The following is a 144,179-nucleotide window of genomic DNA, read 5'->3' on the forward strand; positions in this document are numbered from 1 at the left end:
CATTCATCACAACCTCTAGACCAGCCAAACTAATAGTCAGGTTAGAGTATTTTGCATTAGGAGCCCCAGCCAACTGGGAGAGCTTGCCCCCACCCAAACTGATGTTATATTTCTACACCAGGTTATGGCAGATGCTCACTGCACTGCTCTAGTACACTTACAATACTGGTCTATTTTGAGATGTAAAACTAACTGCAATGACTATCTTAACTCTCTCATCATTATCTTCAGCTGATTTATTGCCCTTTTGTACATGTTGAAAATACAGTGAAGGAATATACAGGTACTAAAACCTACACCTTTTGTGTTTACCTTTGCCTTCATATACTTGAGGATTTTTCCTTCTCTGGGGACTTGATTACCAGCCAGATACAAGGCCTTTCTTTATGTACCTGTGTTTGTAATAACCCATGCATGCACCCACATATATGTGCACTTAAACATATCAATTCCCCATATGTTGGAGCATCTATACCATACATTCTTTATATCAAAACTCAGAAACATTTATTAGAAATAAGTGGTCCTAGATCTGGGATACTCTTCACTCTAGAAGGAAAATGGCAGCACCTACCAGTGAAATTTCACCTCCAAGCCTCTTGAGATATCAGAGTGGGAATGTTCAAATAGTTTTTTGGCAGACAAAGTGAACCCGCCTCGGTGGGATACGGCCGGTGTGTTGAAAGAAAGAAAAGTGAAAGTGAGAATTGCATGGTCTAGATGTTGGGCAGTTCAGTTTGGATTTATGGCTCAAAGGATTTATTTAAAATCAAAACAATCACTGATCCACTAATAATTTCACCATTATTCCTTCCTACACAGTATTTTTTGTCAATACCCACTATGTCCCACATATGACTGCATACCTGGAGATACCCGGAGAGGGTTTTGAGGGTCTGTGACCAGGCTTCATTGTTCCTAAATGCTGTAATTTGCCCCAATGAGATTTCATATAACATCCAAATAATAAAGTAATACTATACTGTACATCACTGATGGTCTTAAGTTTTAATAAGTGTGAACAATTTCTCCAGAGACTTGATTCTTTTTACAAATCACCATTAATATGTTGCACAAAATTTTATCATACCCCTTTTACTCTCCACATTGTGATAGAGTATAGCTCACTCAAGTGCCTAATGTTACCTGGGGATACATAATCAAACACACAATCGCTGCATTCATAGCTAATTTCCTAGGTATAAATGTCTTTCAGGACTTACGTTACCCAGTAATCATTCCACACATCTGGAATGCTGTTGAAACGAATATAATATAAAGTGAACAGTAATGACATGCCAACATAGTGACTTGAAAAATGTCACTCATTACCTATATGTACTACCATTATATATGCAAATTTATTTATTTTTATATTACTTTCCTGCAAACAAATTTAAAAAAAAAAATATATACAGTATATTCATATTCTTGGAATGTATTTTCTAGTCTCTCTCCTAATATTGTAAATATTCATATAAAAAATATATGAAACACATAATAACCTAAAAAAAGGGACTGTCAAAAGTAAATTATTCCCCAAGAATGTCAATTAAATATTCCAAGGGAATTCGCAAAATAAATCCACTCCTCAATAACGATGTTCTACACAAAATATTATAACCATTAAGAGAAACAAGCAAGCACCCTATATCCTCTATACCCAATGAAGCACAACATTTATATGAAAATATTCTTTACATTATACTAAAATGAATTATTTAACATTAAGGTTAATGTACATCTAAGCTAATTAAATGCAGCATTCAGAATCAACAGCTTGAGTATTGCTGCTATGTTAGTTCATGTCATGGGAAGTTGCATTATTCCTTCACATAAATACTGTATCAACATAAAATATTTAAATCCCTATTAGACTTCTCGTCATATTAAATATAATTTCTTTTAATTATATTTTTTCAACACTACTTTTACATATTTTTTTATAAATAATACATAAATTAACAAAAGCTTAATCCTAAGAATTGGTTATGCAGATCATTGATTATGCAGATCATTGATTATATAGATCATTAATGTGCAACCATATGTTTCCAATAAGCTATTTTTTATACTAATACATGTACTATAATGTAAAATATTTAGATTCAATATTATTATAACAAAAAGAAGCACTAAACCTTGACATTCAATAAAAATAATGATAAATGTTAACTATAACTACTTTTCCACAAATTAAGTTTGAATATCCTTATATATTGAATATCAATACAGGTCTCCCTCAACATTCGCGAGGGTTAGGGGATCAAGAGCCTCGCGAATGTTGAAAAATCACGAATGTTTGGTGCCCCAATATATTATAGGGAAATATAATACAATACTGCTTCCTTAACTTGTTGAACCATGAACAATCATAAAATACATGAAAATGTCGTAAAATATTGTACTAAATACATACACGTTATGGTTTAATAACATGCATGTTATTAAATACCACTGCCTCAACCACTGCCTCCACCAGTGCCTCAACCACTGCCTCCACCAGTGCCTCAACCACTGTGGTGCACTGCTCGTATTTTGGTACAATTTCTTTCTTCAATTCTATCGTGTTTCTCAATTTCTTTACCAAAGGGCTGGCACTAGCAAGTTTCTTTGGGCCCATGGTTAATTATGTGGCAGTCGCACTCAATCTACAAGCACCAAGCACAATGAATTATTGTTAAATGTTTGGAAGAGCATGAAGACTAAAGCTCACTCCAGCATAAACAAAGGCACACTGACTGACGATGCCTCAACCACTTCCTCCACCACTGATTCAACCCTCGTATTTTTGTACAATTTCCTTCTTCAATTCTATCGTATTATTATTATTATTAGTACGATAGAATTAAGAAGGAAATAGTACAAAAATACGAGGGTTGAAGCAGTGGTTGATGCATCATCAGCGTGGCTTTGTTTATGCTGGAGTGAACATTAGTCTCCACACTCTTCCAAACATTTCACAATAATTCATTGTTTGGTGCTTGTAGATTGAGCACGACTGGAGTGGTAGAGGCATTGGTAGAGGCACTGGTAGAGGCAGTGGTTGAGGCAGTGGTTGAGGCAGTGGTAGAGGCAGTGGTAGAGGCAGTGGTAGAGGCAGTGGTTGAGGCAGTGGTTTTTAATAACATGTTAATAATAATAATAATAATACATGTTATTAATAATATTTATTATTATTAATAACACAGAACATAGAAAAGAGTAAGGTGATGAGGGTATCAAATGATTTAGATAAAGAAAAATTGGATATCAAATTGGGGAGGAGGAGTATGGAAGAAGTGAATGTTTTCAGATACTTGGGAGTTGACGTGTCGGCGGATGGATTTATGAAGGATGAGGTTAATCATAGAATTGATGAGGGAAAAAAGGTGAGTGGTGCGTTGAGGTATATGTGGAGTCAAAAAACGTTATCTATGGAGGCAAAGAAGGGAATGTATGAAAGTATAGTAGTACCAACACTCTTATATGGATGTGAAGCTTGGGTGGTAAATGCAGCAGCGAGGAGACGGTTGGAGGCAGTGGAGATGTCCTGTCTAAGGGCAATGTGTGGTGTAAATATTATGCAGAAAATTCGGAGTGTGGAAATTAGGAGAAGGTGTGGAGTTAATAAAAGCATTAGTCAGAGGGCAGAAGAGGGGTTGTTGAGGTGGTTTGGTCATTTAGAGAGAATGGATCAAAGTAGAATGACATGGAAAGCATATAAATCTATAGGGGAAGGAAAGAGGGGTAGGGGTCGTCCTCGAAAGGGTTGGAAAGAGGGGGTAAAGGAGGTTTTGTGGGTGAGGGGCTTGGACTTCCAGCAAGCGTGCATGAGCGTGTTAGATAGGAGTGAATGGAGACGAATGATACTTGGGACCTGACGATCTGTTGGAGTGTGAGCAGGGTAATATTTAGTGAAGGGATTCAGGGAAACCGGTTATTTTCATATAGTCGGACTTGAGTCCTGGAAATGGGAAGTACAATGCCTGCACTTTAAAGGAGGGGTTTGGGATATTGGCAGTTTGGAGGGATATGTTGTGTATCTCTATACGTATATGCTTCTAAACTGTTATATTCTGAGCACCTCTGCAAAAGCAGTGATAATGTGTGAGTGTGGTGAAAGTGTTGAATGATGATGAAAGTATTTTCTTTTTGGGGATTTTTCTTTCTTTTTTTTGGGTCACCCTGCCTCGGTGGGAGACGACCGACTTGTTGAAAAAAAAAAAAAAAAAAATCTTATTAAATACCACTGCCTCAACCACTGCCTCAACCGCTACCTCTACCACTCCAGTTGCACTCAATCTACAAGCACCAGGCACAATGAATTGTGAAATGTTTGGAAGTGTGGAGACTAATGCTCACTCCAGCATAAACAAAGGCACACTGACTGATGATGCCTCAACCACTTCTTCCACCACTGCTTCAGCCCTCGTATTTTTGTACAATTTCCTTAAATTCTATCGTATTATTAATATTATTATTATTATTAGCAGTAGCAGAAATGTTTGATTCTTTGCTGTGTTCAAGAGTAAATATATGTCACCATCCAATACCTGTCCGAATAGCCATTCCAATATTCAGTCATGAATGGGTTTACATTATTTATACTGTAGTTTAATAGCAAATAATGAACAAACAAAACACTCACCACACTGAGTGGTGGGAGGGCTGGCTGCCAGTTGTTGGGGTCGGAGGGAGGGTAGTAGGGACTCGCAGGTGGCGGGAAACTTAAATATGATTTGGCGGCTGGGAATTTAGCAGTTGGGAATTTGGAGGTTGGGAATTCGCAAATGTGTGAAGCCCGCGAAAGTTGAAAACGTGAATGTTGAGGGAGACCTGTATACGTATTACTTAAAAACAAAAGAAATTTTTGAGAACATTATTTGTGGTAATTGAGAAAATGCATTAGTAAGTAAGTAGGTAAGTTTATTCAGGTACAGGTCGGCCATCACTGATCCAGCATCATTGGGACCTGTAGTGTGCCGGATTACAGAGTGGTTAGGTTAGAATACGCTTAATTAACCAATTAATAGTGATTCTTTCTGCTACATCTACCTCATTTTCATCACTACTTTCTCCTCCACTGGCTTGCTGCTGTGGATTTACAACCATCTGCACAATTTCTGAGTCAGTATAATGATTTGAGTCAGTATAATGATGAAATTTGAAATTATGCTAGCCAAAATTAGTGCCGGATTACTGATGGAACCGGATAATTGATTGCTGGATTAGTGATGGCCAACCTGTATACACAAATACAGTTACACAGATTAACATACATAGCAGCATATGTGTAGAGAACCTAGGATAACCCAAAAAAGTCAAAGTGACTAATTTCCATTGGTGACCTATTAAAATTTTTAGCATTTTGTATTATCAATGTCAAGTTACATAAAGCAGAAAAAATAACCATCATCCATAAGATGCCTAAATAATATATTTGATTATTAGAAAATAAATAAATTCCTTCGCCTTGTGTCAGTTTTCATGATCTTCAGTAATTATCCACTGTTACTCTCTGTGCAGCATTCCAAATGTTATTATAGTCATGGAAAGCACTAAACTCAGCAATGCATGGCAGAGGTGAGAGGTTAAGGTAAAGGTAAGAACAGAGGTGCTGAGGAAAGAATAACAGAAAAGATGGGGTCACAGCTAATGTTGTATACCGATATTCATTAAGAAATCACAATCTGTAGCATAGGTTGGACTGCTACAGAAAAGGGCAAGCAAACCAAACACATTAGTGTGTCAAAGAAGGTGTTTAAAATGCAGTAAGTGTGCATTCTGAGGAATGGGGGGATAATCAATCAAAAAATTTTGAACTGTCAGTACAATCTGACATATAGTATCCCAAACGTGTGGTACAAGATGTATAACTACAAAATTTACCTCTTGATACAGTATTAAATAAATGTACATAGAAAATAAAGCCTGTGCTAGATGAAGTCTTATGTATAAACATTTTTCCTCAGGATCCACACAAGTGTAATTGCAGACCATAAAATAAAATTTTATTTATAATGTTGTTTCTCGAACTGCTGTCTGAACCCTTCAATCAAACAGTTAGCCAGCCCTTGGCCATGTCTCAAGCACTTTAACACGTTGTTAATACAGCCTCTCCTCACTTAGTGATGCACTCGTTTACCGACGCCTCGATCTTACAACAGGTTTTCTGACCAGTTTGTATACCTAAATAATGTATATTAGACCTGATTTCCTCTATTCTGTTTATTACTGTCTACAGTACACTACTGTATAAACATTTAAAAATATACCAGAAATGTTATAAATGGTGCAAAGGTGACATTAAAACAATACCCACTACCATTATAGTATGCTTCTCACTTAGCGACGAATTTGTTTACCAACGTGGTCTTAGGAACGGAACTCCATCGTTAAGTGAGGAGAGGCTGTACTAGCAAATGTTTAATGAACTTTCTCACTTTCTACGACATTCCTACTTCACTGCACATTAACTATGGTATCCAGGATTGCCTCTGATACCAGGGATCAGAAGACAAGAATGTGACAAAGAAAATGACTGGCAACTGTCTGAGACTTTTTTCTTTTCCTAAAAGTAATGACACCAAAAATACAAAATTTGATGGAAAACTTAAAGAATCACATGGTTGCAAAGCTAGCAGTTTCGGTGCAATTTATGCACAGGCGATTTTGCCAACTTTGAGTCCAATTTTAAGCCAAATATACAAGCAACAAAATGTTCTTAAAACAAAAAGACAAAGACAGCATGTGTATGTTAAAGTCAGCACTTTCAGACTGCAGGATGAGAAAAATAAGAGAGGGTTTAAATAAAGACCATGCAATTGAATAAATGGATAAATCTACTAGGATGTCTTGGAAGACTGCAGTGACCACAACAGAGATAAGTGCCAATCTATGAAATAACCGTAGTTAAGGTTGGTATCACCAATGCTTAGCCACTAGATAAGAGCCTTCCATAAATGCAAGCTGAGAGTCTATCTTAGCTCTTGGACTCACCTTTCAATTATTCATGAATAACCACATACTATTTCTGCCCTCATAAGCAATATCATACTCTTGCTTAAAACTGTATGGAATCTACATCCACCAATTTGTCATCCAGATCATTCACTCTCATCCTGTGATTCATACAACATGGTTAACCCTTAAACTGTCCAAACGTAGATCTACGTTCGCTCATGTAGTGCTCTGAACGTAGATCTACGTTCGCTCATGTAGTGCTCTGAACGTAGATCTACGTTCGCTCATGTAGTGCTCTGAACGTAGATCTACGTTCGATTTTGCAAGCTTTCTTATGTAAAAAAAAAACGTAGATCTATGTTTTGTGCGCTACGCAAGTGAATGTAGATCTACGTTTGGACAGTTTAAGGGATAAATATTACTGAAGGTCTAACGTGAATAATTATATTGCAATTCAATGTTGAGTAGGAATGTACTACTGTTCTTAAAACTCTTTCCACTTTCCTTCCACACAATCACTCTAACATATACACAAATCCCTTTCCTGCTAAACCAATGTGTCTATGTCAATGAATATGGTATTTAGTAGCTTTAGGAATGTAACCCTTGTAAATACAAATGACTCTGTATGTATACCGTTCCTATGCATATGTGTGTGTGTGGGGGGGGGTAGAAGGTAATAGAGAACTGTATGTGAAAACCTTTTATAGTTTTTCTATCATTTTCTATAATTTTCATCCCTACAACTAAATTCAGAAGCACAAAAATCTATTACAAGTCTTGAAATTTGATAGCACAAAATGCATTTTTAAGACCTAATTTAATTTCCTCTGAGAGTGATACACATTTTTATAATAAAATAAAGATTGATAAAAATGTCTAAAGATGAATGAGTATATATTATTTGTATGTATACACATGTTGTGACTGCCATGAATTATGTAGCATATCATGCACACAGGGTGACCCTGCCTCGGTGGGAGACGGCCGACTTGTTGAAAAAAAAAAAAAAAAAATCATGCACACATGCTATTCAATATGATAGCTGGTTACATTAATTTTATGCATATCTCACACTCATTATGCATATGCATGGCACATACCTTTTACACAACTTTTATAATTTAAAAGAAAAAATCACAAGTTACAAAAATTATTCCATATAAAAACTTTCCTCAAATATTTTAAACAACGACTTATAAAATTCCACACCAATCATTGCATAGAATTTTTGACAAATATGAAGTCGTTGGCTAACCAGTTGTAGTGTCTAACTTCTGAGTGAACATAATACCCAACCCTCTTCATATATTCTTGTATGGCATCCTTTCCTTCTGGATCATGAATAAATTCCACTGAGAGTGTCTGCAATAATATAAATACAACATTAATCTAAGACACTTAGTTTTATAAATAAAAGTCATATTTTAAAGAAATTAATTGTAAATGTTCTATATGGCTAATGATTCATTCGTTTAGCGATTTGTGAAATCCTAATAACGTGATTGCAACTAAACCACAGAACAGGCAGGTATCTGAGCCCAGAGCAGGTGAGTCATAAAACTCCAGGCCAGTGCGTAAGCTGTGGTTTCGTTCAGTGACAATGACCCGCACACAGGAGAAAGAAGCTTATGACAATCATTTGGTCCGATTTGGACCAATGACATGTCACACTAACACACGAAGATATAGGAGAGGGGGACAGGGCCAGGACAAAGAGAGGAAGAAAGAAGGAAGTGGAGAAGTAATGGTAGCAGTAATGCTGGTTGTGGTGGTAATAGTAGTGATGTTTGCCTTGAGGAAGATGGCCATAACAGAGAAATGCTAGTTCAGTAAATTCCATTTAATCAATTAAAATCCACTTTGAAAACTAAAACTAAAACTCAAGGCCATTTAAATGTTTGAGTTATCAGGTTTTAACTCAAATTTACCATGGCACCCATAAAACAACAGATGTTCAAAATGCTACCTGACTAGACCCCTTTCCTCCTAGGAAAACTCCAGCATGTAACATCCACCACCCCAATGGAAATAAGTCACTTTGTCTGACTTTTCTGGATAATCCTAGGTTCTCTACACATATGCTGCTATGTATGACAATCTATGTAACTGTATTTGTGTATACCTCAATAAACTTACTTACTTACTCACCTTAACCCTTTAACTGTCTAAACATAGATCTATGTTCTTACTGCTAGCACTCCAAATGTAGATCAACGTTTTATTTTTCCTCCCTTCAAATTTGACACTAGAGGTCTGATAGACCTAGGCAGTATAGAATGGGTCTTAACACTCAGTGTGCTCAGTATTAAAAAACAGTGGAACCACTTGTGAGAGCACCAGTTCCATTGAGCACCAGCTAGAGCAAACAGTGTTCAAACCCTAGAGATGCACTAATGCCATGTTGTATTTAACACTCACCTTTTAGTAGAAAAGTGATGATGACCCCGAGTTTAGTAGCTTTAAGATGGATGTAGTCACAAGTGGTTCAGGAAATATAAAAAAACCTAGATAATAATCCATGTGCAACATTTGTGCCACATCCTTTCGATTTTAATACCACTGGTAGTGTCATCATGCCAGAATGTCCAATCACTTATGACCTAAGTGCAATACATGTTTAGTTTCCTTCAGAAGGTGTCCCGACTTGTCAAATTAAACCAGGTTTTAGCTATACAGCAGAGCCCCACTTATATGTCAGGTTAGGTTCCAGGCTACCACCGTAAAGCAAAAATTGACATAAAGTGAAACGCCCTTTTTCTTCCACTTATAAATGCATATAAATGCTAGATAACAAGTTTGCACTAACATATACACCTACCATCCGACTTACGACCTGCTCGACATACGACCACTCGACTTACGATCATATTTTTATGCCAAATTTCTGGGAAATAAACAACTGTTGTGTTGTACACAGTGTTTATCCTAAACCTTAAGGTATAAAATACAGTACTAACAGCATAAAAAGTAAAGTAAAAAATGAAATACCAAAATAAAACAATACAATAAAATCATTACAAATGTGTGATGTTGATATTCCGTAGTAAGGTTTGACTTACGTCCATTTTGACTTACGACTGGTTGGTCGGAACCAAGCTTGGTCGTAAGTCAGATGGTACCTGTATTAAGTTAGCAATAGAACTAGGTATTAAAAAAACAATAAAAGTGTAAAATACACACACAGTACATGCATTACTTACCTTAAAATATTTGTAGCCTTAATGTAGGGTGAGAGGTGAGCAGTATTTATTTGTAGGAAGTCAGGTGTGGAGAGGTATGGCAGCCAGCCAGGCCACCCCACCCTATCCACTCATAATAAACTACAACATTTAATGCATCCCAGAGCAATAAGATGTATATACAGTTCACTCATTACTTAACTTAAAATATTTGTAGTCTTAATGCAGGGTAAAAGGTGAGTAAATGAGATAAAATGAATAAACGAGAGAGAGAGAGAGAGAGAGAGAGAGAGAGAGAATGAGTAAATGAGAGAGGCCAGAGAAGTGGAGTATATAAACAAACAGATGAACACGTCTGGTTTTCGTTCATAGTAAGTTCATTCAGGTATGCACAAATACAGTTACACAGATTATTATTGTTATTATTATAATAAAAAAGAAGTACTAAACCTACAAGGGTCATACAGTGCAACATAAATTATTATACATAGCAGCATATGTCCTAGGTAGTAGGTTAGTAGACAGCAACCGCCCAGTGAGGTACTACCGTCCTGCCAAGTGAGTGTAAAATGAAAGCCTGTAATTGTTTTACATGATGGTAGGATTGCTGGCATCCTTTTTTCTGTCTCATGAACATGCAAGATTTCAGGTACGTCTTGCTACTTCTACTTACACTTAGGTCGCACTACACATACATGTACAAGCATATATATACACACCCCTCTGGGTTTTCTTCTATTTTCTTTCTAGTTCTTATTCTTGTTTATTTCCTCTTATCTCCATGGGGAAGTGGAACAGAATTCTTCCTCCGTAAGCCATGCATGTTGTAAGAGGCGACTAAAATGCCGGGAGCAAGGGGCTAGTAACCCCTTCTCCTGTATAAATTACTAAATTTAAAAAGAGAAACTTTTGTTTTTCTTTTTGGGCCACCCTGCCTCGGTGGGATACGGCTGGTTTGTTGAAAGAAGCAGCAGCATATGTGTAGAGAACCTAGGATAATCCAAAAAAAGTTAAAGTGACTTATTTACACTGGGGGTATAAGTCACTTTGTCTGATTTTTTTGGGGTTATCCTGGGTTCTCTACACATATGCTGTTATGTATAATAATCTATGTAACTGTATTTCTGTATACCTGAGTAAACTTACTATGAACCAAAATCAGACGTGTTTGTCTATTTGTTTATATACTCCGTGTCTCCGGCCTCTCTCATTTACTCATTCTCTCTCTCTCTCTCTCTCTTGTTTATTCGTTTTATCTCGTTTACTCACCTCTCACCCTACATTAAGACTACAAATATTTTAAGGTAAGTAATGAGTGAACTGTATGTGTATTTTATCGCTCTGGGATGCTTTAAATGTCATAGTTTATTATGAGTGGATGGGGTGGGGTGGCCTGGCTGGCTACTATACCTCCCCACACCTAACTTCCTACATTCCTGACTTCCACATTTCTATTATACCATAATACAAACATTGATGAGGGAAAAAGAGTGAGTGGTGCACTTAGGAGTCTGTGGAGACAGAGAACTTTGTCCTTGGAGGCAAACAGGGGAATGTATGAGAGTATAGTTTTACCAACGCTCTTATATGGGTGTGAAGCATGGGTGATGAATGTTGCAGCGAGGAGAAGGCTGGAGGCAGTGGAGATGTCATGTCTGAGGGCAATGTGTGGTGTGAATATAATGCAGAGAATTCGTAGTTTGGAAGTTAGGAGGAGGTGCGGGATTACCAAAACTGTTGTCCAGAGGGCTGAGGAAGGGTTGTTGAGGTGGTTCGGACATGTAGAGAGAATGGAGCGAAACAGAATAACTTCAAGAGTGTATCAGTCTGTAGTGGAAGGAAGGCGGGGTAGGGGTCGGCCTAGGAAGGGTTGGAGGGAGGGGGTAAAGGAGGTTTTGTGTGCGAGGGGCTTGGACTTCCAGCAGGCATGCGTGAGCGTGTTTGATAGGAGTGAATGGAGACAAATGGTTTTTAATACTTGACGTGCTGTTGGAGTGTGAGCAAAGTAACATTTATGAAGGGATTCGGGGAAACCGGCAGGCCGGACTTGAGTCCTGGAGATGGGAAGTACAGTGCCTGCACTCTGAAGGAGGGGTGTTAATGTTGCAGTTTAAAAACTGTAGTGTAAAGCACCCTTCTGGCAAGACAGTGATGGAGTGAATGATGGTGAAAGTTTTTCTTTTTCGGGCCACCCTGCCTTGGTGGGAATCGGCCAGTGTGATAATAAAAAATAAAACAAACATTTTATATTATATACAAGTTGTCTCCATGTTGGTACAGTAGAATAAATAAAGAGCAACACTCCCATTCTCATGTAGCACCATTTTTAGATGAAATGACTCTCTGAGTGAAGGCATATGAAAGGAATAATTTTCTACAGTTACCCCCAGTAATATATTGCGTACACATTTTCTTAGGTGTTGAACAACAGTGATGACACTGTGCTCTTGGGAGATTCTGAAGAGAAGTTGCAGAGATTGGTGGATGAATTTGGTAGGGTGTGCAAAAGAAGAAAATTAAAGGTGAATACAGGAAAGAGTAAGGTTATGAGGATAACAAAAAGATTAGGTGATGAAAGATTGAATATCAGATTGGAGGGAGAGAGTATGGAGGAGGTGAACGTATTCAGATATTTGGGAGTGGACGTGTCAGCGGATGGGTCTATGAAAGATGAGGTGAATCATAGAATTGATGAGGGAAAAAGAGTGAGTGGTGCACTTAGGAGTCTGTGGAGACAAAGAACTTTGTCCTTGGAGGCAAAGAGGGGAATGTATGAGAGTATAGTTTTACCAACGCTCTTATATGGGTGTGAAGCGTGGGTGATGAATGTTGCAGCGAGGAGAAGGCTGGAGGCAGTGGAGATGTCATGTCTGAGGGCAATGTGTGGTGTGAATATAATGCAGAGAATTCGTAGTTTGGAAGTTAGGAGGAGGTGCGGGATTACCAAAACTGTTGTCCAGAGGGCTGAGGAAGGGTTGTTGAGGTGGTTCGGACATGTAGAGAGAATGGAGCGAAACAGAATGACTTCAAGAGTGTATCAGTCTGTAGTGGAAGGAAGGCGGGGTAGGGGTCGGCCTAGGAAGGGTTGGAGGGAGGGGGTAAAGGAGGTTTTGTGTGCGAGGGGCTTGGACTTCCAGCAGGCATGCGTGAGCGTGTTTGATAGGAGTGAATGGAGACAAATGGTTTTTAATACTTGACGTGCTGTTGGAGTGTGAGCAAAGTAACATTTATGAAGGGATTCAGGGAAACCGGCAGGCCGGACTTGAGTTCTGGAGATGGGAAGTACAGTGCCTGCACTCTGAAGGAGGGGTGTTAATGTTGCAGTTTAAAAACTGTAGTGTAAAGCACCCTTCTGGCAAGACAGTGATGGAGTGAATGATGGTGAAAGTTTTTCTTTTTCGGGCCACCCTGCCTTGGTGGGAATCGGCCGGTGTGATAATAAAAAATAATATTATTATTATTATTATTATATTTATTATTATTATTATTATTATTATTATTATTATTATTATTATTAATATGGCATCAAGACCAATAACAAGTTTTGGTCATAATCTGAAATGATCATATTAATGGAATGCCGTAAAGTGAAACGCCGTAAAGCGGGGCCCTACTGTACTAATTATATACAGAATTTATACTCTTATTTTTTTCCAGCCATTTGGTTTATTTCCTTACTCTACAGTAATAGATTAGTGAGAACATACCTTAATATCCACTTTATCCCAAGGTATGGTCTTCAGTACACTGAACTCGGCCCCTTCAACATCGAGGCTGAAGTAGTCAACTGTAGTGACATTTAGTGCTACCAAGTAAGAGAAAAGGGGAAAGCACTGAACTTCTAAAATTTCCCCAGATCCACTGGAAGGGTAGTGCTGTTGTCTACCAAGAATATGCCCTTGGTTCTCTTGCTGTTGAAATAATACCTGTAAGGAATAAGTAATGAATACATGTCTCAAGATATTAGATTTTCTTTTAAAATGCCAATAAAAATAGTCATTGAATGGTTACACTACTACTCTCCCAAATTTTTTTCTCAAATCAAAGGGGTACTAAAATGTTATTTTTCACAAAGAGTCAAGCACAATACAAGAGGAAGTTCTACAACATCTGAAAATTTAGAGAAAACTAGAGTAAACCCTTGTATAATTCAGCTGCAAGAAAAGTAACAATGAACATAGAAAGAGCAAGATGATAAGAATAACAAAATCAAAGAAATGAAAGATTGAATACCAGATTGGAGGAAGGAAGTATGGAGAAAGTGGATGTATTTAGATATCTGCTAATGGACATGTCAGTTGGGCCTATGAAAAATGAGGTGAATCACATAAATGACTGGAAAGGAGGGAAAAAGGAAAGGTAGGCAGTGGTGAGGCATCTATGGAAGCTAAAAAAGGAAAGTATACCTTTGATATACCCTTGATGAGTTTCAAGTCTTTCTACTCCTGGAGCCCAGCTGGTTGCTAGCCTGGTCAACCAGGCTGTTGCTGCTGGTGGCCCGCTCTTATATACGGGTGCGAGGAATGGGCTTTAACCCTTTTACTGTTTCTCATTTCTTAATCATAGCACCCTCAGTTATGCTGTGACTGGTAAATTTTGCTCTAGACATGAGAGAATGGGTGTGTGTGGTGGGTGAGCACAGTACGAAAAAAATCCAGCCCGATGCAGTGTATAACAGGAACAGCAAATCTCTGACCTTGTGTCTTAACATAGCAACTGTGAGGCATGTTTCAGGGTGATGTTCATGGTTTATTAGCGGTTTCTTGGTGTCAAGTGACAGAATGGATGGTTTCAGACTGAAAGTGGCTTGAAATAGGCTTCACACTAGTGGAAATATTTGCATTTTGGCAATTTTCCTGAGGAAGGGTAGGAGCCCCACTACCCCTTCCCTAGTCTATTTTATGGGTTTTTACTACGTCTGCTTCAATTATTTTTTTTTCAATGAAACTGGCCGTATCCCACCAAGGCAAGGTGACTTAAAAAGAAAAACGAATGCTTTTCTTTTAAAATTTAGTAATATATACAGAAGGGGTTATTAGCCCCTTCCTCCCAGCATATTAGTCGCCTCTTATAACACGCATGGCTTACGGAGGAAGAGTTCTGTTCCACTTCCCATGCTTCAATTATTAGGATGGCCTAAACCATGACCAATCATTTTTAGTTATATTTTATCAGTTGAGAAATAGGGTAAAACTTGGATTTTTTGTTTGCTGATTGACTCAAAATTGATGTTTCTTGGACATGCAATTAATCTAAACTTCTTTATTTTGTTTCTGGCATTATGAGTCTACCTCCACTTGAAGGTACAGCTGCTCAAATCTCAGGGAAGACATACTTAACACTTCAACAGCACTAGCACTGAGAATTCACTGAAATATCTTCACAAGACACAGGTCAACTCCTGTCTGGAACACAGTTAACTCACTACTGAGAGCATATACACATAAAACACAACTGAACTCCCTACTGCCTAGCATGGGTCAGTAGGCCTGCTACAGCCCTGAATGATTTGAAAGTCTGAAACAGAGCAGTCATCTTCATAACAAAGTTTTCTTGAAGGGTAAAATATACCAGATACTTTACAGAATATGTGACCACTCCAGTACAACTAAGGACAACTAACAATTCTACATCACCTCAGCCATGAAGACCCATATCAACCTTTTCCACACACTTTCATTTCAAGAAGGAAGCACTACTATGATGCAAGGTGCCATATACACTCAAGTATAGCCCAACTTCATGTACAAGTTAACCACTAAATTTTCTGCCAAAAAATCCATAATACGTATATCATAAATCTCATGTGTAAGTAAACCCTATTTTTTGAGAAACATTAGAACAACATTTGAAAATTAATATACTGTACTGGGTATTGGTATTATGTAGTTCTGTGCAAAAAAAAAAAAAAAGTTTCCAAATCTAATGTTTTCTCTTATCATGTTTAGCCTAATACATAGGAAAAGACTAAAATAATCTCTAACTAAGCAGACATTGTGCTGGAGTCATTACAATATGGTCAGGTGAGCAGCATGGTTTGTTCCACTCAAACAGAAAGGTAATCTTTCAACCCATCATAATAAAGAAGCACCACTGCAGGACTACTGGCTAGAACTAGGTAGCTTCTACTCATCCCAGTCATTGCCACTTACTGACAACTTGAGTGCTAAACCAGTGCTTTCTTACATAACAACAAAGAAGCACTGTCATAAGCCCTCTGGCCCACACTAGCAGGTTCCACTCCTACCTAGCTATTCCTACTAATATGTAACTAAATTATCAAAAAATTGCCTTCCTAAATAAGAACTCTAGTGCCAAACCATTGCTTTCCTATATAAAAAAAAAAAATAGATGTGCAATGCAGTAGGCTTACTAGCCTACTACACTGCAGGTCCTACCGTCATCCAACTATTCCCACTCAAATATTTATATAGCAGTAAAGTCATCAAATTACATTTCAAGGGATGGAAATGCTGAAGCTAACTTCACTTTCCATCATATGTTCCTGAGATTGTGATCACAAGCACAGTAATAAATGGTTATCTCAGTATTTTTTTTTTAACACATCAGCCATTGTCCACCAAGGCAGGGGGACCTGAAAGAAAACCACAAAAAGAAAGAAAAATCTTTCATTGTCATTCAACACTTTCACCATCACTTAAACATAATCACTGTCTTGGCAGAGGCACCCAGATACAACAGTTTAGATAATCACTCCAAACTGCCAGTATCCCAAACTCCTCCTTTAAAGTGTAGGCATTGTACTCCCCATTTCCAGGACTCAAGTCCAGCTAATTGGTTTCCCTGAATCCCTCCACAAAATATTACCCTGCTCATACTCCAACAGCTCGTCAGATCCCAAAAACCATTCATCTCCATTCAAACCATACCACAGACGGGGATAGAACCCGCGATCAGAGAGTCTCAAAACTCCACACAGTCGTGTTAGCCACTGGACCAGCTAGCCACAATAAGATTCATCCAACTAGGTATACCTAGTTGGATGAATCTTATTGTGGCTAGATGCAACAGACTGGAGTTTTGAGACTCTCTGATCACGGGTTCTATCCCTATCTGTGATATGGTTTGTTTGCAATCGTGTCATTACGATTTCATGAGTCTCCATTCACTCCTATCTAACACGCTCACGCAAGCTTGCTGGAAGTCCAAGCCCCTCGCCCACAAAACCTCCTTTACCCCCTCCCTCCAACCTTTTCGAGGACAACCACTACCCCGCCTTCCTTCCCTACAGATGTATATGCTCTCCAAGTCATTCTATTTTGTTCCATTCTCTCTAAATGACCAAACGACCTCAACAGCCCCTCTTCAGCCCTCTTTTAGCAACTCCACACCTCCTCCTAACTTCCACATTATGAATTCTCTGCCCTTAGACAGGACATCTCCACTGCCTCCAGCCACCTCCTTGCTGCAGCATTTACAACCCATGCTTCACACCCATATAAGAGTGTTAGTACCACTATACTCTCATACATCCCCTTCTTTGCCTTCATATACAATGTTTTTTTCTCTACAGATACCTCAATGCACCACTCATCTTTTTTCCTTCATCAATTCTATACAAAGAACTAACCGTAGTGGGATGAGGGGTAGGAGCAAGGCAAGATGGTGACATGTAAGCCTTCCTGTGTTTTTCAACCATCTGATTAAAGTTCTTTGGGTCAGCTTCAATCAGAAGCCCATTCCAACCCCTCTTTCGCTCAAAAAATAGTGTGTTGGAACGCACTTCTCCATCAAGGGCACCACATTCAATGTAAAATCCATTCCGCTGAAAATATAAACAGTATAAAGACTACTGAAGTATTACCCATCATTGCTTATACAGTGCTATAAAAAACATATGAGATATTACTTGAAACAAAGAGAACATCATCTTCTTTCAACCACTGAAGCAGGGTGGCCCACAAAGAAAAACAAAAGTTTAACATATTTCTCTAATTACTTTCTATTTGTCTTAGCTTTGTTCATTAAATATCTACTGTTTACTAACTAAAAATATTAACCTCCATCAAACACACTTCAACATAAATATTAGTACTCCATTATTAAACAATATCACATGACCTCTGCAGTTTATATAAGACCATGTGATTATAGGTAATGATGCTGGTTCTTTGTCTTTGTTTCTTTCACTGTATCAGACCAATTTAAATTTTATCACAATTCAAAAAACAAAGAAAAACACTATTTATTATTTTTTCTCACCTTTCCCTTTAATATAAAGTCAATCCTCTGAGCCTGACCCATGGAAGGGTTTTCTTCATAGGGCTCAGACAAATTGTAAGGTAGATTTGATGGAGGGATCAAGAACTGTTCTCGTATCACTTGTATCACTTCTGGACTGTCAGCTGCTACATCGCCACTGTTAAATTCTATGGAAGAATGCAATTATTTATAAATATCAAAGTAATTGTCTTTCTACATTGTTAAAGTGTATTTGCATTTTTTTTTTTGGAAGGGGGGGGGGAACACCCATTATAAATTCAGAACCTTCCCCAAATATGTGAACCTCTTTACCAGAAAAATGTTGCTAATTTAGCTGCCACATAAAAATATTACTACAGTACTAGTTTCCAAATTGAAATAAAAGCAGGTGGGAAACATTTTTTGTGTATTTTAGCACCATAATACAGCCTCTCCTCACTTCACGATGTACTCATTTACCAACGACTTACAACAGGCTCTCTGACCAGTAAGCATACCTAAATAATGTATATAGAGCTGATTTCCTCTATTCTATTTATTACAATATGCAATACACTACTGTATAAACATTTAAAAATATACCAGAAATGTTATAAATGGGGCAAAGGTGATATTAAAACAACATCAAAGATGGCTGACACAAACCCATTACCATTATACAATGCTCCTCACTTAGCGATGAATTCGTTTACCAACGTGGTCTTAGGAACGGAACTCCCTCGTTAAGTAAGGATATGGGTGGGAAAATAAAAATAAGCTGGAAAAATAAATAAAACAAAAAATTCATAGCATATTGAAATGTGTAATAAGTACAAAATAATTTACTCATACTACCTTTATAATAGACTCATTCCTGTATACATTATCTAATGTACAGAGACCAAGCATGATGCATAGGTACGCATGAATACACATACACACTCGTGTGTACACACACGCTTGTGCATGCACATATGCTTATGCATGCAGACATGCACGTGCATGCGTGCACAAATACACACACACACAGTGTTGATAATTGCATATATAGTGAGTGGGTGGACTCAGCTGAGTAATGTTTATCTGTCAGACCTTTAACTCTGGGCTGCACATGGAAGCATCCACAGGGCTGAGATTTCACCTTTTGGCTCACAAGATGTTGCAGCACTCTCAACTGTTACTCAGGTTAGCTGGCTGAGTAGAGTGCAGGAGCAGTGCCATGGAAATGGCTTGGGGGGTAAGAGCCTGAGCCTCCCCAAAGCCCCGAATAAAAACAGTAATAATAATAATGCTGCTTCAAAACAAGTCTCCTAGTCCCCATCCTCTTCTAACTTGAGGAATCCCTAAATCCTCCCAATTCTGGCACTGCTCCTGACAGTGTGTCATGATTTACTGAGGACTAGAGCAATCCAGTTATTCAGCACTCAGTAAAAACTGCTAACCTAACTTATTGCCAACATTACAAATTTTCAGCTATCTTATGAATTTTTCACTATTAAAAATCAAGCTTTTGTAACTTTCTATCACATTACAGTATAGATACGACATGGTACTGTATCATAACCACAATGTACAGCAACAAATTCAAATACAAATTCGGCAGTCACTGCCCATCCCGTATCCTTAATTCGTTCAAGTACGTACAGTAATTAGATGTAAGACAAAAAATGGGTAGTTGTGTTCCTAGTCAGGCACTTGGGTCACTCAAGCCCCCCTAAAAACAAAGTCAAGGTAACCCAATGTCAGGAAAAAAGTGGAAGATAACTAGTAATTTTATTTTTGTACCCTCCCTTGGGGGTCTTCTACCACTATGGCAGGGTGGTCTAAAGTAAGAGTCCCCTTCACTCATTCAATTGGTGTTTTGCCAGATGTGTCCTGACATCACACTTCAGACTGCTCTTTGATTGCAACATCCCCACCCCTCCTCATAGTGCAAGCACTGCCCTTTTCACTCCCACAACTCAAGTCTAACTAACTAGTTTCCCTGAATCCCTTCATAAATAGTACTTTGTCCACACCACCTTTAGATTTTAGGATACTGTGCTGCTTATTATAAAATATGTTTCTTTCTTTCAACACACCAGCCGTATCCCACCGAGGCGGGGTGGGCCAAAAGGAAAAACAGAAGTTTCTCCTTTTACATTTAGTAATATATACAGGAGAAGGGGTTACTAGCCCCTTGCTCCTGGCATTTTAGTCGCCTCTTACAACACGCATGGCTTACGGAGGAAGAATTCTGTTCCACTTCCCCATGGAGGTAAGAGGAAATAAACAAGAACAAGAATTATTTTATTATTATCACACTGGCCAATTCCCACCAAGGCAGGGTGGCCCAAAAAAGAAAAACTTTCACCATCATTCACTCCATCACTGTCTTGCCAGAAGGGTGCTTTACACTACAGTTTTTAAACTGCAACATTAACACCCCTCCTTCAGAGTGCAGGCACTGTACTTCCCATCTCCAGGACTCAAGTCCGGCCTGCCGGTTTCCCTGAACCCCTTCATAAATGTTACTTTGCTCACACTTCAACAGCACGTCAAGTATTAAAAACCATTTGTCTCCATTCACTCCTATCAAACACGCTCACGCATGCCTGCTGGAAGTCCAAGCCCCTCGCACACAAAACCTCCTTTACCCCCTCCCTCCAACCTTTCCTAGGCCGACCCCTACCCCGCCTTCCTTCCACTACAGACTGATACACTCTTGAAGTTATTCTGTTTCGCTCCATTCTCTCCACATGTCCGAACCACCTCAACAACCCTTCCTCAGCCCTCTGGACAACAGTTTTGGTAATCCCGCACCTCCTCCTAACTTCTAAACTACGAATTCTCTGCATTATATTCACACCACACATTGCTCTCAGACATGACATCTCCACTGCCTCCAGCCTTCTCCTCGCTGCAACATTCATCACCCATGCTTCACACCCATATAAGAGCGTTGATAAAACTATACTCTCATACATTCCCCTCTTTGCCTCCAAGGACAAAGTTCTTTGTCTCCACAGACTCCTAAGTGCACCACTCACCCTTTTCCCCTCATCAATTCTATGATTCACCTCATCTTTCATAGACCCATCCGCTGACACGTCCACTCCCAAATATCTGAATACATTCACCTCCTCCATACTCTCTCCCTCCAATCTGATATCCAATCTTTCATCACCTAATCTTTTTGTTATCCTCATAACCTTACTCTTTCCTGTATTCACTTTCAATTTTCTTCTTTTGCACACCCTACCAAATTCATCCTCCAATCTCTGCAACTTCTCTTCAGAATCTCCCAAGAGCACAGTGCCATCAGCAAAGAGCAACTGTGACAACTCCCACTTTATGTGTGATTCTTTATCTTTTAACTCCACGCCTCTTGTCAAGACCCTCGCATTTACTTCTCTTACAACCCCATCTATAAATATATTAAACAACCACGGTGACATCACACATCCTTGTCTAAGGCCTACTTTTACTGGGAAATAATTTCCCTCTTTCCTATATACTCTAACTTGAGCCTCAGTATCCTCGTAAAAACTCTTCACTGCTTTCAGTAACCTACCTCCTACACCATACACCTGCAACATCTGCCACATTGCCCCCCTATCCACCCTGTCATACGCCTTTTCCAAATCCATAAATGACACAAAGACCTCTTTAGCCTTATCTAAATACTGTTCACTTATATGTTTCACTGTAAACACCTGGTCCACACACCCCCTACCTTTCCTAAAGCCTCCTTGTTCATCTGCTATCCTATTCTCCGTCTTACTCTTAATTCTTTCAATAATAACTCTACCATACACTTTGCCAGGTATACTCAACAGACTTATCCCCCTATAATTTTTGCACTCTCTTTTATCCCCTTTGCCTTTATACAAAGGAACTATGCATGCTCCCTGCCAATCCCTAGGTACCTTGCCCTCTTCCATACATTTATTAAATAATTGCACCAACCACTCCAAAACTATATCCCCATCTGCTTTTAACATTTCTATCTTTATCCCATCAACCCAGAGGGGTGTGTATATACTATATGCTTGTACATGTATGTGTAGTGTGACCTAAGTGTAAGTAGAAGTAGCAAGACATACCTGAAACCTTGCATGTTCATGAGACAAAAAAAAAAAGACACCAGCAATCCTACCATCATGTAAAACAATTACAGGCTTCTGTTTTACACTCACTTGGCAGGAGGGTAGTACCTCTCTGGGCGGTTGCTGTCTACCAACCTACTACCTACAAAAATATCATGTATATAATATAATTTTAAACACCCTCCTACCTTGAGTATTAACTTTACTAATACGAGGGGAGTGTGGAACAGGACGGAGTAGACTGTTCAGACTGAATGACTCGGATGTGAAGACCACCATGATGAAAATTAGCAAGAATGCTGCACCCACATAAAAAATTCCTTTTATTCGCAACATTGTAGCACTGTATATCAACTTCCTGAAGCAGATATTTTAGATGGCCAAGCCTGAAAGGTAAAAAAGTATAAAACTAGATTTCAATTCAATTCAATTGAATACAAACTGCTCAATATTCAAAACATATAAGGTAACCTGTATACCAACATAAACAAGTTATATCAAAGGGGCACATTTTCTTACTCAGGTTAAGTTGTATACATACATCTTTACCTGAGTAGAATCTCCATGCAAATAAAAGGGTCTAAAATTTAGAATAACCTACCTGGAGATTCAAAAAAATGTCTATCTGCCAACAGCTTCAAAATTACTGCTTTAAAACACTGTCTGAACGTGATGCAAAATCTGTCTTGACTGACTCCATGAGATAAAATAAGTGTTATTCTGAAAAATAAACAAATACAGATTGTCGTATAAATTTGTAACATGGTTCTGATGGCCCATAGATGTTTGGGGAATACAATAATTATTTTTTTTACAAACATTTAACCTAGGCTAATAAAATAGTTAAACAGTGTGACACCTTCATGGGGATCCTCATTAAGTCTCTTATATTGAGGCACATATATATGAAATAATAAGAAAACGGGTTGTCCATTAACGCTGTGTGTCCATTAAATACAAATGATAAAAGATTTTTTTCATATAACTTTAATGCACAAATCTGATTTAATAGGCTTCATTCATCATTCATTAAATCTGAAATCAATGGACCCTAACAATAAAGGACAATTCTGGATTTAACAGACAAAGTCCACTGTTTCCAGATGTCGTTCAACCACGGATCTTCCTGCTAAATCCAAAATCCATTAAATCTAGGTTTCACTGTAACTGTAACACAATCATGCCAAATATTCCAATACCAACTTTCATACCAAACCACACCCTACCAAATGGTGTTCATATCAGGGCAAACACACTTAGATCATGTTTCCGAATATTTTTTCCCCAAGTCCTATTCTATGCGCTCATTTTCCTTGATTATCTCGGAAGTAAGATATTGACCCATTTCTTGATGTGGCACTGTTAATAATGAATGGATTGAAATGATTTTCACAGCAAATATAAAACAATGAATGTTTTGCACAGTACAAGATATTTTTTTGATATATACAAAATATTTTTTATTTTTGTGGGGGTAAAAGGCAGATATTCTGATAAATGTATATATTACAGATATATGACTCAAGAAATCGTAATGACACGATTGCAAATAAACCATACCCCCGGCCGGGATTGAACCCGCGGTCATAGAGTCTCAAAACTCCAGCCCATCGCGTTAGCCACTAGACCAGCTAGCCACTAGACCAGCTAGCCACTAGCTGGTCTAGTGGCTAACGCGATGGGCTGGAGTTTTGAGACTCTATGACCGCGGGTTCAATCCCAGCCGGGGGTATGGTTTACAGATATATTACAGTATATATTACAGTATATATGAATCTTACAAAAAATCAGATTAGCCATGTTTTATCAATAGAAAGTGTTCAAACAACTTCTCCCAGTGCTATGTGCCTCCTTTCTGCCAAATGTCATTTTTAGTAAATATTTTTTTCTCATTTGTTTTTTGGGCAGTCTTCTAGAAACTTCATCAAAGTAAAGAGAATGTAAGCTTCTTAAAGTACACCAAAAATGAACAGATCCAGACAATAAATAACGACAGGATGTATGCAAGTATCAGCCGTCCAGCTGATGCATCACTTGCATTCCTGCACAACAAAAGAGTGAGTCTGTCCTTCATTGGCTTGTGTCCTGGCAATGAATTCTCCTCTCGAGTGATATAGGTTCTGTTTGGCATTTTTTTCCAAAATAAACCTGTCTCATAACAGTTGAACCTTGTTGGAAAATAAAACCCTCAGCCTCTATGCAGTCACTAAACTCACTGATGTATTTCTTGGCAGCAGGTCATGTTTGTTTGGTCGAGTGCCGAGCAAATGGTCGACTACTGAGCGATTGTTTTTTTTACCAAATAAAGCGTCTGAATACTGAATTGCTTGAGTTGGGAGTTGTTTGAGTACTGAGGTACTACTGTATAAGCTCTGCATTAGTAAAGTTGTGTGCAGTGCTCCAAAACTTTTTGTCTATGAATTTAACATTTTTTGCCCCCAAGGTTGGTGTTAACATTTCACCAAATAACAGAAATTATAAAGCAATTTTCACTTCTCATCAACAGACAACAACCAGAGCTACTTTTTATCATAATCTGCAGGTTGATATATACCTTGAATAGTTTTTTACAGGATTTTTACCCCAAAATTTTACAATTTTTTTTTTTTGCCCCAGATAACTTTTTTTTTTTTTTTATTATTATCACACTGGCCGATTCCCACCAAGGCAGGGTGGCCCAAAAAAGAAAAACTTTCACCATCATTCACTCCATCACTGTCTTGCCAGAAGGGTGCTTTACACTACAGTTTTTAAACTGCAACATTAACACCCCTCCTTCAGAGTGCAGGCACTGTACTTCCCATCTCCAGGACTCAAGTCCGGCCTGCCGGTTTCCCTGAACCCATTCATAAATGTTACTTTGCTCACACTCCAACAGCACGTCAAGTATTAAAAACCATTTGTCTCCATTCACTCCTATCAAACACGCTCACGCATGCCTGCTGGAAGTCCAAGCCCCTCGCACACAAAACCTCCTTTACCCCCTCCCTCCAACCTTTCCTAGGCCGACCCCTACCCCGCCTTCCTTCCACTACAGACTGATACACTCTTGAAGTTATTCTGTTCATTAAAATTGAGAATGTCAACAAGAAATGCAGACAAGATAAGCGTGTCAAGGAAATGAAGTTGGCATCTGAAGTGAGGATGGCATATGAGGTGAAGACAGCAAGCTCTCTGATGACCAGGACAATCAATCAAAGATGCTAAACTGCCAGTATGATTATCAAAGCCAATAGCATTACCCTACTTGAAATAAATCAAAGGCATATAATGAAATTGCAGAAAATTAAGAGAATTACAGATTGCATTTCTAGGGCATTACTGCAATGCAAATAGTCACAGTACAAAGGTGCACTTGTCTCACTATCATGATAAAAATAAATCAGAGAATTATTCCCCATTGCCTGTAACTGTCTACAGAAAGTTTGCTTTATTAAGGTTAAATCATGTAAAAAAGGTATTATAATCCTGTACATAAAAGTTAATTGTATTTAGAATTAAAAATTTACACCACTGCACATTATATACACAAAGGTGACATTTTATTATAACTTAACCTAAGATATCCCTCCAAGTCCTCAAAAGGATTTTAATCTGATTTATGAGTTGTATTAAGTTTTTATTTTATTACAGGGTGACCCAAAAGTCTGGACACATAAGAAATATTACTAATATTCTTTTTTTTCTTTCTCACTTACTGAAGTTACTGCATCGTGGTCATGTGAATCTTGCAAAGCGTGTTGAACTTTGCATCGCTAATGGTGGAGACACAAACGAGGCACTAAACTACAGACCAGTGTCTCTGGCGTGTATAGTATGCAAAGTCATGGAGAAGATTATCAGGAGAGTGGTGGAGCACCTGGAACGAAACAAGATTATAAACAACAACCAGCACGGATTCATGGAAGGCAAATCCTGTGTCACAAACCTTCTGGAGTTTTATGACAAGGTAACAGAAGTAAGACACGAGGGTGGGTTGACTGCTCTTTCCTGGACTGCAGGAAGGCCTTCGACACAGTTCCTCACAGGAGATTAGTGCAGAAGCTGGAGGATCAGGCATATATAACAGGAAGGGCACTGCAATGGATCAGAGAATACCTGACAGGGAGGCAACAACGAGTCATGGTACGTGATGAGGTATCACAGTGGGCGCCTGTGACAAGCAGTGTCCCACAGGGGTCACTCCTAGGACCAGTGCTATTTTTGATATATGTAATGACATGATGGAAGAGATAGACTCTGAAGTGTCCCTGTTGGCAGATGATGTGAAGCTAATGAGAAGGATTAAATCAGATGAGGACCAGGGAGGACTAGAAAGAGACCTGGACAGGCTGGACACGTGGTCCAGCAACTGGCTTCTCGAATTCAACCCTGCCAAATACAAAGTCATGAAGATTGGGGAAGGGCAAAGAAGACCTCAGAGTACATATGCTAGGTGGACAAAGGCTGCAAACCTCACTCAAGGAGAAAGATCTTGGGGTGACCATAACACCAAACACATCTCCGGAGGCACACATCAACCAGCTAACTGCTGCAGCATATGGGCGCCTGGCAAGCCTGAGAATAGTGTTCAGATACCTTAGTAAGGAATCGCTCAAGACACTGTACACCGTGTATGTCAGGCCCATACTGGAGTATGCAGCACCTATTTGGAATGCACACCTGGTCAAGCATGTCAAGAAATTAGAGAAAGTACAAAGGTTTGCAACAAGGCTAGTTCCAGAGCTCATGGGAATGTCCTACAAAGAAAGGTTGAGGGAAATTGGACCGACAACACTGGAGAACAGGAGGGTCAGGGGAGACATGATAACAACATACAAAATAATGCATGGAATAGACAAGGCAGACAGAGACAGGATGTTCCAGAGAGGGGACACAGAAACAAGGGGTCACAATTGGAAGCTGAAGACTCAGATGAGTCACAGGGATGTTAGGAAGTACTTCTTCAGTCACAGTCGTCAAAAAGTGGAATAGCCTAGCAAGTGATGTAGTGGAGGCAGAAACCATACACAGCTTTAAGATGAGGTATGACAAAGCTCTGGAAGCAGAGAGAGGACCTAGTAGCGATCAGTGAAGAGACGGGGCCAGGAGCTGAGTCTCGACCCCTGCAACCACAATTAGGTGAGTAAAACATGTTGAAGATATTATTCATTAAAATTACAGTGTAATTATTGCAAAAATGCAATATGTGTCCAGACTTCTGGGTCACCCTGTATAAATCTGTTATCGTATATCCAATGTAAGTGCAAATGTCTACAGTATTTACAGTTTTATGGGGAAACAAAAACTCATACAGCACCCCCAATCTGAGGAAGAGAAGGGTAGCTTATTTTATCTTATCTTATCTAACTCTAATTTCTTGAGGAAAGAACTGTGGCCTGGCAGCAAAAGCTTGTGCTTCACACACTGAGGGTCTGGGTTCGATTCCCGGCAAGGGTGGAAACACTGGGCGTGTTTCCTTGCACCTGTTGTCTATGTTCACTCATCAGTAAAATGGGAACCTGGGTGTTAGTGGACTGGTGTGGGTCGCATCCTAGGACAAAATTGACCTAATTTGCCCTTAATGCTCTGCTTAACATGCAACTTTCTACATAGTCGCAGTACAGTATGCCATTGATGTCAGCTATGGTCTGTATACCTTGCACAAGACAATCCACCAATATATGAGATAGAATTCAAAATGTACAGTAAATAACTCCTTTGACAGATGAGTAAATTTTCATTTTATGGACTGCAATGGAAATCACAATGACTGTACTGGGTTATCTTAGGTTAAGCTACATAATGTATATACTTCTCATGTGTCATAACATGTGGCATTAAGAGCATTGTAAAAAAATTGTATACATGTTATTTATTTATTATTTTACAATGGTGTTGAGGGCATATAAACTATGTACATTTAATCAATGACAAATCAATAAAGTCCAATAATGTGATTTATTTAAATTGGGGTCTTTAATTTCCTAATTATTATTTTACTATTAATTTTTTTTTATTTAATTATTATTAATCATGGGGAGTGCTAAACCCACAAGGGTCACATAAGGGAACATAAGGCATTCAAGTATATTATTATAATCTAAAATAAGGGGTAAACCCGCTAGGGTCAAGATATTCAAGTACCTGGCTGAGGAGAGGCTAGCGTGGTCGCATCCTGGGGGAGAGGATTAAAGAACCCTAGTGGAAATAAACCAGAGTCCGGTAACACTGCACCTTTATTAAGTTACCCTGGGTTATTAACCCTCAGGGTTAATGAACTCAACAAAATGATCTTCATTAAATAACTCTACAGAAACAAAGGAGTGATTTCTTGTATGAAAATAGTTTTCTCTCCCTTAGTAAATCTTCTCTTACTGTAACTACTTTTACGAAGTTAAGATAATTAACCTGTTTTTAACATTTAAAATATAAATAATAATTGTCACAAAGACCCCAATGGAAATAAGTGACTTTGTCTGACTTTTATGTGTATATGTAACTGTTTACCTGAATAAATTTTCTTACATCAAATAAATGAGATTATATTAATATATTCATGGGGGAGCACTAAACCCGTATGATTATACAGCACATGTGGAGGGGGGGGGATGGAAGGTATTCAGGCTTAATTCAGGGAACTGGAGCACAGATCCAATTCCTTAGATCAAGAGCCCTTCATTAGCGTCAAGGTACCTCCCTTGAGGGACCAATGAATGGGAAAACAGGTTCCCATGCCCTGGATCAAGAACCCCCCTCACTAGCATCAAGGAACCTCTAATCTATGGTATTACCACAGGTTAAACCATCATCAACGTAATAATCAACTGTAATAATCACTATGGTGAAACGTAAAATAAATTCTCCAGTATAAAACATATTGACTAGTGAGGTTGTGACCCTCAGCACCTCACAACCTTCACTCTGACACAACCTCTACCACCACCTCTCAACCCACATACATATATATTGCAAAATGCTGCACACTCATCCATTATTCACTCACTAATATCGAGTTTTTTGGGGTAAATGAGAGGCGCCTCAACCAGCGTCCTCACTACAATGTTTTTGTCTTCAACTTTCAGTTACCAAATGTGAAAAAAAAAATCGCAAGAATTTGAGCATTTTATGAGGATTTTTTCCCCTTACGGGAAGCAAATTATCCATGAATAAATAATGCATTATGATTTATGTATATATGTTGTAATTTCTTCACATTTTGACTTTGTTTGTCAAATTTTCCTCCATGTTACAACGCGATGGCTACTGTCTTGATAGAAAACCATTTAGGGTTAACATATGTAAAAAAAATGAATAAGTAAGTATGTAAGTTTATTCAGGTATACACAAATACAGTTACATAGATTATCATACATAGCAGCATATGTGTAGAGAACCTGGGATAACCCAAAAAAGTCAGACAGAGTGACTTATTTCCATTGGGGTCCTTGAAATTAATTAAGTTTATTTAAGCACATTCAGAGCCGGATTTACCTATACGCTTGGCAGGCTGAAGCCTAGGCCTACAAAGCCTCCGCCCAATGTGTATAATTTTTACACATTATAATCATGGGAGAGCTCTAAACCCTTAGGGTTATAGAGTGCGTGTAAGGGGAGGGGATATGGAAGGTAGAAGTAAGCTTATTTAGGTATACACAAATACAGTTACATAGATTATCATACATAGCAACATATATGTAGACAACCTAGGATAACCCAAAAAAAGTTGGACAGTGACTTAATTCAGGGAACTGGGGCACAGATCCAGTTCCCTAGATCAAGAGCCCCTTACCATTATTATTATTACAATCAAGGGGGAAGTGCTAAACCCGGAGGATTATACAGCGCCTGGGGGGGGATGTGGAAGGCATTCAGGCTTAATTCGGGGAACTGGAGCACAGATCCCATTCCCTAAATCAAGAGCCCCTCACCAACATCAAGGAACCTTCCTTGAGGGGAGCCCCTCACCAGCATCAAGGAACCTTCCTTGGGGGGTAAAACACTGTCATAGGCCTTTCTTACACATGCTGTCACAATGCAATATAGTCTCTAAACAATCCTTCAGTAATGTTCCTTGCACTCTGTTTCAGAATAATACTGTCTTAAAACAATATCTCAACACTAGCATTGATTTCTGTATTGATTTTGTCCTGCCAGGAAAACAGTGAGATAGATAAGTTGAAAACACAGCTGTGCAAGTATACATTTACATAAATTATCATACATAGCAGCATGTGTAAATTACCTAGGATAACCCAAAGAAGTCAAAGTGACTTAATTTCAATGGGGTCCTTTTCACAAGGTCAGCAAAGCCATTCAGAAATCAGAACTGTTATTGAGTACTTGTACAAGTTTATACACTTCACTTCACAATTTTTTTTAAGCAAAATTAGAGATTTTGATGAGCTTGAGCAACAAGTAAAAACCACCTTGCCAAATGTTAACTACAAAACTGTCACAAGGAGAGAAAGAGTAAGGAAACGGCAAGGAAATGAGGGAGGGACAGCTGGTCCTGATGAACTCTCTTGAAGAGATAAGTTTGCAATAAAGTCCTTTATTCCTATACATACTAGATGCACTTGAAACCAGTTTAAGATCTACCGTGTACAGTGATGTTGCCCAAATGTTTTCCTTTCTTACTAATCTGAAGGGAATCACAGTAAATGGAGCAAATCAGACACTCTTTAGATATCTTAGTGTCTGTATTGTTATGTTCGCAAGAAAGCTGTAAATGTGTAAGGGTCACACAGCACCTGGAAAAGGTTTCCTTAAAAGCAGGATTGTCTGAAAGAACTTTGGTTTGTGCTAGCAGTATCAGAGGTAGCTTGGGCAGAGGAACAAGAGCCCACACTACTACATAATGGAGTGCTCAAGAATCTAGGCCATCAGATATGATGAACCAGGACATTTAGAACTCTTTAACCACCTCATACACTCTGAAAAAATGAAATTTTTTTTCATACCTCTTATCTTGAAATTATGAGCACTGGAGACTGCTGATCTAGACTTCAGCAGTATAAGCTGAGACGGGTGGAGCTATAATTTTATCACTGCAGTATATTCAATAATCATTGAAAAGTGCTAAACCTGTAAGGGTCATACAACACCTGCAAACTGGGATGTATTTAAGTTTGATTCAAGGGATGGATAACTCTAATTCCTTGGATCAAGAGGCTTTCACCAGCATCAAGGTACCCCTCTTCAAGGAATATTCAAGGGGAGGTACCAGATCCTTTGGGTAAGGTGTTGCTCATCCATGAGTGAAAACTTCAAACAAGGGTTTTTCTACAGAGCATCTTGTTAAAATGTTTCATTAGGAGAAAAAATCAAATAATATTTACATTATAATAAAGTAATATTTACATTATTATTATAATCATAACTAAGCACTAAACCAATGAGGGTACTGTATAATATTTACAGATCACTACCAGAGGTTAAATTTTCACTCTGTCTTGAATGGTCTTGACCTGACTGACACTGCCTAACGACATACATTTTTTTTTTTCAACGAACCAGCCGTCTCCCAGAGGCAGGGTGACCTAAAAAGTTTTTCTTTTTAGGTCACCCTAATTATTATTATTATTAAAATCAAGGGGGAAGCGCTAAACCCAGAGGATTATACAGCGCCTGGGGGGGATGTGAAAGGCAATCAGGCTTAATTTGGGGAACTGGATCACAGATCCAATTCCCTAAATCAAGAGCCCCTCACCAACATCAAGGATAGGTCACCCTAAAAGAAAAAGAAAAACTAACGTTTTTCTTTTTACATTTAGTAATTTATGCAGGAGAAGGGGTTACTAGCCCCTTGCTCCCAGCATTTTAGTCACCTCTTATGACACACATGGCTTACAGTGGAAGGATTCTTCTCCCATGGAGATGAAAGGAAATACAGTGGTACCCCAAGTTTCATACACCTCCCAACTCAAACAATTATGTAAGTGTATTATCGTAAGTGCTTTTGTAAGTGTATTTTTGGAGGTCTGAAACAGACTAATCTAAATTACATTATTCCTCATGGGAACAAATTCATTTGGTAACGGCACTCGAAGAGCCTTCTGGAATGAATTATAGCCGAAACTTGGGGTACCACTGTACATAGTTGTAGTGAGAAGGTTGGAGGGAGGGATAAAGGCAGTTTTGCATGTGATGGGCTTGGACATCCAGCAGACATGTATGAACATGTTAGATAGGAGTGAGTGGAGGTAAGTGATTTATATGACTTGACATCCTATTGGAGTGTGAACAAGGTAACATTAATAGATGGATATAGGGAAACTGGTTAGCTGGACTTAAGATAAGATAAGATTTCGTTCGGATTTTTAACCCCGGAGGGTTAGCCACCCAGGATAACCCAAGAAAGTCAGTGCGTCATCGAGGACTGTCTAACTTATTTCCATTGGGGTCCTTAATCTTGTCCCCCAGGATGCGACCCACACCAGTCGACTAACATCCAGGTACCTATTTGCTGCTAGGTGAACAGGACAACAGGTGTAAGGAAACGTGTCGAAATGTTTCCACCCGCCGGGAATCGAACCCGGGCCCTCCGTGTGTGAAGCGGGAGCTTTAGCCACCAGGCCACCGAGGTGGGAAGTACAGTGCCTGCACTCTCAAGGTGGAGAGAGGATATCTGCAGTTTGGAGGGGCATCTGAACTGTAGTACTGGCACACCTCTGGCAAGACAGTTATAATGTAAGTGATGGTGAAAGTGTTTCTTCTTCAGGTTGCCCTGCCTCAGTGGGAGACGGCTGGTGTGTTTAAAAAACATATATAATGTTTTTGTCTGTATCTGCAAGTTGTTATACCAAACATGTATGTACAGGAGCACCTCGCTTATGCAGCAGGTTAGGTTCTGGGATACTGCTGTAAAGTGAATCGTAGCTCTTTTCATTTTCAAATGTGTATAAAAGCCTTATAACATGTTTACACTATCATATATTAAGTGAGCAATAGAGCTAGGCCTAAAAAATGCACATACATTACACACACATTACTTCAAATATTTTCATCCTTAGCTCATAGTTAGTGGTGAATATATTTACTGCAGGAAATCTGAATAAATGAAGAATGAGTATAACTGAAAACAGCTGTATTAGTGAAACACCATAAAGCAAGGCCCACCTGTATTGTATTTTCTACATTGTTGAATTTACAAACTAAGAGCAGTTATACTACATAAACAACTTACCTACCTACCTTCTGGCAGTTAGGGTAAGCAATGTATCATGCTATTCCAATGGAGACAGCTTTGAACATCAATACATATGATTATCATTATTCTTATATTTAAGGAGAAGCAATTAACCCATAGGGATTATGCAACACCTGTGGGAAGGAAGGCAATCAAGCTTGATCCAAGAAGTGAAAAATAGCTTCAATTCCTTGGGTGAAGACCTTTTTACCAGCATCAAAATCCCACTTCTGAAGAAACCCTAGTTAGCCAATACATGCAAGCATAGGTACAGACACTTAGTACATAACCAATCTTCATGGGTACCATGGCTCATTTGGGTCAGTGATGAGTGAGCAACATCACTGAAAGTTTAAAAATCTATAAACATGTGAAATACATAATCACATTTTTTCCAACTTTTGAAGCTTTAGATGTAACAGGAAGCACTGGAAGGTTCTGTGTGATAAGGCTTGAGCAGCCATCAGGCATGTGTGAGCTTCTTAGACTGGAGTGGACACAAGTGGTTTGTAGGCAAGGTAATCCTTGCTTACAAACCACAGATTTGGAGAACAGAATTTCTCAGTTTTGAATCCTAGGGGAAGTAATTACACTGAATGCACTTTGAAGATTAGGTGGGGATATAGCAGTGCTGTGAATCAAATTAATTGTGATTTTGTGAGCATCTGGAAAGAGGTATGGCTTGAGTGACAGCGAATTCATTTCCCTTTTTGAGTCACCCTACCTCAATGAAAAGTTTCTGGTGTACTGTATTAAAAATACTAAAAAAAATACATTAATAATACTGGTAATACCTTTTATTTTCAAGCAATACATTATTACACTGGTATAAATTTGGGACAATAATCTGTAAACTTAGAAAATTTATAAGTATTTACTCGTTTTGGCTAAGTGACAGCAACTCTGTACACTCTGAACGTTTTATTACTTAAAACTAGAGAGAAGAAGCGATTGTATTCTGCTATTTTGTAACGAATCTTGTCACAAAATCTTCCATACAGAGGCTCAATTAAGCCTGGAATATCTTGTCCTCCATATTCAGGCATCTGAAATAAAGTACAATTTGATATATCAGTAACACATAAATATCCTGCCTTCATAATGCAGTTCTCATAGACATTCACAGAAGCTCACTCATATACAGGTACCATACTGTACTGTAAAAAAAATAAATTATTTGCTTTTAATATCTTAATTATCTCATTTTGAATTTTAGGTATCTCTCTCTGCAGCACAAACTACCAGTACAATAATGGTCTGCTATTCATGGCAGGTGTGTTCCTGAGACTTGACACAAGCTTATCCATGAAAGTACCCATGTACCCAAAGAATGAGTATTTTCATACAAGTAATTATTTTTCCTGTGTAACCCTACCTCAGCGAGAAATGGCTAATATGGAAAAAAAAAGATTGGGTACAAACAATTTTTTCTTTTAGCATTTTGGCCATTTCCCACAAAGGCAGGGTGACCCAAAAAGAAAGAAAAAAACTTTCATCATTCAACATTTTCACCACCACTCATACATAATCACTGTCTTGGCAGAGGCGCTCAGACACGATAGCTTAGATGTCCCTCCAAACTGCCAATATCCCAAACCCCTCCTTTAAAGTGCAGGCATTGTACTTCCCACTTCCAGGACTCGAGTTCGGCTAACTGGTTTTCCTGAATCCCTTCACAAAATATTTCTCTGCTCACACTCCAACAGCTCGTCAGGTCCCAAAAACCATTCGTCTTCATTCACTTCTATCTAATACGCTCATGCACGCTTGTTGGAAGTCCAAGCCCTTCACCCACAAAACCTCCTTTCCCCACCCTCCCTCCAACCTTTTCTAGGAAGACCCCTACCCCGCCTCCTTTCCCCTACAGATTTATATGCTCTCCAAGTCATTTTACTTTGTTCCATTTTCTCTAAATGACCAAACCACCTCAACAACCCCTCTTCAGTCCTCTGACTAATACTATTAGTAACTCCACACCTCCTCCTAATTTCCACACTACAAATTCTCTGCATAATATTTACACCACACATTGCCCTTAGACATGACATCTTCACAGCCTCCAGCCTCCTCCTCACTGCAGTATTTACAATCCATGTTTCACACCCATATAAGAGTGTTGGTACCACTATACTTGCGTACATTCCCTCTTTGCTTCCATGGATAACGTTTTTTGTCTCCACAGATACCACAATGCACCACTCACCTTTTTTCCTTCATCAAATCAGTGTTATTATACCCAAAATGATGAGGAATCATATGCTAGTATCATCTGGCACACTTCCAATCCAGGTTCCAATACCTGGATTGGAACATTATTAACATTCTTTCAACAAACCAGCCGTATCTTACAGAAATATTTAATGGTTACATTATTAACATTCTTTCAACAAACCAGCCATATCTTACCAAGGCAGAGTGGCCCAAAAAGAAAAAGAAAAGTTTCTCTTTTTAAATTTGGTAATTTATACAGAAGGGGTTACTAGCCCCTTGCTCCCGGCAATCTAGTTGCCTCTTACGACACACATGGCTTATAGAGGAAGGATTCTTTTCCACTTTTCCATGGAGATGGCCGACGTGTTAAAAAAAAAATACAATTACAGTACAGCCTCTCCTCACTTAGCAACATCTCGTTTACTGATGCCTCGGACTTAATGTATATTAGAGCTGATTTCCTCTATTCTGTTTATTACAATATACAGTACACTACTTGTAAACATTTAAAAATACGTATACCAGAAATGTTATAAATGGTGCAAAAGTGACATTAAAACAATATGAAAGATGGTTGACACAAACCCACTACCATTATAGTATGTTCCTCACTAAGTGACGAATTTGTTTACCGACGCCATCTTAGGAACGGAACTCAGTTGTTAAGTGAGGAGAGGCTGTATCTCCATGGGGAAGTGGAACAGAATTCTTCCTCCATAAGCCATGTGTGTCATAAGAGGTGACTAAAATGCTGGGAGCAAGAGGCTAGTAACCCCTTCTTCTGTATATATTATTAAATGTAAAAAGAAAAACTTTTGTTTTGCTTTTTATGTCACCCTACCTCAATGGGATATAGTCGGTTTGATTAAAAAAAAAATTATAATTATGTAATAACCTGCTGTCAAGTTTAAAAACTGATAGTGGAGTGATTACAATACTCTACAAATATGGAAACAAAACTTACATGCCCATTATGAAGATCAATAATATCTGTTAGTCTGCAAAGAGGGTGCTGCTCATCAGGAGGAATAAAACAAATACTGTCCTCCAGGATAATGTGTGTTGCTCCAGCACTCTTTAAAGCAGCATATACGACTTCTGGAGTTTCCTTACCGTATATCTGGTAAATCTGGAAATAAAGGCTACATGACCACATTATGGAAGTGAATGGGCAGCTCCAATAGTTTTATATATGAAGAACACAGGAGCGGGAATCTAGTTGGAAGACGGGGCTAAAGGACATGTTTTGTAGCAGTTATCATTATTATTTTTTTATCAGCACATTGGCCATTTCCCACTAAGGTAGGGTGACCCAAAAAAGAAGAAACACTTTCATCATCACTCACTCCATCACTGTCTTGCCAGAGACATGCCTACACTACAGTTAAAAACCTGCAACACTGGGGGTTAATGGATTTTTTGGAGGACTTCATTACAACCCTTACCCTCCTTGGTGTCACCCACAGAAGTGCAATTAAAGAATGAGGTTAATCCTATCTCCTGACACATAATAGTATCTTCAACCTTAGGTTCTAATGAAAAAAAAAAAAAACAAGACGTGAGAACAATTAGTTAGACTGTGTTAGTGGATAAAAAAAAGTTGAGGGGTAGGTTTGGTCAAGGATTGAATTTTAATAAAATTCAAGTGGTTTCTCCCAATATACAAATTAGTTGAAATATTGGACTGCTGTGGATATTTTGCTGAACTGTGTTGGTACTAGACTTCAGTAATGCTACTGAGAATATAAGCTGGTATTAAAGATCAAGTTTTAGTTTGCATATTTTAACCTCCTTATCTTATAATACTCTTCAGTATTTTCTGGTGTGGAAAATGGTTTGTAATGATGAGGATGAGGAGAGTTCAAAAAATCAGGTGTTGGAAATGCCATGGAGTCACCACAGTTCTGACAGAAATGAAATACTGTATATACTATGGCTGGCCTTACCTGGTGTGTGCGTTGTCTCAGCCATGAATCTTCATAGTGTGGGTGATTAGTTATGTGTCTACCTGTGCACAGCTTTACTCCTGCTAATAACTGCATGGAGCCTGCAAACACTGCTTCAGGAGGAGTAGAAGACTGAATCCACTCCATCAGCTCAACAGTGTCAGGGTCCCAGAACTCATACACTTCTTCTGGCCATAATTCTGATAATATCTTGCCCCAATACTGAAAGAATAACATAGAAATTTAAATTTACAGAAATATATAAGAAAACCCAATACAGTATAGCACACTAATATACATGCAAGAGTCTGTGGTAGCACTGAGTTATCAAAACGATTTTGTAATTACAATGCATATAAGGACCATGTTAATGCAACTGTAAAGCAGTGTTTATATATTCTCATTACCACCTGCCCTTTTGTAGTCTTGAAGTTAATAATGTGCAGAATATGCAAGTACATGTAATGGCTTTGGATAGGTTAGTAAGAAGAAATACTCAAATCTATAATACTGTGCATACAGAGTACATTAAACCTAAGGAATTTAATCAGCGGTCAGCAATGCTTAACTGACAGTTCCTACCAGTCATCCAGCACAACAAGATCCCAAATCTACACAAGTGTGATAAAGTTGCCATTTTCAAATTTGGCATAGTTTCCAGGACCAAGATATGCCAGAATGCCATCAGTGGCTACTGGAGAGTGTCACTGTTTAATGCTGCATCAAAATGGATGACATTCCATATGCTGCCACCATTTCTATTGTTATTTTTTTTTCAACAAACTGGCCATATCCCACCAAGGCAGGGTGACCTAATAAGAAAAAACAAAAGGTTCTCTTTTTAAACTTAGTAATATATACAAGAAAAGAGGTTACTAGCCCCTTGCTCCCGGTATTTTAGTCGCCTCTTACGACACACACGGCTTATGAAGGAAGAATTCTGTTCCACTTCTCTATGGAGAGTCTAATGTTATTATCTAATTATAATTTTGTGAGGGGGATGGGGTACACTGCTGGTCTTCATGTATTATCATGATTAAGGGCAGCTCATAAGTACAGTGCCAATAAATTAACTATCAATCCACTGGTGTGTATCATTTTGCAGTTACAGGAGAAGATACACTCATGGTATCCCTTCTTTAATGTTTAATTTGTCACATACAGTATTTTCAAAAGTTTTATGTGGCTGTAGCAAACAAAACTTTCTTGATCTCATTCCAGCAGTCTACCACTATTCATTCCAGCAGTCTACCATTATTTATTAACACATTGGCCATCTCATGAGGTAGGGTGACCCAGAAATAGAAACACACTCTTTAAAATGTATGAATACATCCACTTCCTCAATACTCCCTCCCTCAAATCTGATATTCAATGTTTCACTGTCTAGACGTAATTTTTTTTGTTACTCTCACCACCTTGCTTTATTGTATGTTTACTTTGAATTTCCTTCTTTTACATACCTTCTCAAATTACTCTAGCAACCTCTGCAACTGTGTCACCTGAAAAGAGCAACAGTGACAACTGCCACTCTGTATCAGTCTTTGTCTTTTAACCTAACACTTCTCCCAAACACCCTGGTATCCATGTCTTTTATCACCACATCTACAAATATGATACTTTTAACATAGCCTGTGTTCACTGAGACACTAATGTCAGAACTGTTGTGTTCATTTGCCTTTCTGTATTTATTTATTTGCAATTAAATACACTGTATACATTTTTATAGGTTTATGTAATGTACTCTAATTTAAAATACTGTACAATTAAAAATTCTGTACAGAGGTAACGTTTAGAAATTGATGTTGTGCAATGCATAAAATAATTTTTTTAACACTGGCCTTCTTCCACTGAGGCAGGATGACCCCCCCCCCTCCCCCCCAAAAAAAAAACTTTCACCATCATTTACTCTATCATTGTCTTTGCAGAGGCATGCAGATACGACAGAATGACACCTAAATGGTTGTATCTGCTTGTCTCTGCAAAGACAGTGATAGTGTGAATGATGGTGAAAGCATTTTTTTTTTTTTTTTTTTTGGGGGGGGGGGGGGGGGGAACCCAGCCTTGGTGTGAAATGGCTTGCATGTTAAAAAATGAACAGTGTAAAACAAGGATGATTTAAATAGACTAGATATGGTGGCAGTCAGGTAAATGCAGTTAAATAAAATAGGTTAGGCAATAATATCTACTATGAAGAGAACATAACTCACTATGAGAATTCGCCAAATATATAAAATCACAACTAAAATATATGTAAAAATTTTAAATTGAGTATTCAAAAAATAAAATAGAAGTCACATTAAGTTGCATTTTTTTGCTGCTGTATTAAATATTCAAATTCAAATTTTTATTTCTTTGGATGCAGTGGAAAGATAATGTAATTTACAGGTAATAAAACATTGTTAGACACAAAAGAAAGCCACTACACAGTATGCAATGCATTTTGGACAAACTAATTCTAATACTTAAAGACTACTCAAGACTTAGACCATTAACCCGTAAACGGTCCAAATGTATATATATACGTTTTTTCAACATTTGAAAGTATGTAAAAAAAGTAATCTTTTCTTTTTTTTTACATTTGAAAATGTGTAAAAAACTTTGATCTCCTTTTTTTTTTTTTTGTTATATTTGAAAATATGTAAAAAAAAACGTAGATCTACTTTTGGAGCACTACACATGTGAACGTAGATCTGCTTGGACCGTTTATGGGTTAAGTAGGATTTTTATGCAGTTAACTACAATTATATGCATGAAAATATAATGTCCTTTCAAGGCCTATGAATGGATAAAAAGAAAAATGTATGACATGGTCTGAAAAGTGGCAGGAAAGTTGAATGTAGACAAGTGTAAAGTCCTAGTCCTTGGGAATGAAAATAACCCTCATAGTTATAAACTAGGTGATGTAGAGGTTGATGACGCAGAATGTAAAAAAGACTTGGGAGTCATGGTAAGCAGAAACCTAAAGCCAAGATAACAGTGCAAGCACCAACTCACCCTGTGGCAAATGAAACCAATGTAAAAGCAGCAGATAAGCATCTTACAGAAGCCAGGAAACCACCTCGGAAAATAAGATGACATCTTTCCATACATCACTGTTATTGTACTATAAATTCTTGTGTCTGCCACAAAAACCCCAGTCAGTACACATACTGTTGGCAACCATATTACTTTTAAACGAAGAATCATAACTGCCAAAACACTCCACATGACAGACAAACCTGTAAATAAAAGTATTATACCTTACAAAGGAAAAGTAAATTAGTCTGTCAGTTGAGATTATGGAAAAAAAAATGTATACAGGTAGTAAAATATACAGGATCAGGTACCTGTAAGCTTTTCTAGAAAATGGATTCAGTTTTCATTACCATCATTAATAATGAATCTATTTTAATATCTATCAACAAAGGCTGTCTCAGAAGGTTCATATAGGAGGGACTTAGGGCTGGCAATCTAGTTGGAAGAAAGGGCTAAGAGCCTTGTCTTGAAGCACCATTATTATTATTATTATTATTATTATTGTTGCTATTGTTATTATTATATTATTATTACTATTATTATTATTTTTTTTTTTAACACATTGTCCATCTCCCACCAAGGCAAGGTAACCCAGAAAAGAAGAAACAAAAGTTTTTCTTCTTTTCACATTTAGTAATTTATACAGGAGAAGGGGTTACTAGCCCCTTGCTCCCAACATTTTAGTCACCTCTTATGACACGCATGGCTGATGGAGAAATGATTCTTTTCCACTTCCCCATAGAGATTATTATTATTATTATTATTATTATTATTATTATTATTATTATTATTTCTTTCTTTCTACAAACTGGCCATATCCCACCTAAGTAGGGTGGCCCAAAAAGAAAAACAAAAGTTTCTCTTTTTAACTCTAGTAATGTATACAGGAGAAGGGGTTACTAGCCCATTTCTCCCGGCATTTTAGTCACCTCTTATGACACACATGGCTTACGGAAGAAGAATTCTGTTCCACTTCCCCATGGAGAATTATTATTATTATTATTATTATTATTATTATTATTATTATTATTACTTGGAGGTGCTTTGGGGCTGATAGAATTTTGGGGGTCTTCATTCCTGCCCTGGCATCACCCCTGCTTAGCAGTGGTATAGCTTGAGGGGTAGCTGGGGCAACAGTTGCTTCACTTGAGCACATCTGGTCCCTTTTTGCTCTAGTCATTTTTAACTGTTGAAACATTTGGGTAATTCATGTTTCAAACAATGTTTTCCTTCCATTACAGGAAAATCACATTATTGGAAAATCACAGCTACCCAGCTATAGGCTATGAAAGATTTTCATTACAACAGTGCTAAATATCACAACACTTTTGAAAGTGGCTTAAAGTAACTTTTACCACTGTGTGAAAGTAAGGCAATTATATGTTTTCAGTGACAGAATTGTTAAATATTACTGGGCAGCAGTAAGAACGATAATGAATTCCCATTCCCGCCAGCATACTCCACCAATTTTCAAAAGTCTGAATCTGCTCACCATTAAGAACATCCATACTTATTCATGTGCCTACTACATACACAGAACAATACACACAAATATAAACCCTCCACTCAAACTTCTCACCAACTTAAACAGTACACATGACCACAACACAAGACACAGATCTCTTTTTGATATACCTCGTGTCCATATCACACTATGTAAAAACTTTATGCACATAAAGGGGCCCTAAAATATGGAATTCATTACCAGAATATATTAAAGTAACCCAGTCTGAAAATCAGTTTAAGACTCTTCTCAAAAGCCACTTAATCACCATAGACTAAATGCTAAATATTCAATACACACATACTCACCACATCATAACTTCAACAATCACTTTGAACCTCTTATCCATTGTTGACAGGAATATAACTGAACCATTTGTTTTTCACAATAAGCATTTTAGACTATATGAATATATCCTTTGTCTTATACAAATTTAATTCACTAATAATTAATAACCTACTTTTCAACTATGAAATATTTACTGTCCTACTGTACAACTATGATAAAATCCTTAGTATTAAGTAGTCTGTAAGCCAATAATGTTAAGTTGGCCCATAATGCCTAGGCATAATAGAGCCTCTCTTTGCATTGCAACCCACTATTGTAAGTATAAAATCTCAATGTACTGTTTGCAAAGACATAAAATAAATAAAATAGATAAAAATAAATAAATAAAATAATAAAATTAAATTTAAAAAATGTATATAAACCATACTACAACAGTTACTACCATAAAATAAGCTGTGTCAAAATAATAAGTGATGCCTTCAGGTAATAAGTGTTACTTTAAGGTGATAAGTGGCACTTTTGAAGATAGTAAGTGATACCATTTTTGTGTCTATCCCTCCTCCAACATGAGAACCTAACTACTCCACTGATGCATATATAATATAATGCATATACAATGTAAGTTAACCCCTTCTCCTGTATAAATCACTAAATTTATACACCCTGCTTCAGTGGGACATGGTCGGTATGTTAAAAAAAAAAAGTGTAAATTTTCCATCATGAAAGTGAACAAATATTACACTCATGTTAATCATCCGGGCAGTAGCACTTCAACCTTGTTAATCAAGGTAGATGCCCGATGGGTGTACATGCAGAAAGTCCTTAGCATGCATAGCATTTTGGGCAAACTTAAGCCTATCTTAAGACAAAAAGGGCAATAATTAATTTATTCATATGTATATGGCCTCCAGTGGTTTTAACAAAGAACATTTTTAGTGAGTTTAATTATTTTAAGGATTACAAGTTGGCTTATGATTACAGGTAATGAGGAGTCTTGCATATTACCACTAGATTTAGGAATTACAATAAAAAAAAAAAAAAAAAACATTTACTTTTATTGAGCCTAAATGTTTCAAGGATTTCAGTTTGGCTTATGATTACAGGTAATGAGGTTTCTAACATAACATGTTTTGAGAACATTCAATATATTTAAGAGTTGTGAGGATTACAAATTATGAGAATAAGAATATACTGTTTCCATATACTTGTGGCAATGAAAATATACTTTTATCATATTTAGTTGTTAGGCTATGTTAGTGAAGGAAGACTGTTTTTGTAGCAGCAGCAGTTTAGAGGATGCTGGCAGAGAGGGTGGCTCTAGAAATTTCTGGCAGGGAATTCCAGATTTTGGGTCCTTTTATATACAATGAATTTTTACAAAGCTTATGCCTGACATGGAAAATCATGTCCTGTAATTAGTCAAAACCTACCTTAGTTAATCATACAGGAAAACCTACCTTAGTTAATCATACAGGAAAACCTATCTTTGTTAATCATACAAGAAAACCTACCTTTGTTAATCATACAGGAAAACCTACCTTTGTTAATCATACAAACCTGCCTTTGTTAATCATACAGGGAAACCTACATTTGTTAATCATACAAACCTACCTTTGTTAATCATACAGGGAAACCCACCTTTGTTAATCATACAGGAAAACCCACCTTTGTTAATCATACAGGGAAACCTACCTTTGTTAATCATACAGGGAAACCTACCTTTGTTGATCATACAGGAGAAACCTACCTTTGTTAATCATACAGGGAAACCTACCTTTGTTGATCATACAGGAGAAACCCACATTTGTTAATCATACAGGGAAACCAACCTTTGTTAATCATGCAGGTACCTAATACTTACTCAAATTAGCCATGCATTTACTTAAGCATCCACATTAATAATGCAGCACCCAATACTAACCCTGGTAACCTTGAAGGTACCAATAATTCCATGTTAATGCTGCAGTAATCCAATACCAACACATGTTAATCATGCAGACATCCTATACTAAGTCATGTAATCATGCAGGGATTAATGTAAGCACAGTATTTATCAGTTACCCAATACTCACCCATGTTAACCATGCAGATATCCAATACTCACCCAAGAAGAAAACCAACTCAGGTCTTTCTTCAATAATACACTGGCCTTGGCTGCATCTACATGAACAATATACATAATCACTTTGTGCTTTATTTTTCATAACTTTTTCTGAAAAATTCTTTTCAAGTTCCGTTTCACACATGTTTTCAAACAAGTTCTTCATCTCACATTTAGAGTTCTTGGTTTTGCGCTGCTTTTCACCGTTTTTAAAATGGGATGAATGGCTATCCTCCTCATCCGTGGATGATACCTTTTGTAAATCCCCTTTACATACTGGGGAATCCTCAGCATGACATTCTAAGCATTCCTCTGGTATTTTCATTATAAAAGATTTTGCACATGATACTAAATACACAAAAACAGCAATGCTATAAACTGGAAGAAGTCCACTATCACATAGTCTTTCTAATGTTTTAATGTCAATATAGTCAAACGCTTCAGTGCACATATAGAGTCGGGAATCAAAATTTCGTGGATCTCCCATTTGTAGTTTTGCAAAGAGGAGTTGATACACATGAGAATCTGCATCTATATTTAAAAATATCTGGAATAAATAAAAAAATAATTACAGATAAAGAATATTAAATACGAAATTCACATTCAAATGTGTGCATGTCTGTGTATGTATATTTTGTTTTTGTTTCACATTTTTTTTTTTTTTTTAACAAGTTGGCCATCTCCCACCGAGGCAGGGTGACCCAAAAAGAAAGAAAATCCCCAAAAAGAAAATACTTTCATCATCATTCAACACTTTCACCTCACTCACACATAATCACTGTTTTTGCAGAGGTGCCCAGAATACAACAGTTTAGAAGTATATATGTATAAAAATACACAATATATCCCTCCAAACTGCCAATATCCCAAACCCATCCTTTAGAGTGCAGGCATTTTACCTCCCATTTCCAGGACTCAAGTCTGGTTATATAAAATAACCGGTTTCCCTGAATCCCTTCACTAAATATTACCCTGCTCACACTCCAACAGCTTGTTAGGTCCCAAATACCATTTGTCTTCATTCTCTCTTATCTAGCACGCTCAGAAGCTAAAAAAAGACATAACAAGAGCAAGGTATGAACAAAATGTTGAATAATAGAGACTTACACTTTATTATGTTTTTTATAGAGACTTACACTTTATTATGTTTTTTATAGAGACTTACACTTTATTATGTTTTTTATAGAGACTTACACTTTATTATATTTTTTAGACTTACACTTTATTATGTTTTTAGAGACTTACACTTTATTACATCTTTATCACTTATCAGCTCACTGTCTCTACCACCAATAATCAACATATATGTAGAGGTATTTACTGGGTTGAGGGCAAGGAACTAGTAACCCCTTCTCATGTATACATTACTAAATGTAAAAAGAACAAAAACTTTCTTCGTTTTTGGGTCACCCAGCCTCGGTGGGAGACAGTCAGTGTGTTAAAAAAAATTACCGTGTTTAACTGAATGACTTGCACAACATTTGTTTAGTCAGCCTTAGTGCTGTTAGGCATCACCAGTCAAGTGGTAGAAAAACCTTTCTTGAGCTGTGAGTGAACTACCATATTTGCTGTAGTGAGGACAAAGTTGCTGTAATTCTGGTAAGTGTGGTAAATGATTATCTTAAGTGAACATGTTTAGGAAGCTTGTGACCTGAGGACTGTTTGGTTAACTAAGGCTGGCATTAAAACTGTTAGCAATTATTAAGTGATTTTTCTTAAACATGATTAGGTCTCTGAGGCAGCCATTGGTAATACATGCTCTGAGTATAATAAGGACATGTATATGATGAAGTGTTCTGCGAGAGCAGTTTGATGTGTATTCATGGGGAGACACTAAACTCAGGGTCATACAGTGCCTTGGGAATAGGAATGGTGGAATGTGGATGGGGTAGGGGTGGGGAAATGAAATTTGATCTGAAAGGGAGGGTAGCTCCATTTCCTTGGATCAAAAGCCCTTCACCAGCATCATGTCACCTGTCTTTGAAGAGTGTAGTGTACTACTCAAGTCTTTTATGTGGAGGCAAGTACAAAGCCTGAGCCTGCAGTGTGAAGGGGTGGAGATGTTGCAGCATGGAGAATCATTTGTTTTGTGTCTGCACACTTCTGGCAAGACAGCTATTGAATGAATGATAGTCAATGTCTTTTTTTGGTGGTGGTAAGGAGGGGGTCATTCTTCCTTGATGGAAGATGATGAATGTGGAAGAAAAAATAAATATCCAGGGTGAACAGGATGTCCTTGCCAATGGGTTTATAACTTTTCTAGGGCTCGAAACTGATAAGCTGCTAGATACTAAGCATAACCCACAAAATTGTAATGACACAATTGCAAACAAACCATACCACAGGTGGGGATAGAACCCGCAGACAAAGAGTCATAACGCGTCGGTCTGGAGTTTTATGACTCTCTGACCGTGGGTTCTATCCCCACCCATGGTATGGTTTATAGTAAGCATAAATTTACATTTAGTCCAGCAGAGTGGAAAGAACATATTATCAATATATTAAATACCTTAATACTGCCATTGATGAGCACTGTTACAAACAACAGCAAAGATAACTCTGCTGTTGTAATAATCATTCTGATCACTGAGCCCATGGTTCTATCAGGGGTGTGTGTTGCACTCAGGATAAGGGCTGGTACCACCATGGAGAGTGCTGGAGAAGATATAACCAGTGGAGGGTTGGCTTGAATAGTACATGAAACCAGCAGTGATGCTCCCAGCACTAACACCAGCTTGTTGACCTATCACAAGACATTTTATCATTTATTATGTCCACATAGTATATGTGAAAACAAAATAAAATAAATGAATACACCTGTTATTTACTCTAAAGGTAATGTATGGTTAGAGCCGCTTAAATAAATTGTGACCACAAACTGTATTCAGTGCCTAGCTGCTACTACTAACACACTACCATGGACTGAGACCTGCAAAGAATCAGGAATGGTCAGATAAATTCATGTGTCAATTAATAGGACCTTACAGCATGTGGTGAAAAACAAAGTTTCACATACCTTTGCTGCTGACAGAAGAAGTAGCCTCCCAAGGGAAACCAAGCAAAACAGCTGACACAGTAGAATAAATGCAGCAAACTGCCAGCTCTGAAGGAACACCACACTCATTATGAAGATGACTGCCAGCTTAACAATCTGGAAAACCAATAAAATATAAATTAAAACAATCAAGCTATGAACATTACCTACATATAGCATGCTCTATTACATTTCTAAAAAATACTTCTTTTTCCTTCAGCACACTGGCAGTCTCTCACCAAGTTAGAGCAGCCTCGAAAAAGAGGAAAAACTTTCACCATCATTCGTTCAACCACTATCTTGCCAGAAGTGTGCTGACATCACAATTCAGATGACCCTCTGAACTGTATCATTCCAACCCCTCCATCAGAGGGGTGGGGATGTACAATGCAGGCACAGCATTTCTCACTTCCAGAACTTGAGTCTGGCTAAACGCTAAATACATATTACTGTACTTTAAATTCAAAATAGTGTACTGATATTCTAGGTAATATAACCCAAACAGCATTATGATTTTTGTGTAAATACTACTCACTTTTTAAATTAAGGCGATTCACTAACATCATACATAATTTTATTAATTTTTCATTTTTCATTTAGACCTCCAGTATCTATCAATTAAAAAATAAACAATGTAAAGCATGCTTGCTATATCACTTACAACTATATTACTCTTTTCAAAGTTTAAGATTTGTAAAAAAAATTATAATTTTAAAATTTAAGAGGAATAGACTGTTGTTGGGAGTTGACATGTGAGTGGATGGATTTATGAAGGATGAGGTTAATCATAGAATCGATGAAGGAAAAAAGGTATATGTGGAGACAAAAACGTTATCTACGGAGGCAAAGAAGGGAATGTACAAAAGTATAGTGGTACCAGCACTCTTATATGGGTGTGAAGCTTGGGTTGTAAATGTAGCAGCGAGGAGACGGCTGGAGGCAGTGGAGATGTCCTGTCTAAGGGCAATGTGTGGTGTAAATATTATGCAGAAAATTCAGAGTGTGGAAATTAGGAAAAGGTGTGGAGTTAATAAAAGTATTAGTCAGAGGGCTGAAGAGGGGTTGTTAAGATGGTCTGGTCATTTAGAGAGAATGGATCAAAGTAGAATGATATGGAGAGCGTATAAATCTGTAGGGGAAGGAAGGTGGGGTAGGGGTCATCCTCGAAAAGGTTGGAGGGAGGGGGTAAAGGAGGTTTTGTGGGTGAGGGGCTTGGACTTCCAGCAAGTGTGCATGAGCATGTTAGATAGGAGTGAATGGAGACGAATGGTATTTGGGACCTGATGAGCTGTTGGAGTGTGAGCAGGGTAATATTTAATGAAGCAATTCAGGGAAACCGGTTATTTTTATATAGCCAGACTTGAGTCCTGGAAATGGGAAGTACAATGCCTGCACTTTAAAGGAGGGGTTTGAGATATTGGTAGTTTGGAGGAATATGTTGTGTATCTTTATATGTATATGCTTCTAAACTGTTGTATTCTGAGCACCTCTGCAAAATCAGTGATTATGTGTGAGTGAGGTGAAAGTATTTTCTTTTTGGGGATTTTCTTTCTTTTTGGGTCACCCTGCCTTGGTGGGAGATGGCCAACTTGTTAAAAAAAAAAAGACTATACAGCATTTATAAAAAAAAAATCCAGATAGCACCAGGAGCATTGTGTACGCTAATGGTAGCTTATGAGTGTGGCTTCATAAAACAATGCAGTATGTTTATGTTCTTCAGTGCTGTCAGATCTCCCTTGGATGGGAGGGAGGGACAGCTAGGTATCTAACAGACTCTTGAACTATTTCTTCACAGAGCAGTAGAACAATGGAATGGATTACAAAAGTCCAGTCATAAATGCTACAATAACAGAAATTTTAAAAGATTATATTATACTTTAAATGGATTGACAGGATTCAAACCCATGGACTAGCACTCAAAAAAGTACTAGTACAACACAGTAACAACCACACCACAGAGGGTCATAAGTGACAACCCATCCAGAAAACTCTTTTACCTGAAGAGACAATCACAATCTGCAACTCACTTGTGGGTTTTTGTGGAGACTACATGACCACACTAGCAGGTGTAAGTCTCTATAAAAAATATAATAAAGTGTACTATAACTCTAGTCCATTCTAAATTATTTGTCAACATGCTGAAAACTTATAATAAAACAAATGTAACCATTTGATAGGAGCTCTATAACAATAATCCATGATCTTGCATTCCTAAGATTTATTATGAACTTTCAGCACATTGACGCATGAATTAGAAAGGATTCAGCACCGAAGACCCTATCAAAGCTTTCAGAGATGGTACAACTCCCACCAGACCCCAAAGCAAAGCCTGCACTAGTCAAGACTCAGCAGAAGCATGGGTGAAAGGCAGTGAGTGAACGAGACTGCCCTCTCAGAATTTCATTTCCACAGATGCTTACATGGGCCAGAACCAACTGCAGGGAGATGAATCACCCCAGCTTAGTAAGAAGGAAAGCAAGGAGTAAGGTACAGCTGACAAGGGACTGGTAAAAAGATAAATGCACTAGAAAAGATAAAGAGGACAACTGACTACAGAGAGAAGAGATAAAGAAATTCCTGAGAGACTGCAATAAATTCCATGTATATTTCCATCCAATGAATTTCATACCAGAGTGGGCCGAGAAAGATCTGGCCTCCAGTAAAAGAAATAAATGGTAAATCTGTAGCAGTAGTAGTCCTGGAAAGGAACATCAGTACAGATAAAGGAGAGGCCTTAGAATAATTGACTGTATTCCCTGAAAAGTAACACTGCTGTCAGAGGGTAAAAGGTGCTTCAGGAGACCACTGCAATGTTGCCAGGATGATGTAGCCCTCCAGGCAAAGAGAAAAAGAGGGAGAGATGACAGCAAGGTAACTGGACACTCCTGCAAATAAGCAGACAGTAAGAGAGGCAAAGGGCAGCAGGCACTATTGGGAAAGAAAGAATGGTGATGATACCCAGGTAGAAGTAATGATTTCTAGCAATTTAGTTCTACAAACTGATACACTGAGGGTGGCACGGGTAATAACTGCTCTGGATATGTTTTCATTCAGTGTTTTATTCATGATTCCAATAATATTTTTTAACATACCAGTCATCTCCATCGAGGAAGAGTGACCAAAAAAACTAAACACATTCACTACCATTCCTTTAATTACTGTGTTGCTGGAAATGTGTTGATATCACATTTCAGGTGACCCTCTGAATTGCAACATCCTCACCCCCTCATTCAGAGTGCAGGCACTCTAATGGACTTTAAGGAGTGCAAGTGGGAACTTAGTCAGCTGCTAACATGCCTGTTTAATGCAGCAATCCAAACTGGTGTTGTGCCAGAGATGTAGAAGATGGCTAATTTAATTATCTTTAAATAGTGGGATAAGTCAATTCCATCAAATTAGTGCCCAATAAACCTGACATCAATTGTAGGCAAATTGCTAGAATCCATTACAGACAATATAATACGCAGCCACCTTAAGGTCCAACTAACTGGTTTCCCCGAATTCCTTCGTACACATTAGTTTGCTTACACTCCAACAGCACCTCAATCCATAAAAACCACATGTTTAGTATTTACTTATAAAAACACTAAGTGACCATCAACAAGGATGCACTATTAAAAATTATAATGTGTATTATATTTTTGTTTAGTCATATATACAATATATTAATTTAAAATAAAATGTACAGAGGCAGTCTCAATTTATTAACTACATGTATACTTAAAACAGAAGAGAAAAAGGGAAAACTCTATGGTTTTGGGACAATATATATTATACAATTTTTATTTTCACTATAAAATTATTACATCTGGTTTTGATCCACTAACCTGACATCTGCCTGATTTGATGAAGGTGCACATAACAAATATTTGAAAAAAAAGAAAAGGAATAGCAAAACTCTCTCTCAGAGGCACAGTGTAGTTTACTCTGGTTGTATCAATCCTGTAAAATACAACAAAAAAAATTTAAGTTATAATAATAATAATAATAATCTTTATTTCTACAAGCATATGTACAAGATATACAGACCTAGCTGACATCAATGATATAATATATAGAAAGCCCCTGGTTACACAGAGTGTTTTGGGGAAATTAGGTTAAGTTTGTCCCCAGGATACAACCCCCTAGTCAGCCGACACCCAGGTACCTATTTACTGCTAGGTGAACAGGGACAGCAGGTGTGAGCTGAGTGTGCTGCCAACAGAGCTACAGGACACCCAACAAACCTTACATAAGAATGCAAACATTAGTTGAAAGCAACAACTCACATGAAATACAATATAATAACGAATAAAAAAAATGACTGATACTGTATAAAGAAGGCCACAATCAAGTCTTCTTACTCGCCACCCTTGAATGTGGTGTCAGCACAAGGACGGCACTAAGGAGGTGCTTCAACCTCCCAATAAAAAGTAATAATAATAATAATGTTTCAATCAGGTCTCCTAGCCTTCCCTTCAAGCCTGATAACCATCCCTAACAACTTCCCTCTCCAGTATAGAAATACTGATATCACCCTTGTGCAAGCAACTGGTCAAAGCCTAACATTTGGTGAAGTAACAAATATCGCTTTTTCTCAGACAATTAAGATACTATAATTGCTGAATAAAGTACTGAGGTAAGTGTTGTTGCAGTAAAATACTGTACAATTTAGGTGAAGAGTAAGTGAAGCACTATACAGCAAACCTTTGATTTAACTGACTAACCAAGGGTAGCAAGTGACTAATAATGGCAATTGTGGTAGACAGAGATGAGATTATTTTGCTGTGAATGTAACAAAAATAGCAAAGTCTCTAACCAACACACTTTATCAGTTGATTCTGTTTCAGCTAACCCAGCAGATTTTGTACCATATTTCCAAAGTCCATTAAATCTAAGTCACTTAACTGAGGGGTTTTCTGTGTAGATATAAAAAATTATATATGTACTTTATTGAATATATAGTGTATATTTACGAGAGAATGAGAGACCCATGACTCATATGAAATGGTAGAGAATCTTTTTCTGAAGGTAATAAAACAAAAAGTACAAAATTTGATGGAAAACTGACGAAATTCTGCTCCCACAAATTTTGCTGTGTCAGCGATATTTGCACATTGGCGATTTCACCCACTTTGAGTTTGATTTTAGGCCAATTACATTGCTGCAGTTAACCAAATTCTTAGCTATTTAACTAGAATGCCATTCATTCTATGGACTGAGTACAAGAAACTGCCCATTCACCTATTTCAACTACCAAATAAAGTGATCAGAAATTGGTAATTTGGCCAATTTCACACAAAATTCAAAAAATGCTAATTTCAAAATGTGGTCGAGAATAAACAATGCAGACATTCCTGGCACTAAAATAACATTTTCTCTGTTCATTAGTTACATCCCCAGGCTTCTCCAATATTACACCACAATTCCATTTAGAATTTTATTCACACAAAAAAATGAAATATTTACTGTTATGCAGGATACTGCATTACTGTAATAATTTCATAAATAATGTCTGTGCATTCATAAATGCATATAAGACTGGCCAGATGGATGCATATTGGATGTGTGACATCATCTGTGTACTCTGGAATATTGACAAAAATCAAACATTTCCGCTACTTTGAGCTCAATTTCAAGCTACTTTCAGTCCTGACACCAGTCAAAATCATCTTTATTTCAGTAATATATTTTCCATTCTACCAAATGAGACAAGAAACCTAGAATACAACCATAAAAAAACAAACAAAAATACACCACAAAGTGGGTGTTTTAAACCATTAAACACAGTCATAGGTTTTTTATTCCCATTATGCACTGTTTGCTTCAGGATTTTTTTATATGGTGCACACTTTCTGCAAAGGCCCAAATTTACTGCTCACAGCTTATCTGAGTGAGCTAAGCTCAAGGTGCAGAACTATGGGACTGAATCAGGCTTCAGAGCTGTAGTACTACAGGACCCACCTTCAAAGGGCTAACAAACTCTGTCTGTTAAACCAGAAATTTCTGTTATTTTTACAGACAATTCCAGATATAATGGATAAAATCCATTAAATCTATAATTTTCTATTATTGTTGCAATCCACCGAGTAAATTTCCTTTTGGATTTAACCCTTAAACTGTCCAAACGTAGATCTACATTCGTGTGTGAGGGGCTCCAAACGTAGATCTATGTTTTTTTTACATGCTTTCAAATGGGGAAAATAAAGGTCGGAGTGCTACGCACGTGAACGTAGATCTACGTTTGGAAAGTTTAAGGGTTAATGGGCCAAGTCCATTAAGTCCAAAAACTGCCATTACTGTTGCAATCATGGAAAAATGCTAAAAGGCACCCAATCCCCTTTATTAGTTAAATCAATCAAGGATTCATTGTATAACACCAATTTTAACAAGTAACAAAAAAAAATTATTAAGAAAGCCATACCTGTGAATAACAAAGAGTATTACTGTAATCATTCCAGCGAGGACAGAGCCACTAAGGTACCAAGCGGTAACATAGAGAGCAGAAATAAACACTCCATGTAGCCCAAAGACACTTGATACATAAAAAACACTGGGAGACTCTTGAGATGATAGCCATCTGAAATATTACTGCAATGAGACAATAATACACGGTATTGTGCCTTTTTGTTATTTGAGACAATAATAGCTAAATATTAAGCATTCAACAACTTATTCACTGACAAGTTTGGGGATTGTGGCAGTGAACTGGAAAGGTATAGGAGTTGGAGTGGCATATAAGTGAGCTGGAGGATTGTGAAGGTCAGTTGGAGGGGTGTGGGGGTGCTGGAGGGAAGTGGGAGTGTTGGAGGGGCATAAGGGTGTTGGTGAGCTGCAAAAATGTTGGAAGGGTGTGTTTTTGAAGGGTTTGAGTGTTGAAGGGGTTCAGGAGTGTTGGAGGGGTGTGGGAGTATTGGAAGGGTGGAGTGTTGGAAAGTTGTGGGAGTGATAGAGGGGTAATGGAGAGGTACAGAGGTGCCGGAGAGAAATGAAAGTATGTTGGAGTGATGCAAATATATATTCTAAATTAACCACTAGGCTATGACTAGAGAACAAAATCAGAACATGAAGTTCAAGATGGGTTGTGAATGATCACCAAAGCCCCAATCCACTTTTATTTAACTTCTCTTCCTTAGTGCTCAGCCATCTACAGCATGGCCTGTTAATGATGATTCTCAAGAGCAGAGTTTTAATCTCATGGCTCTCAGGATATGATTTTTCTGCCTGGTCATTTTGCAGTGATTACCCTGCAGACCTGACAGCTCCTCAGGTCTCAGTTTGAATCCCAACAATGGAGTAGATTTCTATATAGTTTATAAACATTATTATACTCAATCAAGCCTTAAAACATTAGAATAAGACATCATGGTGCAGAAAATAGACATACATAAAAGGAGAAAATACAATACAGTTTAGGATAAGATTCACATTTCAGGAAAGGGGAGACACTCGCCCAGAAATAATAAAATAGTGTTGCAAGAAAAGTGACTTTCACTTGCTGCCAAAAACTACAGAGAATAACAAGCATTTAAAAATACACAGATAAAACTAATAAAATTGAAAAAAAAAAAACCTTATGACCTTACCTGAAAGCAGCACTGAGGACAATTTCTGGCAAAACATTGAACCGGTGTATTATGTTGATGGTGCGGCCATGCTCTGTACTGTTGTCTTTCATCAGTTGATTACACCCCTGTCAAGTAACATTTTATCACATACTGTTCTCTTTCTACAGTTTCATATCATTACCTTTACATCAAACTATTATCAACAATGAGAACCATCAGAAAAAACAAAGGCTGGTTAATGAGACACATCTCTCTACATCAAACTTCTGAGTGTCTCTCACCATGTCAATTCTAGAAATTCTCTTTCCAATCCATCTCATGGCTTATGTTGAAAATAAGATACTGTACCAATGATATTAAGCAAATGTTCTATATTTGCTTACAACTGGTAAATCAATAGTTGATATAAACCCAAATGTACTCCTGTTAAGGTTGTGTGAACCACTGGTGTAGACCAGTGGTATAGACCAGTGGTGTAGACCAGTGGTATAGACCAGTGGTGTAGACCAGTGGTATAGACCAGTGGTGTAGACCAGTGGTATAGACCAGTGGTGTAGACCAGTGGTATAGACCAGTGGTATAGACCAGTGGTGTGGGCCAGTGTATGTAGAGAAATTAATAATAATAATAATTTTATTTCAGCATGATACATGTTTGTACAAAAGAGTATAACAATTGGGTGTATATACCAAAAGCCCCTTTATATACAGAGCATTTCAGGCAAACTTAAGATTAAAACTAGAAAGCCTGCTAGTTTTAGGAATGGCTTGCCATGAGTTCAAGACATGTCTATTCCCTGAATTGTTTACAATCATACATCATTACAATATGAAGATTTTGCAAATTGTTGGTATTATACTTTATATGCTAAAGCCAATTTCTCAACACACACTATCTAGGTTATATTGTACTATGATTTAATGAACTACAGTATAACATACATCACTGCTAATAAACACATTAATAATGCATTAACGTTAAACTATTTAGGTTATACTACTATGATTTAATGAACAATAACATACATCTTTCTTTTTTCTTTCAACAAACCGGCTATATCCCACCAAGGCAGGGTGACCCAAAAAGAAAAATGCAAGTTTTTCTTTTAAATTTAGTAATATATACAGGAGAAAGGGTTACTAGCCCTTGTCCTGGCATTTTAGTCGCCTCTTACAACACGCATGGCTTACGGAGGAAGAATTCTGTTCCACTTCCCCATGGAAATAAGAGGAAATAAACAAGAACAAGAACTAGTAAGAAAAGAAAAGAAAACCCAGAGGGGTGTGTATATATATGCTTGTACATGTATGTGTAGTGTGACCTAAGTGTAAGTAGAAGTAGCAAGACGTACCTGAAATCTGGCATGCTTATGAGACAGAGAAAAGACACCAGTAATCCTACCATCATGTAAAACAAGTACAGGCTTCCATTTTACACTCGCTTGGCAGGACGGCAGTACCTCCCTGGGCGGTTGCTGTCTACCAACATACTACCTAGGGTGTTCAGTATTATAGACCATAAAAATCAATTACCAAAATGACTACCCATGTCAAGTGTTCCAAACCACTCAGTATAAAAAACAATTAAATAAGATAGTACTAAAAGCACTAACCTCAATCCATGATGGGGCTTTTATTATTTCCTTAAAATACGAATAGTACAGACCCTGCTCTGTTCGGAAGGATATCTCTCTTTCAATCTCCTGCAATGATCAATATCTTTATTGTAGCCTGTAAAAAATATGATGTGGATATTTTGCATGTCTGGTATACATCACAGAAAAACAATCGAAACAGAAAGCTTTCTAACCTGATGTTCTGAAATCTATTTCATTTATTCTGTTATTAAAAATGATACAATAATCAAATCTTTGGCAATTCCTACTGCAGCCAAATTAGTGGTACTGTACTGTATTAGGTGATTATATTACAGCTCAAGATTCAACAAATTCAAACATTAATGATAATGGTTTTCCAAGAATTAAAAACAAAGAGCAAACTTAATTTACAACTTTGTTCCTTTGAGTAATGGGATTAACTTGTAGCCAAGATCGTAAAGTAATTGCTTGTGTGAAACTGCTAATACCTATTTTTAAATTTATTAATGCTAATTGTTCTATGCAACATGGGAATTTCAGAGACAAGAACCATAGCTATCTACCAAAATCAATATTAACTCTACACAATGTTTAGCCAGCACCTGGGCACACACCATTCATACAGCTTGTTATAAAGATAGAGAAAAAGATTTTATTTCTTTGTAAGGGCTACAATGTGTAATTACAATTTTGGTTTGTTAAATATAAAGAAAGCCACTATCATTCTAAGACCTAGCTCTCACACACACACTAAGCCACTATCATTCTAAGACCTAGCTCACACACACACACTAAGCCACTATCATTCTAAGACCTAGCTCTCTCACACACACTAAGCCACTATCATTCTAAGACCTAGCTCTCACACACACACTAAGCCACTATCATTCAAAGACCTAGCTCTCACACACACACTAAGCCACTATCATTCTAAGACCTAGCTCTCACACACACACTAAGCCACTATCATTCTAAGACCTAGCTCTCTCACACACACTAAGCCACTATCATTCTAAGACCTAGCTCTCACACACACACTAAGCCACTATCATTCAAAGACCTAGCTCTCACACACACACTAAGCCACTATCATTCTAAGACCTAGCTCTCACACACACACTAAGCCACTATCATTCTAAGACCTAGCTCTCACACACACACAAATTCACTATCATTCTAAGACCTAGCTCTCACACACACACTAAGCCACCATCATTCTAAGACTCAGCTCTCACACACACACTAAGCCACTATCATTCTAAGACCTAGCTCTCACACACACACACACTAAGCCACTATCATTCTAAGACATAGCTCTCACACACACACAAAGTCACTATCATTCTAAGACCTAGCTCTCACACACACACTAAGCCACCATCATTCTAAGACCTAGCTCTCACACACACACTAAGCCACTATCATTCTAAGACCTAGCTCTCACACACACACACTAAGCCACTATCATTCTAAGACCTAGCTTTCACACACACACTAAGCCACTATCATTCTAAGACCTAGTTCTCACACACACACTAAGCCTCTATCATTCTAAGACCTAGCTCTCACACACATTAAGCCACTATCATTCTAAGACCTAGCTCTCACACACACACTAAGCCATTATCATTCTAAGATCTAGCTCTCACACACACACTAAGCCACTATCATTCTAAGACCTAGCTCTCACACACACACTAAGCCACTATCATTCTAAGACCTAGCTCTCTCACACACTAAGCCACTATCATTCTAAGACCTAGCTCTCACACACACACTAAGCCACTATCATTCTAAGACCTAGCTCTCACACACACTAAGCCACTATCATTCTAAGACCTAGCTCTCTCACACACACTAAGCCACTATCATTCTAAGACCTAGCTCTCACACACACTAAGCCACTATCATTCTAAGACCTAGCTCTCACACACACACTAAGCCACTATCATTCTAAGACCTAGCTCTCTCACACACTAAGCCACTATCATTCTAAGACCTAGCTCTCACACACACACTAAGCCACTATCATTCTAAGACCTAGCTCTCACACACACTAAGTCACTATCATTCTAAGACCTAGCTCTCTCACACACACTAAGCCACTATCATTCTAAGACCTAGCTCTCACACACACTAAGCCACTATCATTCTAAGACCTAGCTCTCTCACACACACTAAGCCACTATCATTCTAAGACCTAGCTCTCACACACACACTAAGCCACTATCATTCTAAGACCTAGCTCTCACACACACACTAAGCCACTATCATTCTAAGACCTAGCTCTCACACACACACTAAGCCACTATCATTCTAAGACCTAGCTCTCTCACACACACTAAGCCACTATCATTCTAAGACCTAGCTCTCTCACACACACTAAGCCACTATCATTCTAAGACCTAGCTCTCACACACACACTAAGCCACCATCATTCTAAGACCTAGCTCTCTCACACACACTAAGCCACTATCATTCTAAGACCTAGCTCTCACACACACACTAAGCCACTATCATTCTAAGACCTAGCTCTCTCACACACACTAAGCCTCTATCATTCTAAGACCTAGCTCTCACACACACACACTAAGCCACTATCATTCTAAGACCTAGCTCTCACACACACACTAAGCCACTATCATTCTAAGACCTAGCTCTCACACACACTAAGCCACTATCATTCTAAGACCTAGCTCTCTCACACACACTAAGCCACTATCATTCTAAGACCTAGCTCTCACACACACTAAGCCACTATCATTCTAAGACCTAGCTCTCTCACACACACTAAGCCACTATCATTCTAAGACCTAGCTCTCACACACACACTAAGCCACTATCATTCTAAGACCTAGCTCTCACACACACTAAGCCACTATCATTCTAAGACCTAGCTCTCTCACACACACTAAGCCACTATCATTCTAAGACCTAGCTCTCACACACACTAAGCCACTATCATTCTAAGACCTAGCTCTCTCACACACACTAAGCCACTATCATTCTAAGACCTAGCTCTCACACACACACTAAGCCACTATCATTCTAAGACCTAGCTCTCACACACACACTAAGCCACTATCATTCTAAGACCTAGCTCTCTCACACACACTAAGCCACTATCATTCTAAGACCTAGCTCTCTCACACACACTAAGCCACTATCATTCTAAGACCTAGCTCTCACACACACACTAAGCCACTATCATTCTAAGACCTAGCTCTCACACACACACTAAGCCACTATCATTCTAAGACCTAGCTCTCACACACACACTAAGCCACTATCATTCTAAGACCTAGCTCTCACACACACTAAGCCACTATCATTCTAAGACCTAGCTCTCTCACACACACTAAGCCACTATCATTCTAAGACCTAGCTCTCACACACACACACTAAGCCACTATCATTCTAAGACCTAGCTCTCACACACACTAAGCCACTATCATTCTAAGACCTAGCTCTCTCACACACACTAAGCCACTATCATTCTAAGACCTAGCTCTCTCACACACACTAAGCCACTATCATTCTAAGACCTAGCTCTCACACACACACTAAGCCACTATCATTCTAAGACCTAGCTCTCACACACACACTAAGCCACTATCATTCTAAGACCTAGCTCTCACACACACACTAAGCCACTATCATTCTAAGACCTAGCTCTCACACACACTAAGCCACTATCATTCTAAGACCTAGCTCTCTCACACACACTAAGCCACTATCATTCTAAGACCTAGCTCTCACACACACACACTAAGCCACTATCATTCTAAGACCTAGCTCTCACACACACACTAAGCCACTATCATTCTAAGACCTAGCTCTCTCACACACACTAAGCCACTATCATTCTAAGACCTAGCTCTCACACACACACACTAAGCCACTATCATTCTAAGACCTAGCTCTCACACACACACACTAAGCCACTATCATTCTAAGACCTAGCTCTCACACACACACTAAGCCACTATCATTCTAAGACCTAGCTCTCACACACACACTAAGCCACTATCATTCTAAGACCTAGCTCTCACACACACACTAAGCCACTATCATTCTAAGACCTAGCTCTCACACACACACACTAAGCCACTATCATTCTAAGACCTAGCTCTCACACACACACACTAAGCCACTATCATTCTAAGACCTAGCTCTCACACACACACTAAGCCACTATCATTCTAAGACCTAGCTCTCACACACACACTAAGCCACTATCATTCTAAGACCTAGCTCTCACACACACACACTATTACAGAATGGTATAAACCTTGGTTACTGATACCAACAAATTAGTTTTAAAAGACACACGAGTAAACACTAGGACATTTTTTTTTAACATGTCAGTCGTCTCCCACCGAGGCAGGGTGACCCAAAAATAAAGAAAATCCCCAAAAAGAAAATACTTTCATTATCATTCAACACTTTCACCTCACTCATATATAATCACTGTCTTTGCAGAGGCACTCAGATATGTCAGTTCAGAAGTCCCTCCATACTGCTAATATCTCAAACCCCTCCTTTAAAGTGCGGGCACTGTACTTCCCATTTCCAGGACTCAAGTCCAGCTAACTGGTTTCCCTGAATCCCTTCACAAAATATTACCCAGCTCACACTCCAACATTTCATCAGGTCCCAAAAACCATTCATCTCCATTCACTCCTATGTAACACTCTCACACATACTTGCTGGAAGTCCAAGCCCCTCACCCATAAAACCTCCTTTACCCCTTCCCTCCAACCTTTTCGAGGACAACCCCTACCCAGCCTTCCTTCCTCTACAGACCTATACACTCTCCAAGTCATTCTACTTTGATCCATTCTCTCTAAATAACCAAACCACCTCAACAACCCCTTTTCAGCCCTCTAATACTTTTAGTAACTCCACACCTCCTCCTAATTTCCACACTCTGAATTATCTGCATAATAGTTACATCACACACTGCCCTTAGACAGGACATTTCTACTGCCTCCAGCCACCTCCTTGCTGCACCATTTGCAACCCAAACTTCACACCCATATAAGAGTGTTGGTACCACTATAATTTCATGCATTCCCATCTTTGCCTCCATGGATAACATTTTTTGTCTCCACAGATACCTCAATGCACCACTCACCTTTTTTCCTTCATCAATTCTATGGTTAACCTCATCCTTCATAAACCCATAATCTTTATATACAATATAAATTATACCATTTCAAAATTTATTTCTTGAACTGCAACTCTTAATAAATCCACTGTTACATAACAATATAACAGACTTCAGTGGGAGGCCAAAGAAAAAAATGGACCTTGATATAACAGACTTTTGCAATGACCAACAAAATCCACTGGGTGACTTGAATTCATTTATTTTCAACGTTTATTGCAGCACATCTGTAAATTGTGTGTATAGTATTATATTTAAACTTTCGTTTTTCCTTTTGGGCCACCCTGCCTCGGTGGGATACGGCTGGTGTGTCGAAAGAAAAAGAATATTATTCGTATTAGGTACAGTACTATACAGCAAAGCACTTTAGTGCTTTTTTTTTATTTTTGAACATTATTCTGCTGTAACAGAGACTCAGAGAAGAGTCTACCCCATTTGTCCGCTATAGTGAAGGTTTATTTTTAAACTTACTCGAAGTATAACTGGAGAGGGTTTTGGGGGTCAATGCCCCCACAGCCCGGTCTGAGACCAGGCCCTGACCAGACTTAGGTTTTAAATAATAAAACATTACTAACAAATGTATTATGCAATCCTTATATACAGTAACTGTACTCAAAATGCTATGTGTACTGGCAGCTCTACACCTGTATATCCTCATATTTTTTTCAACTCACATTTATGCAAAACAACTTTTATAACTTACATTATAATTACAACACTATGAAAACATGGCCAAAATTAAGCATAGGAACAAGCTGTATAATTAACCTTAATGTTTGAAAACCACAGTTGGTTTTCATGGAGAATATCTAAGTACTGCGGATACTTTGTGAGGATGACCACAACAGCTATCACCCCCAGGGTGTAATTCAAGATCTTCCAAAGCAACCAGTACATGGCTGTCAGTTCCTCTTCAATCTGGAAAAAAAGCAAGACTTGTTTGAGATGGTCTTGGCTGAAGCAATCCCACCTTTCCTTCCATTTTCTATGGCAGGCAACAATAATATATGGCCAACTGAGATCTCACCATTAAAATATGATTACTGCACAAATAAATCTCACACAGGAAACTGAAACTTGTGACAACATTTCAATCTGATTTGGACCATTAATAATAACATCTTTATTTCTACAAGTACATGTACAAAATATACAGGCCTAGCTGACATCAATGACATACTACTACATAGAAAGGTACTTGTTATGCAGAGCATTTCCGGCAAATTAGGTCAGCTTTGTCCCAGGATGCAACCCACACCAGTCAACTAACTCCCAGGTACCCATTTTACTGATGGGGAAGAAACACACCCAATGTTTCTACCCTCACTGGGAATCAAACCCCGACACTCACCGTGTGAAGTGAGAGCTTTAGCCACCAGGCCACGGGCCACCGTATCTAAGTCAGTGAAAACCAAATGTTCAGAGAGGGAAAATTTCAGTTAAGGTACTCCTCTGTGAAAAAATTTAAGAAATAAAAACTGGAACAAAGTATGAAACACACTACTAAATAGAGCTCAAGAGGAATGTAAAAGACTCAGGAGTTATGACGTCAGAAGACTTTACACTGAAGGATCACAACAGTGTTACTGTCATAACCACAAAGAAAAATGATAGATTCTTAGCTGTCTTTAAGAGGGAAATTGACAAGTTCTCCAGACTGTTCCTGATCAGCTGAACTGTGTTGCTTACATAAAACTGCATACTGATAGCACCAATAGCCTGGTTGATCAGACCATCATCCTGGAGGCTTGGTCTAGGACAGAGGTCGACAAACTTTTTAGGGTACGTGTATTAGCCTAAAACAAATTTGTGTACAGCGAAATTACCCATTTTACCTTATTGCCAACTATTTTATTTTATTTTATTATCACACTGGCCGATTCCCACCAAGGCAGGGTGGCCCGAAAAAGAAAAACTTTCACCATCATTCACTCCATCACTGTCTTGCCAGAAGGGTGCTTTACACTACAGTTTTTAAACTGCAACATTAACACCCCTCCTTCAGAGTGCAGGCACTGTACTTCCCATCTCCAGGACTCAAGTCCGGCCTGCCGGTTTCCCTGAACCCCTTCATAAATGTTACTTTGCTCACACTCCAACAGCACGTCAAGTATTAAAAACCATTTGTCTCCATTCACTCCTATCAAACACGCTCACGCATGCCTGCTGGAAGTCCAAGCCCCTCGCACACAAAACCTCCTTTACCCCCTCCCTCCAACCTTTCCTTGCCAACTGATTCCTACAAATTAAGAAATTAAATTAAGAAATTAAAAATTATTTGTTTGAAAAAATATAACTTTCATAATTTGCCTTGCTAATAAAAATTTTTTTGTGCAGTTTTATTTATAAGTTTATTGAGCCTTCATTACCCCCAAGATTTTCATTTTTACTCCATTTAGAATAATTTACTCTGGTTCCCCAACCTAGTGTCTAGGACTAGGCTGCTGGGGCTATATGAACTGCTGAACAAGCAACACAGATAACTGCTAAGTAGAAAGCACACCACAATACATATTAACTGTTATTTTTTATATGGTGTCTGTTAATGGTTCCAAGGTTTATTACCCCTCTGACTTAATCTCAGAAGGGGTATCCAAAATTAGAAAGGAATTACGACATTATTACAGCCTCTCCTCACTTAGCGACATACTCATGTATCAATGACTCGGACTTATTACAGTCTCTCTGACCAGTATACATACCTAAATAATGTATATTAGAGCTGATTTCCTCTATTCTGTTTGTTACAATATAAAGTACAGTACAGTGGACCCCCGCATAACGATCACCTCCAAATGCGACCAATTATGTAAGTGTATTTATGTAAGTGCGTTTGTACGTGTATGTTTGGGGGTCTGAAAAGGACTAATCTACTTCACAATATTCCTTATGGGAACAAATTCGGTCAGTACTGGCACCTGAACATACTTCTGGAGTGAAAAAATATCGTTAACCGGGGGTCCACTGTACTGTATAAACATTTAAAAATATACTAACAATGTTATAAATGGTACAAAGGTAACATTAAAACAATATCAGAGATGGTTGACACAAACCCACTACCATTATAGTATGCTCCTTGCTTAGCAACAAAGTCATTTACCCACGTTGTCTTAGGAACAGAACTCCGTCGTTAAGTGAGGAGACGCTGTAATATACTTAAAGGGTCATATGGCACCTGAGGAATAGGAAGTACAGTACTTCATATTTGATCCCAAAAAGGAGGGTAGCTCCAACTTTGTATATCAGTAACCTTTTACCAGCATCAAGGCACTCACCTGAAGAGTGAGTGACATTTTATTACTGAGAGACTATATGGTGTATGACAACAAGGTTACCTAAAAAGTATGTGCATGTCAATGACTAGGGTGAATTTTAAGAACCAAGATGGGGTATGTAACATATCTGTAAGTCTAACCTATACATTATTAACAATAATTGTTAAGAATAAAAATATAAAATAAGTTCTAACCTCTTCATCATGTTCCTCTTCTGTTGAAAAAATACTTTCCAAATAGTCGCTGAAAACTTCAATAATGCCTTTTGATTTAGACACTCCCTCTCCTTCTTTTGTAGGCTTATCTTCATCCTGAATGTATTTCTTAAACACTAAATCCTCATTACTGTCAATATAATCTTCCCCACCATTTCCATCTTCACTTGAATTTTCTGCAGTAAGGATTTCAGACATTGCATCACTTCTTACACAATCTTGTATCAGTTCTTCATGTTGACTTAAGTGTGATTCTTTTGGTTTCATCTTCAACCCCAAATTCAGAAAAAATCTGCAAAACAAAATTAAAGATAAGAACAATATTAACCACAAAAACAATGAACATATGGTTATAAATGAAAAAACATGGCAGACAAAAAAAAAATTTATAAAATCTTGCATTAGAGGAAAATAAAGATGTAACAACAGATGACAATGGATAATACACTTGTACAAATAACAGAATGGTTCTTCAGTAATTAAAGAAATGTATAGTACTGCAGTATCTCTTATTTCCTGAAAGGAACTTTCAGGGGGGCATTCACATTTTTTTTTGTTTAGTAACAGTAATGATGAAAATGTAGTCTTACATAGATATGCTTATTATTATACTAATGGGGTCATATGTGCAAGGGTCTTACAGTGCTGGGTAACAGGAAATAGGGAACGGGACCAAGAGTTCTTCATCAGCTTCAAGACATCCCCAGACAAGCCATTTGGAGTTCTTTTATTAATAACAACATGCAGTAATTGCAAATTGAGATTGCAGGATATTTTTAATGTTTTCTTAGCCAGTTATTTTAATGTCTATTTTTTCCTTGAAACTGAAGCCCAGTCTAGTTGAATTTAAATTATTTTTTCCTGAACTGTTTAATACAGAGGACTCTTGTAGTAGATTTTGTGGTGGCTTATGGCTCAGGAGGTAGTCACTTCAGCTCACAACATAAGGGCCCAGGTCAGAACTGGGATGAGTAGAAATTTTTGGCAGGTTCACCTAGCAGTAGATAGGTAACAGTTTAATTGTAACTGACTTTCCTTATTACCTGCTCTAAATAACTTGAGATCTGAATACAGCATACTTGTGTATGAAGCTAGACACAGATATACACAAGTTATTAAGAATGGGATTAGAATCAATCTTTTGTGGCTTCCCTCTCACATAGGCCTCCAAGAATATGACAATGTTGATGAATTAGCTAAACAAGGATTAAATAATGAGAATGTTGAGAATAGTTCTGATTTTTCAAACAGAAATTCACAAAACATTGTCGGAAAGGAACTGGCGGATGTATTATCCGTCATAATGAAATGTCTCAAGTTAAAGATATCTGTGGAGAAAGTAACAAGGTCAGTAAATTGCTAGATGTTGTTACTGCTAGACTAGGGCTAGGTTATAAGTATCTCTGGCAATATGCTTTGTACCTGGAGTTTACCTGGAGAGAGTTCCGGGGGTCAACGCCCCCGCGGCCCAGTCTGTGACCAGGCCTCCTGGTGGATCAGAGCCTGATCAACCAGGCTGTTATTGCTGGCTGCACGCAAACCAACGTATGAGCCACTGCCCGGCTGGTCAGGAACCGACTTTAGGTGCTTGTCCAGTGCCAGCTTGAAGACTGCCAGGGGTCTGTTGGTAATCCCCCTTATGTATGCTGGGAGGCAGTTGAACAGTCTCGGGCCCCTGACACTTATTGTATGGTCTCTTAACGTGCTAGTGACACCCCTGCTTTTCATTGGGGATGTTGATGTAAAATGCAAATTGCATTAATGGACTGGTGTGGGTTGCATCCTGGGACAAATCTGACCTAATTTGGGGGAAATGCTCAGCATAACAAGGGTCTTTCTATATAGTAATATGTTATTGATGTCAGCTATGGTCTGTATACCTTGTACATGTACTTGTAGAAATAAAGATATTATTATCACACATTAACATGTGTAAATTACCTAGGATAACACACACAAAAAAAGTCAAAGTGACATATTTCCATTGGGGTCCTTGTAATGTCTTATTTAAATTAAGATTATTATTATAATGACAACCAAGCGCTAAACCCACTAGGGTCATACAGAGCTTATTATTTGAAATCCAGCAGTAAGTTACAATAGAAATCTATCATGATTAGAACCTTAAAAGAACTCAACTGTGTGAAAATCTGTTTTTTTTTTTTACTTTGTCCGATAATTAAGTTTATTTAGGAACAGGTACACAAAAACACAATTATAATACACTGTAAATTACCCATGATATCCCAAAACTCAAGTCAAAAATAACTTATTCCCATTGTTCTTGGGTTATCCTGGCTTACTGACCATTACACTTCACAATTTTAATAAAATCTTTGTCTTACCCTATAAATGAGTTTGTAATTCACAAATATAATGATATAAATCTATGGTTCAAACTGTGTTGTTGATGATGTTTTGATGTCCAGCACAGCTAGTGTTGTTGTATATGAACATTATACAATATTATACAATATTATACAATACTGACAATATAAATCCCTCAATCTTGGGCTGAGGGACTGATTACCTTGTATTTTGTCTGTAGTTCTACAGTCTTTCCCTTATGTCCTTTAATTTGTATTGATAAAGCCACTGGATGGTAATACGTCTGCAGGTAAGGATACTTAGATGTTGTACATGTGTCTAATTCTTCTGAACCCAGCTTTCTGGGTTCAGTAGTGGTGCCCAGCTTTCTGGGTTCAGTAGTGGTGCCCAGCTTTCTGGGTTCAGTAGTGGTGCCCAGCTTTCTGCGTTCAGTAGTGGTGCCCAGCTTTCTGGGTTCAGTAGTGGTGCCCAGCTTTCTGCGTTCAGTAGTGGTGCCCAGCTTTCTGGGTTCAGTAGTGGTGCCCAGCTTTCTGCGTTCAGTAGTGGTGCCCAGCTTTCTGGGTTCAGTAGTGGTGCCCAGCTTTCTGCGTTCAGTAGTGGTGCCCAGCTTTCTGGGTTCAGTAGTGGTGCCCAGCTTTCTGGGTTCGGTAGTGCCCAGCTTTCTGGGTTCAGTAGTGGTGCCCAGTTTCCTGGGTTCAGGAACTTCAGGGGCAGCAGTGGTGCCCACAGCTTCCTGGGTTCAGTAGTGGTGCCCACAGTTTCCTGGGTTCAGGGGCAGTAGTGATGCCCACAGCTTCCTGGGCTCAGGGGCAAAATGGTGCCCACAGCTTCCTGGGATCAGCAGTGGTGCCCACAGCTTCCTGGGTTCAGGAACTTCAGGGGCAGCAGTGGTGCCCACAGCTTCCTGGGTTCAGTAGTGGTGCCCACAGCTTCCTGGGTTCAGGGGCAGTAGTGATGCCCACAGCTTCCTGGGTTCAGGGGCAGTAGTGATGCCCACAGCTTCCTGGGCTCAGGGGCAGCAGTGGTGCCCACAGCTTCCTGGGTTCAGGGGCAGTAGTGGTGCCCACAGCTTCCTGGGCTCAGGGGCAGTAGTGGTGCCCACAGCTTCCTGGGATCAGTAGTGGCGCCCAGCTTCCTGGGTTCAGGAACTTCAGGGGCAGCAGTGGTGCCCACAGCTTCCTGGGCTCAGGGGCAGCAGTGGTGCCCACAGCTTCCTGGGCTCAGGAGCAGCAGTGGTGCCCACAGCTTCCTGGGTTAAGTAAGTAAGTTTATTCAGGTATACACAAATACAGTTACATAGAATTATCATACATAGCAGCATATGTGTAGAGAACCTAGGATAACCCAAAAAAGTCAGAGTGACTTATTTCCATTGGGGTCCTCAAAAACTTCTTCAATGATTGATTTCTGGTCTCCCATAAGTAGGTCGAGTCCAAATTTGCTTAATTTTGCTCTGAATTCAGCGAAGGGGTTGATGACAGCTTCCACAACTTTCCTGCGGCATTTAAGATAGTTCTCTTTTGACAGGTCTATGCCATTTACTATTGGAGAATCCTGCATTAAAAACACAAGCTGGTTGTTTCTCACGGTGAGCTCTCCCAGTAATACTGTAACCCCAACATCCTTCGTGGGAAGTACTGGAGCTCTACTTTGAATGCTTGTTGATGCACTATGAAGAATGGATGTGCACCCTTTTCTAGAATATATATTCTTGGGTGCTGCAGGCAGTAACAGCCTGGTTGGTCAGACCCCGACCCACCACGAGACCCGGTCCCAGACCGAGCCGCGGGGGCGCCGACCCCCGAAACCCTCTCCAGGCAAAGTCCAGGATAGGGTGAACAGGAAGGGTGGAGTGGCGAAATTATGGAGTGGCGACATACATCGCCACTCCATAATGATTTCTGAGGGAAATTTTGGCTGCCACACACGCGTTGTCCCCAATTTACCTGGAGTTCACCTGGAGAGAGTTCCGGGGGCCAACGCCCCCGCGGCCCGGCCCACGACCAGGGCCCCCGGCGGACCAGAGCCTGATCAACCAGGCTGCTACTGCTGGCTGCACGTAAGCCAACGTACGAGCCACAGCCCAGCTGGTCAGGTTCAGGGGCAGCAGTGGTGCCCACAGCTTCCTGGGTTCAGGGGCAGTAGTGATGCCCACAGCTTCCTGGGTTCAGGGGCAGTAGTGATGCCCACAGCTTCCTGGGTTCAGGGGCAGTAGTGATGCCCACAGCTTCCTGGGTTCAGGGGCAGTAGTGATGCCCACAGCTTCCTGGGTTCAGGGACAGTAGTGGTGCCCGCAGCTTCCTGGGTTCAGGGGCAGTAGTGATGCCCACAGCTTCCTGGATTCAGGGGCAGCAGTGATGCCCACAGCTTCCTGGGTTTAGGGGCAGCAGTGGTGCCCACAGCTTCCTGAGTTCAGGGGCAGTAGTGATGCCCACAGTTGCGAGGCGACAAGGAGAAAAGGAACAGCAGTTACCATGGAGAATATAAACATTAATATTAAGTTTCCGACTACGTCAGGTGGCCCCCACACCCAGACAGAGACAGAGTTAACAACTAGCTTTTCACTGGCTTTACAAATCCGCGGAGCCGGATAGAAGCTGATAAATGGCTGCCTGGACCAACTGCCCAGCTGGCTCGGTATGATGAGAACAAGCGTCCTAGGCAGTTAATGTAGAAATTTCAAACTAATGCTTAGGTGGTCCTCAAAAGCGATATGTTCACATAGTTAAGTTATTTAGGTGTTTTAACTTTTAGGGTTTAAGTAATAAGTTATTACAAGCGCCCCAATGGAAATAAACCACTTTGCCTGACTTTCTAGGGTTATCCTAGGTAATCTACACATTTGTCTATGTATGATAGTTTATATAACTGCATTTATGTGTACCTGTACCTAAATAAACTTACTTAGTACTATACTTTTCTCACTCATGCTTCCTGGGGTTTATAGCGCCAATGATAACTTATGCCGTAGCCGGCCATGTTTCCCGAGTCCGTGGAGAAAATAATACTCAAAACTGGGCAGTGATTGGCAAAATAAAAAAGTTCCCTTCACGAATAGAAACGGGAACATGATTTCCCTTCGAGAATAAAAACCGGAATGAACGTTTCTAGTTAAGTTTGCTGGTTATTGCTCATCTTCCCACCACATCAAGAATCCCAGTGGAAATAAGTTACTGTGACTTTCTGGGGTTATTCTAGGTGATTTACACTATGATAATTGTATTTGTGTACCTGAGCCTAAATAAACTTACTTAATTAACTACCATTAACTCTATCTGAGTTAGAGATTGGCATAACTAACAATCAGAGGCCGTCTGCTGAGTGGAGGGGAAAATAAGCTGATGAATATGGCGTTTCCAACTATCTATTTGTCTAGCAGGCAAGTAGATAGTTGGTCAAGGCTGGCCCAGTCCCTGGACCAAGTATGTACCTCAGTAATTCTTTGACTACCGCCCACAGGATGGGTATGTGGTGTATAATAAAGATATTAAACTGAAAAAAATAAAACTGGTTAAAGCAGTTTACATGGTCATGAGTCTTAACTTCCCACTGCCCGGGGAAGAAACATTGTTACTTGACTCACAAGATCATAATGACACGATTACAGACAAACCATACCACGGGTGGGGTTAGAACCCGTGGTCAGAGAGTTCTAACGGGCGGGTTCTAGCCCCGCCCATGGTATGGTCTGAAGAAAACATTGTACCAAACCTGGAGAGTAAAACAAGAAGGTAACAAGCATGTCCCCTTTAGGAGAGACACATGAACAAGAGCTTTTAAGTGCAGCATCGTCTTAACAGCAGCACAACACGACGTCAGGTATGTAAATTTTTATTCAGGTACACATAAATACAGTTACATAGATTATTATACATAGCAACATATGTGTAGATCACCTAGGCTAACCCAAAAAAGTCTGACAGATGCATTACATGAGTGTATTTCAATCTGCATGTTGTGTGTGTTCTACAATACTTCAGTTTTATAATGTGTGCTGGATGATGAGTGTGGATGATGAGTGTGGATGATGAGTGTGGATGATGAGTTTTTTGGGAAGTTCTTGAGTATAGTGAAGGACCCCAATGGAAACAAGTCACTTTGATTTTTGGGGGGTTATCCTGGGTTCTGTACACATATGTTGCTATGTATGATAATCTATGTAACTGTATTTATGTATACCTGAATAAACTTACTAACTTAGTTGTTATATACCAGGATGATGGTGGTAAATATTGTTCCTTTGCATGATTATATTATACATGTTGTCCAAACATTTTTATGTGTAAGTTTATGTAGGTACAGGTACACATAAATGCAGTTACACAAATTATCATAGATAGTAACATATGTGTAAATTACCCAGGATAACCCAGAAAAAGTCTAAGTAACTTATTGTCATTGGGGTCCTTGACCCCCATACCTTGACTTACTTAAGTATTAGGTTAAGTCACTATCATGCCTGGGCATGATAGTGACTTTCTCTGTACCAGTCAGATTATGAAATGTAAACACACATTGTAACCCTAGCAAAGAAATAAAGTTTTGATTTTGATTTTTGACTCTAGACAACAATGTTTTGATCATCAGGCAGCAGTTTCAGTCCTATCATAACATTACTCATATTTTATCATCAGCATTACATATACCTAATTCTTTCCTCGTATTATGTATCCCAGTGATTATGGGAGTCAAAAATAATTAATATACTTTTATTCTCTTATTTTTTTGTAAATCTTCATTGTGTTTAAAGCTTTGCAGCATTAAAACATGTATGCTAATCTGTCAGTAATCATCAACTTAATCATCAACCTGTCGGCATAAAATACCGACAACTTGATGATTAAGTTGGGTGTCTTTATTGATGAAACGTGTCGCCTACACAGTAGGCTTCTTCAGTCAGATACATAGGCAGCAGGTGTAGTAGTGAAATGAAGATGATGTAATCAGTCCATCAACCTTGGAGAAAAAGTATCTGAGGTGGTCAGTCCCTCAGCCTGGAGAAGAGTTCAGCTCCACGGTCTGGAACATCGTTCCACACCGTGGAGCTGAACTCTTCAAATACTGGTTGGTAAGTAAGACACATAGGCAACAGTTGCGCATCTTTATTCCGAAACGTTTCTCGTACACAGTAGGCTTCTTCAGTCAAGTACAGAAAGTAGGCAGGAGCAGTAGAGATGGGAAGACGATGTAATCAGTCTATCACTATTGAAGACGCAGATATGAGGTTGTCAGTCCCTCAACCTGGAGAAGAGTTCTGCTCCATAATCTAAAACAATGTGAAGATCAAGCGGCAGTGTGGAGACATATACTGAAGAATTGAGACACTTATGCAACAGTTATGCACTTATGCAGGAGAGGTGTAGAGTAGGCGAAGAAAGAATGTAATCACTGAGAGGTCACGCCCTTTTCAGATCCAACCATTCTAACTTGAAAAAGTTGTCCAAGGTGTTTTCTCTTCTGTACCAAGATGCCATACACTAGCACATTATATTATGGTCCAAACATAAGAATGAAGGAGTACTGCAGTAGGCCTACTGGCTCATATTAAGCAGATATTTCAACCATATAGAGGAGAGGTGGGCAAAATACAGCCCGTGGGCCATGTTCGGCCCGTCGCTGTGTCCAGCAATTTGAGAGAAAAAAATTGTAGTTTCCAGCTTAAGCAATTCATTACGATTTGTTAAGCGCTAATCAGGAGCGTGTGTTGTGGAGTGATAACAGGAAGACTTTAAAACCTTTGAAGCAATTTCGAGGCTTGTCTGATGTGTCTTAGAGCAGGTGGTAGCTGCTCTCACCCCTACACAACACTCAGTCCTTAAAAAAAAAAAAAACATACCACGGGCGGGGATAGAACCCGCGATCAGCCTCAAGACTCCAGACCGTCGCGTTAGCCACTGGGCCAGCTAGCCACAATAAGATTCATCCAACTAGGTATATTTCTACACCATAGGAGTTTTGAGACTCTCTGATCGCGGGTTCTATCCCCGCCCGTGGTATGGCTTGTTTGCAATCGTGTCATTACGATTTCGTGAGTCAACTCAGTCCTTAAATCTTGGGAAGGATTTAAGCTGTTTGACAAGTCCTTGACATCATGAAAGGAAGGGTGAGTTGCCGGATGTTGGCCGTGAGCTGTTATCTCGGCTTTATAAGCCTTCTACTGTTCTATTTTTTACAGTTCCTTGATAATGTGAGAAATCGCGAAATCTCTTGAAAGCTACTATTTTTTCACAGTAGTTGTTTTCCGTATTGTGATAACACCTGTTTACCGTGATCTTACTGCACACACTTGTAAATATTGTTGGGTCAATAAACAGACATACGTTATAGCTTGTGGCAGATCCATCTTGCTTGCTCTCACTGAAGAAAATATGTATATACTCAGACGTGTTAATAACATTGCTGATGATAAATGTGTTTTGTGGGTCTCAACACATCAAAAGACTGATGAAGGAATATTTTTTTTAATAATCCTTAATTATTGACATTATTTTCTCTCTCTTAGAGTCTCGGTAAAGTGTCAATATAGAGAAATATCTTCCAGAGGCCGCAATACTTATTATTATTATTATTATTATTATTATTATTATTATTATTATTATTATTATTATTATTATTATTATTATTATTATTATTATTATTAATAAAGAAAGATGTATGGAGAAGTCTCTTTAAACCTGCTTCCCTTGTTCACCTAGCAGTAAATAGGAACCTGGGTGTTAGCAGACTGTTGTGGGTGTGATCCTAGGATAAGGAACCTGGAGGACGAGAAGGGATGGAGGCTGTGGCACGAGACCACAGGTGGAGGTGGACCTTGGAATGAACCCAGCTATGTAACACCTCCCAGCCTCTAAATTCGACTGTGAACAAGACTGTTCATAGCTTTCCTAGCCACTGTGAGAGGTCTTCCTTCACTGTCACATGTGCACACAGAGTGGCGTAGGTGCACCACGCACGAGTGAGACAAGGTGGCTTAGGTGCACCACGCACGAGTGAGACAAGGTGACTCAGGTGCACCACACACGAGTGAGACAAGGTGACTCAGGTGCACTACGCACGAGTGAGACAAGGTGACTCAGGTGCACTGCACACGAGTGAGACAAGGTGACTCAGGTGCACCAAACGAGTGAGACAAGGTGACTCAGGTGCACTACACACGAGTGAGACAAGGTGACTCAGGTGCACTGCACACGAGTGAGACAAGGTGACTCAGGTGCACTACACACGAGTGAGACAAGGTGACTCAGGTGCACTACACAAAAGTGAGACAAGGTGACTCAGGTGCACCACACACGAGTGAGACAAGGTGACTCAGGTGCACCACACACGAGTGAGACAAGGTGACTCAGGTGCACCACACACGAGTGAGACAAGGTGACTCGGGTGCACCACACACGAGTGAGACAAGGTGACTCAGGTGCACCACACACGAGTGAGACAAGGTGACTCAGGTGCACCACACACGAGTGAGACAAGGTGACTCAGGTGCACCACACACGAGTGAGACAAGGTGACTCAGGTGCACCACACGAGTGACACAAGGTGACTCAGGTGCACCACACACGAGTGAGACAAGGTGACTCAGGTGCACTACACGAGTGAGACAAGGTGACTCAGGTGCACCACAAGAGTGAGACAAGGTGGCTCAGGTGCACCACACACGAGTGAGACAAGGTGACTATGGTGCACCACACACGAGTGAGACAAGGTGACTCAGGTGCACCACACGCGAGTGAGAAAAGGTGACTCAGGTGCACCACACACGAGTGAGACAAGGTGACTCAGGTGCACCACACGAGTGAGACAAGGTGACTCAGGTGCACTACACACGAGTGAGACAAGGTGACTCAGGTGCACCACACACGAGTGAGACAAGGTGACTCAGGTGCACCACACACGAGTGAGACAAGGTGACTCAGATGCACTACACACAAGTGAGACAAGGTGACTCAGGTGCACCAAACGAGTGAGACAAGGTGACTCGGGTGCACCGCACACGAGTGAGACAAGGTGACTCAGGTGCATCACACACGAGAGAGGCAAGGTGACTCAGGTGCACCACACACGAGTGAGACAAGGTGACTCAGGTGCACCACACACGAGTGAGACAAGGTGGCTCAGGTGCACCACACGAGTGAGACGAGGTGACTCAGGTGCACCACACACGAGTGAGACAAGGTGACTCAGGTGCATCACACACGAGTGAGACAAGGTGGCTCAGGTGCACCACACACGAGTGAGACAAAGTGACTCAGGTGCATCACACACGAGTGAGACAAGGTGATTCAGGTGCATCACACACGAGTGAGACAAGGTGACTCAGGTGCATCACACACGAGTGAGACAATGTGACTCAGGTGCATCACACACGAGTGAGACAAGGTGACTCAGGTGCATCACACACGAGTGAGACAAGGTGGCTCAGGTGCACCACACGAGTAAGACAAGGTGACTCAGGTGCATCACACACGAGTGAGACAAGGTGACTCACGTGCACCACACGAGTGAGACAAGGTGACTCAGGTGCACTACACACGAGTGAGACAAGGTGACTCAGGTGCACTGCACACAAGTGAGACAAGGTGACTCAGGTGCACCAAACGAGTGAGACAAGGTGACTCAGGTGCACTACACACGAGTGAGACAAGGTGACTCAGGTGCACCACACACGAGTGAGACAAGGTGACTCAGGTGCACCACACAAGAGTGAGACAAGGTGACTCAGGTGCACCACACACGAGTGAGACAAGGTGACTCAGGTGCACCACACACGAGTGAGACAAGGTGACTCGGGTGCACCACACACGAGTGAGACGAGGTTACTCAGGTGCACCACACACGAGTGAGACAAGGTGACTTAGGTTCACCACACACGAGTGAGACAAGGTGACTCAGGTGCACCACACACGAGTGAGACAAGGTGACTCAGGTGCACCACACGAGTGAGACAAGGTGGCTCAGGTGCACCACACACGAGTGAGACAAGGTGACTCAGGTGCACCACACACGAGTGAGACAAGGTGACTCAGGTGCACCACACGCGAGTGAGACAAGGTGTCTCAGGTGCACCACACACGAGTGAGACAAGGTGACTCAGGTGCACCACACGAGTGAGACAAGGTGACTCAGGTGCACCACACACGAGTGAGACAAGGTGACTCATGTGCACTACACACGAGTGAGACAAGGTGACTCAGGTGCACTACACACGAGTGAGACAAGGTGACTCAGGTGCACCAAACGAGTGAGACAAGGTGACTCGGGTGCACCGCACACGAGTGAGACAAGGTGACTCAGGTGCATCACACACGAGTGAGACAAGGTGACTCAGGTGCACAACACACAAGTGAGACAAGATGACTCAGGTGCACTACACACGAGTGAGACAAGGTGGCTCAGGTGCACCACACACGAGTGAGACAAGGTGGCTCAGGTGCACCACACACGAGTGAGACAAGGTGGCTCAGGTGCACCACACGAGTGAGACGAGGTGACTCAGGTGCACCACACACGAGTGAGACAAGGTGACTCAGGTGCATCACACACGAGTGAGACAAGGTGGCTCAGGTGCACCACACACGAGTGAGACAAGGTGACTCAGGTGCATCACACACGAGTGAGACAAGGTGACTCAGGTGCATCACACACGAGTGAGACAAGGTGACTCAGGTGCATCACACACGAGTGAGACAAGGTGACTCAGGTGCACTGCACACGAGTGAGACAAGGTGACTCAGGTGCACCAAACGAGTGAGACAAGGTGACTCAGGTGCACTACACACGAGTGAGACAAGGTGACTCAGGTGCACCACACACGAGTGAGACAAGGTGACTCAGGTGCACCACACACGAGTGAGACAAGGTGACTCAGGTGCACCACACACGAGTGAGACAAGGTGACTCAGGTGCACTACACACAAGTGAGACAAGGTGACTTAGGTGCACTACACTCGAGTGAGACAAGGTGGCTCAGGTGCACCACACACGAGTGAGACAAGGTGACTCTGGTGCACCACACACGAGTGAGACAAGGTGGCTCAGGTGCACCACACGAGTGAGACGAGGTGACTCAGGTGCACCACACACGAGTGAGACAAGGTGACTCAGGTGCACCAAACGAGTGAGACAAGGTAACTCGGGTGCACCGCACACGAGTGAGACAAGGTGACTCAGGTGCATCACACACGAGTGAGACAAGGTGACTCAGGTGCACCACACACAAGTGAGACAAGATGACTCAGGTGCACTACACACGAGTGAGACAAGGTGGCTCAGGTGCACCACACACGAGTGAGACAAGGTGACTCAGGTGCATCACACACGAGTGAGACAAGGTGACTCAGGTGCATCACACACGAGTGAGACAAGGTGACTCTGGTGCACCACACACGAGTGAGACAAGGTGGCTCAGGTGCACCACACACGAGTGAGACAAGGTGACTCAGGTGCATCACACACGAGTGAGACAAGGTGACTCAGGTGCATCACACACGAGTGAGACAAGGTGACTCAGGTGCATCACACACGAGTGAGACAAGGTGACTCAGGTGCATCACACACGAGTGAGACAAGGTGACTCAGGTGCATCACACACGAGTGAGACAAGGTGACTCAGGTGCATCACACACGAGTGAGACAAGGTGACTCAGGTGCATCACACATGAGTGAGGCAAAGTGACTCAGGTGCACCACACGAGTGAGACAAGGTGACTCAGGTGCACCACACACGAGTGAGACAAGGTGACTCAGGTGCATCACACACGAGTGAGACAAGGTGACTCAGGTGCATCACACACGAGTGAGACAAGGTGACTCAGGTGCACCACACGAGTGAGACAAGGTGACTCAGGTGCGTCACACACGAGTGAGACAAGGTGACTCAGGTGCATCACACACGAGTGAGACAAGGTGACTCAGGTGCATCACACACGAGTGAGACAAGGTGACTCAGGTGCATCACACACGAGTGAGACAAGGTGACTCAGGTGCATCACACACGAGTGAGACAATGTGACTCAGGTGCATCACACACGAGTGAGACAAGGTGACTCAGGTGCACCAAACGAGTGAGACAAGGTGACTCAGGTGCACCACACACGAGTGAGGCAAAGTGACTCAGGTGCACCACACGAGTGAGACAAGGTGACTCAGGTGCACCACACACGAGTGAGACAAGGTGACTCAGGTGCATCACACACGAGTGAGACAAGGTGGCTCAGGTGCACCACACGAGTGAGACAAGGTGACTCAGGTGCACCACACACGAGTGAGACAAGGTGACTCAGGTGCACCACACGAGTGAGACAAGGTGACTCAGGTGCGTCACACACGAGTGAGACAAGGTGACTCAGGTGCACCACACGAGTGAGACAAGGTGACTCAGGTGCACCACACACGAGTGAGACAAGGTGACTCAGGTGCATCACACACGAGTGAGACAAGGTGACTCAGGTGCACCACACACGAGTGAGGCAAAGTGACTCAGGTGCACCACACGAGTGAGACAAGGTGACTCAGGTGCACCACACGAGTGAGACAAGGTGACTCAGGTGCATCACACACGAGTGAGACAAGGTGGCTCAGGTGCACCACACGAGTGAGACAAGGTGACTCAGGTGCACCACACACGAGTGAGACAAGGTGACTCAGGTGCACCACACGAGTGAGACAAGGTGACTCAGGTGCTTCACACACGAGTGAGACAAGGTGACTCAGGTGCACCACACGAGTGAGACAAGGTGACTCAGGTGCACCACACACGAGTGAGACAAGGTGACTCAGGTGCATCACACACGAGTGAGACAAGGTGACTCAGGTGCACCACACACGAGTGAGACAAGGTGACTCAGGTGCATCACACACGAGTGAGACAAGGTGACTCAGGTGCACCACACACGAGTGAGACAAGGTGACTCAGGTGCATCACACACGAGTGAGACAAGGTGACTCAGGTGCACCACACACGAGTGAGGCAAAGTGACTCAGGTGCACCACACGAGTGAGACAAGGTGACTCAGGTGCACCACACGAGTGAGACAAGGTGACTCAGGTGCATCACACACGAGTGAGACAAGGTGGCTCAGGTGCACCACACGAGTGAGACAAGGTGACTCAGGTGCACCAAACGAGTGAGACAAGGTGACTCAGGTGCACTACACACGAGTGAGACAAGGTGACTCAGGTGCACCACACACGAGTGAGACAAGGTGACTCAGGTGCACCACACAAGAGTGAGACAAGGTGACTCAGGTGCACCACACACGAGTGAGACAAGGTGACTCAGGTGCACCACACACGAGTGAGACAAGGTGACTCGGGTGCACCACACACGAGTGAGACGAGGTTACTCAGGTGCACCACACACGAGTGAGACAAGGTGACTTAGGTTCACCACACACGAGTGAGACAAGGTGACTCAGGTGCACCACACACGAGTGAGACAAGGTGACTCAGGTGCACCACACGAGTGAGACAAGGTGGCTCAGGTGCACCACACACGAGTGAGACAAGGTGACTCAGGTGCACCACACACGAGTGAGACAAGGTGACTCAGGTGCACCACACGCGAGTGAGACAAGGTGTCTCAGGTGCACCACACACGAATGAGACAAGGTGACTCAGGTGCACCACACGAGTGAGACAAGGTGACTCAGGTGCACAACACACGAGTGAGACAAGGTGACTCAGGTGCACCACACACGAGTGAGACAAGGTGACTCAGGTGCACTACACACGAGTGAGACAAGGTGACTCAGGTGCACTACACACGAGTGAGACAAGGTGACTCAGGTGCACCAAACGAGTGAGACAAGGTGACTCGGGTGCACCGCACACGAGTGAGACAAGGTGACTCAGGTGCATCACACACGAGTGAGACAAGGTGACTCAGGTGCACAACACACAAGTGAGACAAGATGACTCAGGTATACTACACACGAGTGAGACAAGGTGGCTCAGGTGCACCACACACGAGTGAGACAAGGTGGCTCAGGTGCACCACACACGAGTGAGACAAGGTGGCTCAGGTGCACCACACGAGTGAGACGAGGTGACTCAGGTGCACCACACACGAGTGAGACAAGGTGACTCAGGTGCATCACACACGAGTGAGACAAGGTGGCTCAGGTGCACCACACACGAGTGAGACAAGGTGACTCAGGTGCATCACACACGAGTGAGATAAGGTGACTCAGGTGCATCACACACGAGTGAGACAAGGTGACTCAGGTGCATCACACACGAGTGAGACAATGTGACTCAGGTGCATCACACACGAGTGAGACAAGGTGACTCAGGTGCATCACACACGAGTGAGACAAGGTGACTCAGGTGCACTGCACACGAGTGAGACAAGGTGACTCAGGTGCACCAAACGAGTGAGACAAGGTGACTCAGGTGCACTACACACGAGTGAGACAAGGTGACTCAGGTGCACCACACACGAGTGAGACAAGGTGACTCAGGTGCACCACACACGAGTGAGACAAGGTGACTCAGGTGCACCACACACGAGTGAGACAAGGTGACTCAGGTGCACTACACACAAGTGAGACAAGGTGACTTAGGTGCACTACACTCGAGTGAGACAAGGTGGCTCAGGTGCACCACACACGAGTGAGACAAGGTGACTCTGGTGCACCACACACGAGTGAGACAAGGTGGCTCAGGTGCACCACACGAGTGAGACGAGGTGACTCAGGTGCACCACACACGAGTGAGACAAGGTGACTCAGGTGCACCAAACGAGTGAGACAAGGTAACTCGGGTGCACCGCACACGAGTGAGACAAGGTGACTCAGGTGCATCACACACGAGTGAGACAAGGTGACTCAGGTGCACCACACACAAGTGAGACAAGATGACTCAGGTGCACTACACACGAGTGAGACAAGGTGGCTCAGGTGCACCACACACGAGTGAGACAAGGTGACTCAGGTGCATCACACACGAGTGAGACAAGGTGACTCAGGTGCATCACACACGAGTGAGACAAGGTGACTCTGGTGCACCACACACGAGTGAGACAAGGTGGCTCAGGTGCACCACACACGAGTGAGACAAGGTGACTCAGGTGCATCACACACGAGTGAGACAAGGTGACTCAGGTGCATCACACACGAGTGAGACAAGGTGACTCAGGTGCATCACACACGAGTGAGACAAGGTGACTCAGGTGCATCACACACGAGTGAGACAAGGTGACTCAGGTGCATCACACACGAGTGAGACAAGGTGACTCAGGTGCATCACACACGAGTGAGACAAGGTGACTCAGGTGCATCACACATGAGTGAGGCAAAGTGACTCAGGTGCACCACACGAGTGAGACAAGGTGACTCAGGTGCACCACACACGAGTGAGACAAGGTGACTCAGGTGCATCACACACGAGTGAGACAAGGTGACTCAGGTGCATCACACACGAGTGAGACAAGGTGACTCAGGTGCACCACACGAGTGAGACAAGGTGACTCAGGTGCGTCACACACGAGTGAGACAAGGTGACTCAGGTGCATCACACACGAGTGAGACAAGGTGACTCAGGTGCATCACACACGAGTGAGACAAGGTGACTCAGGTGCATCACACACGAGTGAGACAAGGTGACTCAGGTGCATCACACACGAGTGAGACAATGTGACTCAGGTGCATCACACACGAGTGAGACAAGGTGACTCAGGTGCACCAAACGAGTGAGACAAGGTGACTCAGGTGCACCACACACGAGTGAGGCAAAGTGACTCAGGTGCACCACACGAGTGAGACAAGGTGACTCAGGTGCACCACACGAGTGAGACAAGGTGACTCAGGTGCATCACACACGAGTGAGACAAGGTGGCTCAGGTGCACCACACGAGTGAGACAAGGTGACTCAGGTGCACCACACACGAGTGAGACAAGGTGACTCAGGTGCACCACACGAGTGAGACAAGGTGACTCAGGTGCGTCACACACGAGTGAGACAAGGTGACTCAGGTGCACCACACGAGTGAGACAAGGTGACTCAGGTGCACCACACACGAGTGAGACAAGGTGACTCAGGTGCATCACACACGAGTGAGACAAGGTGACTCAGGTGCACCACACACGAGTGAGGCAAAGTGACTCAGGTGCACCACACGAGTGAGACAAGGTGACTCAGGTGCACCACACGAGTGAGACAAGGTGACTCAGGTGCATCACACACGAGTGAGACAAGGTGGCTCAGGTGCACCACACGAGTGAGACAAGGTGACTCAGGTGCACCACACACGAGTGAGACAAGGTGACTCAGGTGCACCACACGAGTGAGACAAGGTGACTCAGGTGCGTCACACACGAGTGAGACAAGGTGACTCAGGTGCACCACACGAGTGAGACAAGGTGACTCAGGTGCACCACACACGAGTGAGACAAGGTGACTCAGGTGCATCACACACGAGTGAGACAAGGTGACTCAGGTGCACCACACACGAGTGAGACAAGGTGACTCAGGTGCATCACACACGAGTGAGACAAGGTGACTCAGGTGCACCACACACGAGTGAGACAAGGTGACTCAGGTGCATCACACACGAGTGAGACAAGGTGACTCAGGTGCACCACACACGAGTGAGGCAAAGTGACTCAGGTGCACCACACGAGTGAGACAAGGTGACTCAGGTGCACCACACGAGTGAGACAAGGTGACTCAGGTGCATCACACACGAGTGAGACAAGGTGGCTCAGGTGCACCACACGAGTGAGACAAGGTGACTCAGGTGCACCACACACGAGTGAGACAAGGTGACTCAGGTGCACCACACGAGTGAGACAAGGTGACTCAGGTGCGTCACACACGAGTGAGACAAGGTGACTCAGGTGCACCACACGAGTGAGACAAGGTGACTCAGGTGCACCACACACGAGTGAGACAAGGTGACTCAGGTGCACCACACGAGTGAGACAAGGTGACTCAGGTGCGTCACACACGAGTGAGACAAGGTGACTCAGGTGCACCACACGAGTGAGACAAGGTGACTCAGGTGCACCACACACGAGTGAGACAAGGTGACTCAGGTGCATCACACACGAGTGAGACAAGGTGACTCAGGTGCACCACACACGAGTGAGACAAGGTGACTCAGGTGCATCACACACGAGTGAGACAAGGTGACTCAGGTGCACCACACACGAGTGAGACAAGGTGACTCAGGTGCATCACACACGAGTGAGACAAGGTGACTCAGGTGCACCACACACGAGTGAGACAAGGTGACTAAGGTGCACCACACACGAGTGAGACAAGGTGGCTCAGTTGCACCACACGAGTGAGACGAGGTGACTCAGGTGCACCACACACGAGTGAGACAAGGTGACTCAGGTGCATCACACACGAGTGAGACAAGGTGGCTCAGGTGCAACACACACGAGTGAGACAAGGTGACTCAGGTGCATCACACACGAGTGAGACAAGGAGACTCAGGTGCATCACACACGAGTGAGACAAGGTGACTCAGGTGCATCACACACGAGTGAGGCAATGTGACTCAGGTGCATGACACACGAGTGAGACAAGGTGACTCAGGTGCACCACACACGAGTGAGACAAGGTGACTCAGGTGCATCACACACGAGTGAGACAAGGTGACTCAGGTGCACCACACGAGTGAGACAAGGTGACTCAGGTGCACCACACACGAGTGAGACAAGGTGACTCAGGTGCATCACACACGAGTGAGACAAGGTGACTCAGGTGCATCACACACGAGTGAGACAAGGTGGCTCAGGTGCACCACACACGAGTGAGACAAGATGACTCAGGTGCACCACACACGAGTGAGACAAGGTGACTCAGGTGCATCACACACGAGTGAGACAAGGTGACTCAGGTGCACCACACGAGTGAGACAAGGTGACTCAGGTGCACCACACACGAGTGAGACAATGTGACTCAGGTGCATCACACACGAGTGAGACAAGGTGACTCAGGTGCATCACACACGAGTGAGACAAGGTGGCTCAGGTGCACCACACACGAGTGAGACAGGGTGACTCAGGTGCACCACACACGAGTGAGACAAGGTGACTCAGGTGCACCACACACGAGTGAGACAAGGTGACTCAGGTGCACTACACACGAGTGAGACAAGGTGACTCAGGTGCACCACACGAGTGAGACAAGGTGACTCAGGTGCACCACACACGAGTGAGACAAGGTGACTCAGGTGCACTACACACGAGTGAGACAAGGTGGCTCAGGTGCACCACACGAGTGAGACAAGGTGGCTCAGGTGCACCACACACGAGTGAGACAAGGTGACTCAGGTGCACCACACACGAGTGAGACAAGGTGACTCAGGTGCACTACACACGAGTGAGACAAGGTGACTCAGGTGCACCACACGAGTGAGACAAGGTGGCTCAGGTGCACCACACGAGTGAGACAAGGTGGCTCAGGTGCACCACACACGAGTGAGACAAGGTGACTCAGGTGCACTACACACGAGTGAGACAAGGTGACTCAGGTGCACCACACGAGTGAGACAGGGTGACTCAGGTGCACAACACACGAGTGAGACAAGGTGACTCAGGTGCACCACACGAGTGAGACAAGGTGACTCAGGTGCACAACACAAGAGTGAGACAAGGTGTAAATGTTAAACCCTGTCTTAACGACCCATGAATCATAACGACGCCTCAAGTCCTAACGACCCCCGAGTCCCAACGACTCTCGTACAGTCTATAACCTATAAACCAAACAAGTGAACCACAGACAACAGGGGTCAACAGTAACAGAGACACGACCCCTGACGAACACGACCCATGACGTACACGACCCATGACGTACACGACCCATGACGTGCACGACCCCTGACGAACACGACCCATGACGTACACGATTCATAACGTACACGACCCATGACGTACACGGCCCCTGACGAACACGACCCATGACGTACACGACCCCTGACGAACACGACCCATGACGTACACGACCCATGACGTACACGACCCCTGACGAACACGACCCATGACGTACACGACCCATGACGTACACGACCCATGACGTGCACGACCCCTGACGAACACGACCCATGACGTACACGATTCATAACGTACACGACCCATGACGTCCACGGCCCCTGACGAACACGACCCATGACGTACACGACCCCTGACGAACACGACCCATGACGTACACGACCCATGACGTACACGACCCATGACGTACACGGCCCATGACGTACACGACCCATGACGTACACGACCCATGACGTACACGACCCATGACGTACACGACCCATGACGTACACGACCCATGACGTACACGACCCATGACGTACACGACCCATGACGTACACGACCCATGACGTACACGACCCCTGACGAACACGACCCATGACGTACACGACCCATGACGTACACGACCCCTGACGAACACGACCCATGACGTACACGGCCCATGACGTACACGACCCATGACGTACACGACCCATGACGTACACGACCCCTGACGAACACGACCCATGACGTACACGACCCATGACGTACACGACCCCTGACGAACACGACCCATGACGTACACGGCCCATGACGTACACGACCCATGACGTACACGACCCATGACGTACACGACCCATGACGTACACGACCCATGACGTACACGACCCCTGACGAACACGACCCATGACGTACACGACCCATGACGTACACGACCCATGACGAACACGACCCATGACGTACACGATTCATAACGTACACGACCCATGACGTGCACGACCCCTGACGAACACGACCCATGACGTACACGATTCATAACGTACACGACCCATGACGTCCACGGCCCCTGACGAACACGACCCATGACGTACACGACCCCTGACGAACACGACCCATGACGTACACGACCCATGACGTACACGACCCATGACGTACACGGCCCATGACGTACACGACCCATGACGTACACGACCCCTGACGAACACGACCCATGACGTACACGGCCCATGACGTACACGACCCATGACGTACACGACCCATGACGTACACGACCCCTGACGAACACGACCCATGACGTACACGACCCATGACGTACACGACCCCTGACGAACACGACCCATGACGTACACGGCCCATGACGTACACGACCCATGACGTACACGACCCATGACGTACACGACCCATGACGTACACGACCCATGACGTACACGTCAATATTATTTATGAGTCAAGTGAAATATGGATCGTGATTTCCTTGGAGTTGATGTTCAGTCTGGGGACACATGTTGCCACTTGTAAATAACAGTAACAACATCCTGGCTAATGGTATCTCTTTCTTAGCTAACGGTACCACTATCTTAACGGTACCATCATCTTAATTAACAGTACCAGTATCTTAACTTTAAGAATATCTTCATTAACGGTACCAATCTCTTAACGGTACCATTATCTTAATTAACAGTACCAGTATCTTAACTTTAAGAATATCTTCATTAACGGTACCAATCTCTTAACGGTACCATTATCTTAATTAACAGTACCAGTATCTTAACTTTAAGAATATCTTCATTAACGGTACCACTATCTTAACGGTACCATTATCTTAATTAACGGTGCCAATATCTTAACGGTAAGAATATCTTCATTAATGGTACCACTATCTTAACGGTACCATTATCTTAATTAACGGTGCCAATATCTTAACGGTAAGAATATCTTCATTAACGGTACCACTATCTTAACGGTACCATTATCTTAATTAACGGTGCCAATATCTTAACGGTAAGAATATATTCATTAACGGTACCACTATCTTAACGGTACCATTATCTTAATTAACGGTGCCAATATCTTAACGGTAAGGATATCTTCATTAACGGTTCCACTATCTTAATGGTACCATCATCTTAGTTAACGGTACCAGTATCTTAACGGTAACAGTATCTTAAATAACGGTACCACTAGCTTAACGGTACCATTTTAGTTAACTGTACCAGTATCTTAACGGTACCACAATCTTAATGGTAAAGTATCTTAATTAACGGTACCAATATCTTAACGGTACCACTATCATAACGGTACCACTATCATAAAGGTACCGCCATCTTAACGGTAACAGCATCTTAATTAACGGTACCTTCGTCTTAATTAACGGTATGAGTATCTTAGTTACGGTACCAGTATCTTAATTAATGATATGAGTATCTTATTTAACGGTATGATTATCTTAGTTAACGGTATGAGTATCTTAGTTAACGGAATAAGTATCTTAATTAACGGTATGAGTATCTTAACGGTACCAGTATCTTAATTAATGGTATGAGTATCTTAATTAACGGTATGAGTATCTTAATTAACGGTATGAGTATTTTAATTAACGGTACCGGTATCTTAATTAACGGTATGAGTATCTTAATTAACGGTACCGGTATCTTAATTAACGGTATGAGTATCTTATTTAACGGTACCGGTATCTTAACGGTATGAGTATTTTAATTAACGGTACCGGTATCTTAATTAACGGTACCGGTATCTTAATTAACGGTATGAGTATCTTAATTAACGGTACCGGTATCTTAATTAACGGTATGAGTATCTTAATTAACGGTACCGGTATCTTAATTAACGGTATGAGTATCTTAATTAACGGTACCTGTAACTTAGTGGTACCGGTATGTTAATTAACGGTACCACCATTTCAATTGTATTGACCTAGTTGTGTTCGCAGGGGTCGAGGCACACTTCCCAGCCCAGCCTATCACTATAGACCGGCTTTACTTACTCCAGTTCCTGGGCCCGATCATACCTGCACTTGAAACTGTGTATTTTTTTTAGTTCTATTTATGATCACTTTTGATCCAAGGAATTGGGAGGGCTCTTTCTTTCCTTGGATCAAACCAGCATGACTTGCAATTTTCTTATGACCCTGAGACTGAAAGTTTATTTCTGTGTACTCACCTGTTTGTGGTTGCAGGAGTCGAATCACAGCTCCTGGCCCTGTCTTTTAACTTGCCACTCTCCTGATTCCCTCACTCATAGCCTGGTGGTCACTATCATACCTGGTGTTGTATAAAGCCTGGTGTTGTATAAACCCTGATGTTGTATAAAGCCTGATGTTGTATAAAGCCTGATGTTGTATAAAGCCTGATGTTGTATAAAGCCTGATGTTGTATAAAGCCTGGTATTGTATAAAGTCTGATATTGTATAAAGCCTGATGTTGTATAAAGCCTGATGTTGTATAAAGCCTGGTATTGTATAAAGTCTGATATTGTATAAAGCCTAATGTTGTATAAAGCCTGATGTTGTATAAAGCCTGATGTTGTATAAAGCCTGATGTATAAAGCCTGATGTTGTATAAAGCCTGATGATGTATAAAGCCTGATGTTGTATAAAGCCTGATGTGGTATAAAGCCTGATGTTGTATAAAGCCTGATGTTGCATAAAGCCTGATTGTGTATAAAGCCTGATGTTGTATAAAGCCTGATGTTGTATAAAGCCTGATGTTGTATAAAGCCTGATGTTGTATAAAGCCTGATGTTGTATAAAGCCTGATGTTGTATAAAGCCTGATGTTGTATAAAGCCTGATGTTGTATAAAGCCTGATGTTGTATAAAGCCTGATGTTGTATAAAGCCTGATGTTGCATAAAGCCTGATTGTGTATAAAGTCTGATAGTGTATAAAGCCTGATGTTGTATAAAGCCTGATGTTGTATAAAGCCTGATGTATAAAGCCTGATGTTGTATAAAGCCTGATAGTGTATAAAGCCTGATGTTGTATAAAGCCTGATGTTGTATAAAGCCTGATGTTGTATAAAGCCTGATGTGGTATAAAGCCTGAGGTTGTATAAAGCCTGATGTTGTATAAAGCCTGATGTTGCATAAAGCCTGATTGTGTATAAAGCCTGATAGTGTATAAAGCCTGATGTTGTATAAATCCTGATGTTGTATAAAGCCTGATGTTGTATAAAGCCTGATGTGGTATAAAGCCTGATGTATAAAGCCTGATGTTGTATAAAGCCTGATGTTGTATAAAGCCTGATGTTGTATAAAGCCTGATGTTGTATAAAGCCTGATAGTGTATAAAGCCTGATGTATAAAGCCTGATGTTGTTTAAAGCCTGATAGTGTATAAAGCCTGATGTTGTATAAAGCCTGATGTTGTATAAAGCCTGATTGTGTATAAAGCCTGATAGTGTATAAAGCCTGATGTTGTATAAAGCCTGATAGTGTATAAAGCCTGATGTTGTATAAAGCCTGATGTTGTATAAAGCCTGATGTTGTATAAAGCCTGATGTTGTATAAAGCCTGATGTATAAAGCCTGATGTTGTATAAAGCCTGATGTTGTATAAAGCCTGATGTGGTATAAAGTGTCCAGAATGACTTTTTGTTAAGATTCCTGATGGTTACTCTAAGATACGCCAGACGAATATTGGCTGCAGATGTTATTTTCTTGATGTGAGGCTCTGGCGTTATACTGGGCACTGTGCTCATTCCTATGTATTTCTCCTTGAGTGAAGTCTGTAACCTCTGTCCCCTATGTATACCCAGTTTCCGGTCTTCTTGCTCCTTCCCCAATCTTCATGATCTTGTATTTACCGGGGGTACTGGGGGTTGAACTCAAGCAACCACTTACCTGACCACACTTCCAATTTCCCCAGATCTCTTGGCAGCTTTTGCTTGTTCTCGTCTGATCTTATTTTTTTTACATTAGTTTAACATAAGGGGGATTACCAATAGACCCCTGACTGTCTTCTAGGGGCAGCTGGACAGACACCTAAAGTCAGTACCTGACTAGCCGGGTTGTGGTTCGTACGTCGGTTTGCGTGCGGGCAGCTGTAACAGCCTGGTTGATCAGCCCTTGAAGCATGGCGAGGCCTGGTCATGGACCAGGCCTCGGGGGCGTTGACCCCCGGTAAATATCTGATATATCTTACTTAATTCTACCTGGAATGTAATTGACATAATCCAGAAACAGTACTGGTCCTCACAGTGATCCTTATGAACCCCGCTGGGAGGAGGACAACAGTGTTGGGAGGAGGACAACAGTGTTGGGAGGAGGACAACAGTGCTGGGAGGAGGACAACAGTGCTGGGAGGAGGACAACAGTGTTGGGAGGAGGACAACAGTGTTGGGAGGAGGACAACAGTGCTGGGAGGAGGACAACAGTGTTGGGAGGAGGACAACAGTGCTGGGAGGAGGACAACAGTGTTGGGAGGAGGACAACAGTGTTGGGAGGAGGACAACAGTGCTGGGAGGAGGACAACAGTGTTGGGAGGAGGACAACAGTGCTGGGAGGAGGACAACAGTGCTGGGAGGAGGACAACAGTGCTGGGAGGAGGACAACAGTGCTGGGAGGAGGACAACAGTGTTGGGAGGAGGACAACAGTGCTGGGAGGAGGACAACAGTGCTGGGAGGAGGACAACAGTGCTGGGAGGAGGACAACAGTGCTGGGAGGAGGACAACAGTGCTGGGAGGAGGACAACAGTGTTGGGAGGAGGACAACAGTGCTGGGAGGAGGACAACAGTGCTGGGAGGAGGACAACAGTGCTGGGAGGAGGACAACAATGCTGGGAGGAGGACAACAGTGCTGGGAGGAGGACAACAGTGTTGGGAGGAGGACAACAGTGCTGGGAGGAGGACAACAGTGCTGGGAGGAGGACAACAGTGTTGGGAGGAGGACAACAGTGCTGGGAGGAGGACAACAGTGCTGGGAGGAGGACAACAGTGCTGGGAGGAGGACAACAGTGCTGGGAGGAGGACAACAGTGTTGGGAGGAGGACAACAGTGCTGGGAGGAGGACAACAGTGCTGGGAGGAGGACAACAGTGTTGGGAGGAGGACAACAGTGCTGGGAGGAGGACAACAGTGCTGGGAGGAGGACAACAGTGCTGGGAGGAGGACAACAGTGCTGGGAGGAGGACAACAGTGCTGGGAGGAGGACAACAGTGCTGGGAGGAGGACAACAGTGCTGGGAGGAGGACAACAGTGCTAGGAAGAAGACAACAGTGCTAGGAAAATGACAACAGTGCTATGAGGAAGACTACAGTGCTAAGAGGAGGACAACAGTGCTAGGAAGAAGACAACAGTGCTAGGAAAATGACAACAGTGCTAGGAGGAAGACAACAGTGCTAGGAGGAAGACAACAGTGCTGGGAGGAAGACAGCAGTGCTAGGAGGAAGACAACAGTGCTTGGAGAAAGACAGCAGTGCTTGAAAACAACAGTGCTAGGAGGAAGACAACAGTGCTGAGAGGAAGCCAGCAGTGCTAGGAGGAAAACAACAGTGCTAGGAAATAGACAGCGGTGCTAGGAAACAGCAGTACTAGGAAGTAGACAGCGGTGCTAGTAAACAGACAGCAGGGCTAGGAAGTAGACAGCAGTGCTAGGAACCAGACAGCAATGCTAGGAACCAGACAGCAGTGCTAGGAAACCAGACAGTAGTGCTAGGAAACCAGACAGCAGTGCTAGGAAACAAGACAGCGGTGCTAGGACACAAGACAACAGTACTAGGAAACCAGACAGCAGTGCTAGGAAACAAGACAGTAGTGCTAGGAACCAGACAGCAGTGCTAGGAAACAAGACAGTAGTGCTAGGAACCAGACAGCAGTGCTAGGAAACAAGACAGCGGTGCTAGGACACAAGACAACAGTACTAGGAAACCAGACAGCAGTGCTAGGAAACAAGACAGTAGTGCTAGGAAACCAGACAGCAGTGCTAGGAAACAAGACAGTAGTGCTAGGAACCAGACAGCAGTGCTAGGAAACAAGACAGTAGTGCTAGGAACCAGACAGCAGTGCTAGGAAAAAAGACAGCAGTGCTAGGAAACAAGACAGCGGTGCTAGGAACCAGACAGCGGTGCTTAGAAACCAGACAGCAGTGCTAGGAACCAGACAGCAGTGCTAGGAAATCAGACAGTAGTGCTAGGAACCAGACAGCAGTGCTAGGAAAAAAGACAGCAGTACTAGGAAACAAGACAGCGGTGCTAGGAACCAGACAGCGGTGCTAGGAAACCAGACACCAGTGCTAGGAACCAGACAGCGGTGCTAGGAACCAGACAGCAGTGCTAGGAAACCAGACACCAGTGCTAGGACCCAGACAGCGGTGCTAGGAACCAGACAGCGGTGCTAGGAACCAGACACCAGTGCTAGGAACCAGACACCAGTGCTAGGAACCAGACAGCAGTGCTAGGAAACCAGACACCAGTGCTAGGAACCAGACAGCGGTGCTAGGAACCAGACAGCAGTGCTAGGAAACCAGACACCAGTGCTAGGACCCAGACAGCGGTGCTAGGAACCAGACACCAGTGCTAGGAACCAGACAGCGGTGCTAGGAACCAGACACCAGTGCTAGGAACCAGACACCAGTGCTAGGAACCAGACAGCAGTGCTAGGAAACAAGACAGCAGTGCTAGGAAGCAGGATTGATCATATTTATCAGTGTGCAGTAGTAGGGGGATTGCAGCTGTCTTCACGGCTGACTGACGTCACTGCGTTAACTAGTCAGCTCAGGCACCCACCAGACAATTGCTTGATTATTATGTATTAACTAGGATAGAGCCAGGCTACGAGCCAGGCTAGAGCCAGTTTACGAGCCAGGCTATAGTCAGGCTAGAGCCAGGCTAGAGCCAGGCTACGAGCCAGGTTAGAGCCAGACTAGAGCCAGGCTAGAGACAGGTTAGAACCAGGCTGCTAGCCAGGCTACGAGACAGGCTACTAGCCAGGTTACTAGAGCAGGCTACGAGCCAGGCTAGAGCCATGCTACTAGCCAGGCTAGAGCAGGCTACGAGCCAGGCTAGAGCCAGGCCACGAGCCGTGTAACTTACACAGTAGCATCTACTGTACCAGACACGATGATCCAGTTACCCTACACTCTACAGCTCAGTGATTATTAATTACTATCTGGTATACCTGGAGGTCGTTCCGTGGGTCGACGCCCCCTCGGTCCGGTCCATGATCAGGCCTCGCGGTGGATCACGGCTGATCAACCAGGCTGTTACTGCTGGCAGCACGTAGTACAACGTACGAACTACAGCCCGGATGGTCAGGTACTGACTTAAGTGCCTGTCCTATCCCTGCCTGGAAAACAGCCAGGGGTCTATTGGTAATCACCCTTATGTATGCTGTGAGGCAGTTGAACAGTCTTGGGCCCCTGACACTTATTGTGTTGTCTCTTATCGTGCTCACGGCGTCTCTGTTTTTCATAATATTGATCATGGCCTAGTAGTGCCGGTTTACACTCTCTGTAGCGAGTGTAACCCGGCACCACACACTGTAGTAAGTGTGAACTGAGACTACACACTGTAGTAAGTGTAAACTGACACTACACACTCTGTAGTAAGTGTAAACTGACACTACACACTCTGTAGTAAGTATAAACTGACACTACACACTCTGTAGTAAGTATAAACTGACACTACACACTCTGTAGTAAGTATAAACTGACACTACACACTCTGTAGTAAGTGTAAACTGACACTACACACTCTGTAGTAAGTGTAAACTGACACTACACACTCTGTAGTAAGTGTAAACTGACACTACACACTCTGTAGTAAGTATAAACTGACACTACACACTCTGTAGTAAGTATAAACTAACACTACACACTCTGTAGTAAGTATAAACACACTACACACTCTGTAGTAAGTATAAACTAACACTACACACTCTGTAGTAAGTATAAACTAACACTACACACTCTGTAGTAAGTGTAAACTGACACTACACACTCTGTAGTAAGTATAAACTGACACTACACACTCTGTAGTAAGTATAAACTAACACTACACACTCTGTAGTAAGTATAAACTAACACTACACACTCTGTAGTAAGTATAAACTAACACTACACACTCTGTAGTAAGTATAAACTAACACTACACACTCTGTAGTAAGTATAAACTAACACTACACACTCTGTAGTAAGTATAAACTAACACTACACACTCTGTAGTAAGTATAAACTAACACTACACACTCTGTAGTAAGTATAAACTAACACTACACACTCTGTAGTAAGTGTAAACTAACACTACACACTCTGTAGTAAGTATAAACTAACACTACACACTCTGTAGTAAGTATAAACTAACACTACACACTCTGTAGTAAGTATAAACTAACACTACACACTCTGTAGTAAGTATAAACTAACACTACACACTCTGTAGTAAGTATAAACTAACACTACACACTCTGTAGTAAGTATAAACTAACACTACACACTCTGTAGTAAGTATAAACTAACACTACACACTCTGTAGTAAGTATAAACTAACACTACACACTCTGTAGTAAGTATAAACTAACACTACACACTCTGTAGTAAGTATAAACTAACACTACACACTCTGTAGTAAGTATAAACTAACACTACACACTCTGTAGTAAGTATAAACTAACACTACACACTCTGTAGTAAGTATAAACTAACACTACACACTCTGTAGTAAGTATAAACTAACACTACACACTCTGTAGTAAGTATAAACTAACACTACACACTCTGTAGTAAGTATAAACTAACACTACACACTCTGTAGTAAGTATAAACTAACACTACACACTCTGTAGTAAGTATAAACTAACACTACACACTCTGTAGTAAGTATAAACTAACACTACACACTCTGTAGTAAGTATAAACTAACACTACACACTCTGTAGTAAGTATAAACTAACACTACACACTCTGTAGTAAGTGTAAACTGACACTACACACTCTGTAGTAAGTATAAACTAACACTACACACTCTGTAGTAAGTATAAACTGACACTACACACTCTGTAGTAAGTATAAACTAACACTACACACTCTGTAGTAAGTGTAAACTGACACTACACACTCTGTAGTAAGTATAAACTAACACTACACACTCTGTAGTAAGTATAAACTGACACTACACACTCTGTAGTAAGTATAAACTAACACTACACACTCTGTAGTAAGTATAAACTAACACTACACACTCTGTAGTAAGTATAAACTAACACTACACACTCTGTAGTAAGTATAAACTGACACTACACACTCTGTAGTAAGTATAAACTAACACTACACACTCTGTAGTAAGTATAAACTAACACTACACACTCTGTAGTAAGTATAAACTAACACTACACACTCTGTAGTAAGTGTAAACTAACACTACACACTCTGTAGTAAGTGTAAACTGACACTACACACTCTGTAGTAAGTGTAAACTAACACTACACACTCTGTAGTAAGTATAAACTAACACTACACACTCTGTAGTAAGTATAAACTAACACTACACACTCTGTAGTAAGTGTAAACTAACACTACACACTCTGTAGTAAGTGTAAACTAACACTACACACTCTGTAGTAAGTGTAAACTAACACTACACACTCTGTAGTAAGTATAAACTAACACTACACACTCTGTAGTAAGTATAAACTAACACTACACACTCTGTAGTAAGTATAAACTAACACTACACACTCTGTAGTAAGTACAAACTAACACTACACACTCTGTAGTAAGTGTAAACTGACACTACACACTCTGTAGTAAGTATAAACTAACACTACACACTCTGTAGTAAGTATAAACTGACACTACACACTCTGTAGTAAGTATAAACTAACACTACACACTCTGTAGTAAGTATAAACTAACACTACACACTCTGTAGTAAGTATAAACTAACACTACACACTCTGTAGTAAGTGTAAACTGACACTACACACTCTGTAGTAAGTATAAACTAACACTACACACTCTGTAGTAAGTGTAAACTAACACTACACACTGTAGTAAGTGTAAACTAACACTACACACTCTGTAGTAAGTATAAACTAACACTACACACTGTAGTAAGTGTAAACTAACACTACACACTCTGTAGTAAGTATAAACTAACACTACACACTCTGTAGTAAGTATAAACTAACACTACACACTGTAGTAAGTATAAACTAACACTACACACTCTGTAGTAAGTATAAACTAACACTACACACTGTAGTAAGTGTAAACTAACACTACACACTCTGTAGTAAGTATAAACTAACACTACACACTCTGTAGTAAGTGTAAACTAACACTACACACTGTAGTAAGTGTAAACTGACACTACACACTTTACTGCATTATAAATTTAGTTACATCTGCAGTGTGCTGTTATTCTGGTCTAATTGGTACTTACATAGCGAGAACACGATCTATGTTTCACGTTCAATATAAATATTATTTACAAACCTTATCTGTACTTCCACAGCAGGACTCGAACCTGCAAACTCTGCGTCAGAGTACACGGTACTTTATGCACGACGCCAGGTACTCTGATCCAGAGTTTGCAGGTTCGAGTCCTGCTGTGGGCGTAGAGATAATGTTTGTAAATAATTTGGCCTGTTTGCGAATTGTTAAGCATAATAATAATAATAATAATAATAATAATAATAATAATAATAATAATAATAATAATAATAATAATAATAATAATAATAATAATAATAATAATAATCCATCACACGGAATAGCTCCACGTCATATTCCATCACACAGGTTGAGATTCTTACATACATAGCGTTGAAATCTCTCAGTCTGAGCTACGAGACTTCAGTCAGGCAGTGTTCTGGGGACCCTTCAAGTATTTATTCCATTAAAGAGTTTCGTCAGCTAGGGCAGCTCCTTAGGTTGCCTTTGCGCAGAGTCGATATCACTTGGGAATCTCCATATTTTGGGACGGTCCGTCCCAAACACAGGAGAAATGGAATTTTTATGAAGATATTTCCATCATCCCAGAACGTCGGTAACAACTATATAAGAGAGGGGACTGGGAAGAATATATATATACATGTGTGTGTGTGTGTGTGTGTGTGTAACCACTGTGAAAAAGTAGTGAAATTCCAAGCACTTTCTTGATTTCTCACCTTATCGAGGAACTATATATATATAGTGAAAGTACTGATTCCTTGTTGCAGCAACTTGATACTTAGATGAAGGAAGAGAAAAGGAGAGATGCGGATAAAGGAAGGGGGGAAGAAGGGACGAAGGTAGGGGGCAGGAGTGGGGTAGGGAAGATGGTAGAGATGAAGGCAGAGGATGGGTAAGGTCCTGGTCAAACTGCACACCTTGCATGCGTCTGTTCCCTAAATCTTCAACTTTTTTTTCCCACATACGACTTGCAATATCGTTCATCAGGATCCAGCGCTGCTCCTCGGTAATTGCTTGTCCCTGTTGTCTAATCTGCTAATATAAAGGTGTAGTGGGTGCCTCTCCTCTTCCTGCTCCTCCACCTCAACCTCCACTCTACCTCTGCTCCACTTGACTTGCTCCATTGCTAGCTCTTATCCCTCCACGTCTCTCCAGGCTCACTTCCAGGAAGGTGAATTGAACCTACGTCCTTTTATACAACTCCATTTACACTTTTCACGTAAGCAAAGGCATTATGCCCTCAAAATTCTTTACTCTTGTGTATCCTTAGGTCAATGGGAAGTCATGCTTGAAGCCTCGACTACAGTTTATCATTTTGGCAACGTAGAGAGAGAGAGACGTAGACATTGAGGTGTAATATTAATGTAATGAGCACTGACCTAGCTGTGCTTGCAGGGGGTCGACCATAACTACTTGGCCTGCCTCTCAACACCCACCATCACCCTTAACTGACTCCTCACCTTCAGGGTGAGTCAAGCACAGGTGTGTGCAGTGAGGTATGTGATAGTCTTGGCTTTACTGCACACACACACACACACACACACACACACACACACACACACACACACACACACACACACACACACACACAGTTGTGATAGACAGCAGTAGCGTGGTGACGCTGTAAATACAGATCAGTCCTGTCACTGGACTGAAGACCATTGTCAAACTGGACTGTCCAAGCTATGGTGAGTAGCTTCAGAAACAAGTGTGTTATAATGGTGATTCAGTACACTCCCACGGTGTATACTCCCACGCCATACACTCCCATGGTGTACACTCCCACTCTGTATACTCCCACGGTGTACACTCACACGGTGTACAATCCCACGGTGTACATTCCCAAGGTATACACTCCTAGGACGCAGACAAGTGACCCAGTACGCTGCTGAAGAAGCTAAGTCTGGTACATTGAAACTTTAACTGAGATTTTAAAGTTTTGGAAGAACCAATATACTCTGAAAAATTCTCTGTTTATTGTGAATATTTGTGAGATGTGAGGGAGGTTGTGAGGGAGGTTGAGTGAGAGGTTGTGAGGGAGGTTGTGAGAGAGGTTGTGAGGGAGGTTGTGTGGGAGGTTGTGAGGGAGTCTCTGTGGGAGGTTGTGTGGGAGGTTGTGTGGGAGGTTGTGTGGGAGGTTGTGTGGGAGGTTGTGTGGGAGGTTGTGTGGGAGGTTGTGTGGGAGGTAATGTGGGAGGTTGTGTGGGAGGTTGTGTGGGAGGTTGTGTGGGAGGTTGTGTGGGAGTCTCTGTGGGAGGTTGTGTGGGAGGTTGTGTGGGAGGTTGTGTGGGAGTCTCTGTGGGAGGTTGTGTGGGAGGTTGTGTGGGACGTTGTGAGGGAGTCTCTGTGGGAGGTTGTGTGGGAGGTTGTGTGGGAGGTTGTGTGAGAGGTTGTGAGGAAGGTTGTGTGGGAGGTTGTGTGGGAGGTTGTGTGGGAGGTTGTGTGGGAGGTTGTGTGGGAGGTTGTGTGGGAGGTTGTGAGGGAGGTTGTGTGGGAGGTTGTGTGGGAGGTTGTGTGGGAGGTTGTGAGGGAGGTTGTGTGGGAGGTTGTGTGGGAGGTTGTGAGGGAGGTTGTGAGGGAGTCTCTGTGGGAGGTTGTGTGGGAGGTTGTGTGGGAGATTTTGTGGGAGGTTGTGTGGGAGGTTGTGTGGGAGGTTGTGTATGAGGTTGTGAGGGAGGTTGTGAGGTAGGTTATGAGGGAGGTTGTGAGGAGGTTGTGAGGGAAGTTGTGAGGGAGGTTGTGTGGGAGGTTGTGAGGGAGGTGATGAGGGAGGTTGTGTGCGAGGTTGTGTGAGAGGTTGTGTGGGAGGTTGTGTGGGAGGTTGTGAGGAAGGTTGTGTTGGAGGTTGTGTGGGAGGTTTTGTGAGAGGTTGTGAGGAAGGTTGTGTGGGAGGTTGTGTGGGAGGTTTTGAGGAAGGTTGTGTGGGGGTTGTGTGGGAGGTTGTGAGGGAGGTTGTGTGGGAGATTGTGTAGGAGGTTTTGAGGGAGGTTGTGTGGTAGGTTGTGTGGGAGGTTGTGTGGGAGGTTGTGAGGGAGGTTATGTGAGAGGTTGTGAGGGAGGTTTTGTGAGAGGTTGTGTGAGAGGTTATGTGAGAGGTTGTGTGAGAGGTTATGTGAGAGGTTGTGTGAGAGGTTGTGTGGTAGGTTGTGAGGGTGGTTGTGAGGGAGGTTGTGTGGGAGGTTTTGAGGAAGGTTGTGTGGGGGTTGTGAGGGAGGTTGTGTGGTAGGTTGTGTGGGAGGTTGTGTGGGAGGTTGTGAGGGAGGTTGTGTGGGAGGTTATGTGAGAGGTTGTGAGGGAGGTTGTGTGAGAGGTTGTGTGAGAGGTTGTGTGGTAGGTTGTGAGGGTGGTTGTGAGGGAGGTTGTGAGGGAGGTTGTGAGGGAGGTTGTGAGGGAGGTTGTGACGGAGGTTGTGACTGAGGTTGTGTGGTAGGTTGTGAGGGAGGTTGTGTGGGAGGTTGTGTGGTAGGTTGTGAGGGAGGTTGTGTGGGAGGTTGTGAGGGAGGTTGTGTGGGAGGTTGTGTGGGAGGTTGTGAGGGAGGTTGTGAGGGAGGTTGTGACGGAGGTTGTGACTGAGGTTGTGTGGTAGGTTGTGAGGGAGGTTGTGTGGGAGGTTGTGTGGTAGGTTGTGAGGGAGGTTGTGTGCGAGGTTATGTGAGAGGTTGTGTGATAGGTTGTGAGGGAGGTTGTGAGGAAGGTTGTGTGAGAGGTTGTGTGAGGTTGTGAGGGAGGTTGTGTGAGAGGTTGTGTGAGAGGTTGTGAGGGAGGTTGTGTGAGAGGTTGTGTGAGAGGTTGTGTGGTAGGTTGTGAGGGTGGTTGTGAGGGAGGTTGTGAGGGAGGTTGTGAGGGAGGTTGTGTGGGTGGTTGTGTGGGAGGTTGTGTGGGAGGTTGTGAGGGAGGTTGTGGGGGAGGTTGTGTGAGAGGTTGTGTGGTAGGTTGTGAGGGTGGTTGTGAGGGAGGTTGTGAGGGAGGTTGTGAGGGAGGTTGTGAGGGAGGTTGTGAGGGAGGTTGTGAGGGAGGTTGTGAGGGAGGTTGTGAGGGAGGTTGTGGGGGAGGTTGTGTGAGAGGTTGTGTGGTAGGTTGTGAGGGTGGTTGTGAGGGAGGTTGTGAGGGAGGTTGTGAGGGAGGTTGTGAGGGAGGTTGTGAGGGAGGTTGTGTGAGAGGTTGTGTGAGGTTGTGAGGGAGGTTGTGTGAGAGGTTGTGTGAGAGGTTGTGAGGGAGGTTGTGAGGGAGGTTGTGAGGGAGGTTGTGAGGGAGGTTGTGAGGGAGGTTGTGAGGGAGGTTGTGAGGGAGGTTGAAGAATAACAAGAATAATAACAACAACGACATGTTCCTGTAGATTATTAATCCCAGGAGAGTTAATAACTCAGGATAACCCAGGTAAGCCAGTTAGTGTGGCTTATGTCCCGCTTCATTGTTACAGTATCCCACCACCAGGGTGCACTACTGCTAGGTATACTGCTGGGTCAACATGGGTAGCAGTGTACTGCTAGGTGAACATGGGTGTCAGTGTACTGCTAGGTCAACATGGGTGTCAGTATACTGCTAGGTGAACATGGGTGTCAGTGTACTGCTAGGTGAACATGGGTGTCAGTATACTGCTAGGTGAACATGGGTGTCAGTATACTGCTAGGTGAACATGGGTGTCAGTATACTGCTAGGTGAACATGGGTGTCAGTATACTGCTAGGTGAACATGGGTGTCAGTGTACTGCTGGGTGAACATGGGTGTCAGTATACTGCTAGGTGAACATGGGTGTCAGTGTACTGCTGGGTGAACATGGGTGTCAGTATACTGCTAGGTGAACATGGGTGTCAGTGTACTGCTGGGTGAACATGGGTGTCAGTATACTGCTAGGTGAACATGGGTGTCAGTATACTGCTAGGTGAACATGGGTGTCAGTGTACTGCTGGGTGAACATGGGTGTCAGTATACTGCTAGGTGAACATGGGTGTCAGTGTACTGCTGGGTGAACATGGGTGTCAGTATACTGCTAGGTGAACATGGGTGTCAGTGTACTGCTGGGTGAACATGAGTGTCAGTGTACTGCTAGGTGAACATGGGTGTCAGTATACTGCTAGGTGAACATGGGTGTCAGTATACTGCTAGGTGAACAATGGTGTCAGTGTACTGCTAGGTGAACATGGGTAGCAGTGTACTGCTAGGTGAACATGGGTGTCAGTGTACTGCTAGGTGAGCATGGGTGTCAGTGTACTGCTAGGTGAACATGGGTGTCAGTGTACTGCTAGGTGAACATGGGTGTCAGTGTACTTCTAGGTGAACATGGGTGTCAGTGTACTGCTAGGTGAACATGGGTGTCAGTATACTGCTAGGTGAACATGGGTGTCAGTATACTGCTACGTCAACATGGGTGTCAGTGTACTGCTAGGTGAACATGGGTGTCAGTGTACTGCTAGGTGAACATGGGTGTCAGTGTACTTCTAGGTGAACATGGGTGTCAGTGTACTGCTAGGTGAACATGGGTGTCAGTATACTGCTAGGTGAACATGGGTGTCAGTATACTGCTACGTCAACATGGGTGTCAGTGTACTGCTAGGTGAACATGGGTGTCAGTGTACTGCTAGGTGAACATGGGTGTCAGTATACTGTTAGGTCAACATGGGTGTCAGTGTACTGCTAGGTGAACATGGGTGTCAGTGTACTGCTAGGTGAACATGGGTGTCAGTATACTGCTACGTCAACATGGGTGTCAGTGTACTGCTAGGTGAACATGGGTGTCAGTGTACTGCTAGGTGAACATGGATGTCAGTATACTGCTAGGTGAACATGGGTGTCAGTGTACTTCTAGGTGAACATGGGTGTCAGTGTACTGCTAGGTGAACATGGGTGTCAGTATACTGCTAGGTGAACATGGGTGTCAGTATACTGCTAGGTGAACATGGGTGCCATTGTACTGCTGGGTCAACATGGGTGTCAGTGTACTGGTAGGTGAACATGGGCAGGAGTGTACTGCTGGGTGAACATGGGCAGCAGTGTACTGCTAGGTGAACATGGATGTCAGTGTACTGCTAGGTCAACATGGGTGTCAGTATACTGCTGGGTCAACATGGGTGTCAGTGTACTGGTAGGTGAACATGGGTACCAGTGTACTACTGGGTGAACGTGGGTGTCAGTATACTGCTGGGTGAACGTGGGCATCAGTGTACTGCTGGGTGAACATGGGTATCAGTGTACTGCTGGGTGAACATGGATACCAGTGTACTGCTGGGTGAACATGGGCAGCAGTGTACTGGTAGGTGAACATGGGTACCAGTGTACTGCTGGGTGAACATGGGCAGCAGTGTAGTGCTAGGTGAACATGGATACCAGTGTACTGCTGGGTGAACATGGGTGTCAGTGTACTGCTGGGTGAACATGGGCAGCAGTGTACTGGTAGGTGAACATGGGTACCAGTGTACTGCTGGGTGAACATGGGTATCAGTGTACTGCTAGGTAAACATGGGTATCAGTGTTCTGCTGGGTGAACATAGGTATCAGTGTACTGCTAGGTGAACATGGGTACCAGTGTACTGCTGGGTGAACATGGGTATCAGTGTACTGCTAGGTAAACATGGGTATCAGTGTTCTGCTGGGTGAACATGGGCATCAGTGTACTGCTAGGTGAACATGGGCAGAAGTGTACTGCTAGGTGAACATGGGCAGCAGTGTACTGCTAGGCGAACATGGGCAGCAGGTGTTTTGAGACATACCCATTTGTCTCACCCCGGCCGGAATTGAACCCAGGCCCCTTTCTGTTGTGAGACTTTTTATCAGAGAGGTAGAAGGTGGCTGCACTGAGTCAGTATGGCTGGCAGTAACATCGTCTCCCGTCTTGTGTTTTGGACGGTAAGAAGCAAGAAAAAGAGAGGAAATAATGTTAATTGGTTGTGGTGGTTGGGGATCCTGGGCCTACAAGATGGTGGGTTGGTTGCTTGTGTTCAGGGGTGGTCGCTGACTACACTCACTAACATTACTCGACCCCCTGCACTCTTTCCCTGTAATATCTGCCAGTGGCTATCACTCTGCTTGCAGATTTTCATGTTATGGTGAGGTGAGTGTGTGTGTGTGCGTGTGCATGTGATGCAGGGATCGTGTTGGTCAACATTTTATCCAGCAAACGGTATAGACGCAACAGTGGACCAGACATTCCCAAATTCCAGAGGAGGGTGGCATGGAGGCTGCCAGGCGGGCGGGCAGCCTGGCCGCCAGCTCGGCCCGGCCGCCTGGCAGCCTCGCGATTGGCCAGGGCGCGACTGCCCCGCCTCCTGCTTGCTGGCCGGGGCTCGGGTCCGCGCCGCCCCCAGTTCTTCTTACGAGGTGGTGAGGTGAGGGAGTCCGCGCAGCCCTGCCCTAGGATCAGTCAGTGTTGTAGTGTGAAGTGATGATGTGTTGTGGTGGTGAGTGTGGGCGGGGTGTAGCGTGACCATGAGCGGTGTCACACCGCGGCAGTGTGCAGGGGGTGACTCGCAGGGCGGCCACCGGCACTGCCCGCTCTGCCGACCATGACCATGCAGGCCGCCATCATGCTCAGACTAGTGTTAGTGTTAGTGCTACAGTGCCTGTTGACTAATGGGCAAGGGCCAGGGCCAGGGCCTGGGTCTGATGGGGTCTTGGAAGGAGGGCTGGACAAGATGCAATCACGAGCTGTGGATACGCGTGTCAAATTCTCCGTGATGGAGGGCCATCCAGCCAATACCTTCGTGGGTGTCATCCCCCTCAAGCCTGGCTTCACTTATCGCTTCAATGAGGCGCCCAGAGAGTTCACCCTCAATGGTACCACTGGGGAGATACGCACCACTGGCGTGTTGGACCGAGAGGCTCTCGACACAGACCGCTTTGATCTGGTGGTATTGTCGTCCCAACCTACCTACCCTATCGAAGTTCGCATCAACGTAATCGACATCAACGACAATTCGCCTAGGTTTCCAGAGGCGTCGATCCATGTCACCTTTTCTGAGAGTGCCAACGCTGGCACCAGAGTCATCCTCGACACCGCTACTGACGGAGACGCTGGCGACAACGACATTACCACTGATTACAAGATCGTCGACGGTAACGAGGATGGCAAGTTCAAGCTTCAGGTTACCATAAATCCTTCAGGAGAGACTCCCTACTTACACCTGGAGACCACGGGCAAGCTGGACCGGGAGACACGGGCCAGCTATCAACTTAATATTTCCGCACAAGACGGAGGTACTCCGCCTAGGTTCGGATTTTTACTAGTCAACGTGTCCATCCTAGATGTGAATGACAACCCTCCCATCTTTGACCACAGTGATTACATAGTATCCCTGAACGAGTCTGTGCCTCCTGGCACGTCGGTGCTACAGGTCCAGGCGACGGACAACGACGTGGGGGAAAATGCACGTCTCACGTATTATTTGTCGGAGACGGAGACGCAGTTCACGGTGGACCCGGAGACCGGCATCATCAGCACCATGGAGCCCCTCAGCTGTCATCAGAATTGTCAGCAGTTACAACCATGTCCGAAGAGTTGTGTGTTTACAGTGTTCGCTAGAGATCATGGCTCGCCGCTGCAAGATGGCCGTACTTACGTCACCGTCAACCTGCTGGATGCCAATGACCACGACCCCGTCGTCAGCTTCAGGTACTTCCCCACCACAGCTGACTTTGCAACCGTCGACGAAAATGCTCAGAACGGGTCCGTGGTCGCTGCTGTCTCCGTCATAGATGCTGACGAAGGCCCAAACGGGGAAACTACAGTAGAGATACGAGCTGGTAACGAACTTAATCACTTTAGGCTTGATTCAAAATCAGGTTTCGACATAGTGCGTGTGAATGGTGTCTTAGATCGTGAAAAAATTAGTAAATATAACGTGACTATTGTAGCTACAGATAAGGGAACGCCACCAAGGTCCTCAACAGCTTTTCTCATTATTCACGTGAATGACATTAATGACCATGAACCAGTGTTTGAAAAGAGTGAATATTCTGCGGTTCTGAGTGAACTTGTTCCTATTGGCACTTATGTGGCTGGCATCACCGCTAACGATGAGGACACTGGTGTTAACTCTAACATATATTATGCTATCGTGTCTGGTAATGATAACCAGTGGTTTGATATCGACTTACAAAGTGGCCTCATCACCACCAAGGCACCGCTCGACCGCGAGGTGAAGGACTCAATCGACCTCAAGATCTCTGCTCGTGATGGTGGTCCCAACCCAAAGTGGGCGTATACTCATCTTAAAATATCAATTCTGGATGAAAACGACGAGAAACCGACCTTCTCACAGGAGCGGATCAACGTGAGTCTGTCTGAGAACACTCCACCTGACACCTTGGTCACACTGGTTTTGGCCGTTGACCATGATCAAGGGACGAATGGCAGCGTCTCCTACATGTTCGACCAAGACGTCGAACATAATTATCCTGGGATATTCGCTCTTGACGTATCATCGGGTCGACTCACCACCAAGACGAAGTTAGATCGAGAGGCAATGCCCCAGTATGAAATTAAGGTTGTAGCTAAGGATCAGGGTATTCCTCCACTGTCATCTACCGCAACCGTTGTACTCGACGTGCAAGATGTCAACGACAACAGTCCAGAATTTTACCCACAGAAGTACTTTGTGGTGGTGCCTGAAGACCTGCCTCTTGGGTCGTCCATCCTGCAGGTTTCAGCGACAGATAAGGATATTGGAGAGAACGCTGTTACCACTTATGAAATCAATATCGGGGAGGACAATGATAACACTTTTGAGATAGATCGAGAGACAGGTGTGTTAAGCTTAAGTGGTCGTCTAAGCCACATCAGAAAAGCGCAGTATCGCTTAACAGTAGCTGCAAGAGACACCGGGGATCGTAAGGCAGTGGAGGATGCTACTGTTGACATTGTGGTGGAAAGTAACCAAATAGAACTGTTGGAGTTTGAGCAGAGTGAAGGCTACAGATTTTCTCTTCCAGAAGATGTTGGTAAAAAAGAGCCGACCGTTGGTCGAAAGGTGGGCGTTGTGAGTGTACTGAATCCAGCTTCTGTCGGAGAGGTCAGTTATGCTATTATCGCCGGCGACCCTGACAAGGTATTTTCCATCGATGAGAGAACTGGTGTTATAAGTACAGCGAGAAGAATTGACCGTGAACAAGCAGCTTATTACCACCTCCGGACGGTAGCAACGACCTCCTCGGCCTATGGACGAACTTGGGTGAATGTAACTGTGGAAGACGTGAACGATAACCCGCCCAAGTTCCCAATAACTAGAGCTTACGCTACAGTGGCTGAGAACTGGCCTGTGGGACACCAAGTTTATCTAGCTCGTGCTTACGATACTGATTATGGGGAAAATAGTAAAATAACTTACAATCTTTCAAATAATCCCGATGATTATTTTACAATTTCTAGAACGAGTGGCATGATCTACCTAAACAAGCCTGTTAAATATAGCAAAACAAGCAATTTTCGACTTGAGGTGGCGGCATCAGATGCTGGGACTCCATCACTGACGTCTCGCCAGATCGTCACCATCTCGGTAGAAGACGTCAACGATCATACGCCAATCTTCGAACATGGATCATACGAGACATCGTTGCTGGAGTCCACGCCAGTAAACGACAGATTCTTCGCCCTCACTGCTTCCGACGAAGATGATGGCATGAACGGCTTTGTTTCTTACGATATAACTGAAGGTAACGAAGAACGTAAGTTCGGCATCTTTCCTGATGGTTATCTCTACGTGAAAAGTTCCCTGGATCGCGAGGCTCAGGACTATTTTGCTCTGACCATTGTTGCCAGAGATCACGGCACTCCACCTCGATCCTCCACTGTGTCTGTCGTCATTCACGTTATTGATGAGAACGACAACTCGCCAGTATTCACAAACTCTACCTTCACGTTTTACCTGGACGAGAATGAGCCTCCAGACACATATGTGGGAAAACTAACAGCCGCAGACAAGGATAAAGGCAGGAACGCAGAGCTCACATATTCCATTGCTACAAATCAAAATGATTTTGTTGTTGATCCTAAGAGTGGTTTTCTGAAGACTTTACACTACTTTGACAGAGAACAGCTTGTTCAGACGATTGGTCTAGATTATATCACAATGGAAGCAGTAGTTCTAGACAATGGTATCACGCGCCTGAGGGACAAGGCCAAAGTCAACATCTACATCACCGACGTTAATGACAACCCACCCAGGTTCCTGAGGAAACCTTACAAAGCACAGGTACCCGAGGGGGCTTCCGTCAGCACGCAGGTGATCCGCATATCCGCCACGGATGCCGACGAAGGCCTCAACGGTGATGTTGTATATACCATCATTGACGGCAACGAGGAAGGTCGCTTCAAGGTGGATGAGACCACAGGTCAAGTGATACTAGCACGTCCTCTAGACCGGGAGTCAACACCTCGTTATCTACTGACGGTGGCAGCCGCCGACCTTGGGAGTCACATGGGTCTAACTGCCACTGCCACACTCACGGTTGACGTTCTTGATGAAAACGACAATGCTCCCGAATTTACACAGAGTGAATCAGAAATTTCGATTGTGGAAACGACACCTGTCAACACCGTACTAGTGCAGTTTCAAGCGTCAGATGCAGATTTGGGAGTGAACAAAGAAGTATCATTCATGATTGGAGGAGGGAACATGCAAGAAGCCTTCCGTATTGACACCAAGACCGGAACATTATACTTGGAGAGGTTGCTGGACTTTGAGAAACAAAGTCTGTATAAGCTAAATATAACAGCAGCAGACGGAGGTTCTCCTCGTCTAACGTCAACTATCTCGTTCGTGGTTCACGTGCTGGATTACAATGATAACCCACCATCCTTCCCTAATACAGCGATCTGGCGACGGATAGAGGAAGGTATTGCACCCAACACACCCATTGTAACTGTCACAGCTGAAGATCCTGATTCTGGCGAAAATGGAAAAATTAAATACACTATCAAAAGTCAAGAGCCACCCGGTATGCACTTTTCTATCGACGAAAACACTGGGAATGTATCAACACTGAAGGACATTGATCGCGAGTTTTCCGATACCTTTCGCCTCACTGTAGTGGCGACTGATCAAGCAGAACCAAAGTCAGCACGCAGGTCGGCCGAGAAGCTGGTGACTGTCATCGTGGAAGACATCAACGATAACGCCCCTCGCTTCGTCTCCATGAACGCTGGCATCCTGAAGGAGAGCTCTCCTGCAGGGACGGAGATCATGCGTGTATCAGCGCGGGACCTGGATGCTAATACAAACGGTTTAGTAACATACGACCTGGTGGCCGGAGACAAGGATATCTTCCACTTGGATCGTATAACCGGGTCACTTTCTGTGCTGCAGGAGGTGACAAGCCCACAGATATTGTATCGAGTTACGGTTCGTGCTACTGACGAAGCTGTGCAGTCCCAACGGAAGTCTTCTGACGCCTATCTGACCATCCTCAGCGCTTCGTCCCAGGAGGGACCAAAATTCACTCAGAGTTCGTACTCTGGATCAGTACTCGAGAGCTCGAGTATCGGCACTTCCGTCTCGACAGTGAGTGCCCGCCTGGGCTCTAACGCGCTCACGGATATAGCTTACTACGTGGTGAATGTAACAGGCGCTGACGGTGAGCCCATGGACCGTATGTTCACCATGCAGCAACAGGGAGTAGTGGTCACGGCTGCCGTGCTTGACCGTGAAGATGGTCCCAACAACTATGTGATCACCGTGGCAGCAGTGGTCACACAGGGACTTACACCAAGACTCTCCACCACTCAGGTGAGTCACAAACTTACACTCAACTCACCAACTCTTGAAATAAGAAAGTCAAATTTTATTTAAGGTTTGCGTGTACATAACATAAATATTGACTGTGGTCTTGAAGAGACATTACGAGCATATAAACAAATACATTATCTAGATCATCCTAGAATAAAACTAGAAACTTGTGCTTTTGTGCTTATATATATAATTAGGAAAAGCAAGTGAAAGTTTTAAGGAGACAAGTGCTTTCTGTCTCTAACGTGTTATGTCACGTGTTGTATCACGTGTTGTGTCACGTTGTGTCACGTATTTCTTCACAATTTGGAAAATATAAAGGAAATTTTTTTCGTACTGGGGAAAAAAAGGGGTTGTTGATGACGAGGCTTTCTGGTGTGTGGTGGTTGTGACGTGGTGGTGGTGTATGTGTGGTGGTTGTGACGTGGTGGTGGTGTATGTGTGGTGGTTGTGACGTGGTGGTGGTTGTGACGTGATGGTGGTGTATGTGTGGTGGTTGTGACGTGATGGTGGTGTATGTGTGGTGGTTGTGACGTGGTGGTGGTGTATGTGTGGTGGTTGTGACGTGGTGGTGGTGTATGTGTGGTGGTTGTGACGTGGTGGTGGTGTATGTGTGGTGGTTGTGACGTGGTGGTGGTGTATGTGTGGTGGTTGTGACGTGGTGGTGGTTGTGACGTGATGGTGGTGTATGTGTGGTGGTTGTGACGTGATGGTGGTGTATGTGTGGTGGTTGTGACGTGGTGGTGGTGTATGTGTGGTGGTTGTGACGTGGTGGTGGTGTATGTGTGGTGGTTGTGACGTGGTGGTGGTGTATGTGTGGTGGTTGTGACGTGGTGGTGGTGTATGTGTGGTGGTTGTGACGTGGTGGTGGTGTATGTGTGGTGGTTGTGACGTGGTGGTGGTGTATGTGTGGTGATTGTGACGTGGGGGTGGTGTATGTGTGGTGGTTGTGACGTGGTGGTGGTGTATGTGTGGTGGTTGTGACGTGGTGGTGGTGTATGTGTGGTGGTTGGGACGTGGTGGTGGTGGTGTATGTGTGGTGGTTGTGACGTGGTGGTGGTGTATGTGTGGTGGTTGTGACGTGGTGGTGGTGTATGTGTGGTGGTTGTGACGTGGTGGTGGTGTATGTGTGGTGGTGGTGTATGTGTGGTGGTTGTGACGTGGTGGTGGTGTATGTGTGGTGGTTGTGACATGGTGGTGGTGTATGTGTGGTGGTTGTGACGTGGTGGTGGTGTATGTGTGGTGGTTGTGACGTGGTGGTGGTGTATGTGTGGTGGTTGTGACGTGGTGGTGGTGTATGTGTGGTGGTTGTGACGTGGTGGTGGTGTATGTGTGGTGGTTGTGACGTGGTGGTGGTGTATGTGTGGTGGTTGTGACGTGGTGGTGGTTGTGACGTGATGGTGGTGTATGTGTGGTGGTTGTGACGTGATGGTGGTGTATGTGTGGTGGTTGTGACGTGGTGGTGGTGTATGTGTGGTGGTTGTGACGTGGTGGTGGTGTATGTGTGGTGGTTGTGACGTGGTGGTGGTGTATGTGTGGTGGTTGTGACGTGGTGGTGGTGTATGTGTGGTGGTTGTGACGTGGTGGTGGTGTATGTGTGGTGGTTGTGACGTGGTGGTGGTGTATGTGTGGTGATTGTGACGTGGGGGTGGTGTATGTGTGGTGGTTGTGACGTGGTGGTGGTGTATGTGTGGTGGTTGTGACGTGGTGGTGGTGTATGTGTGGTGGTTGGGACGTGGTGGTGGTGGTGTATGTGTGGTGGTTGTGACGTGGTGGTGGTGTATGTGTGGTGGTTGTGACGTGGTGGTGGTGTATGTGTGGTGGTTGTGACGTGGTGGTGGTGTATGTGTGGTGGTGGTGTATGTGTGGTGGTTGTGACGTGGTGGTGGTGTATGTGTGGTGGTTGTGACATGGTGGTGGTGTATGTGTGGTGGTTGTGACGTGGTGGTGGTGTATGTGTGGTGGTTGTGACGTGGTGGTGGTGTATGTGTGGTGGTTGTGACGTGGTGGTGGTGTATGTTTGGTGGTTGTGACGTGGTGGTGGTGTTGTGTGGTGATTGTGACGTGGTGGTGGTGTATGTGTGGTGGTTGTGACGTGGTGGTGGTGTATGTGTGGTGGTTGTGACGTGGTGGTGGTGTATGTGTGGTGGTTGGGACGTGGTGGTGGTGTATGTGTGGTGGTTGTGACGTGGTGGTGGTGTATGTGTGGTGGTTGTGACGTGGTGGTGGTGTATGTGTGGTGGTTGTGACGTGGTGGTGGTGGTGTATGTGTGGTGGTTGTGACGTTGTGGTGGTGTATGTGTGGTGGTTGTGACGTAGTGGTGGTGTATGTGTGGTGGTTGTGACGTGGTGGTGGTGTATGTGTGGTGGTTGTGACGTGGTGGTGGTGTATGTGTGGTGGTTGTGACGTAGTGGTGGTGTATGTGTGGTGGGTGTGACGTGGTGGTGGTGTATGTGTGGTGGTTGTGACGTGGTGGTGGTGTATGTGTGGTGGTTGTGACGTGGTGGTGGTGTATGTGTGGTGGTTGTGACGTTGTCATGGCATGAGTTGTTGGGTGTAGCTCTACTGGCAGTGTTGTTGTTAGTGTTTATGTTTGTAGTTGTTGTTGTGTTTATGTTGGTAGTTGTTGTTGTTGTTGTGTTTATGCTGGTAGTGTGTTATTGTGTTTATGTTAGTAGTGTTTCATTGTTGTTGGTTGGTGCTGGAAAGTCTGTTGACCATCATGGATGTTGATACAGTGTTCTCTTACAGTTCCCACAGCGCCCCTGTCCTTCACCGGGTTTACTTTACATATCCATCCCCCCACATCTTTCCCTCCTATATGTTGTTATGGCAGTGTTCAACCAAAGTCCTCGCCTCAATAAGGCTACCTGGCAGTTTCTTCTACTCATCTACAACCAGTACTCTCCAGATATCCTTTTTAAATCTAAATTTCTCCAGCTTGAGCCCATTCCTGCGAGTCCTATCCTGATTAAGTATTTTCGACATGCTATTTACATCTTGTCTTCCATATTTCTAGGTCTCTCGTTACGAGAGGCCTATATATATATATATATATATATATATATATATATATATATATATATATATATATATATATATATATATATATATATATATATATATATGGATTTATGAAGGATGAGGTTAATATAGAATTGATGAAGGAAAAAAGGTGAGTGGTGCGTTGAGGTATATGTGGAGACAAAAAAACATTATCTATGGAGGCAAAGAAGGGAATGTCTGAAAGTATAGTAGTACCAACACTCTTAAATGGCTGTGAAGCTTGGGTTGTGAATGCAGCAGCGAGGAGATGGCTGGAGGCAGTGGAGATGTTCTGTCTAAGGGCAATGTGTGGTGTAAATATTATGCAGAGAATTCAGAGTATTGAAATTAGGAGAAGGTGTGGAGTTAATAAAAGTATTAGTCAGAGGGCTGAAGAGGGGTTGTTGAGGTGGTTTGGTCATTTAGAGAAAATGGATCAAAGTAGAATGACATGGAGAGCGTATAAATCTGTAGGGGAAGGAAGGCGGGGTAGGGGTCGTCCTCGAAGAGGTTGGAAGGAAGGGGTAAAGGAGGTTTTGTGGGCGAGGGGCTTGGACTTCCAGAAAGCGTACGTGAGCATGTTCGATAGGAGTGAATGGAGACGAATGGCATTTGGGACCTGACGAACTGTTGGAGTGTGAGCAGGGTAATATTTAGTGAAGGGATTCAGGGAAACCGGTTATTTTCATATAGTCGGACTTGAGTCCTGGAAATGGAAAGTACAATTCCTGCACTTTTAAGGAGGGGTTTGGGATATTGGCAGTTTGGAGGGATATGTTTTGTATCTTTATATGTGTATACTTCTAAACTTTTGTATTCTGAGCACCTCTGCAAAAACAGTGATTATGTGTGAGTGAGGTGAAAGTGTTGAATAATGATTAAAGTATTTTCTTTTTGGGATTTCCTTTCTTTTTGGGTCACCCTGCCTCGGTGGGAGACGGCCGACTTGTTATATATATATATATATATATATATATATATATATATATATATATATATATATATATATATATATATATATATATATATATATATATATAAAGAGAGAGAGAGAGATAGAGATATTTGCTGTATATCTTTCAGCAAAAACTCTTGAAACCAGAGATGAACAAGGAACAGCAGGTCACTGGAACAGTAAGTCACAATACCGTGACTGGAACCTTGTCGTTAGGCCACTCAGTCGTGACTCGACAATGGTCCAGCACGGGACCGAAACATCGTCATAATAATAATAATAAATAATAATAAATAATAATAATAATAATAATAATAACAATAATTATAATTTTATTTCTACCAGTACATGTACAAGGTATACAGACCATAGGTGACATCAGTGACATACTACTATATAGAAAGCCGCTTATGCTGAGCATTTCCCACAAATTAGGTCAGTTTTGTCCCAGGATGCGACCCACACCAGTCCACTAACACCCAGGTACCTAGTTTACTGATGGGTGAACATGGACAGCAGGTGTCCTATGGAAACACGTCCTAGTGTTTCCACCTGTACCGGGGATCGAACCACGGATCCTCAGTGTGTGAACTGAGTGCGCTGCCAACTCCCCATGATGTTAATTCATCAGTATAACGCGGTGCTGAAGCCTCCTGAGCGAGACGTCGCTCTCAGCTTATGTTTTGCCCTTTAAGAAGGAAAGATGGCATGGATGCCGCTACAAGGCTCTTCATTCCAGGAAGCGGAGCTTGATTTTCACTGCCACAAGTCACATTAATAAATTTCAACTCCCCCGTCTGGCACGTACGCATTTAGCGCATAAATCCACGAATATAATAATAATAATAATAATAATAATAATAATAATAATAATAATAATAAAGGATAATAATAATTTCTGTTACAACTCATAGCTGGTTTAGGTAGTTTCGTTACAAAGGGCGAAACATTGCAGTACCATGGTACCAGACACTGAGTGAAACATTGCAGTACCATGGTACCAGTCACTGAGTGAAACATTGCAGTACCATGGTACCAGACACTGAGTGAAACATTGCAGTACCATGGTACCAGTCACTGAGTGAAACATTGCAGTACCATGGTACCAGACACTGAGTGAAACATTGCAGTACCATGGTACCAGACACTGAGTGAAACATTGCAGTACCATGGTACCAGACACTGAGTGAAACATTGCAGTACCATGGTACCAGACACTGAGTGAAACATTGCAGTACCATGGTACCAGACACTGAGTGAAACATTGCAGTACCATGGTACCAGACACTGAGTGAAACACCACATGGTCCCAGGTCTTGTTGTGGTTTCTGGCATGATGAACAACGTTTCGACAGTCAGTGACTTCTTCAGTCCAGTACAGAGAAGAACAGTGGAAGATCGGGAGTTGAGGTAATCCGTCCCTCAGCCGGAAAGTCGATGTGTTCAGTCCATCAATCTTGAGACTGATGGACTGAACACACTTGTATCAGGCTGTGGTCTGAGTCTGAACTTGTACCAGGCTGTGGTCTGAGTCTAACTTGTGCCAGGCTGTGGTCTGAGTCTAACTTGTGCCAGGCTGTGGTCTGAGTCTAACTTGTATCAGGCTGTGGTCTGAGTCTAACTTGTACCAGGCTGTGGTCTGAGTCTAAACTTGTTTCAGGCTGTGGTCTGAGTCTAAACTTGTATCAGGCTGTGGTCTGAGTCTAAACTTGTACCAGGCTGTGGTCTGAGTCTAAACTTGTATCAGGCTGTGGTCTGAGTCTAAACTTGTATCAGGCTGTGGTCTGAGTCTAAACTTGTATCAGGCTGTGGTCTGAGTCTAAACTTGTATCAGGCTGTGGTCTGAGTCTAAACTTGTATCAGGCTGTGGTCTGAGTCTAAACTTGTATCAGGCTGTGGTCTGAGTCTAAACTTGTATCAGGCTGTGGTCTGAGTTTGTTGTATCTGACAATATTATTTTTGTATCGGCTTATTCTTGTTGTTTGTTACATAAGGTTGAGAGTATTATCCAGAGTCTGGTTGTTCACTGCCTCATGTTTACTTCTGTCAGACGACTCTTCTGAACTCTCATACCACCTTCACAAGTGGTCCAGCAGCAGCAACAGCACCAGCAGCAGCATCAGGGGCAGCAGCAACACCATCAGTGGCAGCAGGGGCAGCAGCAGGAGCAGCAGTAGGAGCAGGAGCAGCAGCAGTAGGAGCAGGAGCAGCAGCAGGAGCAGCAGCAAGAGCAGGAGCAGCAGCAGCAACAGGAGCAGGAGCAGCAGCAGGAGCAGGGGCAGCAGCAGCAGCAGCAGGAGCAGGGGCAGCAGCAGCAGAAACAGGAGTAGGAGCAGCAGCAGGAGCAGGGGCGGCAGCAGCAGCAGCAGGGGCAGCAGCAGCAGCAGGGGCAGCAGCAGAGGCAGCAGCAGGAGTAGAGGCAGCAGCAGCAGCAGGAGCAGGGGCAGCAGCAGGAGCACTGGCAGGAGCAGGGGCAGCAGCAGGAGCAGGGGGAGCAGCAGGAGCAGGGGCAGCAGCAGGAGAAGGGGCAGCAGCAGGGGCAGCAGCAGGAGCAGGGGAAGCAGCAAGGGCAGCAGCAGGAACAGGGGCAGCAGCAGGAACAGGGGCAGCAGCAGGAACAGGGGCAGCAGCAGCAGGGGCAGCAGCAGCAGGGGCAGCAGGAGCAGAGGCAGCAGGAGCAAGGGCAGCAGCAGGAGCAGCAGCAGGAGCAGGGGCAGCAGGAGGAGCAGGGGCAGCAGGAGGAGCAGGGGCAGCAGGAGGAGGAGCAGCAGCAGCAGGGGCAGCAGCAGGAGCAGGAGCAGCAGCAGGGGCAGCAGCAGGAGCAGCAGCAGGGGCAGCAGCAGGGGCAGCAGCAGGAGCAGGGGCAGCAGCAGGAGCCTGGCGCGTCCCCTGGTGACCATCCGCCCCGCTTGCTGTTCTTAACGTTGCCAACAACACATATCCAACCTCACACCGCCCCATTCTTCCTCATACCCCTCCTTCTGTACTCTACATGCTCAACCAAACCCTCACCGAACACACCCCTATACACACCCTACCCATACCCAGCCGCTACAAACAACGGTGATGGCAAGGTTTACAATGCCCTTTCAGATGGCATATGGCAACGGTGACAGACTAAGGTGAAGGTGCCAGAGGTTGCTATAGTGAGCACTCCACACATACCCTCCCTGATGGAGGGTATCTTGTATGGCTCTCCCTCACACTCCACTTATTATTACACTTTACACAAGTCTTCCTGATCTTAAACTCTTACTTCCCTTTACGCTGTCAGGGGCGTCAGGAGGCGATGGAGCAGCCTTGTGGCCCGAGAAGAATTGTGGTTAGATGTGGTTGTTAGAATTCTCTGTGGCTCGGGGGGGGGGAGCAGTCTTTGAATGCTTTGTTGATAGTCTTGGGGAGTCTGATCGCATTTGCTTAAGAAGCTCCTTGTGACTTGTACCCTGGAAGCTGCGTCAGCGTGGTCGTACTGGTCTTCCTGGTTTTCCTGGCTTTTGAGGTCCTCGGTGGGATGTTTGTAAGAACCCCAATGGAAGGACCCCAGTGGAAGGACCCCAGCAGAAATAAGTTACTTTGACTTTTTGGTGGGTTAACCTGGGTAATTTACACATATGTTACAATGTATGATAATTTGTGTAACTGCATTTATGTGTACCTGGACCTAAATAAACTAAATAAATTCCAAAGGGTGAGGAACAGAGTACAGAGGCTTATAAAAGGAGCAAAGGCAAAGCACTATTGCTCAAAAATTGAAGAGTATAAGCATAACCCCAGAAAGCTCTGGCAACAGCTAAAACAGTTGGGGTATAGCCATAAGCCAGTAGATAGGTCTAACATAGTACTCACTATCGATAATGAGGTATGCCACGAAACATCTAAGGTGGCAAATTGCTTTAATTCCTACTACACATCTGTTGCATCAACACTATTAAGTAAACTACCAGCTGCATCAAATACCTTTAACACAGACTCTGATAAGTTTCAAACATACTATACCAATAAAGGGGTAACCCCAAACAGTTGTCAACTAGTAAGTGTATCTCATGACTTCATTCAAAAAGAACTAAGCAGGTTAAACCCAACTAAGAGCACAGGCCCTGATAACATCCCGTCTAAGTTCCTAAAAGATGGTGCTTCTGAACTGTCAATCCCTATTGCTCACATAATAAATCTATCAATCACCACTAATACCGTACCGGAGGGGTTCAAGGAGGCCAGAGTTACTCCTATCTTCAAGAAAAATAATAGGTCTGATGTAAGCAACTATAGACCTGTTAGTATACTCAGTATAATATCTAAAATTCTGGAGAGGGCGGTGTATTCTCAAGTAGTTAAGTACCTTAATGACAACAGCATTCTCCATAGCTATCAATCGGGCTTTAGAAGATCCTACTCAACCGACACCTCCCTTATTAATCTGATGGATTACCTGAGAACTGAAATGTCAAAAGGGAACCTCATAGGTATGGTAACCTTAGACCTGCAAAAGGCCTTCGATACTGTCAACCACAATATATTATGTAAGAAACTTCAAGCTATCGGTATAGGTTCTGTAGACTGGTTTAAGTCCTACCTTAGCAACAGGAGACAAATAGTCAAAATCAACAAAACGGAATCAGAACCCCTGCCGATAACATGTGGAGTTCCCCAAGGTAGTATTCTGGGTCCCTTATTATTCTTATGTTATGTCAATGATATGCCTATCAGTGTCAAGTGCAAACTCCTACTGTATGCAGATGACAGTGCTCTGTTAGTGTCAGGTAAAGACCCACAAGATATTGCTAATGTTTTAACACTGGAACTGGAGTCCTGCAGCAAATGGTTAGTAGACAACAAACTATCATTACACCTAGGGAAAACTGAAGCCATTCTCTTTGGAACGAAACATAAACTGAGAAGGGTAAATAATTTTAATGTTCAGTGTAATGGGGAGTCCATCACTTTGGTTTCATCAGTAAAATATCTGGGAATCCCCTTTGACCCATGCATGTCAGGAGAATTGAGAGGGAACAGTGTAGTAAAGAAAGCGAATGCCAGACTGAAGTTCCTCTATAGACAAGCACAGTGTCTACCTACTGAGGCTCGCAGGACCCTATGTCTAGCCCTTATACAATGCCATATGGATTACGCTTGCTCTTCATGGTACTCTGCCTTGACAAAAAAACTGAAAGATAGACTGCAAATCACCCAGAACAAAATCGTAAGATTCATCCTGGGGCTGGGACCAAGAGAACATGTAGGCCAGGATGAATTACAGCAGTTGGATATGCTGAATGTTGAAGACAGAGTAAAACAACTGAAGCTAAATCTTGTTTATAAAATTGCTCACAGTGTCCAGAATATCTTGCTGTCAATTTTGTCAAGGTTGGGAACCAAAGCAATCACAGTACTAGGGGGAGAGAGCATAGCTTTGTAGTACCCACAGTCAGTGGCCAGGCTTCAAACACCTTTTATTGTACAGCAATAAAGGAATGGAACAGACTACCCGCACATGTCAAAGCCAGTCATAGCATGAACCAGTTCAAGAAGAGTGCCAAAAAGTGTCTGATGAATGTAGCTACAGAAAGGGAGGGGAATGATTTTCTATTTTTTAGCTAACATACGTGTAAATTTTACCTTATCCCTAGTAATGACTCTCGTGTAGTAGATAGTCTTTTTAGTATGATAATAAGATGTTATCTTCATTGTAGAATAATAAGAAAATATTATAACCTTTATATTATAATAATAAGGTAAAAGGACCCCAATGGAAATAAGTCACTCTGTCTGACTTTTTTGGGTTATCCCAGGTTCTTTACACATATGCTGCTATGTATGATAATTCTATGTAACTGTATTTGTGTATACCTGAATAAATTTACTTACTTACTTACTTACTTGCACTGACCTGGAGGTTTTGCGACTCATTTGCCATAAGTTCGATCCCCGCCGGTACCCTGGTTTGTTTACAATCGTGTCATTACGATTTCGTGAATCATGATTACTTGTAAATATATGAAACTTGCTTAAGCAGAAGAGAGATACATGGTAATATATACCTGGAAATTACTGGAGGGCCTTGTCCAAAATCTGCACACTTCCATGACAACATACTGGAGTGATTGGTATGGAAAAGTGTGTTGAATAAACCCAGTGAAAAGCAGGGGAACCTTGGACACAGTAAGAGAGCATTGTATTATAACGTCCGTTGGTCCAGAGGTTATCATAAACACTGGACAAGTACCTCCACCAGGTGCCAGATCAACCAGGCTGTGATTGATACGTGGGCCAGCGGGCCACCAGATGCACCTGCCTGGTTGACCAGGCAAGCACCAGACAAGACTGGACCAAGGCCGGGCTGCGAGAGTAGCCTGGAGCCCGGCCCTGGACTTGGCTTGTCTTGTGCTGCTGGCAACAGCCTACTCCAGCAGCCAGGCTTAGAGCCTGTCTTTTCAGGTAGTTGCCTGGTCAGTCAGGTTGTTGACCAATCTACCAGTCGACCTTCTAATTCACTAGACGATGATTTGAAGGTGGAGGTTAAAGTAGCTAGGAGGTGATGGTGGAGGTTGAAGTGGCTAGGTGATAGTGGAGGTTGAAGTAGCTAGGAGGTGATGGTGGAGGTTGAAGTGGCTAGGTGATAGTGGAGGTTGAAGTAGCTAGGAGGTGATGGTGGAGGTTGAAGTGGCTAGGTGATAGTGGAGGTTGAAGTAGCTAGGAGGTGATGGTGGAGGTTGAAGTGGCTAGGTGATAGTGGAGGTTGAAGTAGCTAGGAGGTGATGGTGGAGGTCGAAGTGGCTAGGTGATAGTGGAGGTTAAAGTAGCTAGGAGGTGATGGTGGAGGTCGAAGTAGCTAGGAGGTGATGGTGGAGGTTAAAGTAGCTAGGAGGTGATGGTGGAGGTTGAAGTGGCTAGGTGATAGTGGAGGTTAAAGTAGCTAGGAGGTGATGGTGGAGGTCGAAGTGGCTAGGTGATAGTGGAGGTTGAAGTAGCTAGGAGGTGATGGTGGAGGTCGAAGTGGCTAGGTGATAGTGGAGGTTGAAGTAGCTAGGAGGTGATGGTGGAGGTCGAAGTGGCTAGGTGATAGTGGAGGTTAAAGTAGCTAGGAGGTGATGGTGGAGGTCGAAGTAGCTAGGAGGTGATGGTGGAGGTTAAAGTAGCTAGGAGGTGATGGTGGAGGTTGAAGTGGCTAGGTGATAGTGGAGGTTAAAGTAGCTAGGAGGTGATGGTGGAGGTCGAAGTGGCTAGGTGATAGTGGAGGTTAAAGTAGCTAGGAGGTGATGGTGGAGGTCGAAGTAGCTAGGAGGTGATGGTGGAGGTTAAAGTAGCTAGGAGGTGATGGTGGAGGTTGAAGTGGCTAGGTGATAGTGGAGGTTAAAGTAGCTAGGAGGTGATGGTGGAGGTCGAAGTAGCTAGGAGGTGATGGTGGAGGTTAAAGTAGCTAGGAGGTGATGGTGGAGGTTGAAGTGGCTAGGTGATAGTGGAGGTTAAAGTAGCTAGGAGGTGATGGTGGAGGTCGAAGTGGCTAGGTGATAGTGGAGGTTAAAGTAGCTAGGAGGTGATGGTGGAGGTTGAAGTGGCTAGGTGATAGTGGAGGTTAAAGTAGCTAGGAGGTGATGGTGGAGGTTGAAGTGGCTAGGTGATAGTGGAGGTTGAAGTAGCTAGGAGGTGATGGTGGAGGTTGAAGTGGCTAGGTGATAGTGGAGGTTGAAGTAGCTAGGAGGTGATGGTGGAGGTCGAAGTAGCTAGGAGGTGATGGTGGAGGTTAAAGTAGCTAGGAGGTGATGGTGGAGGTTGAAGTGGCTAGGTGATAGTGGAGGTTAAAGTAGCTAGGAGGTGATGGTGGAGGTCGAAGTGGCTAGGTGATAGTGGAGGTTGAAGTAGCTAGGAGGTGATGGTGGAGGTTGAAGTGGCTAGGTGATAGTGGAGGTTGAAGTAGCTAGGAGGTGATGGTGGAGGTCGAAGTGGCTAGGTGATAGTGGAGGTTGAAGTAGCTAGGAGGTGATGGTGGAGGTTGAAGTGGCTAGGTGATAGTGGAGGTTGAAGTAGCTAGGAGGTGATGGTGGAGGTTGAAGTGGCTAGGTGATAGTGGAGGTTGAAGTAGCTAGGAGGTGATGGTGGAGGTCGAAGTGGCTAGGTGATAGTGGAGGTTGAAGTAGCTAGGAGGTGATGGTGGAGGCTAAAGAAGCTAGGAGGTGATAGTGGAGGTTGGAGAAGCTAGGAGGTGATGGTGGAGGCTAAAGTAGCTAGGAGGTGATGGTGGAGGTTGAAGTGGCTAGGAGGTGATAGTGGAGGTTGAAGTAGCTAGGAGGTGATGGAGGAGGTTAAAGTAGCTAGGAGGTGATGGTGGAGGTTGAAGTAGCTAGGAGGTGATGGTGGAGGTTGAAGTAGCTAGGTGATGGTGGAGGCTAAAGTAGCTAGGAGGTGATGGTGGAGGTTGAAGTAGCTAGGAGGTGATAGTGGAGGCTAAAGTAGCTAGGAGGTGATAGTGGAGGTTGAAGTAGCTAGGAGGTGATAGTGGAGGTTGAAGTAGCTAGGAGGTGATAGTGGAGGTTGAAGTAGCTAGGAGGTGATGGTGGAGGTTAAAGTAGCTAGGAGGTGATAGTGGAGGTTGAAGTAGCTAGGAGGTGATGGTGGAGGTTAAAGTAGCTAGGAGGTGATGGTGGAGGTTGAAGTAGCTAGGAGGTGATGGTGGAGGTTAAAGTAGCTAGGAGGTGATGGTGGAGGTTGAAGTAGCTAGGAGGTGATGGTGGAGGTTAAAGTAGCTAGGAGGTGATAGTGGAGGTTGAAGTAGGTAGGAGGTGATGGTGGAGGTTGAAGTAGCTAGGAGGTGATGGTGGAGGTTAAAGTAGCTAGGAGGTGATGGTGGAGGTTGAAGTAGCTAGGAGGTGATGGTGGAGGTTGGAGAAGCTAGGAGGTGATGGTGGAGGTTGAAGTAGCTAGGAGGTGATGGTGGAGGTTGGAGAAGCTAGGAGGTGATGGTGGAGGTTGAAGTAGCTAGGAGGTGATGGTGGAGGTTGAAGTAGCTAGGAGGTGATGGTGGAGGTTAAAGTAGCTAGGAGGTGATGGTGGAGGTTGAAGTAGCTAGGAGGTGATGGTGGAGGTTGGAGAAGCTAGGAGGTGATGGTGGAGGTTGAAGTAGCTAGGAGGTGATGGTGGAGGTTGAAGTAGCTAGGAGGTGATGGTGGAGGTTAAAGTAGCTAGGAGGTGATGGTGGAGGTTGAAGTAGCTAGGAGGTGATGGTGGAGGTTGGAGAAGCTAGGAGGTGATGGTGGAGGTTGAAGTAGCTAGGAGGTGATGGTGGAGGTTGGAGAAGCTAGGAGGTGATGGTGGAGGTTGAAGTAGCTAGGAGGTGATGGTGGAGGTTGGAGAAGCTAGGAGGTGATGGTGGAGGTTGGAGAAGCTAGTGTCTCAGAGGTCAGTATAAAATCGTTCAGACTTGTTTCATTGGAACAAGCTAATGAAGGGTGTAATCAATCAGACTGTTAGTGCTCCCTAAACAGAGTCCAACCTAGACACCACACTCCAGAAACCTGTCGAGTTTCCTTTTAAAATTACTTGGATGTTTATTGGTCAAGAGAAATGTAGCGGAAGTCAAGATTCTGGAGGCCGGAAGTGTTAATTTGCATAATATATACAAGGGTGAAAGAACACTGCCTAGCATGAGCTAGTAGGCCTACTGGCTCACGCTAGGCAGGTCTAACTCACCCACTCACGGCCACTATATTTATAGTCATGTTCAGAATGTTGAGGTCAACATTCTGAACATGACTATAAATACTCCCGTACCTTCCACCCCAGGTAGATCTGTGTGTGACTTGAAAAAGCCCACTGTGTGGGCGAAACGTTGTCAATAAAGGATCACATTATACTGCATATGTGTTTATATTTCCACGGTGTTTATATCCCCTTTATATATTACTGTTTTCCACGTGTTCACTTCCATCATATCTCCCTGATTTCTACGGTTTTTCAAAGATATATAAAGATATACAAAGTTGAGCTTAAATATTAATACTTATATTTTACATTTAAGAATAAAAGTAAGTATGCCCGAAATGCCTAGCCATGCTAAGCGTTCTAGTGGTACACTCTGTAATCACAATTTTACTACATTTAAACCAAACAATAACCAAATTTCTGTAAACTCAGCATTGTAATCCTTATAGAGAATAAACTTTGAATATATCAGTTATACTTTTTGATGTGAAGTAAAGAATTATATTGGCCTTTTTGTGAACGCTTATGCATTGCTGTCTTGGCTTTGAATTTATGTTAACCAGAGCTCCTAAATATTTTTCACATTCGCTATTACTAAGATGTACATTATTTAACTTACTTGTCTTCACTGAACTGCATCTGCCACTTCCCCGACCTAAATATCAACCTTTCCAAGTCATCTTGTAGCCTCTGGTGTCCGCAGCAAGAATTATTTAACTGTTTATTTTAGTGTCATCTGCAATCTTATTTATGTTTTATTTATTCCCTCTATCAATGTCGTTAATGTAAATTGTGAACAGCAAAGGTCCCAACACTGACCCTGTGGAACACCACTCGTAACAGGTCCTCATTCCGATTGTTGTTTATCAGTCATCCATCCCTCGACCCAGGAGATAATTTATCTTCTTGTGTCATGCGCTTCTCCTGTGTGGAACTTTATCGAAGGCCTTACTGAAGTCCATATACATAATATAGTATTCTTTACCTTGGTCTACCACCTTCACTACGTTAGTGAAAAAACTTTGTAAATTTGTAAGGCCAGAACGTCCCCTTTGTAAAACATTGCTGAAATTAATATAGTAATAGTAGTAGTAGTAATAATAATAATAATAATAATAATAATAGTAATATTTTTATTTCTACCAGTACATGTACAAGGTATACAGACCATAGCTGACATCAGTGACATACTACTGTATAGAAAACCACTTGTTATCCAGAGCATTTTCCCCAAATTAGGTCAGTTTTGTCCCAGGATGCGACCCACACCAGTCCACTAACACCCAGGTACCTATTTTACTGATGGGTGAATATGGACAGCAGGTGTCTTATGGAAACACATCCTAGTGTTTTCCAGCCGTACCTGGGCATCGATCCTCGGACCTCAGTGTGTGTGAGCTGATCGTTGAATAAATTATATCTTTCAAGTTGGCTTCGAATTACGTCAACATTCATTGAGTCCACAACTTCCCCACAATTGATGTTTGGTTGACTGGTCAAATTAGAAGGTAAGGGTCATTATCCTGCTTGTTAATGGATATACCATTTGCTATTTTTTTATTTATCTGTTACAATATTTATTTGTAATGACATATTGATAGTAACTAATAGTTTGTTAAGTTCCTCCTAACATTCCTAAGAACCTTGAAAGCTGTTCATCAGGGCCTGGTAACATGTTGGTCTTTAATATATCAAGTTGTCTGAGCACCGCCACTAGTAACTTAATTGTTGCGTAATATATTTTCGTCCAGAACATTATTATTATTATTATTATTATTATTATTATTATTATTATTATTATTATTATTATTGATTTCTGGGATTTCGTTTGCATCATCCTGGGTAAAAAAGGGAGACAATAAGTGGTGAAAGTGGTAAACGTTTCTTCGTCACCAACAGTAAGCTGACTTGAGTTACAGTTAAGTGGGCTCATTTTTTCCCTAATCTTGTTCATATACACCTGGAAAAAATCTTCAGGGTTGGCCTGTGATTTCCTCACAAGTTTAATTCTCTCTTGGCTTTCCATATTCTTTTTCGACTTCTCCCTTAAATTGAATTTATTGTTGTATAAAGTGATCATCACTTCTTTTGACTCACCCGTGAGTGCCTTTCTTATCACCCGAGAGACGGCTGAGTCCTGCTTATCCACTTACAGTTATCCATGAGTGACGGATCCTTACAGGACGGCAGGAGAGATACCACAGCGGGAATAAATACAGAGATCGTTTACGGCCCACATAGCTAATAAAATATTTAAATTACTGGGAACGCCTCGAAGTTCTAAATATGTAGTCACTGGAGCGGAGGAAAGAGATACATGATAATATATACGTGGAAGGTGCTTGAGGGTCTGGTACTAACTCTACACACTGCCATAACAACATACTGGAGTGAGATATATGGGGGAATATGTAAAACAAACCCAGTGAAGAACAGGGGCACCGTAGGCGCAATAAGAGAACTATACATCATCATCCATGGTGTCAGACTACTTAACACTTAACACAAGATACCAGTAACAACGGCCTTCGTGTCATTACGTTAGGCTGGAAGACCAGTTAACTAGGCTGTCAGTCCGCAGATATAATAAAGATTCAAATGTCACTTACGAGAAATTTTTGATAGGGAAAATATAGGTCATCAGTGACACAGTGTGTCGTTGTGATGTGTTGTGTGTCTCCTGTGTGTGATACATGCCACTTACTGTGACATTGTGACGCCAGAATGTTTCCGGCTGCCACAGTATCACAAGAATATTGTGCTGCTACTACTACTACTACTACTACTACTACTACTACTACTACTACTACTACTACTACTACTATTACTACTGCTACTACTACTATTACTACTGCTACTAATAATAACAATAACACTGCCTCCCTCGTGCTACAGGTCACTACACGAAGCTGTGTAAGACTTTTTTTGTTGAACAGATAGTTCGGTACCCGAGGACCCAATACCAGGTCAGGCAGGTAGTTCAGTACCCGAGGACCCAATACCAGGTCAGGCAGGTAGTTCAGTACCCGAGGACCCAATACCAGGTCAGGCAGATAGTTCAGTACCCGAGGACCCAATACCAGGTCAGGCAGGTAGTTCAGTACCCGAGGACCCAATACCAGGTCAGGCAGATAGTTCAGTACCCGAGGACCCAATACCAGGTCAGGCAGATAGTTCAGTACTCGAGGACCCAATAAAGTCAGTTTTGGGTTGCTAATTATCATTGTCTTCCTCTTTATTCCCATTATCAGGACGTTGGTTCGTCATGTACATTATTGCGCTCAGGGAAAAACAAAAGAGAGCTAATTTTTCACGTGTACGTTGGTTGTGTCGTTCGTGAGGAAGACGGAGGAGTGTGTCTTGGTGAAGAACGTACTGGGCGGTGACCGGCAAGGTAGGGAACGTGTCTGCCTCTCTTCTGGCTCGTGCTGCTGTGTGTCTGTGAGGCTTGGTGTCGTTCTTGTGTTGTTTCGTCGTTCTTGTGTTGTGTTGTGGTCTGGTTCTTGTATTGTTTTGTGTTGTGGTCTGGGTACGGAGACCTTGCAAACTCTTCCAGCAGACCAGGTCTTCTCAGACAACACCACTGGCACAACTCTTACCCGGAGAAAATCAGCAAAACATTTCTCAGCAATACTTCAAAAAAGGAGAGAGCTTTCACTCCAGTAGTGAAGGCACCGCATGCTGGGGATTTTATTTTGGCTGTCCGTATTCCTCCTTACTGGCTTGCCTCGACCCTCACGCCACTCGTAGCAGTGTAATTCTTCGCCAAGTTGTCCCCATTCACCAAACACCAGGTGCATTTAAATACCTGGGCACTTGAAGGATGTTTGTAGGGGTCAACGCCCCCACGACCCGGTCCCAGGCTAGGCCTCCTGGTGAATCAAGGCCTGATCAACTGGGCTGTTACTGGTGAAAGCACGCAGTCCAGCGTACGAACCACAGCCCGGCTGGCCAGGTACTGATCTGAGGAACTTGTCAGCTCCCTCTTGGCTACCAGAGAGTTGTTGGTAATTTCCCTTATACACGAAGGGAGGGCGTTGAAGAGTCGGGGACCTCTGACACTTAACGAGTTCTCTCCTGGCGTACTTGTGTCCCTGAGTGATTTCAGTATACAGGTTCGGGAGCAGTTCCTGCATGATTTTACCACGTATGAATTAGGATGCACCTTTCTCGTCTGCCTTTCTGATACCTGGAGTATACCTGGAGAGAGTTTCGGGGGTCAGCGCCCCCGCGGCCCGATCTGTGACCAGGCTTCTTATTCCTGTTTTATCGCTTTTTCAATTTAGAAAGAAGACAATGAAGACGCAGAGATTACATGATATATTATTTTATGCCGTTCGATGTAGAGGTTTAAAGTCGGTCTTGTATAACCTGCAATGATTCGTGGCTGTCTGATCGCCACGCTGGATTCCCTTATATATTTTAACTATTGGCCAGTGTGACAGGGCACTCTCCTCTGTGTAAAGTTATGCTGGCCAGTGTGACAGGACACTCTCCTCTATGTAAAGTTATGCTGGCCAGTGTGACAGGACACTCTCCTCTATGTAAAGTTATGCTGGCCAGTGTGACAGGACACTCTCCTCTATGTAAAGTTATGCTGGCCAGTGTGACAGGACACTCTCCTCTATGTAAAGTTATACTGGTGAAACTGTTATACATGATAAGGACGTCATTCAGGCTTTCTCATGACACTTCTGAACCCCTTGATGGCATCTTCTGAACCCCTTGATGATACCTGAACCCCCTGATGATACTTCTTAACTTGATGACACCTTCTGAACCCCTTGATTGCAAATCTGAACCCCTTGATAATACCTTCTGAACCTCTAGATGACATCTTCTGAACCCCTTGATGACACCTTCAGAACCTCTCCATGGGACGTCAATCATATTAAAATCTGACGCTCCAAATATATTTTTCAGAATGAAAGCAAAAGTCTACCAACATACTCAAACCAAACTCTGTTTTGAAGATGTCATTGATTAGTGTGCCCACGCACTGTGTCCCAGGCCCTGACTCGTGGCTATGTATATTCATCAAGAATTGTAAAAAAAAAAAAAATGTATCCTAAGTATTCTGTGGACATGGAGTCTAGACTTTGGAGTCATCCCACAGAAGTCATTCCACAGTAGTCATTCCATGGAGCTGACCACATAGTTTGTATTTAGTTAGATCATACTCTGTGTGTCTGCCAAACTGCCAGAAGTACTTGTAACCAAGCCTAAACCAGGCTACTACAACATCAGTCAGTACTTGTAACCATGCCTAAGCTTAGCCACTACAACATCAGTCAGTACTTGTAACCAAGCCTAAGCCTGGCTACTACAACATCAGTCAGTACTTGTAACCATGCCTAAGCTTAGCCACTACAACATCAGTCAGTACTTGTAACCAAGCCTAAGCCTGGCTACTACAACATCAGTCAGCACTTGTAACCAAGCCTAAGCCTGGCTACTACAACATCAGTCAATACTTGCAACCAAGCCTAAGCCTGGCTACTACAACATCAGTCAATACTTGTAACCAAGCTTAAACCTGGCTACTACATCAGTTCGTACTTGTAACCAAGCCTAAGCCTGGCTACTACATCAGTTCGTACTTGTAACCATGCCTAAACCTGGCTACTGCAACATCAGTCAGAAAACTGGCTAAAATATCTACCAGCTCTTCAACTACTATTAGGAACCTGATACAAAAACCCAAGCATGATTCTGGCACAAGTGCAGGAATTTACACTATACCGTGGGGGGGGGGGTGACAAAGTTTATGTAGGGGAAACAGCCAGATCTCTGGACATTAGGATCACCGAACACAAAAATGCTTGCAGAAATGATGACCGCAAAAACGAGTGTGTTCAACATAGGGACGATGTTGGACACCTCATGAAATTCAGTGACGCTAAACTAGTGATTAAAGAAGACGACCTAAGATGGAGAAAATGCATAGAAGCTGCGCTAATTGCTGTCAGTAACATTATAAAGCAAAAGTCCGGTAGTTACAGTATCTCAAAATTGCTAATCAACAGGATATTGCCCATTCTGGAAACTGCTGTTACATGATGTCAACAGGTCCCTCTGCAACCATCCGTCTCACCTCCTTAGTTCCACTACTACTACTACTACTACTACTACTACTACTGCTACTACCACCACCTCTACCCACACGACACTTCACCTGATTCCTGCCACTATATATATACACGTTTTCTTAGTTTTCTCTGTATTAGGACTGAAGAAGTCACTCGTGGCGAAACGTTTCCTTTAATAAATGTCCTGAACTGTACATTAGTGTCTTCTTCCACAACCTGGAACCAAGCCTAAGCCTGGCTACTACAACATCAGTCAGTACTTGTAACCAAGTATAAGCCTGGCCACTACAACATCAGTCAGTACTTATAACCAAGCCCAAGCCTGACTACTACAACATCAGTCAGTACTTGTAACCAAGCCTAAGCCTGACTACTACAACATCAGTCAGGGTTCACTTTGCAAGTTGCTCCACAAACGTAGTTATCAACATTCAAGTTACCCGAGTGGATGATAGATCGTCTGAGGCTTCTAACTCCATTCCTATAAGTCAGTACAATTATATTTAATGGAAAGTTGATTTTCCTATCAAATAGCTGAAATTTCGCTGGGATAGGTGTGATGTGGTGGGCTGGTGGGTGGAGTGGGCTGTTTGGGTGGGGTTAACTGGTGTTAGGGTGGGCTCATTGAAATGCGGTGGGCTGCTGGGGTGGCGGAGGGGGCTGGGTGTGCTGGTAGGGTCAGTTGGAACCCCGTTAAGGCAGCTTGTGATGGTGGAGGCTAGCACTCCTCTTGTGTACAGTATTCTTCATCCTTCTCTTCCTCCTCCTCCTCCTCCTCCTTATCCTCTTCCTCTTCCTCTTCCTCTTCCTCTTCCTCTTCCTCTTCCTCTTTCTCTTCCTCATGACACACAAATTGCTACAAAATAATTAAGTTTAAAAACCGGCATCTAATATAGATGATGAGCGCATATACTATATATATATATTTTTTTTTATTATCACACTGGCCGATTCCCACCAAGGCAGCGTGGCCCGAAAAAGAAAAACTTTCATCATTCATATATATATATATACATATATATATATATATATATATATATATATATATATATATATATATATATATATATATATATATATATATATATATATATACAAAGAGAGAGAGAAGACTCACTTGCCATGGGTTAAAACCGCACCCGTTCCGTGATTTGTATGTGTGTGTGTGTACTCACCTATATGTGGTTGCAAGGGTCGAATCACAGCTCCTGTGTGTGTGTGTGTGTAGATATTAGGTTACTATAAGCAACAGAGGTTTCATGAGGATAGTGACGCTCAGATTACCGTATGTAGGAGAGGTCGGGATTATTTTCCAGTAAAAGTAGGCCTTAGGACGGGATGCATGATGTCACCATGGTTGTCGATGCTAAAAGAGCAGTGTGGGATTAAAAGATTAATTCAGAGTGGGAGTTGTCACAGTTGCTTTTTGCTGATGACACTGTTCTGTTGGGAGATTCTGAAGATAAGTTGCGGACGTTGGTGTATTAATTTAGGGTATGTAAAATATGGAAATTAAACGTGAAGAAAGAGCAAAGTGACGAGAATAACAACAAATCTTGGGAGTAAAAGACGATATGAGATCAGAGGGAAGGAGTACTGAAGAAGTGAATGTGTTCAGATTGCTGGGAATGATGGGTTGGTGAAAGACCAGGTGAACCATAGAAGAGATAAGAATATAAGAGAGAAGGAACACTGCAGCAGGCCTACTGGCCCATGCGAGGCAGGTCCAAGTCTCTTATCGGCTTCAGTCAATGACCTAACCAAGCCAGGTCAGATCACATCCACGTAAGGAAGGAGCACGGCATCAGACCTACTAGCTAAGGCTAAGGGACCAAGCACCTTCTACCAAGGCTAAGGGACTGAGTACCTTCTACCAAGGCTAAGGGACTGAGTACCTTCTACCAAGGCTAAGGGACTGAGTACCTTCTACCAAGGCTAAGGGACTGAATACCTTCTACCAAGCCTATGGGACTAAGTACCTTCTACCAAGGCTAAGGGACTGAGTACCTTCTACCAAGGCTAAGGGACTGAATACCTTCTACCAAGGCTAAGGGACTGAGTACCTTCTACCAAGGCTAAGGGACTGAGTACCTTCTACCAAGGCTAAGGGACTGAGTACCTTCTACCAAGCCTATGGGACTGAGTACCTTCTACCAAGGCTATGGGACTGAGTACCTTCTACCAAGGCTATGGGACTGAGTACCTTCTACCAAGGCTATGGGACTGAGTACCTTCTACCAAGGCTATGGGACTGAGTACCTTCTACCAAGGCTATGGGACTGAGTACCTTCTACCAAGGCTATGGGACTGAGTACCTTCTACCAAGGCTATGGGACTGAGTACCTTCTACCAAGGCTATGGGACTGAGTACCTTCTACCAAGGCTATGGGACTGAGTACCTTCTACCAAGGCTATGGGACTGAGTACCTTCTACCAAGGCTATGGGACTGAGTACCTTCTACCAAGGCTATGGGACTGAGTACCTTCTACCAAGGCTATGGGACTGAGTACCTTCTACCAAGGCTATGGGACTGAGTACCTTCTACCAAGGCTATGGGACTGAGTACCTTCTACCAAGGCTATGGGACTGAGTACCTTCTACCAAGGCTAAGGGCTGAGTACCTTCTACCAAGGCTAAGGACTGAGTACCTTCTACCAAGGCTATGGGACTGAGTACCTTCTACCAAGGCTAAGGACTGAGTACCTTCTACCAAGGCTAAGGGACTGAGCACCTTCTACCAAGGCTAAGGGACTGAGCACCTTTTTACAAAGGCTAAGGGACTGAGTATATTCTACCAAGGCTAAAGGACTGAGCACCTTCTACCAAGGCTAAGGGACTGAGTACCTTCTACCAAGGCTATGGGACAGAGTACCTTCTACCAAGGCTATGGGACAGAGTACCTTCTACCAAGGCTATGGGACAGAGTACCTTCTACCAAGGCTATGAGACTGAGTACCTTCTACCAAGGCTAAGGGACTGAGTATCTTCTACCAAGGCTAAGGGATTGAGTACCTTCTTCATGGGCTAAGGGACTGAGCACCTTCTGACAAGCCTAAGGGACTGAGTACCTTTTGTCAAAACTATGGGACTGAGTACCTTCTATCAAAGCTATAGGACTAAGTACCTTCTATCAAAGCTATGGGACTGAGTACCTTCTATCAAAGCTATAGGACTAAGTACCTTCTATCAAAGCTATGGGACTGAGTACCTTCTATCAAAGCTATAGGACCGAGTACCTTTTGTCAAAGCTATACGACTGAGTACCTTCTATCAAAGCTATAGGACCGAGTACCTTCTATCAAAGCTATAGGACCGAGTACCTTCTATCAAAGCTATAGGACCGAGTACGTTCTATCAAAGCTATAGGACTGAGTACCTTTTGTCAAAGCTATAGGACCGAGTACCTTCTATCAAAGCTATAGGACCGAGTACCTCCTATCAAAGCTATAGGACCGAGTACCTTCTATCAAAGCTATAGGACCGAGTACCTTCTATCAAAGCTATAGGACCGAGTACCTTCTATCAAAGCTATAGGACCGAGTACCTTCTATCAAAGCTATAGGACCGAGTACCTTCTGTCAAAGCTATGGGACTGAGTACCTTCTGTCAAAGCTATAGGACTGAGTACCTTCTGTCAAACCTATAGGACTGAGTACCTTCTGTCAAAGCTATGGGACTGAGTACCTTCCGTCAAAGCTATAGGACTGAGTACCTTCTGTCAAAGCTATAGGACCGAGTACCTTCTGTCAAAGCTATGGGACTGAGTACCTTCTGTCAAAGCTATAGGACTGAGTACCTTCTGTCAAAGCTATAGGACTGAGTACCTTCTGTCAAAGCTATAGGACTGAGTACCTTCTTTCAAAGCTATAGGACTGAGTACCTTCTGTCAAAGCTAAAGGGCCGAGTACCTTCTGTCAAAGCTATGGGACTGAGCACCTTCTATCAAAGCTATAGGACTGAGTACCTTCTGTCAAAGCTATAGGACTGAGTACCTTATGTCAAAGCTATAGGACTGAGTACCTTCTGTCAAAGCTATAGGACTGAGTACCTTATGTCAAAGCTATAGGACTGAGTACCTTCTATCAAAGCTATAGGACCGAGTACCTTCTGTCAAAGCTATGGGACTGAGTACCTTCTGTCAAAGCTATGGGACTGAGTACCTTCTGTCAAAGCTATAGGACTGAGTACCTTCTGTCAAAGCTATAGGACCGAGTACCTTCTGTCAAAGCTATGGGACTGAGTACCTTCTATCAAAGCTATAGGACCGAGTACCTTCTGTCAAAGCTATGGGACTGAGTACCTTCTGTCAAAGCTATAGGGCTGAGCACCTTCTGTCAAAGCTATGGGACTGAGTACCTTCTGTCAAAGCTATAGGACTGAGCACCTTCTGTCAAAGCTATGGGACTGAGTACCTTCTGTCAAAGCTATAGGACTGAGTACCTTCTATCAAAGTTATAGGACTGAGTACCTTCTGTCAAAGCTATGGGACTGAGCACCTTCTATCAAAGCTATAGGACTGAGCACCTTCTGTCAAAGCTATGGGACTGAGTACCTTCTGTCAAAGCTATAGGACTGAGTACCTTCTGTCAAAGCTATGGGACTGAGTACCTTCTGTCAAAGCTATAGGACTGAGTACCTTCTGTCAAAGCTATGGGACTGAGTACCTTCTGTCAAAGCTATAGGACTGAACACCTTCTGTCAAAGCTATGGGACTGAGTACCTTCTATCAAAGCTATAGGACCAAGTACCTTCTGTCAAAGCTATGGAACTGAGTACCTTCTGAGTACAGCAACACAACGGTATCTTCGTACAGTAACACAACGGTATCTTAGTACAGTAACACAACGGTATCTTAGTACAGTAACACAACGGTATCTTAGTACAGTAACACAACGGTATCTTAGTACAGTAACACAACGGTATCTTAGTACAGTAACACAACGGTATCTTAGTACAGCAACACAACGGTATCTTAGTACAGTAACACAATGGTATCTTAGTACAGTAACACAACGGTATCTTAGTACAGTAACACAATGGTATCTTAGTACAGCAACACAACGGTATCTTAGTACAGTAACACAACGGTATCTTAGTACAGCAACACAACGGTATCTTAGTACAGTAACACAACGGTATCTTAGTACAGTAACACAACGGTATCTTGGTACAGTAACACAACGGTATCTTAGTACAGTAACACAACGGTATCTTAGTACAGTAACACAACGGTATCTTAGTACAGTAACACAACGGTATCTTAGTACAGCAACACAACGGTATCTTAGTACAGTAACACAATGGTATCTTAGTATAGTAACACAACGGTATCTTAGTACAGTAACACAATGGTATCTTAGTACAGCAACACAACGGTATCTTAGTACAGTAACACAACGGTATCTTAGTACAGCAACACAACGGTATCTTAGTACAGTAACACAATGGTATCTTAGTACAGTAACACAACGGTATCTTAGTACAGTAACACAACGGTATCTTAGTACAGCAACATAACGGTATCTTAGTACAGTAACACAACGGTATCTTAGTACAGCAACATAACGGTATCTTAGTACACGGTATCTTAGTACAGAGTGTATCCCCCACAACTTGACGTCTTAACTACTAGTTATAAGTGAGAAAGGTTTGATTCCTGAGGGACTTGCCTACACTGGGCCAGTAGGCTTACCTAGAGTATACCTGGAGTGTTGCGGGGGTCAACGCCCCCGCTGCCTGGTCTAAAACCAGGGTCGCAGATAAGGGTTCTGTGGTGTATTAATAATGGTTGGTACTGGTGGATTTATTAATAGTAGTAGGTACTGGTAGATTTATTAATGGTGGTAGGTACTGATAGATTTGTAATAGTGGTAGGTACTGGTAGATTTATTAATGGTGGTAGGTACTGATAGATTTGTAATAGTGGTAGGTACTGGTAGATTTATTAATGGTGGTAGGTACTGATAGATTTGTAATAGGGGTAGGTACTGGTAGATTTATTAATGGTGGTTCGAACTGGTAGATTTATAAATAGTGGTTGGTACTGGTAAATTTATTAATGATGGTAGATACTGGTAGATTTATAATAGTGGTTGGGTCCTGCCACGAGTACACTGAGAAGTTGATAAGTGTCAGAGGTCCCCGACTCTTCAGCGCCCTCCCACCATACATCGGGGGACTCACCAATAAACCTCTGGCTGCCTTCAGAGGGTAACCGGCCAAGTTAAGAACATAAGAACATAAGATCGAAGGAACACTGCAGCAGCAGGCCTACTGGCCCATGCGAGGCAGGTCCAAGTCTCCTACCGGCTTAAGCCAATGCACCCAACCTAGTCAGGTCAGGTCACATTGACTTAAGGGAGGAACACGGCAACCGACCTGGTAGCACAAGCTATCAGGTCCAACTCACACCCACCCACATCCACTCATGTATTTATCCAACCTATTTTTAAAGCTACACAACGTTTTAGCCTCTATAACTGTACTTGGGAGTTTGTTCCACTCATCCACAACTCTATTACCAAACCAGTACTTTTCTATATCCTTCCTGAATCTGAATTTTTCCAACTTAAAACCATTGCTGCGAGTCCTGTCTAGGCTAGATATTTTCAGCACACTATTTACATCCCCTTTATTTATTCCTGTCTTCCATTTATACACCTCAATCATATCCCCCCTAATTCTACGTCTTTCTAGAGAGTGCAGATTCAGGTCCCTTAGTCTATCCTCATAGGGAAGGTTTCTGATACATGGGATCATCTTTGTCATCCTCTTTTGTACATTTTCCAGAGCATTTATATCCATTCTGCAATACGGTGACCAAAACTGTGCAGCATAATCTAAATGAAGCCTAACCAAGGATGTATAGAGTTGAAGAACAACCTGAGGACTACTATTATTTATGCTTCTTGATATGAAGCCAAGGATTCTATTAGCTTTATTGCGAACACTTATGCACTGTTGTCTTGGTTTCAGATTACTGCTAACCAGAACTCCTAAATCTTTTTCGCAATCCGTAATATTAAGATGTACATTATTTAGTTTATATGTGGCATGGTTATTGTCCTGTCCAACATTTAGAACTTTGCATTTGTCTATATTAAACTGCATCTGCCACTTCTCCAACCACTGCATCAGTCTATTCAAATCTTCCTGGAGTGCTCGAATGTCCTCGTCAGAATGAATTCGACGGCCTATTTTGGTGTCATCGGCAAACTTGCCGATGTCGCTCTTTATGCCCTCATCTATGTCGTTTATGTAGACTGTGAACAGCAGGGGGCCCATCACTGACCCCTGTGGAACGCCGCTCGTGACGCTTCCCCACTCTGATTTCTCCCCATTTATGCAAACTCTCTGCTGCCTATTTGTCAACCATGCCTCTATCCAGGAAAAAATTTCTCCTCCTATTCCATGTGCCTTAATTTTCCTCAATAGTCTCTGATGTAGGACCCTGTTAAAAGCCTTACTGAAGTCCATATACACAATATCATATTCATTACCATGATCTACCTCCTCAAATACCTTAGTGAAAAAAGTTAATAAATTTGTAAGGCAGGAACGCCCCTTTGTAAAACCATGCTGAGATTCGTTGATTAATTTATGCTTTTCAAGGTGGCTACGAACTGCCTCGGCAATTATTGATTCCATAAATTTTCCCACTATGGAGGTTAGGCTTATTGGTCTATAGTTCGAAGCTAAGGACCTGTCACCTGCTTTGAAAATAGGTATCACATTTGCCATTTTCCACTTATCTGGCACCATGCCAGTTTGTAGTGATATGTTGAAAAGATTAGCCAAAGGTGTGGTAAGCTCCTCTTTACATTCCTTTAGAACCCTTGCATACAGTTCATCAGGGCCTGGGGATTTGTTAGGTTTTAATTTATCTATTTGCCTAAGGACCATGTCACTTGTGACCCTAATCGTGCACAGTTTATTATCGTCCTGTTCTACATAATTTATCATTACTGGAATATCGCTGGTATCCTCCTGTGTAAAAACTGAGAGGAAGTATGTGTTACAAATTCTACACATTTCCTTATCACTGTCAGTGAGCTGACCCGAGGAACTTTTGAGTGGGCCTATCTTGTCCCTGATCTTACTTCTGTATACCTGAAAGAATCCTTTTGGGTTAGTCTTCGATTTTCTTACGGTGGACTGCTTACTGCCAGCAGCAACAGCCTGGTTGTCTGGACCTTGTCTAGGGAAAATTAACTTCATATTTGTATATTGTAATTTTCTTTATGGAAATATAATGTTGAAAGTGATTATAGCATCTATAGTGACTCACAGTTAGCAAGATGGCTGACACTTTAAGTCATTGATTATTTGTGAATGATGGTAATAATGATAGTGAATAATGATGATGGTTAATAATGATGGTAAATGTTGGTTAATAATGATGGTTAAAAATAATGGTAAATGTTGGAGGAAATAAAAACAAGATCGGAATATAAGACAAACTTGAACGTAAGTCAAATGTGAGAGACCTGGGAGTGATAATGTCAGAAGATCACATGTTCAAGGAACACAACAATGTTATCATCGCAACTGTAAGGAATATGCTAGGTTGGATAGCTAGAACCTTCAAAACAAGAGATGCTAAGCCACTGATGATAGTCTTCAGATCACTCGTTCTCTCTAGGCTGGAATATCGCTGTGTTTTAACAGTTCCCTGCAAGGCAAGTGAAATTGCTAAGTAGGAAAATGTGCAGAAAACCTTCACAGCTCGTGTGAACTCAGTGAAGCATCTTAATTACTGGGAGTGCGTGAAGGTCCTAGAACACAGGTAAGAAACATACATCATACTGTACACCTGGAACATACTGGAGGAATTGGTCCCAAATTTACACATTGAAATTATTACCTTTGAACACAAGAAGTTCGGCAGACGGTGCAAGATACCTCCAATGAAAAGCGGGGAAGCAATGATACACTGAGAGAATACTCAATAAATGTTAAGGGACCACGGCTCAACACCCTCCCTTCATGCATAAGAGGGATCACCAACAAACCCCTGGCTAGCTTCAAAAACAACTCCTGATCAGCCAGGCTGTGGTACATATATTGGACTACGGGTGGCAAACACCAATACCTTGATCGATCAGGCCAACAACCAGGAGGCCTGGTCTGGGATCAGGCCGCCAGGATGGTAACATCCGGAAGCGACTCCAGGTAGGCCTAAACGGTTGGACCTGTGACCTTTTTGGGAATTTTTCTGCTCCCGCAGGACCTGGTCATGTGCCAGGCCACCATCCTGATTCTGATCGACCAGTCTGTTGCTGTTGGCGGCCTTCCAGCCGCTGTCGAAGATGTGGCAGGTGTCAGGTAGCAGCGAAGTAATACCATATAATTATTGACCGACAGCACTAACGTTCCACATTGTAAAAACCCCTGAAAGGTTTCTAAGACGCAAGATCACTAACTACTTGGATTCCCAACAGTTGTACAACCCAGAGCAACATGGGTTTAGAGCAGGTCACTCCTGCCTCTCACAACTACTGAACCACTACGACATGGTCCTGGGTGCACTGGAAGACAAACAGTGTACAGAGATTCTGCAAGAACCTTCCACGATTGCGATCAGGGTGTGACAGCGCACAAAATGCTTGCTGAAGGAATAACGGGAAAAATGGGTAGATTAATCTTTAAATTTCTTTCTAACAGGACATAAATATTATTAGTAAACGGAATTAAATCAGAGGCTGCCATAGTGAGAGGTGCTGTTCCACAAGATACAGTGTTCACACCGAGGCTGCCATAGTGAGAGGCGCTGTTCCACAAGATACAGTGTTCACACCGAGGCTGCCATAGTGAGAGGAGCTGTTCCACAAGATACATTGTTCACACCGAGGCTGCCATAGTGAGAGGCGCTGTTCCACAAGATACAGTGTTCACCCCGAGGCTGCCATAGTGAGAGGTGCTGTTCCACAAGATACAGTGTTCACACCGAGGCTGCCATAGTGAGAGGTGCTGTTCCACAAGATACAGTGTTCACACCGAGGCTGCCATAGTGAGAGGTGCTGTTCCACAAGATACAGTGTTCACACCGAGGCTGCCATAGTGAGAGGTGCTGTTCCACAAGATACAGTGTTCACACCGAGGCTGCCATAGTGAGAGGTGCTGTTCCACAAGATACAGTGTTCACACCGAGGCTGCCATAGTGAGAGGTGCTGTTCCACACGATACAGTGTTCACACCGAGGCTGCCATAGTGAGAGGTGCTGTTCCACAAGATACAGTGTTCACACCGAGGCTGCCATAGTGAGAGGTGCTGTTCCACACGATACAGTGTTCACACCGAGGCTGCCATAGTGAGAGGTGCTGTTCCACACGATACAGTGTTCACACCGAGGCTGCCATAGTGAGAGGTGCTGTTCCACAAGATACAGTGTTCACACCGAGGCTGCCATAGTGAGAGGTGCTGTTCCACAAGATACAGTGCTCACCCCGAGGCTGCCATAGTGAGAGGTGCTGTTCCACAAGATACAGTGTTCACCCCGAGGCTGCCATAGTGAGAGGTGCTGTTCCACAAGATACAGTGTTCACACCGAGGCTGCCATAGTGAGAGGTGCTGTTCCACAAGATACAGTGTTCACACCGAGGCTGCCATAGTGAGAGGTGCTGTTCCACAAGATACAGTGTTCACACCGAGGCTGCCATAGTGAGAGGTGCTGTTCCACAAGATACAGTGTTCACACCGAGGCTGCCATAGTGAGAGGTGCTGTTCCACAAGATACAGTGTTCACACCGAGGCTGCCATAGTGAGAGGTGCTGTTCCACAAGATACAGTGTTCACACCGAGGCTGCCATAGTGAGAGGTGCTGTTCCACAAGATACAGTGTTCACCCCGAGGCTGCCATAGTGAGAGGTGCTGTTCCACAAGATACAGTGTTCACACCGAGGCTGCCATAGTGAGAGGTGCTGTTCCACAAGATACAGTGTTCACACCGAGGCTGCCATAGTGAGAGGTGCTGTTCCACAAGATACAGTGTTCACACCGAGGCTGCCATAGTGAGAGGTGCTGTTCCACAAGATACAGTGCTCACACCGAGGCTGCCATAGTGAGAGGCGCTGTTCCACAAGATACAGTGCTCACCCCACGTCCTTTTTCTCATCCTCATTTTTGACATGGAGGGACATGAACCATAGCGCCATATTATCCTTCGCTGAGAGTCTTGCTACTCCCGGAGCCCGGCCATGGGCCAGGCATGAAAATCACACACATTAAGAACACAGCAAATCTACAAACTGACATAAATCAAGTCTTCCAGTGGGCCACTGACAACAATATGATGTTCACTGAGGACTTTCATGTACTCCGTTATGGAAAAAATGAGGAAATTAAAACCAGAACATAGTATGAAATTGAACACATAATAGAGTGAGAAACTAAGGTGAGGACGTAGGAGAAGCACAACAGTGTCATCATAACTGCAAGGAAAATAAAATAAGAAGAACCTGCAAAAAAGGGATGTCAAGCCGGTGATGATCCTCTTGTAGTCACTTGTGCTCTCTAGGCTGGAGTACTGCTGTATATTAACTGCACCTTCCAAGTTGGGCGAAATTGCTGACCTAGAGAATGTACAGAAAACTTTCACTGTGGTTTAGAAAGACACGTGAGCAAACACTGACATATTTATTAGAAAACGTTTCGGTCCTGGGACCTTGATCACTTCTAACATACAGAGGTAGAAAGGCATTATATATAGGCGGAGAGTGAGGTGTGAGTGACGCATGGTGACCTGAAGAAATGTTGGGATGAGGACGGGTGGACGATGAGATCATGTGACTCCTGTGTTGTTGGGTTGGTGGTATGCTAATGTTTATACCAAGGTTAATACCAACCTTCACTGTACATTATAATTCTGTAAAGCACTTAAATTACCGGAAGCGTCTGAAGTCACAAATCTGCACACTAGCATACTAACATACTAGAGTGAGAGGTATGGAAGAATGTGTAAAATAAACCCAGTGAAGAACAGGGGCACCGTTGGCACAATAAGGGAACACTGTATCAACATCCGTGGCCCCAAACTGTTTAACACTCTGCCACAAGATATCAGAAACATTGTCAGAACAAATGTAGAAGTTTTTAAGACAATATTGGACATGTTTCTCTGCCAAGTGCCAGATCATCCATGCTGTGAGGGATATGTAGGCCAGCGGGCCACTGGCAGTAACAGCGTAGTTGATCAGGCAAGCCTGGCCCAGGACCGGGCTACGAGAGTAAGAAAATCCTCGAAATCTTTCAAAGGTATATATAAAAGGTAAGACTCACACTAGAGGCCAGTAAGACTCACACTAGAGGCCAGTAAGACTCACACTAGAGGCCAGTAAGACTCACACTAGAGGCCAGTAAGACTCACACTAGAGGCCAGTAAGACTCACACTAGAGGCCAGTAAGACTCACACTAGAGGCCAGTAAGACTCACACTAGAGGCCAGTAAGACTCACACTAGAGGCCAGTAAGACTCACACTAGAGGCCAGTAAGACTCACACTAGAAGCCAGTAAGACTCACACTAGAGGCCAGTAAGACTCACACTAGAGGAGGGTAAGACTCACACTAGAGGCCAGTAAGACTCACACTAGAGGCCAGTAAGACTCACACTAGAGGCCAGTAAGACTCACACTAGAGGCCAGTAAGACTCACACTAGAGGCCAGTAAGACTCACACTAGAGGCCAGTAAGACTCACACTAGAGGCCAGTAAGACTCACACTAGAAGCCAGTAGACTCACACTAGAGGCCAGTAAGACTCACACTAGAGGCCAGTAAGACTCACACTAGAGGCCAGTAAGACTCACACTAGAGGCCAGTAAGACTCACACTAGAGGCCAGTAAGACTCACACTAGAGGCCAGTAAGACTCACACTAGAGGCCAGTAAGACTCACACTAGAGGCCAGTAAGACTCACACTAGAGGCCAGTAAGACTCACACTAGAGGCCAGTAAGACTCACACTAGAGGCCAGTAAGACTCACACTAGAAGCCAGTAAGACTCACACGAGAGGCCAGTAAAACTCACACTAGAGGCCAGTAAGAGTCACACTAGAGGCCAGTAAAACTCACACTAGAGGCCAGTAAGACTCACACTAGAGGCCAGTAAGACTCACACTAGAAGCCAGTAAGACTCACACGAGAGGCCAGTAAAACTCACACTAGAGGCCAGTAAGAGTCACACTAGAGGCCAGTAAAACTCACACTAGAGGCCAGTAAGACTCACACTAGAGGCCAGTAAGACTCACACTAGAAGCCAGTAAGACTCACACTAGAGGCCAGTAAGACTCACACTAGAGGCCAGTAAGACTCACACTAGAAGCCAGTAAGACTCACACTAGAGGCCAGTAAGACACACTAGAAGCCAGTAAGACTCACACTAGAGGCCAGTAAGACTCACACTAGAGGCCAGTACGACTCACACTAGAGGCCAGTAAGACTCACACTAGAGGCCAGTAAGACTCACACTAGAGGCCAGTAAGACACACTAGAGGCCAGTAAGACTCACACTAGAGGCCAGTAAGACTCACACTAGAGGCCAGTAAGACTCACACTAGAAGCCAGTAAGACTCACACTAGAGGTCAGTAAGACTCACACTAGAGGCCAGTAAGACTCACACTAGAAGCCAGTAAGACTCACACTAGAGGCCAGTAAGACTCACACTAGAGGCCAGTAAGACTCACACTAGAGGCCAGTAAGACTCACACTAGAAGCCAGTAAGACTCACACTAGAGGCCAGTAAGACTCACACTAGAAGCCAGTAAGACTCACACTAGAGGCCAGTAAGACTCACACTAGAAGCCAGTAAGACTCACACTAGAGGTCAGTAAGACTCACACTAGAGGCCAGTAAGACTCACACTAGAAGCCAGTAAGACTCACACTAGAGGCCTGTAAGACACACTAGAGGCCAGTAAGACACACTAGAGGCTAGTAAGACACACTAGAGGCCAGTAAGACACACTAGAGGCTAGTAAAACACACTAGAGGCCAGTAAGACACACTAGAGGCTAGTAAGACACACTAGAGGCCAGTAAGACACACTAGAGGCTAGTAAGACACACTAGAGGCTAGTAAGACACACTAGAGGCCAGTAAGACACACTAGAGGCTAGTAAGACACACTAGAGGCCAGTAAGACACACTAGAGCCTAGTAAGACACACTAGAGGCTAGTAAGACACACTAGAGGCCAGTAAGACACACTAGAGGCTAGTAAGACACACTAGAGGCCAGTAAGACACACTAGAGGCTAGTAAGACACACTAGAGGCCAGTAAGACACACTAGAGCCTAGTAAGACACACTAGAGGCTAGTAAGACACACTAGAGGCCAGTAAGACACACTAGAGGCTAGTAAGACAGCTTGGTATTCGACTGGAGGTCAACCTTCCTCGCGTCTTAAAGAATATTATACATAAATAATAGCTACGATTCCTTCCATTGTTCCTCCCAGAAACTCCTGCTTTCCTCCTGAGGTCCACCTCCAGTGCCCTCCGAGGTTAACCTCCGAGCCTTGTAGAAGTGTGTGGAGGTGTAAGTCTAGACCCTGGGAGGGAGATGTCCCCGTCGTGTAACGCTGATCGCGAAATTAAAGACTTGTAATGGTTGGTGTTACTGTGGCGGGCCAGGGAGAGTAGTTTAGTCAAACGTTCAGTAAGGAACTTGGGTCCCCAGCGTCCAGGGTGTGTGACCCCAGCGTCCAGGGTGTGTGACCCCAGCG

At 42.8% G+C, this 144,179-nt stretch overlaps 3 protein-coding genes across 11 annotated transcripts in view; 1 reads left to right on the forward strand and 2 right to left on the reverse strand.

The window, feature by feature from the left end:
- Positions 1-3,867: 3,867 nt before the first annotated feature.
- LOC128685050 (protein Star) lies at positions 3,868-29,480 on the reverse strand. 2 transcript variants are annotated; one of them, XM_053771501.2, is made up of 8 exons: positions 29,403-29,480; positions 26,116-26,276; positions 23,019-23,137; positions 22,606-22,803; positions 18,351-18,517; positions 17,719-17,913; positions 13,835-14,053; positions 3,868-8,310 (listed from the first exon to the last, which is right to left on the reverse strand). In XM_053771501.2, exons 4-8 carry the CDS (start codon positions 22,751-22,753, stop codon positions 8,161-8,163), a joined length of 879 nt encoding a protein of 292 aa, XP_053627476.2. In that variant the 5' UTR covers positions 22,754-22,803; positions 23,019-23,137; positions 26,116-26,276; positions 29,403-29,480; the 3' UTR covers positions 3,868-8,160. The 2 variants fall into 2 exon arrangements, with proteins under 2 accessions (XP_053627476.2, XP_053627477.2); XM_053771502.2 differs by lacking the exon at positions 26,116-26,276 and having other exon boundaries at positions 29,403-29,475.
- Positions 29,481-34,369: 4,889 nt separating this feature from the next.
- LOC128685049 (protein C-mannosyl-transferase DPY19L3) lies at positions 34,370-70,376 on the reverse strand. 8 transcript variants are annotated; one of them, XM_070102632.1, is made up of 15 exons: positions 69,771-70,375; positions 68,027-69,073; positions 65,476-65,788; positions 62,772-62,921; positions 56,849-56,938; positions 55,255-55,361; positions 54,093-54,248; positions 51,517-51,631; positions 47,672-47,806; positions 47,165-47,398; positions 44,659-45,202; positions 40,742-40,965; positions 37,745-37,966; positions 36,763-36,927; positions 34,370-34,633 (listed from the first exon to the last, which is right to left on the reverse strand). In XM_070102632.1, the coding sequence occupies exons 3-15, from the start codon at positions 65,761-65,763 to the stop codon at positions 34,475-34,477; spliced, it is 2,589 nt and encodes an 862-aa protein (XP_069958733.1). In that variant the 5' UTR covers positions 65,764-65,788; positions 68,027-69,073; positions 69,771-70,375; the 3' UTR covers positions 34,370-34,474. The 8 variants fall into 8 exon arrangements, with proteins under 8 accessions (XP_069958733.1, XP_053627471.2, XP_053627469.2 ...); XM_053771496.2 differs by having other exon boundaries at positions 40,742-40,896; positions 68,027-70,375; XM_053771494.2 differs by having other exon boundaries at positions 68,027-70,375.
- A 33,910-nt stretch (positions 70,377-104,286) lies between these two features.
- The window catches only part of ft (cadherin-related tumor suppressor fat), a 512,494-nt gene continuing 472,601 nt past the window's right edge, over positions 104,287-144,179 (forward strand). Inside the window, exon 1 of the mRNA XM_070102663.1 lies at positions 104,287-109,677. Within this exon, the coding sequence (XP_069958764.1) occupies positions 104,461-109,677 (5,217 nt within the window). The 5' untranslated portion in view covers positions 104,287-104,460. The remainder of the gene's footprint in view (positions 109,678-144,179) is intronic.

The sequence above is a fragment of the Cherax quadricarinatus genome, chromosome 5, assembly GCF_038502225.1.
Source record: "Cherax quadricarinatus isolate ZL_2023a chromosome 5, ASM3850222v1, whole genome shotgun sequence".
Lineage (NCBI taxonomy): Eukaryota > Metazoa > Arthropoda > Malacostraca > Decapoda > Parastacidae > Cherax > Cherax quadricarinatus.

Bases quoted from the DNA above. Each gene is read 5' to 3' on its own strand.
- LOC128685050 (XM_053771501.2), bottom strand. From the start codon at position 22,753: ATGTTGCGAATAAAAGGAATTTTTTATGTGGGTGCAGCATTCTTGCTA. The intron at 18,518-22,605 runs GTAGGAGGGTGT...ATTCTTCCATAG, and splicing joins TAGTAAAGTTAATACTCAAG to AATTTAACAGTGGCGATGTA. The intron at 17,914-18,350 runs GTGAGAAAAAAT...TTATATTTTCAG, and splicing joins ACTTTATATTAAAGGGAAAG to CGGAATGGATTTTACATTGA.
- LOC128685049 (XM_070102632.1), bottom strand. From the start codon at position 65,763: ATGAAACCAAAAGAATCACACTTAAGTCAACATGAAGAACTGATACAA. The intron at 45,203-47,164 runs GTATTTAATATA...TATTTATTCCAG, and splicing joins TCATCAATGGCAGTATTAAG to ATATTTTTAAATATAGATGC. The intron at 37,967-40,741 runs GTGAGTTGGTGC...TTATTCTTTCAG, and splicing joins TTGGTTTCATTTGCCACAGG to TATTGGGGCAAGATATTATC.